Here is a 140,709-nt window from a genome sequence, read left to right as displayed (position 1 = left end):
GTACTCTGCCTGAAAGCCCGGCCTCTGGACGGCGGTGTCAGTGATCAAGTTAATCAGCATAATGTTTCCGGATGACGCCACCTGCAGCGGGTTGGAGGGAGGCCTCTGACCACACTGCCTGTGAGAAAAAGGATGAGCAGTGCACACATCAGTTCCCATTACAGAATTAGAAAGAGGAAGAAAAAAAAAGGTGTTTGCAATAACTGTGTAGCACAGGCTGAGCGTCTGATGCATTTAGTAAATGGAGTTTTACAGTTTCTGAGGATGTGCCTCGCTTATATCAAATACAGATGTGATTCTTTTTGGTCAGAAACACTAAAACATCAACGCGGCAAACAAGTTTAAAATGCTAGGGAAATAATTGTGAAAAATACATAAATCAATATATACGAGCAGAGAGAGGTAGAGAAAGAGATAAATAAAGCGAGATGTGCCAACGCTAAAAAGAAATTGCTTAGGCGCAGTTTCAAAGTCAGACATTATAGGAACATTAGAAAAAAGTTTCAGCACTGCTGGCGGCAGAGCCATGGAGCTGTGAATGACACTGCAAGAACAGCAATACATCTAGCTCCAGTACAATAATGTCATTATAGAGTATTATATTATGGCTCTCATAAACCCCATGTCACCTTGAATAAAGCTGATCGCTCAATAGCATTATAAAAATGTTATGCATCACTTGGTAACACATATTTGTTTGGAAAAGGTTCCCGAGTTTGAAAATGCCTGCAGCCACAACTGCTGTTGTATTCAAGAGCCTGCAGTCTCAGAATTGCACCACTCCCCCGAACACAAAGTAAGATTACACACAGTGGTGTACACTCAGGTTTGCCCCCTTCGCAGATTTGAAAGGAGAGGTCTCTTTGAGCCAACTCAATCTCACTGAGGTCTCAAAAAGTTAACAATAAAACGGGACATGTAGCACGAAAAGGCTTCAGAGCCAGGAAGGGAAAAAAACGGTTGTAATCACAAACACTGTGAAAGGAATGAAGTGGAACATGTTTTCCACCCACATCAAAACAGCTTTTGCTCCTAAATCCCTCTGCAACATTTCAGTCAAATACAAAGTGATTCATGGTGCTTGTCCTCTGGGAATCATGTCGAGCTATATTCCCCCCCCTTTCTCTGATCTTCAAGGCGTAATAAATGAGACAAATGTTGGTTGAGCCCTATCAAACCCTGCTACCGAGGTTCAAGGCGAAGACAGAATGTGATTTGTGTCACAATTTGACGACGACTGAATGTACTGGTTTTCTTTGAAATGAAATGCCTCTCAGGTGGAGGAACATTAGTGCAAAGAATACTGCACACTGTGAGCAAATTACATGATAACTGATCCATCCATGGCGGATTTAACCTTTAAAGAGCACCAGTATGACTTCTAACTGACATGTTTCCCAAACCCTGCGGACATTCGCAGCCCTATGACTTACTTTGTGATGGCCTGAGTTTCGTCCGGACTCAGAGAGTCATAGATGAAAACAAAGTCGTCCGAGCAGTCATCCTCGATGTGGAAAAAAGGGAAAGTGATGGATATGGCTTTGTTCTCCGACGCTCGGATCTGCCACTGACACCTTGACTTCGGGGGGTAGCCCTTGGGGTACCCCGGAGACGAGAAGCTTTTTACTTTTTCTTCAGCCTCCAGGCGGAAGAAACACTCCGCTGGAAACGACAACACGGGTTAGACATTTTGTCAACGGATAAATGGAAGAAGGCAACAACTGAACAACGTAAAGCTGATTAATTAAAATCTGATAATCTTCCACTTCACTGTTGACATTAAATCATAAATAATACTCTTGAAGACATTATCCACTATGTTTCCTACAGCCAAGCCGAGTGCAGTTATTACTTCCACATTGGTCTTGTTTGTAGTTTTATTACAGACATTACAAACTATTCGTGCTGCCAAAACATTTATCTTAATTTTTAAAGCGCAACAGAAGTAGCATTAAAATTAACATTATAATTAGGCCCTACTCGCCATTACACAGTCCCGACTCCTTATCCTGTTTTACATCTCTCTTAAAGACACATTTGTATAGATGTGCTCTCACCCAGTTCTCAAACGGCCCATTAGATTTGTTTTATAATGTTTTATTTCACCTTGTTTTTACTCTTCTCATCTGTAAATGTTTTTATTTCTATATCCTAGCTCTATTGCTGTGTGATCTTTAAATTGCTTTTAATTGTTTCTTATCGTTTGCTTTTGAACTGTTTACTATTGTTTGGCTTCAACTTTTCATTTTTAACTTGCACCTTGTAATTGATTTTGAAAGATGAAATGTAAATATAGTTGATGATAATAATAATAAATAAGACCTACCTAAAAGTATTGAAGACATTTTAAAGGCCTAAAGTAAGATAATTTAATTTAATAGGCTTTTCTAAGATGCTGCAGAAAACTTGGTTACACAACAAATGTAAAGACAGAATCATGTTGTGACAGTACACCTGCTATTGTGACATAATGTAATACAGTGTAATTCTGCCGTGGCTATAAATCAGCAGACGGTGACAAAGAAATGTGCTGGACATGGTGAGTGGCTCGGCCCGGCCTGATACAGGCTCCTCGAGCTACGACTCGCGCAGCACATGTACAGTTCAGAGCAGCCATTCGTTACACGCTGGCAGGAGGGTGAACGTGTAGCCAGCTGGAAAATTACAGCTGCGAGTGATTGAAATGGGAAGCACCGTACTCACTGGCTGTGGGATTCCTGGCCATGCGATGATCTGTGACTGGAGACGGAGAGAGAGGGAGCAGGGGAGAGAGAGAGAAACAGGAGGTAAAGGTAAGAGTGGGTCACTAAAGTCGGGAGGCTGATAGAATTTGATGCATGAGCCTAAAATATTTGGGTTGCACATTTTCTGTTCCATTTCCCGTCGGTTAAGAGAACCGGCGATGGCGTGTAGCTCTTTCTGCTCCATCTCACCTTGCCCTACAGCAGCAAGCCATACATCTCTGTCTAACTATCTGGGACAGCACCATCAAATCATACCCACAGAAATCATTTTAAAAAGGGGACCAAAAACCACTGAGTCATAGGGGCTGGTGCTTGGATGGTGGCCAGGAAATGGACAAATGCAACGTGAATGCTGAGAAGACAGAAGGAAGAGAAATGGCTGTCTCGAGCCCGGCCAGGGCCCAGCTAATATCATTAGAGGATCCAAACAGCATAAAATGTGCAATCTCAGATGCAGCACGAGCCGAGAGGTCTGGCTTATCTATTATCATCTTATCAGCACAAATCAGAGCAAGCTCCTATAATACAAATGGAAAGCATACAGAATACCAATGCTGATAGGAGATGACAATGACCTTATTCAAATCTGTATTCACTGCGCTTAATCTTCTATCTCCGTTAAATGTCACATTCTGGAGCCAGCTGTAGTAAACACAGAGTTGTTCCCCGTCTCTTTGCCCCTCGATGTGACCCCCCCCCCCCGGCCTGTGTGGTACAAACCCGAGGTGGTGATTTCTGTGATCTTTATGGGCCCCGTGCTGCGCTGCCCGTTCAAGTTGCTCTCCAGTGCGTCCAACACCCGCTCCTCTGAGAACTCAGGCACAATCTCCTCCTCTTCAGGCGGGATATCAAACTGGGACCAGTAATAGGCTATCACACCCTCACTGGTGCAAGAGAGAGAATGGAGTAAGATTCATGTAACATTCAGGATTTGGGGATTTTCTGCAAAATCACAACAACAACAAAAAAAAATACAATTCCAGCAGTATCTGCATCCTCTGTCCACATCCTGCGTACTGCAGGGTTTGAACTGTTATAATTCACTGCCACTGTTAGCATGGAACTTTATAATTCACTACACACAAGTTAAGAGTGAACAGACCACATCAAACCTTCATTTTTTTACTTGCTGAAAAATGCAGTGGACTTTAAACTAAGAACCCTCACAGGTCAGCGCAACAAAGCTTTTCCTTCATAAAAGATTTAGTGTGACGTCCTCTGAAGCATAACAACGGACTGTTGAGCAGCATAAAAAAATTAGACGGAGCTCGAGATCTCAACGGTACCTGAACGCAGTGACCACCGTTTTAGTGTGGTGTTCCCCCAGCAATGGATCTTTCTTGTAGTTTTCCCCCAGCTGTAGAGAGAAAAAAAATTGTTTTACTCAACTGTACAAGGTTTCTGCTTGTCTGCCTAAAGACAAAGTACAAATGAGCTTGTTAACATAAGAAAACTGCCTCCACGCAAAGCACACAACAGTGGGATTCTCAATTAACTGTCTTGCCTTCAGCTGCACTGAGCTACGAACTGAATCAGACAAGGATACAGACGGTTGGTGGGTGTGAATGCAGGTCACTACCATACAGAGGAGTCCTTACCATATATACTATGCATGCACAGTAAAAAAAAAAAATTCATTATTTTCATTTGTTAGATTTACGATAAAAGTTAAACGGAGGGAGAGGAGGAGTTCACAGGACACAAAATTATAATAAAAGAGAGTAATTAACATGAAATAAAAAATGCCATGCCCAGTTTAAAAATGTACATTCTGGTCATTCCGTGTCAAATCATCAGAATTATGTTTCACAGCATCACAGATCTTAATAAAAAGATTTTTTCATATGGAAAACATACAGAACCAATAGTCTCAGATCCTTATTAAGGGGGATATGGTCGAATGAATGTGGTTCAGGAGTTGGAGCCTTCATCCACAGACAGGCGGTGCTATAGAGTGTCAGAGTGAAGTTGTAGGATAACTGGTTAAACAAGCTCGACGTTGTTTACTTGAGGCCAAACCCCAACAAGTCGTACCTGCCGTGTAAACAGCAGCCGAGATCAGCAGCGATCTGAAAATCCTCTTTGTTTTAATGCGAGAGCACATGTAGAACATCATAAAGCTCTTCCCCAGTCGTCTCATCATCTAAAATTCACCCCCCACCCTTCCACTCTCACTCTCAGCCAACACCCTCACTTCAGTGGCTTTTCACTGAGGAAGCGAGCGCCTGATGGGTTTTCAGCAAGGTTTTTTTTTTCTTTTTGTTATCAACATGCTCCTAAGTGGTGCTACAAACATCTCCACTGTCTCCAATAATAGGAGATGCTGTTGAGGGAATTACTGAGGGAATGTACAGCCTTTTGTTTCCACCCACACAACTGTGCTTTCAGCAGTCTCAGTGCACTGCGAGGGGCATATTTAAAAAGCATTTCCACATTGCCAAGCAAAACCCACAGCTAATCCTTAACTGGGTGTAATACTCTACTCAAAATAGTTAACAATAAACAATACAGATGATAGGGGGGGAAGAGGATGGAAAATAGGAATCGTCTTTTTTCGAGTGTCAAACTCACAATTGCCTGCAGCTTTTTCGCCAACGTCTTGAATTCCTTGCTCTCTGTGTCCTCCAGTTTCTGAGCATATGGTACACCAGTCAGCTTCATGTGCCCGCTGAAGAGCTGCGGTGACGGGCTGCTGTGTCTGCTGAGGGTGCTTGATGAATCTGCATCTTTAACTTATAGGAGGAGAGAGGCAGATGAGAGTTGAGTGTTTGATCAACAAAATGTTATAAGATGGCTGCCTCTGACGAAAGAGGAGACTTGGGGCCTTGAAGCCCTTTTTAAAAGTTGCATAGCGTGGTCTGATATCGAGAAGACAGTCGGGCTCTCGGAGCAATTAAAAGCGCCAGTTGAATCAAGAGGCTGTTTATCAGGACTTCAGAGGCCTTTTCATCAGACCCTGTGTGTGTAAACGACAGGGAAGCTGCGCCCGTGGACTCTGTGACATTTGTCTCCTTTCCATTATTAAAGGAGAAAGGCAGAGCTGTCAAAAAGGCGAACACTAATGGGAAATTACAAAGTCCAAACAAGCCACTCTTAAACTCATATCAAAGAGCTGTGCTTTCACAGCCAGTGGAAACGATCCACTTTACAGAGGCTGCTGTTAGTGATGTAAACACTCTGAGCTCCTCATTTAATTCTATCTACAATAACGTTGTTTATTCTGAAAAATGTCCAGAGGACACCAAACATCTCATGGTTTTTATGATTTAAAATTTGTTTTATACAAATATATAAAAGCACAGTTCCTCAAAGCCTCTAATGTGAATGATATAATAGAGGGAAGCTTCTTTTTATACTCACCGGCAAACCACCAAATGAGGAACGCTGCAACAGCTACAAGGACCAGACAACCCAGAACAACCCCGACGATGATGCCGGTTTTCCGCTTTGCCGACGCCTTCTCTTTGTTGGTCAAGAAGTCGATCCGCTCTTGGCGACCATTGTTGGCCTGATCGAGAAAACAGAGTCAACAAACATCCTGTAAGTATGTTCAGTGTGGAAATACATTACACTGTAAAGTACAATGAGAGCTATTTCCAGACAGAGTGGATAATGTGAATAACTAATCTTTCTTTTTTAACAAAAAAACCGTGAAATAGGTCTCCAAATGATGGATCATGGATTGGACCATTAGAAACAGTTTTTGACAGAACAAATTACAATTCATCCCAATTCAATGAAGATAAATAACACAGGCCCTTTACCTTGAAACCTCCATTAGACCAACCGATTTATTGGTTGGCTGATAATAATGTAACTGTTAAATAAACAGATTTAAAAGGATCTGTGTTTATATTTGTAGATATGCATCAATGTAAAAACTTTGCTTTTGACAGAATACAAAATACATAGAGATGGGGATTTATGTTAATTTTCTTTATTCACTTTCTATATATATGTATTTTGGGTTCTCTTTGTATTACAGCGTAAACACTGTAAACACCCTAATTCTACAACAAATTCAAATCTAGATTTTATATGGTTTGTTATAGTCAAAAATGTTTGACAAGTTTGTACAAGAAGTTGATTTGTTAATCTGATGTAAAACAATTAATATTAACTGCTGTACTAGGACATGTTTTTAAAACAAACTGATGTGAAACGCCTCACACTGTTTTCCAAGAGCGACATGTTCAAACAGGCAGCATGTATACGTTTGCAAAACTGGTCAAACCCGTTCAGTAAATGTGACTGAGCTGCCACACTCATATCGCACACGCACACACGCACACACACGCACACTTTTCTAGTCTTACATGCATCCAGAATATTGCTTCATAACTGAGGGATAAACTTGTGGAGAACATGGGCACGGTGCTTTAGGCTGTGTGCGTCCTCTCTCTGTCGATACTGTAAGTGCGTCTGTTGCTGAGCTCACTCAAGTGGGCGGACGGAGAGAAAAGGTTTGGGACCGCTTCAGCAATCAACACACAATGAATTCAGCGAGTGTAGCCCATGAGTGAAGAAGCCCGAGTGCCATTAGGGATGAAGAATCACTTTGGTATTAAATCAATTTGTCAGATGTGCTGCCCCTTAAGATGGGGGCTCAATTACACGCGTCTAGATGATAACTCATGGCAATTAAGGCCTATTCTTACCCAAGCCGGGCTTCCACACATGCTTTCTAATTGGAATCTTGAACAGCAATCATGGGCCAGAATGAGGCGAATCATTAGAGACGGGGTCAGCCAGTGCTCCAGGGTCTCTCCCTATCAGTCAGCCTGATCACAGCTTAATAAAACCATTACATGCTCTTCATCATATCCCATTCTTCACCCCTATAAAGAAATACCACCCATTTTTAAACTCTTTGGAGCTTTTTTTAAACACCAGCGCAGCGTGCTTATTCATATTAAAAAAAAGAAAGCAGTGTCTGTCCATCTCTCAACACAGACTCGTAAGGAAACGCCACAAAACACTGATGCAAACTGTATGAAAAACATGATGTTTTACTTGCAATCTATTTGAATTGTGTAACAGGCCTTGAGTTTGGGGAAGTAAAACTTGCAGGTGAACACGGAGAGTTAGGGATCAGTCGACAGAGAGACTTCCCAAGCAGAATAACTGGTCTGGAAAAGTGGCTGCTACCGCTGGGAGGTGTGGTTTAGACAAGGAGGGAAAAAAACGTCTCACAGCTCAGCCTACAGGATTTGCTTCTTTCACACCAGTCCTTATTAAAACGATTTATCTAATTCATCTAAAACTTGAGTTAGAATAAAGCAGAGATTGAATGTATTGTAAGAATAACTTTGAAAAACTCACATATATTTTGATTATTTCTGAACAAACCAAATACTAACAGTGTAGTAGAAGTCATTTTCAAGTCAACATTTAAGTACTTTACTTCTGCCAGGTTTTACATGCAACATTCAACTTTGTCCCCACTTAGATTTGATTGTCTCTCAATCAAATCAATAATAAAGGCCTAGTGTGATGACGTCCTGAAGCAGCGTGGGATCATGGGAGTTGTCCTCACCACTGTTTGCAAATCTTGTTCATGGATGAAGAAATGTTTTAGAGTTTTCTTCATGTGACGCAGCAAACAGCAATGAATAAATCCATTACAAGGGACCAATACAAGGAGTGGAACTGACTAACTGACCAACCTGTTTTCTTACTTTGTCATTTGCCCCAGAAGTTAAAGAAAAGACAGACAAAACAACAGGTAAAGTTGATACGACCAAATAAAAGGCAACGACAATGAAACGTCCCAATAACTCAAATAAAACGTCTCGGGGTTTAAACATCGCTGGAAACATTTTGTATAATGTTAGTCCTCAAGTCAACAGCATTTATAACATAGGTCACGTGGTTTTTGGACATTCTAATAAAGAGTTTATGCATATTATAAATGAAATGCATCGATAACAGGACTATTTTTCAGTTTTCCTTTTTTGAAACCTGAATATATATATTAGTGATAATCCTGCTGAATTTAAAAATATATATTAATATTATATACAAAACCATTACAGTCTTGGTTTGCCATTAATTCAGTGAACACACTGAAGCAGCATATTTTTGTGCCGCCGATCCCTTCAGGTGTGCCACGCTAACCTCAAGTTTCCACGTTCAATAAATCAATCATCAATATATAATGCTACAGAGCAGAGTGTTGGGGGGGAAACAGCTCTAAACATTATTCATGTGGATTAGTCGGCAGTTGATCCACATTAAAAGGAAGGAAGGCATACAAAATGGAAAATAGAAGTGAGCACAGGCTGAAAAGACATTAAAACATTATATTTAGGCCAACATGTGTTAATAGATGGTTATATGGCCGATACTTGAGAGAAAGATGCACTGAACCTGGCTCGTGACCCATTTGTCTCTATCAGTATGAGTTCAGTGTGAGTCTGGTGACGTGGGGAGGCATCTGCCTCCTACAGATGATTCACAAGACTTCTTTTTTCTTCTAATTTAAGCTTCTTCCCTCTAATTCCTTTGTGGCAACCTCACCTCATCTCTCTAATGTGAATCTGAAGCAGCTGCCCACAATCACAGTTTACATGGTAGCTGTAGTAACTAACACTAAAACTAATAATATTACAATAATAAAAACAATGTTTATTTACAAAGGACCTTGTAAATTGCCGTTAGAAATGAAAAATTTACAACAAATAACAGGAAAGACTTCTTACAGCAATGGAGCGCAGATTCAGAAATAAAACAGGTTATAGATTAGAAAAGAAAAAACATTTAATAAAAAATAATATCAAATTATCAAAAGAAATACACATGGCAACAGTAAAATTAATGATTAATGGTCTATTTTCATTAAGCTGCTCCAGTTTCAGCGTCACGGTGACTCATTGTCACAGTGTTGTGTATTCTCACGTAAATTGGGTTAGTCATTAATGTTCTGCCTCCATTAAAAGCAGCAGCTCCACTGTAGCTTATGGTCAAACTGGGGGTGAATCATGTATGCACCTCCCTATCTGTTTCATATAGGTGCAGCTGACAGTATTTCTCCGATATGCTGATAATTCTGCACAATGTTTGTCATCAATATTATAAAATAATACAAGATACAGAAAGAAATGCAGTCCTAACATTATATATTTCTTTCTGCTTGAAGTGGATTGCCAACAGGCCTTGTGCATTTTCTAAGAGTTGCCTCTGGGCTATAGCTTGTAAGACTGCTCCACCCTTTCACAATTCCTCCTCCTTGTCAAAACCTGGCACCTACATTACCCACCATGCAACTCGACCACTGACAGTTCAGTCAAAGTTTGTCAGAGGTGAAGGTGTGTTTTGCTAGCTGTGGCGAATTTAGCTCCAAGCTGTTCCACCTGAAGCAGGGATGAAGAGCCGGCTGCAGACGTCTGGTAACCTCACCTCTTTCTAACTCCACCCCCCTGTCCCCAGAGATGTTGTTTTAGATTTTAGATTCAGGTTAGGGAAATTAGGATTGGGTTGGGCGATATGGCGAAAGATCTTAAACTTTTCTTTATTAGCAGAGAATGACATTTTAGTTATCTGTGGTAGATCAATTGTGTGACAAGTCCTCACTGTGCTTGCAGAATTTATAAGTTTTACATCAAGATGTATAGAAAACTTTGAAACATTGCTATTGATGAAAATTATATTAGAATAATTATTTATAGTGTTTTATTGTTGCCTCAAACTCATATCAGCTTCATCTAGAGCCACAATAGACTTCATACAACTTCTCATGACCTATGAAAAAGCCTTGGTGTGAAAAATTGGTGATCTTCTTTCAAAAGTTTTGAAAGCCTTCTCCGCACTCACCAACACTGATGTATCCAAAGCAGCCCGCAGACCAAAAGGTCCAATCAAATACGATAGCCAATCAATGCTGGCATTATTTATTTATCCTTTATTTAACCAGGACGGCCCCACTGAAGGTATAATATCTCTTCTGCCGGCGAGTCCTGGTCAAACCGGGCACCAAATGAAATAATAATTTAGGCTTCAGCGGTCTTATATTTCCTTTCAGTAAACAAAGGCTGACACACACATATCCTGTCTGGCAGTAGCCGCGAGCAGACGTTAGCAGTTAGCCTTTTATAGGCCATACTGCAGCATCAGCCAGGAAGTGTCAGGCAGCCGCAGCCTCAAGATATAAGCTATGATACGACCACCTGGCAGAGAGTTGTCAACTAATAACCCTCACTGCATTTTCCATACTGAAGAACTGAAGAATACTAAAGGAAGACAACTTCTGTTGCTTCCGTTACATGGAGGCAAACTTCATCACCAATAATAATTTTACACAAGAAGGCCACAGGTGCAGCTAAAAGGCAAACAACGCCCGTGTAAAAGATTAAACTCGCCCTCTTGCAGTTTTGTTAGTGTTTCTGAATGCATCATTCAGCCAGATGATAAGAGGTGCGACATCAGCGCCGCATTCTCTTGACTTCTATTGCTCAGTTTCAACACGACTACCCTTGAAATGTGGGCCGAGAAGAAAAAGAGTGCGGCCTTGCCTGAAAAAGCGTTTTGTGATTCCACCACCAAACAGCAATAATCAAAAGAAACGTTCATTTATCAACACTTTCACTAATGTCAAAACAAGTGTCTCAGCTTTCAGAAAAAGGATGATCAGAGTTCTGTTATGCCAACTTTGAGTTTGTTTTAGATCCATCTTTAAATGTACATAATTTTGAAACTGGTTCAATAGCAGAGTTTTGTGTAGTTTATCAATGTAAATTGAAATTCTGTAAATAGATATAAAATCCATCCTTTTCCACATTGATACAAATACTACGTTTATTCAGTCATTCACATAGATCTTAGCCACAATGAATTTCTTACACAAAAGACAGAACTTTATAAATATTTAAATTCAATATTCAGCTCATCCTGTTTTTGGGGAAGTCTTACACACTTCTTTCTCAAGATTAAACTATTTAATTTTGAAGAAAGAAAAAAGCAGCATGTGAGTTTTGCTCCCTTTGTTACCACAGCCTTCAGGAAGCTAACTAAAGTTAACCTTTGGTATTCGTTCACTATTTTTTGTCCATCTCCCAGGAATTTAACAAGATGGAATTATGTAGTAATAAGAACTATAAGGGTTTTTACACAAGGTTTTCATGCTCCAGGAGAATATGACATTAAAGGACACAGGGGGGGAAAGCTTTTATAAGTTTTATTACAACCTTTCATTGCTAATAAAAATACAAGCCTGCTTAAATATTACACTACAAGAGCCAAACCTGTTCTTAACTCAAACAAATCTGTTTTATAATCAGACAAACAAAGTCAGTCTAAATCACTGTGGTAGTTCTTGATTTCCTAAAAACAATTATATACCTTTTAACAAAAAAAATGTTTTTTACTCAATAGTCATTCAACAAGTTTCTTCATGAAGTTCACATTTATCTGTTGTTGATGCAACCTTAAACCGTCAACTAGCTGAATGTTGCTACCTGCTGGCAACTATGCAACTGATGCCTCACCACACCTTGGCCTGGTGGTGCAGTGGAAAGAAATAGTGACACAAACTGATTCTTACAAAATTCAGGAGTGGTTTGAAAGTCACTGGGAAAAACGAATACTATATGCACGTCTTTGTGTGTCGAGAATTTTTTGTTTTTTTCATGCTTCTACCACAGTAAGTTACATTCGACAAGTATTAATCAGAAACAAATTATTTTCATAAAATCAACAGAAACATAAAAGAGAATTAGCAGTTTAAATATATTAATACTGACACAGTACAATTGACGGATGCTTTGTGAGCCTCTAGCTCTCTTTGGGAATGGGAACAGCACAGATCGACTCTCTTAATATCTAAACAGAACCACATCAAACACTTCATAATGTTGAGGGATGGATTGCAGAAATGGTTCATCCAGTTTTAATATGTTTCTCTATATCGGAAGCTTCAAACAATTATCTTTTAAAAAGGTAAATATCAAGTCAGAAAGGGATGTGGCACCTAGGACTTCAGTTGACTGCTTGGTTAAGGACATAGATTAAGCATTACTTGAGTGTGACACAAGATTCTGCAGAATCTATAATTTAATCACCCACATTTCAAACAATTACTTAATATTTAGTGATGTTGTATAATTTATCAGAGCATCTTTCTTTTTCTTTCTATCTGAAGGCAAAGAGGATGTAAATAAACAATCCTTCCCTTTTCGAAACGCTCATGTTGACATCAGATTCAAAACTTCTTTTGCCTCAGTGTGACAGAAACTCTGGCCAAAAGAAAAACACCACGAGGACTGGTTTTTCGAAGAGGCCCTGGTTTAATCATTCACTCCTATGTCTATGATGGAGGGGAAACTTGTTTAGTGTGGAACCTGGAGGCCGCAAAGAAACTGCTGGTAAAATGAAGTTAACTTTAAGTGAGCGCTGTCAAGGACTGAAGGTATGAGGAGCATGCATAGGACATACCAGTCACTTCATATAGGCCTAACACACACACACATTTGTACTTCTAAACTAATGAGGACACTTATTGACACAATACATTTCCTAGCCTCTTACCCTAACATTAACCATCCAAACGAAATGGCTAACCCTAATCGAAACATATTTCTAACCCTAAACCTCCAACAGCCCATTGAAAAAGTGAGGACAGGTCAAAATGTCCTTACTTTCCAAAAATGTGCTCACTCTGTAGGGTTTATGCTTAAAATGGTCCTCAGACACGCACACACACACACACACACACACACACACACACACACACACACACACACACACACACACACACACACACACACACACACACACACACACACACACACACACACACACACACACACACACACACACACACACACACACACACACACACACACACACACACACACACACACACACACACACACACGCACGCACGCGCACACGCTATTCTTGTAAGGTCACACCATGGAATTCCATTCATTCAGGACCACCAAACCAAAACCATGTCCCCAGCCTTAATCAACCCTCCCGAGGTCAAACCCTCACCAGGACCTCTGTAATTAACCTTTACTGGAAAAGTCCCACAGAAGTCACAAAGACGCATGTACACACACACACTGCACGCACGCACACGCACTAGGCCAAAACAAACTGCGTGCTCGTGCTAAATCTACCGTGTGAACCCCAGGAACGAGGTGAAAATCCGTGGGAGGCACAGAGTGACACTCACCTCGAATTCGTATCTGGCGGACATTTCTGCAGCGAGCAGGTGGAGTCCAGCAGGGTCCAACACTTTGTCTGTCTCCTCCGTGGAACCGTGTCAGAGTGTCTCGTTCAGGACAGAAAGGGACTGTGCTGTGTTCGGTGTCTCCAGGGGACAGAGTCACTTCCTGGTCTGTCGAGCACTCAGGACACACCTGGGCAGCCTCCACCTCACACACCCAGGAGACTAGCCACGCCCACCGCTGCCTCCCATGACCTTAGAGACTTCATCATCAGCCCAGAGACACAGAGCAAGTAAATACTAAATTCACTAAGAACAACTTTTAAATACGTTTATTATTGTATAGAATACACACTGCATTACATTAGGACAACAAATAATAATCACAATATGAGTTTCAGCAATATCGATAAAACAAAAGACCAATCTAGGGATATCGTTATATAATGCTTATTTACCTCAGATTTATAAAAAAAAAGGTTTAGCTGTTTATTAAGTGTTTTTCATCCTCTGCCCATAAAGATATTACGACTACAACCTTCACTCAGGAGCAATAATCAGTCTTTGAATAACAATATGACATTTATTGTGATAGCTATAAATATTGGCTGGTATAATAGGTTTTTTTTAATCTAGGCATGATGGTCGGTAATATCGTTCAGTTTAAAGTAACATTATGGATTTTACATTGTGATAGAAAACAGTGTTTCTAAATGCTTCTTGATGCCTTCTCAATATATGAGGCCTGCAGTGTTTCATCCAGGCACCGATTGATTGATTTGTGTCTATTTGTGATTGGTTGTGATGTTATATTGTTTGCACAGTGTCTGCAGGATTATATATGTGCAGTTAATACAGACTGCCGTACTTGGACTTCTGCATTAGACTCCAGGAGAACCACGTGTCCATGAGCTGCATGAGTCATGAAAGTGTGATTCTTGATGACACATCCATGCAGGAGAAACCCCCCCACCCCAAAAAAAACCCTCACACACACCGACTGAGTCATCAGCGAGAACAACAACAACGTGGACTCTTGTTTTGGATTCTCCTCCTTTGACGCACGGAATCAGCCGGTGAGCCGCCACCACCACCACCCAAACACCACCAGGTGGCGCTCCATACTAAGACACCACTAGAAAGGCCATGGAAAAAAAAAAAAAAAAAAAAAAAGAGTGTGTGATGAATACCCGCAGAAACAGGGCTTGGTTCTGTCAGGCTTCATCCACACACAATCCCAGCTGGCGAGAGCGAGCAGGACGCAGGAGATACCGGCAGGGAAGAGGCCGCGGCGCGCACCGTCCACCACCGCAGCTGATGCTGGAGTCAGTTGTTCCATAAGAGCAAGTTCGTCATAAAAAGAGACAAAAGAAGGAGAGGAAAAATGGGACATACCGCATTACCTATGCTGATGGCTGTATTGTCCTATTGCGTGTGGGAGAGCGTCGAGGTAAGAGTCGAATCATATGTAACGATGGCGCATTTCTTTTTTCCTTTCTGCATCTTTCTCTGGATGTCAATGGGACTTTTGGGGATAACAATCCTGCACCCACGCACACTGATACATATATGCAATCACGTCTACATGCCACGCACACAGCTGCTCTCCTGTATCCATATTGCTGACACGCATCCTCATCCAGGGGCAGGTTTAATTTTTGCAAATGCATCCTCCAGCACCGTCCTGTGTGTCAACAAGACTCACAACCTCCACTAACACGCAGTGATGGCAGAGGGGGGTTTTTTAAATGCTAAATCGTGCAATATAACATATGAATGGAAGCTCAGAGTCATAGGATTTAAAAGATAAAGGGGCTGCGTACATGTGTGGTTTTGACGTCTGGCTCCAGCCCGGGGCCTGTGCACCCGACGTGACGCACGGTGTTTAAAAAGCCTCTCTTTGCTCCGTGGAGGGATGGAGAACAAACCCTGTCTCACTTCATCCCATCTGGCCTTGCGAGCAAGAGGAAGCCTGCAGCTCTGCATCCGTCCTCTTTTTGTGTGGAGTGGTGCAGATCCTGAGCAGGATGGAGTCATGCATATTCAATGTCCTGTGTCACATTTGGTTTTCATGGAAGAACACTGACGGGTTTGAAACGTGGAGAGAGAAAGAGAAGCCCAATTTAATACCACATTGAGACCCCTTGTGCACACGGCTGCTGTGTGATCTGTCATATTCTTCTATCCGTGTTGCCCTGAGAATGTCTGTGCTCCCACCAGCAGGGGATGACTTTGATGTATCATTGGACATAGCTTGTTCAGAGTGTGACACAGGGTGCACTAATGAGAGATACGGGGTCATCCTGTTGGCATCTGTCTCCATCAATAGCTGGAGAGGAGATTGTGAAAGCCCCTGGTACGGGGACAGATCAGTGGGCCACCAGCTGCTCCTGCCTCCCCCCCCTGCTGCAGGTCCATCAGCACGACCTGTACAGGCCCACAGCTCGATGCACTCAACCTCTATTTCTCAGTTTCTCCTCAGTCACCCTGCTACCTCCCGCTGCAACACAACCGTGGCACAAATTCAGGTTGGAGCATGTGTGCACTTGTGTGTAGCAGCGGGGTGGTGTTGGAGGTGTGTGTGACTGTGGAGAAGGGGAGGAGGAGGAGGGAGGATGAGTCATGATGTCCCTGCTGGAGCTGTGGTTCAGGTCAAACGCACTTTTCCACCTGGAAGAACGGAGAGGGGAACAAAGCCGATACTGATGTCTGAGATGAAGCGTGCCATGCATCTCCACTGCTGGTTTCTCAGACGCCCCCCAAAAAAGTTCCCATAAGAGGATTTGTGAGATGTTTATTTATTAGCCATCTTCCACCGTGAGTGTGTACCCGTCATAAAGCCTCTCCTTTCATTCTGAAATTATTTCACTTCTCTAAGAGCCTTAGTGGGATTACTGCTATGCTGAGAAACAGGCTTTGGCTTCCTACAAGGAGACCTGCCCATGAAGGTTTACACTGAAGATTACACTGTGAGAGGGTTGGCTGCCTGGCTGGATTACACTGTGGTATTAGTCCTAATGAAACTGTCAGCTTCCCTTTAATTTGCTCAACATCCATTCAATTGAAATGTGGGAATTGGGCAAATTTATTTTTGATCTCTTTTTTTATTGCGTAATATTTAATATTGTCGGCACAGTGAATTCATTTTCTCAGCGCGTAATCACACTTGTAAATTAAATTTTCAGACAGTGCTCCGGATTAGAGAAGACACAGGATTTTTTTTTTTGCTGAAATACAAATTCAGTTTCATCTTGTGTCGTATTTCGCTGTGACGGAGAGATTGTTGCCAGGCTGTCACTTACGTCAAGTCCACCGCTGGCATCCCAGGTATCCCAGCTTTAATAGCACTTACCTTTAGCTGCACTCAAAGCATTTGTCTACAGTAATTGACTCACTGTACGCTTCTCATCCTGACACAAAAGGTCATCCGCCGACAGACAACCTCAGTGTAGCCCGGCATTAAATGGGAGCAGAAGGATTAACTTTAATTAAATTTATTCTTTAGTGATTCAATGGCATTTATATGCTATGCATTAGTTTTTCCCTTTTTTAAGAAGAGTCCATAATATGATTGAATATCTTTGTAAATAGCAATGATGTTTGATATATATAATAATAAAGAGGTGGGTAATGGTGATTCAACAATATACTGAGAGATTTCATATATAGAAGTATAAAAGTATAAATAACATTTGTGTTAGCTATCCCCTAAACATATTTGGCTGTAGTTTGCCGGTTGTTGCTGGAACTGCTTTATTAGATTAATATATGATTTTTGAATGTATTACATTTCCGATAAGGGTTTTCCATTCACAATTTGTCTTATATCACAATATAAACTGTGATGAGCTACAACCACGATGTGAAGATGACACAAATTATTGTAGAGGATTTTATCCACAGCCCTGAAATTACTTTTCGGGGGGAAATCAATGGAGAAAATGACCAGACAACAAAGGCCTAGTTTTGACTAATTCAGGAAATTAAATAATATAATGAATTCAGATGCCCTCACCACATTGACGCAAAACAAAGAAATATCTAAAATAGATTAATCTAATACTGTAACTTAGCAGTCCTTTTTAGCACCGCTGTTTGCGACGGGTTTAAAAGTCAGAGATACTGAAGAAGCAGCTGCTACTTTAGAAATTATTCTGTCGGTTGGATTTGAATTCATATTATCCTGCAGTATCTGTCGTCAAAGAACACATTGATGTTTTGATTCCTCACACATCAGCAAAACTAAAAGCCAAAGTGCAGTGAGTCAGTTTTTGCTACAGAGAAAAACCTCCTGCAGGAAAATGTGATTGAAGAAAGCAATCATACAGTGATTGCACTTTTGTGTGGCTTGATTTGATTAAAAAAGGGGGGACTACAGGTAATATGCTCAGCTTTAGTCAACCAGCTCTGTATTCATCATGATAAATGGTCAATGGACAGTGCAAACCAGAGCACTACGGTCTATAGAGAGGCTGCAGAACAACAGCAGAGAACCAACCTACTGCGTCTGCACTGTATCTACAGGCTGCAGGAAACACCCGAGGTCTTAGAAAACACGAAGCACAAAGGGAGGAAATAAGGAGAGAAAAGAGGAGGGAGGGGTGTGAGGATAGGAAGCAGATTTAACTGTGGCTGACAATCACATTTAAAGTCGAGAAGTCGCTGTATAGTCAAACTCTCCCCACCACCACCATCACCACCATCACCACCACCACCACCACCACTAGCTGCAGTTTCAAGCCTGCTGGAATACAGCCATACAGATTCAAGCACCTCCCACCCCCATCTGCCTCTCAGTGCAGTCACAAACATGGATTTGTTTGTTTTTTTTAAAAGAAGAAGAGAAAAGATACGAACAACCAGATACAAACACACACACACACACACACACACACACACACACACACACACACACACACACACACACACACACACACACACACACACACACACACACTGCCCTACACTCACTTAATTAATTTCAGAGCCAAGAGATAATCAGGTTCCACTAATGGATTCTCGTGTGCTTGCTGTTCTCCACTATATCTGTGTGCCAGTGGGCATAAAACATACCATTTTATTGTATCACATGTTTTTCATCCCTGTTCTCTGCATCTGGCTTCCCTTCCAAGTTTTTGAACCACAGCACACACACACACACACACACACACACATACAGAGGGCCTGGATTAAATCCTGCAAAGTCACTGTGAAATTAGAGCTACACTCTACTAAAGGAAAGGAGTGCTGTAAATGTGCTTTGGCAATTGAGCCGTCGAGGTGATAAACTATTAAATGACAGTAATATACCCTTTGTTGCAATCGTCAACATCCTGACAGAGCCTCGTGGAGGGGGTTTATTTTTCACCGTGGCTGCTCGTCGTTTAGAGATCCTGGGTGGAAAGGAGGAGTGTTGGTGTTATCTCCAGACGCAGAGTTCATCCAGCTTTTCTGCAGAAAATAAAATGACATTAATTGCACATTAGCATCATGTCCTCCCGGTAGATTTGGGGAAAGCTCTGCCAAACACATGATTGAGATGATTCAATCACGTCCTCTGGCCTTGTTGCAATATTGTGAACGTTGGGTCTCAGTTGGTAAGAGAGTTATTCCCAATACAGCGTTTAATGATATTTGCTTGCGTGGCTCATCACTTTCTGTCATCTCTCTAGTCCGTCATGCGTAAAACTGATGCACTACATTTGATTAGTTAATTTTCTTCAGCCTCCCAGACTGCACGGCTGCGTCTAGGTCTTTAAAACGAATTTAGAATAAGGCTGCTCCCGGTTGTGCAAAGATTGCTCTACCTTTCATCATCCTCTTAGTGAATGTCAGATATAACATACATGTAGATCCATGTGGTAATTTCAGGTCTCGAGTGTGTGCAGATCAAACATATATGCTGGCACCTGCTCCTTTCAAAGCTAAAGCCCAGATGGGACTGTGGGATTTAGTGATGTGCAAGTGTCGTCTGTGTGTCTTTGCTCTCTTAGAGCAGTGCATGGCTCCCAGACTTTTTCTCGCCATGAAAAAAATGGATGTTTATTTGTTTATTCTCTCCACATAAATCATATTTATTCAGCTTAGTTTCACTCCCATGTTTTCCCCTGGTCATTCATGCACCTCCGCTGCACTGGCTCTATGCCTCCCTCCCAGTTTGAGAACAAACTGACCTACAGGGATTGAGTGGCTAGCACGGCCATCTTGATCACGTCCAGCCCTGGCTCCTCTCTGGAGTCGTGCAGGACAGAGATATCACCGGAGCACGAGGTCTTCAGTCGACACATAAACTGGCGCACTAAGCCTAATGGGTTGGATTTCTACAGGGGAAAGTTTTTAATGCCAGATGTTTAGTCCTGCCGATGAGATGTGTTTCTGAGGAAAAACATCTGCAGTGTGGCGATAACACTGGTGCTGCGTGTCCAGGAGGAAAGAGAGAGAGAGAGAGAGAGAGAGAGTGCAGTGAAAGAGATTGACTGCTGGTGGAGAGAAAGAGAGGTTTCCCAGGCGCAGTGGAGGATTTGAAAAACGGATGAGGGCGAAGGAGGAGAGAGAGAGTGTAAGTGATATAGTGCATGCAGAATGTTGTGTGGGTTTGCAGGGTGGAGCGCATGATAATGGAGGGGTCCAGCCCTTTTTCTGCTGCTCGGGTCTGGCTGGTAAAGCAGAGAGATCCGTCTCCGTCGGGTACATGTATTCACAGGTGGTCTGGAAATGAGATGGGGTGGTGGTGGTGGTGCTGGTGGTGTAGGTGGTGGTGGTGGGGGTGGGGGCAGGAGAGAGGAAGGAATAACCCTGTGGCCAGAGTGGAACGCTGAGTTGTACGAAAAGCAGGAGGTTTGCGAAATCTAATTTCCTTAACGGCCTTGGCTGCCTGGATTGAGAGACTGTGGAGTCGTTGGGTGCACAGAGACTCATCAGGCCAGTTATTAATATTCTACAGTAGAACATTAGAAGCTGTTATAGAGGGAAATGGATGCAGTGTTTGGCAGGAAGTTCTTCTTTTCCACTGGCTGCAAAACACATTTCCTGCAGGAGGATAAAAAATGAACTTGTATAACATTAATCTGAATTCAACAAAGGCACAGCGGCATTGAGGGATAGAAATCTGTCGCAATTATGCGCCAGTCCATTAAACCTCAGAGCTCGGAATTATGCGCTCGCGAGTTGGAAGTTGCAAGTGGAACTCCCCCTCAAGTCGACCCAGAAGGTTGGAGGAACGTATCAACAGCAGTGAAAGCTGTAGTTTTGACTGTTTATTAGAACTTCTGTCACTAAAGCTGTTGGACACATAGAGCTCCCCAATTACAATCTGTGGACATGCTCCTTTTTTGCTAACAATGGCTAGCTGCCTAACGCTAACATCGTTTCTGTGCAACTGGAGCGCCATCAACTCGGGTTCTTCGGGTGTGACGTCATTCGGAGGTGTAGTGGAACGCTGCATTAGGTCTCACAGTTCCACTCGTAGAGAACCTCTGAGGCACGTTCACCACACACTTGCTGCTTCACAAAGATGGCGGCGCAGAGACCGCATCAATTATTGAAGGCGATGGAAAGCTCTGGACTCTCGCTTGTTGACAGGGCTTTGGCACTTGTCACGCAGCCTCTCAACGTGCCCACGCCAGTCCCTCTGTCTTCATACCTGTCTTATTTTTTGCCCCCACCCTTCCTCTGGCCTCCAGGTCCACTCCCCAGCCTCACTCGGGAGAGCACAAAAGAAAATCCCCACGCCTGCCCTTTCAAATCCCCCCCCATTCATCTCTGCCTCTGCCCCAGCCTCCTCTGTTCTCCTGCCACAGCCCAAAGGCACTCCCTCCCTCTCTCCCTCCCTCTCCTCCTCCTCCTCCTCCTCCACCCTCTCTTCCAGACGCTGCTCCTCGGTCTGTCTCAGCATCTCCCAGTGGCCAGTGACATCCTTTCACTTTCCCTGTGTACACTTTGTTTGTGCTTGAATAATTCATCATATAAACTCTCCCTTCCTTTTATTTTTTCCTGTATTTTGCCTTTTTCTTCATTCCTGACGTTTTAGGAGATCTGACTCCGCCCCTGTGTCGCTCTCTGTTATCACCAAACCGAACTAATGCACTCACAATGTTTGACCATCATGTTTTCTACCATCACTCTTCCAATTTTACAAAGCGGCCAGATTCAATACTTGTTATCAAGTTTCCTTTGATTTCTAACCTTCCAGCCATTTACCGGAATTTCCCTTTCACATATGAAGAACACAGCAGGAGATTGTTCATGTCAGAGTCGTTCACAGCAACAGGAATATGTGGAGGTGCCTTGGTAGGGTATACAGGAGGCAGGACATGATTTACATTTTGCTGTTCACATTTGTTTAGAGCCCGTCGGCCTCTGCCCCAAGTTGACATCTTAGTCGGCGTCTCGACATGTACGGCTCCTCTTTTTCATCCTGAGATAATTTTGCTCTTCCACTTTTGCATCTGTCTAGTGATAGAAAAGCCATGAACATGCTTACTTGCAGCCTATCACTTTTCCATGGATGGATCGACAGACAAACAGACAGACGTTAGATATATAGATAAACTCTATTGTTTGTCCCAAGTGACAAAAAGTCTTCTTTTAAAAAGGCTCAACAATACACAAAATGTACATTTAATACACATGGCACACGTCAAAACCAAATTTCAAAATAGCCACATAAGCACAGACTAAAAACCGCAACTGCCAAAAACAGGTTAAAGTGCAGTGTCTATTTTCAATTCTGAGGTTGAGGTTGGTAATTCTAGAGGCAATGAAGGATTTCTCATGTGTGTCTGGCCCAGTGGGACCTGGTAACGTCTGGCTGATGGCAGTAACTGGAAGGACTGGTTCGGGGGGGTCCTCTTTGATCAGGGTGGCTTTCCTGATCCCTGACCGGGTGCCCAGTTCAGATAGGGGATAGGGGGTCGAACCAATTATTCTTGCTGGCCTGATTAGTGATAAGGGGGAGTTTTGTTTCGTGTTTGGTGGTGAGGTGAAATTCAGTTCATGACTCTTTTTGACATCAGCAGCTTTAGGCATCGATGAGTTTCGTAACCAAATCTTTCCCCGCAGATGTTTATTTGCCAGTGTTAATGCGTTTCAGGATGGAATTTATTGCAAAAGAGGGAAATTTGCCAGCAGGGGAGTCTCAAACACCCTGTCCCATGAGACAAAATGTTCCCACAGCATTTGACTCGATGTTCAGTATTCAGCAACCCCAGCACAGATTCTCCAAAAAGATGCCTGCAGCTGACTTTTATACAGAGGACACAGATGGCATGCTTACTATAAAGTAGTGCTCCAACGATATAGGTTTGCAATGGTCGATGCTGATGTTTAGTCGTCCGATGGTCTGTATCTGTCCGCAGGTAATAAAACATGTCTTTACAGAGATTTTTAACCTAAATGTAAGGTTGGTAATTTGTTTCTGAAACACTTTTTATCTCATCTGTCGAAATCCCTGCTGAAGCAGAGACGATAGCCAGATGTTAGGGACCGAGTCACGAAAAACGGCTTCTAGCAGTCAGGCAGTGTGCGTTCATCTAGTTTAGGGGGCGTAGCTTAGGCCAGAGGGCTGGTGGGAAGGGGGGGGTGTTTCAGTTGCAGTTTTTCAAAGTGTAGCCTGCTCTCGTTAGCTTTTCCAGGATTACCAACTCTTAAGCCTTAAATGTCTGCAAACGTGTCTTTTTTTGTAAATCAGCCAGTGCTAATTATCTCAAATCGTCCGCTATTGGTCTGGAATGATCGGCCTGTCACTCGTGTATAAAGAGCCTGTGTGGGGGTGCACTGAGCCACAGACGACTGAGAGACTCAGGTGCTGCCGTGGCTTCTGTTAATCATCAACAATAACATTCAGCCGGCGATGGGGACAGACGAATAACGTTTCATTCTCCTCTCAGCTCAGGGTCATTGTGCTCGCCAAGGCCAAGCTGTGCCTGTTAACAGCTCAGCTCACCAGATTGGATACTTCACATGAGTCTGGAGCTGCGGCTTTGGAGAGGACAAAGCACAAATGGAGGTTTCCGGAGGGTGGTTAGAGTTTTTGTTTTTTTGTCTCAACGATTAAACCATTTTCCTTCATTTGGACAGTCTGTGGAGACTCTGTGGCCTCAGGAAATGAGATAACACTAATATTTAATCTACTGAGTGATTCTGCACATCAAGCATTATCTCACCAGAGTGGCCCGATATAAAATAACACTGAGAGAGCGAAAGCAAGACAGGACATGTCAGTCTGACATGATCCCACTTAGCATTATTATGTTTTTATCAGTGGCTTTATCACACTGTGCTCTCCAGTCTCTAGGTCTTTTGTTGAATGAAGTGAATACAGACTCTTGGGCTTTTAGAAAAATGATAAGAAGAAGTACAAATATTCAAAAAAGATTTATCACTCTGCCTTTAGGTTTAGCACGAGTGAAAAACCCAAGATGGAAGCAGTTACGACTTTTGTAATATTTGATGTTGGCATAGTTGAAGCGAAGAGAAAAAAATTGTTGTTCAAACCATTCAAGTAAAATGGCAAGTTAATCATTTGTGTATAAACCATGAAGCGTGACCCTGGAGCAGAGGAATCATGTGAGAAATTATTAAGTGAGCTAATGATTTGTCACACTGAGAGTCAGCAGGAGTCATTCTATCCTTTTATATTCTATTTAAGTGTGAATAAGAAACATTTTCTTTCTAATTCAATACGGTATAATTATTCTGACAAAGAGTCTAATCAAAAATATTCAATTCACCGTTTGATGAAATATAGGAAAATGGCAAATCATAGCATTTGGTTTTTAATTATCAGTTCATTATCAAAATGCCTAATATCATTGTCAAATTATAATAATATTGTATTTATTTTTAGATTTGATAATGTCACTAATTACATCCCTGTCTTTGGAGTTATACACGTACTCCTGAAGCTCAGATAACACCAGGGCATTGTTGTTGTCACCGTTTATCTTTATATAGGCAATGAGAGATTAGGATAGTAGAAATATTTGTATGATACTACAGCCGAAACATTCACGTTTTTGATCTCTTTAAAGAGAGAGTAGTTTCCTGTCCTCAGAACGAACACCAGACACGATTGGCCCGACTCAGCAGGGCCCAGCGCTGCATAAGCAATGTAAGTGGCGTGCAAACAACCAACAGGCGGTGATAAGGAAAGCTAACCAACCATTAAGCCAGCGATCAACGACCTGCCGAGGGTAGAAAGTCGAACCAAACACATGGGGACTCTTTCATGTGAGAAAGAAAGAGAGAGACTTGCTTAAAATTCTGTAGGGAACCAGTTGCTACGGTAACAGGGAAGGTAGCCGGCTCCTGTGGGTGGTGTTACCATGGCTACCACCCTTTAGTGGCCAACTGATGCTGAGAGGGAGAACGAAGAGGAGAGGGCTAAAAAAAAAAAAGCGTGTGTGTGTTGACGGGTTTGATGGGAAACAACAGAGGCAGATGAGGAGGACGTGTGAGAGGACGCTGATGTACGTCAAATGTGGGAGAGCGTCACCTGCTGTGCTGCACACTGTCTCATCTACTCCGCCTTCAGCAGAGCCTCGGTTTTATGTTCTTCTTTGCTTTTGAGTCAGTGGTGAGCTGGTCCCAGTGGAGCCAGCATTAGCGCTTTATCCCGCCGTTCATTAACAGAGCACCTCATTACCGCGGGTAGTCGGCCAAATCCGCTGTGCGGGGCAACACTCTCAGTGAGAGACCTACGATGAGGTTATCCCCTCGATAAACTGATGGGTTAGAGCACTGGACTCCTTTATGAGTGATGGTGTCCTCTGTGAACTCTCACCAGGAGTTAAAGACCAGTTTGTTACCACTGTGGTGACACCACAGGCTTCTGAATAAAAGCCTTGCACCAACATGCTGTGACATAGAGTTGAAATGTTATATATTTACTTTTATATACAGTATAATGCGGTATGTAATGTACAGTGTCTGGTATGGATCTGGGGTCTCTGTCACAAACAAAAGGATGTTATTGCTTTTAGCTTTCTGCCTGCACGTCCACCTCCACAATTCTATATAATAATAATATTAACACACTGTGCCTCAAACATAACCTCAAAGCTTCATTTCCATAAGATGCATCTGCTAGACAGGCTCCCAGGGGCATGGGGTGTGATCAGAATTGTATATGTGCATAAATAAGAGACAGAAGGAAAGAGATATATTAATGCTTTAGCTCTGCACCCCCCCCCCCCCCCCCTTAGTCACCAGCCTCTGCTGAGAGTCTCTACTTGTTTTATTGCTCTGCTAACATAATGTATACAAACAGTAAATTCAGCTCTGCACCAATTTATTTATTTAGATTATCAGACCTGCTGCAACTTGAAAGAAGCAATTAATGACAATAGTATAAAGTCAAATAAATACTGATGCAGCAGAGACAGAACAGGAGATCACCAGATTATTGTGTCAAAAGTGTTGGCTACATGTATGAAATGCATCCATGTCACTAAAGACATAAATTACTAAAAAGTAAATATAATTATATGAATTAAATATATTTTAATTTTTTAAAACCATTTTATGTGTTTCTAATAATATTCTTGAATCCAACCAGCTCTTCACTTTAGAAAAACCCTTTAAATGAATGTAGTGGGGACAGATCGGAAGAAGTCTCATGTACCAGCTATGTGCTCAACTCAAAAGTGCATGAAGCGACAGGAAGAGAATAATCAGAATTGTGAGACAGAGAAGACAAACGGATCCAAAGAAGGAAACCCAGAAAGAAACAAACAGCATCAAAGACAGAGTGAGGGACTCGAGAGGCAGCGAAGGCCCAGAGCGTGAGATGAGAAGAAGGAAAGAAGAAGCCGGTAATCTGCTGTTTGTCAGAGCGACCATAGAAAGACAGTATGTCTTTAAGTGGATCAGTTATTAGTCTTTTAACCTAAACATGACCTCATTAAAGCTATAAGATTCGCTTAATCTACTTAAAACATGCTCAATGGCATTATGTCGTTGCATTAAGGCCTCCAGTCGTCTCTCCTTGTGCACAGAATACACACTTGTCTGATAGCCACTCACTCAAATGTTAAATACAGTTATCATCTATATTAATGTCCGAGGTCTGAAATTGAAAATCGTGTTGTTTCTTGATCTCTATTGACCTGCAAAATTCAGGATTTGGTTCCAGGGTTTAAATGAATGAATGAAACTCATAAATCCAGCTCAGAGTCTTTCCTGTTCTTGTTGTGATCTCAGATAATTTGATGTATTTACCATTCAAGTATTCCGTTATACATATCAGAGCAAAAGCGTTTTGAATTATGTGGGAGAAAAGGCAACAGTAACCTTTAGAAAAATAATTGATTCCTGCATTTCATTTGTGTCAATGCACATAATGCACTCGGGAATAGAAATGTGGACCTGTGAGTCGCGACTGTGACTCAAGCCTTTTGAGTGTATTTACCATATAAATACAGATTTTGAGAGCTTGTTTGCATTGTGTCAATCTCAACCTGCCTGCGTAAAATCCCTGATTCAGTGGCAATTGTGTTGACATTAGGATGTTTCAGATGGACCTGCAGTGCTGAAATCTCTGCTAAGCCGTTGATTCCTTCAATCCCCTGAGGTAGCACGGCTCTTCAGCTTGAAATCACATCTACAGGCTCACAGTGTCTGGCATTAAAATGCTGGCATTCCCAGGCCGTGTTGCTTAACTGTGAAGGAGGTTCAGCGGTGTTATGTAACAGCAGAAATTCATCAAGGATTGTCCCAGAAGGTGAAATCGTTTCATTTGGCTGTGTTGAGGAGAGACCGACTCCTGCCTGGCCTTTAACGTGTTTTGGACTCTTTGTTTTTCTCATTGGTTTTATGAAAGGGTGTTACGCAGTCGTCTGTCTCCCACATATCTGCAGGAGGAGGTTGCACACAGAGGCCTGTGAAATTGCCCAACTACGCTTTTGTATTTTTTTCTCTTTTCTGAAAAAACGCATAGTGTGGCGCCATTATGGTGCATGACTCAGAAGAGGCATTTGTTGAAGTGTGGGTGGAACAGAGAGGCAGTGATGAGTATAAGTTCAGCCTACCCGACGCAACACAAGTATCACAATCACTTGTCTCATTCCGAATATTGCTCAGTACCACCTTTCCATGGAACTGGGAAAACCACACATGAAATCAGTTGTATATCTGTGGGAGTTTCCTGTTTTGATCGTCTGATTGTATTGGACAGGTTTTACCACGGATGCTGCTGAAAGGCAGGATATTTAAAAACAAAAAACCCCCACAGGAAACGTTACTGTATTGCCTGCACAGTTGAAGTAGAGTGCAGGTGTGTGAGGTATTGAGTGTATTAAATAAAGAGCAATGGAGAAGCAGGATATGTGTGTGAACATGATACTAGTCATATGAGCTCCAGATGGGAAAGTCTCTGCTCCCGTGCTTCCCAGTCTAATCCCATTGTGCTATAATACATCAGGGAAGTCGGTATCATGTGAATCCATGAGGAGACGGTGACCTTTGATAGATGAAGTCCTGTTCCCATGGAGCAGCCTGTTGAGTGCTGGTTAGGATGATATAAACAAAAGCCCTGATTTTTATATTTTATAAATAAACAGACCCCAGTGCAACCCTGAGTAAACACGCTCCAAAATAACAATAATGGTGAAATGGTTAGCACTGCCAATCCTCAGATCTATGGAGTCTCTCGCAGTGACGCCATCTGACATGTCCTCTATTTTAAGCTATACTTGAAATGAAATCAAATATTTGGAGCTGGTTTTGGCTGCTGTTTGAGGACGAGATGAACCCGGGTGATTATGGGGCCATCTGCTTCCAGTGTGCCCAGCTGGGGGCCGGAGCGCTGTAATCTGGACTGATGAAGGCTGACTTAGAGGAGGCCGTGATCTTTGTACATCCCAGCAAACGAAAGTCAAAATGTTTGGCTACAAAGAATTGAGATGAGTTAGATTCGGTCGAGTATTCAGCAGGTAACTTTACTTTGTGATCAACTGTACGAAGCAAAAGAACAACACATCAATCACGGTGCAATATTTTCCACTCTGCCCATCAGCCTCCTCCTGAATAGAAAATTAATGGCTTCAATTAGCCATTAGTTAGAGATGTATAATAATGAGTGTCAGTGTACATAGCTAACCTGCTTTATCCTCCTTTGTCCCCTCTGCACCGGGAGAGTCGGGCAGACTAATGTTGCTACTCTCTAATAAGTACACGCCACACCAGGAAGAGGCCTGATGGAGCCTATGAATAATTAAGCAACGTGATTACAGTGATGAATGCTCCTAAATGTATTTGGCCATTTAGCACTGGCCTGGGGGATGGAGGCAGGCCGAGCAGCAGAGTGTCAGGCGTTGTGTGAAAGCTGATGGGGAGGGAGAGGAGAGGGGGATTTCAAGGATGGGGCGGCCGAGGTGCATCAGCCTTGAGAGGAGGTGGAGGGAGAGAAGGAGGGTGAAGGAGGGGCCCAGAGAGCAGGAAGACACCCACTATTCAGCCATCTGTGCTGCGGAGAAGCACAAAGACGTGCGCAGGACGACCTGTGTGTGTGTGTGTGTGCCTTTGTGTGTGTTTCATGCATGTTTGGGTTATGGATCTATGAGTAATGGTAACTGGGCGGACTGCACTGTTAATCTAGCAAGGAGCAAATCCAGTAAATTTCCACAGCACACTGCAGATACACAATGTTGTTTTAATTGTACTGCCAACATATCCTATTGGGACATTTTTGTTTGACATTGTAAACTCTGTGAGTAGTTCTTGATCCCGCCTGGTTCCTGCCTCCCTGCTCTTCCCTGTTATCATGACTCTTCACCTGTAGTGGCTAGGTCCTGTTTTATGACATTTATATTACGTCCAAACGTCATTAAATAGAGAGCGAAGACAACTCGGAGAAACGAACAGTAATAATACGTTGTTTTGAATTGGTAATCTGTGGCTTTTTAGTCATATTGTCACTACATTATCTATTATGGGATACCCCAGATTCCTGTTGCTAAGCAGAGATAAGCTCCTGGGGGAAATGATGTACCAAGCCAGTCCATTTTCTAATATTTTGGCATCTGGCGTGCACATACCATTGAAATATGTAGCATCCTTTATGAATGTGGCTGTATATGGCTCTTGACATGGCGCTCCCGGCACAGCATTATTGAAGGACTCTGCATCCACTCAAGGCCTCTGATGTATTTATGTCATTCTGCTCCAATGTGCAGTCTGGCAGCGACTTGTAAAAAGGTGACAAATGATGGGTGGGCTCCTCCCTTCCGCCCCTGCCGCTCTGGCTTGCCTGCCAGGGCCTGGAGATTGCATCATTACAGAGGATGAAGTCATCCTGCAACATAAGGGGCGGAACAGGTGCTGAAAATTTAATTAGAATAGGGTGGAAGATGCTGGAGGAACATGTAAATGCACTGGCCTGGCCCAAACCCAGCCCTGAATGACAGCGGGGTTCCTGCCTCAATTGTTGACGCTTATTTTGAAGGCTCCACATTGAAGCATAATTGTCAATACTAGCGGGAGATCTTTGAAAATATTATTATTTCTGCAGCAGCTGTTTCCATACTTCTGGTCCAGTGCACATTGAATTCTTGTCTCCGTGGGATCACTTTGTTTCCTTGTGATTCTCATTGCTATGGAGACTGTGGAAGCACACGTGACTGTGAAGTCAGGCACCGTAACCTGGTGCGGAGAGAGAAAAGGAAAAGCCGAGCAGAGGAAAGAAGAACACGAAGAGAGTTAACAGACGCAAAGGAGCTGGTGAAAAGGCAGAAAGCCGATCGATGCCTCAGTGTCTCTGGCTTTATATCGCCAGGTCGTTATTAATGATGCAGCGCTCTCTGCAGTGGGGAGCTGTCAGGCTGCTGGGCTGTCTGCCTGTTCAGCCTCATCAGCACTAGGACATGATATGTGGGACTCGGGTTGTGGTGTTTGCACCCGCCACTCTACGGAGAGGATTCAGTATTTTCTCACTGGGACATGGACGGCAGCTCTGCTCAGCCCGGCCTTCAGCATAGAAGAAGCACAGTTGTTGACAGATTGTGGAGCATTACTGTGGATCCACATGGATCAGTGTGCGTCAGCTCCTGATGGAGACAGGGAGCATTCAGAGAGGCTGACTCTGCTGTGCTCACATCACAACAGTCTCAACTCTCCAAAAAGAAAAAGCGTATTTCACTCTTTGTATACTTACAAGTAAAAACATGTTTTTAAAATATTGCTCAGTAATGATAGAAATATGTATGTATTTAAATTAATAATAGTGGTAGTTATCATAATAGAGATAAAAGACCAATAATAGCCTGGCAACCCCTATAAATTAAGAAGATGTTGTCCAAATAAAGACACAATTTTAGTTGAGGCTGATAGCATTACTAAAAAAGTATCAGTAGTTATTAGATGTGTCCCAAATCCTTCGGAGGACTCGGTCTGACGGAGTAGGCTGCGAAGGCCAAACTGAAATGAGAGGGTGTATTGTTCTATATGCGTCACCAGCTCTTTCTCTTGCACAGTTAGCTATTTTGAGCCGCTGCCCTTACTGCAGCTTGGCCACACACAGGCAGATAGTTACATTTGACCAAGACGGGTCAAATCTCTGATTGCTTGGGAACGGAAGAATGCATCTGTCAGTCACGTTTGAAGGGAGCCTTTCGAAAAGGACACACTCAGTCTTCAAATGCAGACTCTGAAGGATGCAGCCCCTGAATTGCGACATAGTTATGTACTATTCTGAACAGATACAAAAGATTTGCTGTGGACATGTTTGGTCCAATGACCCAGAGCACAGAGACATGTCTCCAGACCTTCTTTTCCAACGTATGGTCTTCAGTAGGTAGACTTTGTTGACAGTCCTGTCAGACCTTGCACAGACATACCGTAAATAATGCATTTCTGTTCTGTCTGGGATTCCTTTTGGACACTGCTGTCAATTATAAGTGAACTAGGGCTATAATTTGATCTATTATAGATATTGAACTGAGTGGAATGCACTTTAAAATGTCTGGATAACTCAAATTTCACACTAGTGAATTAACCCTGATCAAATAAACAAAGCAAACAAAATCATGCACCATCTCCAAACAGAAAACAATGACACGCATTGGAATGAAAATCAGGCTTCTCTCATGCTCATGTTCAAGCACAGTCTTGCCTGATGCTTCCCACAATCCTTGGAATTGCATGAACAGAAGTCAGGGATTATTTTAAGGGAACAAAAAGGGTCATGATATGATCCTTAATAAGCCCTTTCAAAACAACAAAGTCAAATACCAGAGCTTTTCTATCCAGCAACTACATCTCACCAAGATTAAAAGGGACTAACTCAAACTAATGGCAGTGCCTATTATTACTGTGAAAATACAAAAACACAATGTAGTGTGTCTATGTGACGTTCACCCCCTGGGTGATGTTTATGTGATGTTGTGGCTGTGGTTGTCTGCACTGGGAACCAGTGTGTGGTGAAGCAGTGATTATTCTCCAAACTGGGTCAAAAACAAGCAGGAGGTTTTCTGCTGCCAAGAAGGAACCGGCTAACAGAAGTGTGCATCTAGAAATGGTATTTCTTATTATGGGTTATCACCAGAGGGAGATCTAATCTGGTCCCAGATCAGGCTGGAGATTGGGTGTGCAGCCTTGCCGTGCCGGAGGTCAGAACCCAAGGCTCCTGATGGACTGCTATTGATTGGGGGGGGAACGCAGTGATACAGTTGCAGTCGCTCAGCATTGATTTTCTGCAAGTGCAGTAGTGGAGAGGAGGCAGAATGAGAGAGCCGAGCCAGGGGGAGCTGCCAGGTTATCTTCTCAAATATCCGGAAGTTTTTTCTCTCTCTTTCTTTGTGGCACTGACCTTCCCTGAGTCAAAGAGATATATCTATTTAGACATTAGCTCAGCAGCTTGTTCAGCAGCTTCAGCAGTGTTTTTCTCTGTGCTTATCCAGCAATACACTTAACCCATACAAAGCTCCAATTCAGCACTGTCAAAAACGAACACACGCAGTTTTTATCCCACGAGAATCCAACATTTCATACTGTGAAGATATAAATAAAAGAGATAAGGTTAAAGGTGTGTAGAATTTAGTGACATCTAGTGGTGAAGTTGCATTTTGCAGCTAAATACCCCTTTACCTGACCATTCCCTTCAAAACATGAAGGAGAACCTGTGGTAGCCTTCAGTCATCATACAAACTCAAAAGGTATTTAGTTTGTCCACTTTGGACTACTGTAAAAAAAACATTGCGGCCTCCGTAGTGAGGACCCGCTCATAAAGTATTTAAATATAAATGGCTCATTCTAGGGTGAAGAAAACGACAATTTGTGTAATTTAGATGAAACACACTAGTTAAAACATCACTAGGATTATTTCATATTCAATTTCTGCCAATAGATCCTTTTAACCTAAATCTTATACACTGAACCTTTAAACATTTATCGACTGTGAACTTAAAAATCCCCAGCCCAACCACTCTCTAAAGCTATACTGCAGTAATGTTAGATTTTTAGGTTTTCTATGTCTTTGCAGTATCAAATTTTTTCCATTCATTGAATAATGTAGTGATCATTAACTTGCAGGGACTTGAAACTTGTTTGAGAAGAGTAATCCATCACAGGGGAGATGACAAGGTGCTGACGGCTGAAGCTTTAGACTTTAGCATTAAAAACCTGAGAAGACAAACAATGATAACTATTCACAACAAGAAAATGTAAAAGGTCAAATTGGAGCTATAAAAAAGATGAATTATGTTTAAAGAAGAGAAAGTAATAAAAGGTTTTATCTACATCCAGCATGGAATGAAAAAAAAAAAAACGGTGGCTGATAAAGTAGGAAAAAGTCCATTCATAAATCTTTATTCTGGTTTGCTTTTGGAAATGGTCAGCAGTAATGGAAAAGCAGAGACGTAATTTGTTAGAAATCTGCAAAGACATGCAGAAACACAAACTCCTCTTAGCGTAATTATAATGCACAGACTGCTCTGAGCTCATTATATTTATTGTACATTTACTCAAAGGGGTTCATATATTTATTTTATTCTGTATGAATTTTAATCAGGACTTCAAACGCTGGCGCTCCGGTCGGGCCGGAGAAGGGCTTCCCTTTGATCAGGCGTCACTCGAACCCTATTTCTTTTCCCTGCAGTTTCTTCCCTTTGGGCAATTTCCTTCTAATTGGCTCAGCGTCGCTCATCTCGTCTGCCGTCAGTAGATCTATCTCTCTGTCTGTCAGCGCACATGAAAGGAGATGCGATATACATGGGCTCCGGGGCGCGGGATGCCTTTTTGAAGCGGTTCAGGGTTGGACATGTAAACATTATCACGTGATCTCCCTCCTGAATGCTACTGTCAAGTGATGCCATGAAAAAGTGACATCTCGTGCTGGAGCTGTGTGACCTCCCATGTGATTGTCTTTGGAAAACAGCTCACTTTCCTTACACCAGAGATGACTCAGACTTCTAGTGGAACACGATATGCTTTTTCGCTCTCCTGTGATTCTCGAGGGCTCGCTGCCGTCATGTCTTCGCTCTGTGAAGGTAGATGAAGTCCCTGTTTGTGCCGTTTATAAACCTTTTCCCTCTCTGCCTAACCCCTCCCCTCCTGTATTCCTCCCTGGGCCCTCTGTGCTGTGTGTTAATGTAGTGAAGTGGCCTGTCGGTCAATGAGCTTGTATTAACACCTGACTCCCAGCCCTGGCTGCTGTTTGTTCCTCTGCGTGGGGTCCCCCGGGCCCCGGCCCAGGCAGAGGCAACATATCCAATGATCAATAACAACATCCTAGAAAGACGCTGGAGGAGGGGAACCAGGAGGAAGAAATCTTTTACATAACTGGTGCATAGTGTTGCTGTACACCTTGAACAACATTTATTCTTAACTCTATTCCTCATTACCTTCAGGGTTATATCAACTGGTTGTATTCTATGGATCTCTACTGATTCTTAGCTCTACCAATATTCTCTTACTGCTCGCCGTGTGCACCAAGTTCTCCTGTGCATTAGCTTCCTGTTCCTTCCTCAATCTTCGATCCTTGACTCACTCTCAGTCTTGCGCCCTGGCCTACACTCTCGGCCCTAATGTTGGATAGTGCTGGAGTGCATTTAGGAATTATCTGTGGTGTACTCGCCCTGGATCAGCTTCAAACACAATATTATCTGCCACTGTGTTTGTATCGACGTCTCTTCACCTCACCTCTCTCCCTCTCTCTCTCTCTCTCTCTAGGCTCTGGCCAATGCCGAGGTCAACGGGCCAGGCGCCCAGCCGCAGATTGCCATGTTCTGTGGCCGTCAGCTCCTGCACATGAACCTACAGACTGGCCAGTGGGAACCGGATTCTTGGGGCCAACAGGGCTGCTTCAAAGACCCCAGCGAAATCCTGGCCTACTGTCAGAAGGTAGGATCCTGAAATAAATCAGGCTGCAACAGCACTAATGAACGTCAGTCTGGATCAATACATCTCAGCAGCAGCATTATCAAAATCAGAATCTTAATGGCAAAGGAAAGAAAGAATGAAACAAGAAATCAATAAGAAGAAATTATTTCACATTATCTTTCTCTAATTTGGTTTGTCTAACTCCTGCCCTATTAATTCTATATATATAACCATATATAGTAGAGAGATAGGGGCCTGTTGAAATATTGCAATATTTCAATTTCGCCACCATCCACTTATCCTCCTCTTGTTACCCGATATGTGTGCTCTTCTGCTGTAAGGTAATTACAGGCACACATACTCTCCACAAACCCCCCCTTTGTAAATATTCATTCCAAGTGCATCTGTAGAGGCAACCAAGCGCCACCTGGAAGCCAAAGTACACATAGCATGGGCCTGAGTGGACTGTGATGAGATTAGCTGGCACATAATGCGCCTGTGATGGTTTTTATTCAAAAATATTTATTTTGTCTGCATTTGGGGCAGAAAGGATTTTAGATTCATGCATTCAGTCTGTGGGCACTCTCCCCATTCATCCTCATTATAAGTTTGTGCCTCAAACTATTGGCCTCGACTTTAAAGCAACACTACGCAACTTTTTGAAACCTTAAAACAGCAGCTTCAAAACTGGTTTGATGGTACACTCACTTATAATTGGGAGAATAGTGAATTCTGACTTCTCACCCTGAACACCTGTACTTTGGGGAGCAGGTACATATCCTGGGATAAGTGTGTAAATGACTGAAAGTCGCAGCTTAAATCGCCAGAATCAATTCCAGAGAAATCACGAACTGTACATCAGTTAAAAAGATGTAGGAGTAATTAAAAAACAGCGTTTATCTCCGATATTTAGTTAGAGAAATTTAAATATCAAGAATTTGAAACAAGAGTTTTGCGTATTTGTTACGGCAGCAGCTCTTCTAGTTCAGGAAGCCATGGATCATGGGTAGCAAACAGGTCTGTTGTGCTTCAGCTCAGTGGACGGGACTATGTAGTCAGAGGCTTTTTCTCTACATTAAAGCCACTTAAACATAATCCTGACATAATAATTCACCACATGTGGCTGCAGATGGCGCTGTTTCTCAGTAAAAGTAAAAGTTACACAGTGTTGCTTTAAATATAAGTTAAATGTGAAAATATTTTAAGACCACCATGTTCACTGAAGTTATCAATCTGGGTTGACATACGCAAAGGCCTTTCACAGCTTCATATAAGCAGTTAGAGAATATGTTGCATGACCTTTTCCCTTGTTAGTCGTCTCCCCAATGACTGTGGACCCTTCCTGTTTTCTCCTGATCCTGCCATGTTTACCAACCCCCCCAACCTTTTCTCTGACCATTTCTTCTCTATCCACCTCTCCCCTCGTCTCCAACCCCTCCGTTCTGTCCATCCATCTCTCTGTTCTGTGTCTCTGTCGTCTCTGCATGTGCCTGCTCGTCCAGATGTACCCAGCGCTTCCGATCTCCCATATAGAGGAGTCACAAAGACCCGTCACCATCCTGGCCTGGTGTAAGAAAGGCTGGGGACACTGCCAGCCTCATCCCTTCATAGTGCTGCCCTACCGCTGTCTAGGTAAGAACAACACACATCGCTGTCATAAGATCCTTACAATGACCATCTCCTTGTTGTTTTACACTGCACATGCCTGTAATCGGGGAAAACTTCTTGCTCGAGTTGGATTCAAACACAAGCAGTCGGTTGTGGTCGAGCTCAGTTAGTTTTCCATCTGGAAGGACGGAGAGAATAACAAAGCTCAAAGAAGAATCTATAATTTCTAGAATGACTGTTTACTTGCGATCATGGCATCTTTTCAGTGAAACTAGAAAATGGCTTCTACTCTCAAAGTTTCTCAAAGACAAATCGAAAAATCCATAACAAGAGTTTAAACCGGAGCAGTTAGAATGAACAGGGTGTAAAAAAAAAAAAAAGACTTAAGTGTAGTCATCGGAACTTTAAGGCCTTAAAATGTCTTAAATAGTTAAAATATTTTATAGCACTGGGTTTTCAATGTGTTTGAGTAGGTGTTTATTGTGTTAACGTTAATTAAACACTTAACCTTATCTTCAATATAAAGAACTATAAGTAAGTCTGGGGCTGCAATAAGTCTTTTTCATTTCTGACGGTCTTAAAACCGACTTTGAATCTCTTAAATTGAACTTGTTGAAACCTGTAGAAACCCTGACTAAACAAATAGTGCGTCTTGTGGAGATTTCACTATAACACAATACGGATCTTGTTGTGTCTTCAAGGATCTTGTGAAATATCAACACTGGGAAACATAAGAGTGACACAAACCGTGATTCGGTGTCAGAGCATGTTCGTGCCTGTACCAGTAATCCATCAGCTAACAGGATGAGCGATGACTTTAGATTTTCCTTTAGTTCCACACATGGCTTCACTGTGATTTCACGTTTTGATATCCAGGTACAATCTTTCCCTGCATCTCTCCCAGTGCAACAGTTTTCTAATAACAAAGCACCATGTACAGCTCCACAGTGTGTGTTGCATAAGGGCCATGCCTGTTTCCAGCCACCAGGGGGTTAATGTCAGCCAACAATAGACGAGTGAATGAAAGGATGACTAATGACCAATGAGTCACTCTAAAGTCATGAAGCACTTTTATTCGTACGTCACAGAATTGTATAGAACTGACTCTGGTTTGTTTGATGTTCTATTGTGCTATTGTCGTAGGGGTGAAAACATCGGTTAGTTTACGAGCCCTAAAGAACACCAGGCGATAACAGTGTTGTATAAGCAACAGGATTTAAATGAAGTTAGAACCAGACTGTAAAATCTGTTCCTCATTTCTCTGTGGTTTATTGTATGAGACAAAGCAGTCTTCCACATTTATGATCTCTGAAATAAATGGTTTATATTCATTTTAAGCAAAGCCCATTTGACTTTATGTCTGTGACTCCCAGCTGATGCTGTAGTAAACACATTTATGATTTCTGTCAGAGGTAATTTGTGCTTCCCATCCGCATTTAACTCTGCTGGTTCACAATCACACTCACACAGCTTGTGCTTATTCACGTTTAAGCAGCATCGACGTCTGGTCAAGTCCAGTTTAGCTTTAACACTGACGCTACGTGAAGTCACCTTCCACTGACCTCAGCATCTCCACACTCTTCCTGCAGGGGGCGAGTACGTGAGCGAGGCCCTGCTGGTGCCCGACCGCTGCCGCTTCCTCCACCAGGAGCAGATGGATGCGTGCGAGAGCTACGTGTACTGGCACAACATCGCTAAAGAGGTGAGACGAGTGGGGAAACGGCAGTTTTATACTCACATTAAAGCAGAAAAGTAATGTTTATTGGACTTTCTACTGATACACATAGCAGTAGTAAACAATAGACAGTCAAAGTCAAATGGTGTGTTGTGTATCACGTCAAACTTTGTCTGTTCGCCTACCGTCATATATTCTTTGGGTTGACGTATTATTTTCAAAGGTAGAAAAAAGAACAAATTCTGTCTTTTTATATTCAGAATTGAAACTTTCTTTGAACATTCAAATATTTAAGAGAAACCGCACTGAAATATGTTTTTTAATTTCAAACAAAATTATAGTACTCTTGTTTTTAATTCATTAATGCTGGTTTTGATATTATATTTATAACCAAATTTACTAAAGAACATGGCTCATAAGCCACCTAGTGGTTCAAACTGTCTGAGGTAGAGTCAACCGTTTGGGAAATGTATCTATATTTTAAAAAGTAATAAATAAATCTTTGATGACACCAAACCCCTCACCCACCACATTGTCTACCATTCAGAGACATTCCCAATCCTCTCACACACACACACACACACACACACACACACACACACACACACACACACAAAACCTTGGGGTGATGTAACATTTTCATTTCAACCCTCCTTATACATAATACAGTGTGTTTTTAACTTTGGGTTTCTGATTGTCTTCCTCTCAGGAATGCACCGCAGACAATCTGGAGCTTCACAGCTATGGCATGCTGCTGCCATGTGGCGACCGTTTCCGGGGCGTCGAGTATGTGTGCTGCCCAGGCCGGGGGGGCACCAGTGGTAAAGGAGACACAGAGGAGAGAGAGATCCCTGCTGCTCCTCAGACGTTTACATCCGAGACCAGCGGAAAACTTACTTCTGTGTAAGACATGAATAAATTCAGCTTGATGACAAAGAGATGTCAGACTAAAGTTTCTGCCTGCTAGTCCACATCAGACTTATGACTGTTGACACTTTTCCACAGCACCAAAGTAACGGCCCCCACCCCAAGCCCCTCTCCACCTGTCACAGATGTGGACGAGGCCGATATGGAAGAGGAGGATGATGAAGTGGTGGAGGAAGAGGAGGATGAAGAGGAAGAGGAGGAAGAGGAGGAGGCTGTGGATGAGGAGGATGCGGAAGAGGATGAGGCGCAGGCGACAGCTGGGAAAGATCCAGAGGAGTATGAATACCCCATCGACTCAGGTCCCTACCAGACGTCCGACTATCTGGACTCGTTCTACTACGAGAAAAGCCACAAACCAACCACCTCTGCACCTCTGATGAAGGACAGCTGTGAGTGTCCCTCACTTTTCCTCTCAATCTTTCTTAATTATTTGAGAAGAATCATACTAAAACATGTTTAGTAGCAGTAAACATAGTCAAAACTGACAACTGACAGAGAATAGAGTTGTGCCCGTTACTCTCTGCCTCCATTTATCTGCCTGTGATGGGACAATGTAGTTTTTCTCATCCATCCACCTCATGCAGTGATGCGGTGTCAGTATCTACCATACTCCACCATCTAGAAATAAAGCCAAAATAACCCGGATTCGAACACTGCCATCTTGGACATTTGAAGCCAGGGTCTACGCAGTAATGTTCGGGGAAACCGAGCCACAGTAATGAGGGCGTGCGGAAACAAGCACTCAACCAATCGTGAATCAGTCTCAGCAATCACAACGTGTCATCTCTTAACTAAATCAACACATAAAAAATGAAAAACATCATATTTGAGAAAACGTTTTTTTGACTTAAACATTTTGTCTGGCCCATGTCCCATCCACTAAAATGGAGGAGGCAGGGTTTATGGCTTGTACCACAGGCGGCCACTAGGGGGCGATTGAGACAGTTCTATTCCTGGCATCTTCACAGACAGTGTGTGTGAGTGTGTGCATGTCAGAACAGTCCCAACCCACAGGCCTCAGCAGTGATGACTTTAGTTTGCATAGTAAATGGAGCAGCTGACCAACATATGAAGTTAAATAAGGACAAGCTCAGAATGATACACTGGGATAGTAGTCACTGTATTTATGTATGGCCCACATTTCCTGCCTGTTAGCCAGGCAAAGTTATATATTGTACGTTTAAATTCTAAACCGAACTGTGCCACTTACATCATAAAATATTATCCTTCACCTTAAATAACTCTTGTACTTGCATTTAAAATAATAAAAGTAATAAATCAAGGCAAAATGGGGCCGCTAATGTCAGCACTTTTTCCGTAATCTTCTTATTTTCTTATATTTGGAATCAGTTGAAAGCTCCTAACGATTAATCCTGTGTCTTACACAACATGTTATGGGTTTTCCTTGTTCTGTGCCGGGATTATAAATAAAACATAAGAACTATTATCTTCCATCCAGACTGTCCGTCCCAGACTAGGACAAAGTTGTTCTCCATTGTTACGTGTTCATTTCCCTCCCCCCCCCCCCCACCAGTCCTCCAGTCTTACTACTTTCTCATCCGAACCCGGTCCTGTTTTGACCCTTTAATTACAGGATCATGCTCTGGGGTTCTTGCAGAATGCAAAGCAGCAACAACCTCTGTTTTCTGTCTCTCCCATCCAGTGGCTACGCCCCGGCCCACAGATGGCGTCGATGTTTATTTCGAGAAGCCGGTGGACGACACTGAGCACGCCTACTTCCTGCGTGCCAAAACCGACTTGGAGGAGCGCAGGATGAAGCGCATCAATGAGGTGAATTTCACAGGGATGAGAGCAGGCTCATGCTGGGTTGGCTCTCTAATCTAACTCACAGGAAGACAGGGGCCCTGGCAGGGACGGGTTTCACCTGCATTCAGAAACTAAAAAGATAAAAATAAATTCCACATATGCCCCCAAAGAAAGTGTTAAACATTGCCTTCCATAAACCTTATCATATTTTATCAATGTACCAGGGTAGAGTTTCACATGTGGTGGGAGCTTAGAGTTTATCACACTGTGTATCTAGTCGTGTGTGCGTGTATGTGGGTGTTTATCTTTGCTCACCATCTCAACAAGACTTCTGTACAAGTTCAAGATTTTCTTTCTGATTTATGTATTTGGCTGTGGTATTGCACACTGGAAATGTGATGTTGCTGCCAAGCCGCGTATCTCAAAAAACAGCAACATATCTTAACAGATGCAGGGTTGTGTGTTTAAAACTGTTTGTACTAGACCTTACATTCCTCATAACTGACTGAATGTTTTGTTTTTGTGTTCATGTTTTGTCATTCTGGGGCCTTCATGTACTTACTGTCTTTGATGACAGGATGGACACTGTCTCCTGTTGGATCTTTAAATAAGAGGCTACCAGCAGCAGCCGGTCTGCTGCTTTCTAGTGTATCTGACTGATTCAGCCTCTTTCTATTCCTCAGATTATGAAGGAATGGGCCGAGGCAGACAACCAGTCAAAGAATCTGCCAAAGTCAGAGCGACAGGCCCTGAACGAGGTACGGGGAGATTTCTGTCCTGCTTTACTCTGCGGTTTAAATTCTCCCGTTGAAAGAGATTAACATCGTCCTTGTCCCTCCTCCCTCGTCTTCCCTCTGTCAGCACTTCCAGTCCGTGCTGCAGACGCTGGAGGAGCAGGTCGCCGGAGAGAGGCAGAGGCTGGTGGAGACTCATCTCGCCAGAGTGGAGGCTATCCTCAACAACAACCGCCGTCTGGCTCTGGAGAACTACCTGACTGCCGTACAGTCTGATCCTCCTCAGGTAAGTGCCAGGGGCGGTGCAACAGGGTGTGCAGGGCAGGCAGGGGGCCCGCAAGCTGAGGGGCGTGGCCAAATTCTATGATTTTCAATGTATGAATACCCAATGATTTCGTTGAAGATATAATGCGTAATTGTATGTGTTTGGGATAGTGGTGGGGGTCAGCACCTACTTCTTTACTATTATTTATGTGCGTAAATAATAGTAAAGAAATTGAGTGCACAGTATGCACTCAATTTGATACTAAATGAATCATTTGAACATTGTAATAATGGGGTTTGGTGTCATATGTGTTTTTTTGGTAGTGGGGTGGGTGTCTTGTTTTGGTTTGTTCCAATATAGGGCCTCAACAGGTCCTTTTTACCTTTGGCCCCCAAAGTCTCTTGAAACACTCCTGGGAAGTGCATCAAAGAGCACAGAGGAGGGCGGAGGATACAAAAAATGACAAAGTGTGCGACAATGACAAACCTTTAACTCCATCCCTGGCATTTCTTTAACTTTGTCTTCCAGCCAGAGCGCGTGCTGCAAGCTCTGAAGCGCTACATGGCTGCGGAGCAGAAGGACCGCAGACACACACTCCGGCACTACGAGCATATTGTGGCTGTCGACCCCCAAAAGGCTGAGCAGATGAAATTCCAGGTGTGTGTGTCTGAAATCAGTTTTTGCTCACATCTCTGCTTTTGGGGATGCAAGGCTCTTTTTCTGCTGACCATGAAACACACACAGAACATTGTGGACTGAAGAGTTAGTACGTAAGATAAGTTAATCAAAACTGATCTGTGGGAGGTGAAACGGATACAAATTCTCTTTTCATTAAACCAACATCAAAGTCTGTCTTTGCTGACTTCAGAAAAAGGTGCTCTAGACAGGACTCCATCGTGGTTTCAATTAAGGAACCAATTCAGTGCTGCTCTCTTCACGGCTCATGCTCTTTTATTTAGCTTTCTTGGTAAAAAAGCGGAAGTCCAATGAATTTTTATATTTTTCAGGTGTACACGCATCTCCATGTGATTGAGGAGAGGATGAACCAGAGTCTGGCACTGCTGTACAAGGATCCTAATTTGGCTGAAGAGCTGCACAGTGACATCCGTAAGTGTTAATTGTTGCCCATCGTTTTTATCAGTTTCCGGTATCGACTGTGTGAAGATGGACAAAGCGTTTCCACATCCTCCCACTATCCAGAATCTCAAATATCCTGGATACAAATTCTGCCATCGTGTGCATTTGGAGACGGAGTCTACGCTACTCCTGTGTTCCATGTCCTAACAATTAACATGGTGGAGGCAGGATTCATGACATATACTGAAGCCAGCCACCAGGGGACTTGTGATTTTTCAAATTGTCCTTACGTGTGACCTGCAGAGGAGCTGCTGAAGGCCGAGCGAGGAGACATCGTGGAGCTCATGACCACCTCCTTCTCTGAGACCCGCACGACGGAAGAGCTGCTGCCGGCTGAGAGCGAGGAGGAAAAGGACGACGAAGAGGAAGAGGAGAGAGCCTTCCAGAGCAGGCCTTATCCCCCCCGCATTGGTCAACAACCAACTGGTACAAACACACACACACAAATCAAAAAATCATAAGTCTGTCCCTATTGTGTAAAGTGAAAATTATGTAACTTCTCCTCTGACTTCCACCTTTTTTCCTTCCCTGCAGAGTCTAATAAGATAGGTGAGCCGCTGTTCAGTATCATAACTACATAGATGTTTATCTATTTTTTTACTTTTGCTCACACTTGATCTTTCATCTTTGACTCCATCCACAGTGTCTGCAGTAGATGAATATGATTACACCACGTCCGAGAGAGGCCCTACTTATGAATATGATGAAAAGGTAAGATTGTTATAATTTTAGAAGGTGATATTTCAGATTTGCACATGGCTTGTGTATGTGTGCCATCTTTATTCATGTTCGTTGTCTCTATGCTTAGAACACCTCTGCAGAGCTCAAGCAGGTCGTCAACAAGCCCGCTGAGATTGCGAGAGACGAACTGGTCAGGACTGAATATAAACAACATTACGCCTTTTTGTTTAAAAGAAAAATGGAAATTGCTCAAAGAAAAACATAAATTCAAATGAAACTGACATGTTTAATCTTCTCCCTGCATGTCCTCCTTCTTCAATGTCTTCTTTCAATAGCAACCCGACGCCCTGGAGACATTTAACCGCGGCGCCATGGTGGGGTTGCTGGTGGTGGCCGTGGCGATCGCCATGGTGATGGTGATCAGCCTGCTGCTGGTGCGCAGGAAGCCATACGGCACTATCAGTCACGGCATCGTAGAGGTACGACCCCACCCGGGCCTTAAAATGAAATCTGTGGCCTTTAAAAAAACAGACGTTGAGCATTAATATGAAGTATACTATAGGAAAAATAACACTCTCTGAGTTGATGGAGTGGTCTGTGCTCATGAACCTGTTCTTACCGTGTAATCATTTGAGCCCCTGTGTGTCTCCCAGCAGGTCGACCCCATGCTGACCCCAGAGGAACGGCAGCTCAACAAAATGCAGAACCACGGTTATGAAAACCCCACCTACAAATTCTTTGAACAGATGAACTGAGACACTGGGGGCGCCAACAAGTCATGCCCGACCACATGTTTTGTCCCCTGTCCCCCCCCCAACCACTCTTTGTTACAAGTACACTCCCTTTTGACGGATTTATGACGTGTTGCAAACATTAAAAATAATTGAGTAAGAACGGGGCACATCCCAAACCCATTGTAAATGACCAACAGCAACTTTACCATCGTCACCAGAATGTGAATAATGAGATATGCTACAAACCCACTTCACCCATTGTAATCTATTACTCTCCCGGGTTGGAGTCTAAGGGTCGTTCTCTCCTTTAGCGGTTTAGCCACAGCATTTCGTAATCCTGAAAACGGTCACACCATAGACAGGAGAACCATCCCAGTGGCATGACTTGATCTCTCGCTCCTCACTAGACACTGAAATTGAACGGTGCATAATGCTTTATAGTGTTTATTTTTCAGTAGTAGTCTATTTGTTCAAATTGTACCACAGTTAGATATAATGTATCTGTGTAGATGAGTGTGAATGACACCCTCGTTAAACTATGGTGTAATTTTCAATTCTAAAAACCCACTCAGAGATCTTAAAAAAAAAAAAAAAGGGCAATTTACACAGCGAATTGTCGAGCTAACATTACCTCCATGAGCTACTGTAACATTGGACCTCTGATATTACGGCGTGACACAGGGATGTGGAGGCGTTTAATTGGAACGTGTGAGACATTCAGGCTTTCGTTTGAAAAAAGATCACACGAGGCGAAACAGAAGTGTTTGCTGGCGGTACAAAAAGACTTTGTTTTGTCTGCTTCAGAGGATCTGCCCTCTTTGTTATCGATCATTTGGCAAAATATACCAAATATTCCATTTAGCTAATCTAGTCAGTGAATGAGTTCATTTAATTTTTCCTGCTACCTAAAGAAGTGTAGCACAGGAATAATCAGAAGTACGTTATTTTTAATTCAAGCATGACAACTCGGTGTATGATGCTGCTGTATTTATTTGTGTTGTTCCTGTCATTGCTTTTTGAGAAGTCGGAAATGTCACCGTTCGAAAATGGACACTGTAAATAACGTACGAAATACATACGACTAGATGTAGACATTTCTATGATTAATTTGCATCGATGTAATGGAATAATACATAACAATAGAACATTGTGCTGATACGAGAGGGAGAAAACATTTTCCTAACATGGCTGATTGAAAACGGACTGTTGTAAAAACCAGCACAAGACAACGACACAGTAACTTCTTTCTGAATGTATTTAAGATAGACGTTGAGATTCCATCTTCTTTTCAGTGACGCATCATCAACCCCCCCCCTCTCCCTAGTAGATCTTAATAACAGTAGTGACGTTTGAACGCAACACAACAGACATGCGACATGCCTGATCATCCCCTCATTACTTCATGTAGCAGCCTGTTCATCTTTCACATTCGTCAGGTGCGTTTCAGAGCAGAGGAACTTGTACGAAAGAGGCAGCGGAGGTTAAAGAGGCCACAGCTGCCGTGGTGTGAAGTGTCGTGTCGTGTGTGTGTGTGTGTGTGTGTGTGTAAGTCTTAAAACCAAACCACACTCAGGCACGATGGTCGTGAAAAAATACTGTATGTCTCCAAACCTGCAAGTTTGACCTATCTGGACTCAGCACCATTGAATGTTAGTTGCTCTGTAAATGTTACACGGCATTTGACTGAATGATTCATAGTAGTTTGTCATATTTATGATCAACATAATACCCCGTATAGGCAAGTTAGAAAAGGGGACTGCCCCCCCCCCCCCTTCTTAATCGTTGACTGCTTTCATGTGTCACTCTGATTTCCTTCAGCCACTGTATCAGATCGTGGTTCAGAAAGGTCACGTTGTGGAGCGTTGCTTTTTTTTTTTTATTCATCAGGCTTTCTTTTGCTAGATTCTGTAGTAGAGATCATCAATACAGAAGATAAAAAAAATCTGCTCATCCCTTATCGATTCCACGCTGGTGGCAGTTTTCTTTAAAAACCATTCATTCGTCCATTCAGAGGAAGAGTCGTTTACGCGTGTTTTGTTTTTCTTTACTTTTTTTTTAAATATTTGCTTTGAAATAAGCAAGAGAGTCGGATTGGCTGAGTTTTTTTCTAAAATTCTGCATTAATCGTGGGTTTCTCTCGCTATAGGCCGGTGAGTTGCAGGTTGCGGTTGTGTTATGACGGTTGACGAGAAGAAGTCATAGCCCTTGTATAATTTGTACAGCTACGTTAGTGAATGAAAACGTTGTATGTTCACAGTTTAAGTCAGTCGATCTTGTAATGATACTACTGAGACCATAGATGAGAATAAGCTTGCCTGTGTTTCCCAAACCACTGAAGGGTTCCTACCAGCATTTAGCAGACTTAGAATGGTGTATACTGTAGTTACTCCAATCACATTTGTACGTCAACCCTCTGTCCAACTCTAAACTTCTCTGTTGGTCTGTCCCCTTAACTTCCCCGACGAAATATAAACAATGTTATTGAGATTTTAATTGCTGCATTATTGCCTTTTACAAAGCTGTGTTTTGGATGTAATTATTCTGTATTTTTTATTTACATGTAATAATCAGTTGGATCAAGGGTCATGCTTTTCACGTGTAATGTAATTTTAGAGGCTTGTTCGAGAAAAACACGAGTTTATAACGTTCGGAAATGTGAAATGTAGACGACACGGCCTCTGCCTAATTGACGAGGAGTGGCACTAAGCACAAGTAGAACAAAATTACTCCATTTGTGTACAGGTTGCTAAATGTTCGATATTGATTGTGTCTGTCTGATTTCAATTACAGTGCATTGATTCGAAGGGATGTTGATAGCATCGCAGAGAGAGCTGTCCTTCATTTCTATTCAGACCTTTAACCAAAGACATGCTCCACAAACAAACAGACAGATATTCTAATTTGGCAAGAAAAGAAAAGGTGCTCTGTTGTGTTACTGTATTTGTAAGCAATCTGAGAAATTAAAACTGGTCGAGCTAATTAATAGTGTAATAAAAAAATGAATGACCCATAAAATACTGTGTCTGTCTTTTTTCCTGAGCTCTCAGCACACAGAGGCAACACGCCAGTGACGGAAAATTGACCATGTTGTTACCTGCGTAATGAGCTCTGTGATGTGGGAGCCACTGTCATCAGGGGGGAAACTATCTCACTTACTCACTGGAAAATAAGGTTTTTCCCTCTCCAGTGTCCCGTTAGCTGCATTTCTGTAGAAAAGAAACCTACTTCACACTTAGAAAACATGTGTTTATGCTACATTATAATACAAAGTGCAACAATTTCCATTACTGAATAACCAAATAAGTAAAAAAAATTGTGATCTTACAGGAAAAATGTATTCAAACCCTGTTCATCTGGGTATCAATGTCAAGTTTGTACATAATATGGACTTAAACCACAGTTAAGGTAAGGTTTTCTCTCAGTTCGCAGAGTGTAGTTTCACTTACTTCTCAAGCCACAGTGACGTTTCTGTGAAGCTTATTTTGAAGTTCACTTCCTATATGTCAGGAAAACCCTGATGTGATGCATGCTGCCTCAGCAAAGCTACACATGCTGAAAAAGCAACATACATGTTTGAACAATTTCAGTTTTTTATCGTTTTGTACAACATTGTATATCGAATGTGTTGTATTAGGTGCCTGAGCTAAAACATGTAATTTACAGCGATATAGTCGATACATTTATTGTACAGAGAAATCTGACCAGCAGCACAGATACATAAGTGCCCATGATGATTTGTAATTCACTGTAGTATGTAGTAAGTATGTGATGAGTAACGATGTACTGTATTGTTGAACTTGTATACAGTGATGAGATAAGTTCTCCTGACAAAGTTCCCACACATGGACAACTTTAACCTGACAGACACCATGTTGGGCGAGGCCCCTACACACTTTGCACCCACAAATTACAAAGAAGTGTCGAGCCCCGGCCCCAGGGCGCTGCGCAGGTTCACTTCTTCCAAACCACAACACTGACTGGTAGTCCTGTCACCTAGATTACTGTGAAAAAGGCTCTGTGGCTGTACAGTGACAGTTAGTCATTGATGCTTCCAGAGCACATCAGTCATCATGAGAGTGGTTCCTCTGAAGTCGTCTGCTCACTATACCACCACTGTGGTAATGTAGGACGACTCGTGCAACCCAGACTTTTATCACATCGCAGTGCGAGTTTTGTTTAGTTCAGTCAACACTTTGATTCATTCAACAGTGCAACAATATGAAACCCCTCGGCGCGCCGAATCAAAACGCCGGCGTGTAGATCAAAGGTGCCGTGACGTGAACTGTGCCGTTGATGAAATAAAAAGATTAAAACGTCCTCGTTGTCACACGAGGTGTTCGGATGCTGAAGGAAAAAACAATTATTTACTGCTCGTAGACGAGACCCACACAGTGGAGTGAGTCAGCGTGGATGCTGGGTTAAGTGGCTGCTCAACTGACACTAAGGGGACTGTAGGTGCTGAAGAGTGGAGTGTGTGTGTATGGGCTGGGGTTGAGGGGGGGGTGACAGTATTGATATTACTGGTAGGTGCAGCCCTATGTGCATCAGCTCGGGCTGTCTCCTCACCATATAGCACAAGTTGACATTTAAATGCTAATGTCTGACTGTCCAGTGGTTTGAGCAGCACCCGGCGCTAACTGCTCACACAGCACCGAGGTGAATGTCACACAAACACAGAGCCGGAAGAGAGGGAGACGTGCAAAGAGCCGATCCAGTGCAACAGGGTGGAAAAGACAACAAATGTTAGTGTTGCACTTCCCCTGATGCATCAACGTGTCAAACCTGAGATTACAAGGAAACCATCACAAGGAAAATTACAAGGAAAGCACCGTGTGGTTAACACTTCATACATCCCTGTTGTGAGGAAGGCACCGTGCTACATATCTATACTCTCAGTTAGAAAAGTGGACCTTCTTGTATTAGATGTTACATTTTAACATTCATGAGTAAATATTGGGTTTGAATATGTGTTTGAGTGAGAAAGATGTAAATCGGAATGTTCCTTGAATCCTTCTATAAACAGCAAATGCTAAATGGTCTGCAATGCATTTACGTGGAGTCTCCCAGTCTACAGAACCACTCAAAGCGTTTCTACAGAACCGTTTTGCCATTTACTCATTCACACACATATTCATACACTTTATCTGTATGCAGCACTTGTTTGATTTCACACAAGTTTGAGGAAATTAGGGTTTCAGTATCTTGCATAAGGACATGTCAGCACACAGAATGGGGAAGAATGGGATCGAACCGCCATCCTCTTGGTTAGTGGGCAACCCCCTCTACCTCTTGAGCGTCAGTGAAACCTTTGTAAAATGTATTAGCACCCTGGCTCATTGAACTGCATAGGCAACATACAAAGGATTGCCTGTGCAACCCTAACGTTTCAACTTCCAGGGTCATAATGGATAAGATCCCTGCTTTCTTCATGGAGGTTGTTGCTGTTCTCCAACCTTTCATGCCAACATTACCACACCATCATTAGATGTATAAGTCACTGCCTGGATGCAATGTAGACAACATATGATATATATTCCATCCTTGTTATCATATAAGGTGCCATTTTGTAAGGTTACCCAAAAAGGTAGAAAAACTATAGTTCTTCATAATGTGATGTTCTTTTTATCCTCCTTCCTATTAATAATACAATAAAATTCACAGTATAATTTATTCACTTGTGAGAGGTTATGTTAGAACCTTCTGAGCAAATATCTGCGAGTAAAGAAGGGATTGGATTCCTTCAAATTGACACCATCGACGGTATATATGTTTATATATACTCACTGTAATGAGGAATGCACATAATGCTGTAGACCTCGTTCATAATTCAGACAACTTGGACGAGCTTTATCAATATTAAATCCCTTTCCGCTGATGCAACACTAATTAATGGTCTGATTAAAGAGCATAGTGTTCAGTAGTATGGATAAAACCTCAAAATTATCAGGGCTGTTGCTGATAATGAATTTCTATCTTGATCTATACAGTACTTTTATTTGTAATATTACTCATAAGATTACATTGGAGAAAAAAGACTTCTCTTCAGTAATATTTATAAGATAAGATAAGACAAAACTACTAAACTTCTAATGGCTTAAACCTCTTGGGTATACTGCAACTCTTTTTTGTTCTTCTATCTGGATAAGTAACTTTATTGAGACATGTCAGCATCACAAAGTTTTGATTTGCACCAATTAATTTTAATCTACTTCCTGTCTCCCTAACATCAACTGTAAAATTGGCATTCAATGTCACAGCTATGCTGATGACACTCAACTTCATATGTGATTTACCTCAATAATTACCCATTATTTTTGTCAATTATTAAAGACACACATTTATTTACATCACAATCATATTTTCAATAGAACTAAATCCGGCAATCGACAGCAAACTTTTTAAAACTAGCCAGACAATAGCAGTTTATAGAAAAAGGTTCATGATGTTTTCTCTTCCTTCTGCTGATCTCAGTTCACACCAGATTTTACTTCAAGGAATTTTGCCAAGTGATTTTAACATGAGTTAAATTCCTCTCCCGTTTATCGGACTTCATTGCATCAGAAATATACCATCTGCTTTCCAACTGCAATGTTCAGACTCCACTCCAGTCTGTTCAACAGGAAACTACAGGGAGAATTTTTTGCTAACTCTGTTTGGTATTCAGTTTTTGTTTCATTTTGAGGTAAACATTTTCTTCTGTTCCTTCTTTTCTTTGTACAGCGTAAACTTTATGCTTGTCCAAAAACCACAGATTCTAGTGTTGCACAAAGATGCACTGTATGAATGTGTGGGTAAATGGGTGAAAGGTAATAAACTGTACTGTAAAGCACTTAGAGTGGTTATCAAGACTATAAAAATACAGACCATTTACCATTTACACATCCCGCAGACATGGAGCAACAATAAGTTGTCATGTTTCTGAGCAGCTGAGGAATCCAGTCAATCTATTTTTGTTCTCCACCAACTCCTGAGCAAATAACAAGGTTTTTAGATGATAAATATCTCAATTGAAACCCCAGCTATTTCTTATGTTTGGCTGTGCAATGGAAACACAGACCTGTAGGGGCTCGATTATACAAATGAAGTTTACAAATCACAATAACAATATGATAAACATCAACACATTTGCATGTTTCCAGAAGTATTTCCACATGCATATTTGTTAGAACTTATATTACAATCTGTAAAAAACATTGTTGATGGTTTTCTGTACTGATCTCTTTAAGTTAGTTAAACATCAACGACAGTGCCGCTGTATTTGGATTGAAATGGTCATTTCACGGTTTACAATTTTTTGAACTTAGAATGTCAAATTATTGAGTGAAAATTTAACTCAAGTCAAATTGTACTCAAAGTCTTTTAACCTGGAAGTCTCGTCAGCCCTTTTTATTCGGTTTTCACATCTGTATCTGACATCGTTCAAGGCCTGAGAAGATATTTCTATTTCGAGGATGTAGGTTTCAGTGAAGCCTCGCGCTGCGTTCAGGTGCCACAGGGCTATTGTTTGTATGTTTCCTGTTACAGATCAGTGTCTTTGAAGTGGTTTATGTTTGAGCACAAAACAACTTATTAATGTAGTGACCAGCAAGGGAGGATTGAGGGCAGGAAATCATGTACAGCCTCCACAGGCTCACAGCATCTACAGGGCGAGCACGCAAATATCCCTCAAACCGCTGTCCCCATTTCTCCTCCTCTTTCACAATCATTCACATGCACACACACACACACACACACACACACACACACACACACACACACACACACACACACACACACACACACACACACACACACACACACACACACACACACATAAAGGTCAACCTTTTATCAGCTTCAGAAGAGACACTGCTTTAAATTATTTTCCTCTTAAGTTTGTGTTTCGCATACACGTTCGATTCACTATTCAAGTTAAAACCAAAAGAATATTAAATACAAAAACTGGCTCCATCATTTTAGCAGAACTGAACAAAATCAAACAAAGAGGTCGTATATTTAGGAAAAGGTTAAAGCAGCAAGCCATTAAGCAGAGTAATCAATGAGCCAATGAGGGAGAGAGGAGTTGAAGAGGAGGGACTGTACAGACTAAAGAGGAAACCACCTTGTCCCAGAGCAAAGCCTGTACCCAAAGACTCATGTCTCTTTAGAAGTCATTCCACAGTCATGATGCGAGATGGTTTGTCATTCTCCAGGGAGAAACAGTCACTCAACACCGGGTAAGTTTCTCAACCACAAACTCTGCTGCTTCTTAATTTCTTGAGAGTGAAAACCACAAGCAGACGCACTTTAACTTTGCTCATCTTCGGTCTCTAACGTTGTGTTTTCTGTTATTTTTCTCTCAACACAAACTAATGTGCTGTAATTGATCTTCTGTTGCCCGTGGAGACTTCTTAGATCTCTAAACTCCAGTCTTTAACATGAGAGCTGTGGCAAAGATAAGTTCATGTCCTGTCAAAGGATGTGTAAGTCTGTCATCATATGCATGCACGGTTTTTCCCCGTGTGTGATAGCAGCGAGCCTGCAGGGAGCTCAGAGACCTGCTGAACTATGTCACAATTCTGCAAGAGTGCGCAGTCGATTTGAGCAGCATCGGGGGAGAATCGATTGTTGCACAATTTATTTTACAAACCGAATGTATTCTTAAGATGAAAAGATTTAGACAGGGACTTAAATGCACACAAACAAACAACAGAAGAATTGATTCAAGGGCCAACAGGGTCAGGAGAGCGCTGCTAAATTGGACAGTGTGTACGTGTCAGGTGCATCACATCAATATGAATGTGGAGACAACTAGAATCTATTAAACAGCTACAACTAAAGTTCCTGACTTGACGCACTGAAGCACAGCCGCATTTGTCAAATGTCTGTACTTTAAAAGAGAAAATCCCTGCGGAAATTCTGTAGGTTTGTACCTTACACATCATTACATAAAACATGACACTACTTTAAATGTGTCGGCAAAATCTCATTGTGCAATAATTAACGTTGTTAAACGAAGTCGATTTAAAGGTATTTATCACAAAATGCATTGTACAACTTCACATGGATGCGTGCGCTGCATTGGAATTGTCACAGTGCTGCTGCTACGAGTACTATTACGCTACTATATTATATTATTATTATTATTATTATTATTATTATTATTATTATTATTTTTATTATATTATAATATATAATATAATATTATTCACAGTAGTAGTCGTAGTAGTAACTGCAGAAGTAGCTTAAGTAATATATGAAAATAAAATCATGCATTAAAATGACCACTTTAATTGGAAAAAGAGATGTAAAATAATAATAGTAACAATAGTAATAATAAAAGTACATTGTGTAATTTTTATCGATAACATAACAATTTTGAATCAGGCAGTCCAAAGTTTCTGAATGCCGTTTTCAGTTTGCGACTCATGCTAAATTTTCATAGGAATTGCAATTAGCATAAATACCATATGAATTCCATCCCATTTAGAAGAGATTTTCTACTTCATTCAGGAGCCACCCACATCTATACGCAACCAAATACATAAAATTAACATCTGGGACAAACATATTAGAAAAACCTGCAATTAAATTTAAAAAATGTTTATATATAATTACATTAGTTTAGAAATAATTTTGAATTGATGGTCTTTTTTTATAACTTAAATTAATGTATTTGATTAAGAACCAAAGTTCATTTTAGACTTCAGATTAAATGAAAACTCCTCACTACCATGAAGCTACAACTACATTTCATAAATGTGACACCTTTCTGTAACATACTTGCAAATTTACATATTCCACCGCTGCACACGCTTGTCTTTGTGATGTTTGTGGTGCCCAAATACAGCTGCACTGTCGTTGATGTTTAACCTTTACTCATGTTTACTCGTGTGTACAGTCATTAGTCATGGTTTCATGTACTGTTAGGGCTTTGTGGCTTTTAAAGTGTGTATGTGAGCGACGAATATCAAAAAGTACATTTCCACCCGTCGACCAGACATGACATCAGAAAAATCTGCTAGTGAGGGATGTTTTTCTGAGGGATTGATGATCTAATAAAAAGGAAATTGTTTGCATTCTACTGTTTGTGAAAATTTACCTTTTGGGGGTTGTTATTTCTGCTTTAAAATAAAAATCTCTTGTGTTTTGCAAAGTAGCTGAAGTACGCTCTGCCCCCTCAAGAAAAGAAAAACAGAGAAACATTTCATCAGTTCATCTGAAGCCAATTCCTGCTGCTGATTTGAAAAGGGATTTTCACACTGGGTTGGGGTAAGTGCATCTTGCACATCTACAGATGTCACATTCCTAGTAACAGGAAGACAAATACTGATAAGCTAACTATTGTAACCACAGTGTGGGCATAATCTAATGTTATCTTGCTCTGGATTTTTTTTTCTCTCCATCAGTATTTCTACAAACTTCAGAAATGTTCCGAATCAACAACACCCAATATTTCCACTTCCTGCAGCAGGCGGACGCCTTACGTCGCTCGGGGTCACTCTGCGATGCCATCATCTCGGTGAAGAGTCACACGTTCAGGGCTCATCGACTGGTGCTGGCCTGTGCGAGTAGAAGACTGGCGCAGCAGCTGGCCCAGGCTGACACAGACAGCCCGGCCCACTGTACTCTGGAGTATTTCTCCCCACGCACGTTCCAGCAGGTCCTGGACTTCACCTACACCCAGGCTGTGGAGGTGTCCGTGGAAGACCTGTACCTGCTGCTGAGAGCCGCCCAGCTGCTGGAGATGCGCCCGCTGGAGGACCAGTGCCGGAAACAGTTGGAAACCCTCGACCACAGAGCCAGGAGAGAGGAGGAGAGCGGAGAGGCCAAAGATGTCAAAGAAGAAAAAGAAAGTGCGAAGGACGGGGCTGTCAAGAGAAAAGGAAGTCCGGTTCAAGAGGTGAAACTCAGAGAGTCTCCCTCAACAGTGGAGAAAACAAGCAACAGCGTTGTCACAGAGAATCATTCTCCCCCTGAATCTGCCGAGAACCACAGCAGATCACCAACCTCAAGAAAGAAGCCGAGACTGTCCCCTCTGTCACCAGCACCCCACAACAGTGTTATCACCAGCTCACCCCTCTCCTCCTCCTCTTCCTCCTCTTCCTCCTCCTCCTCTCCCTGGGCCTTCTCTGCAAACATGTGGAACTCTGTGAGCACCCTGAGGAAGATAGCAGAGAACTACCCAAACTTCTTTGGTGCACAGTCCCCTAGTCATTCTTCAGTAGCATACCCATTCTCCCTCTCTGCTCCCCACATGTTCCCACTGCTGAGCCCCCACTTTCAAAACCGAGTCCACCACTCTGTGATGGGCCACTCCGGCCTTTATCCACACTGTGCACAGAACCTTTACACTGGCTCCACAGGGATGGGCAGCATCATCAAGCAAGGCCTGCTAAAAGCAAAGAAATCCAGCCAGAGAGCGTTTCACGGGGCCGTGCAGAGCGCCGAGCCGAGGTTAGTGAGCACCTGGACACGATTTGGGAAAGTCCAGATTCTTTATTCTCAATCCGTGTCTCCTTATTTTCCCTCTCACACTCATTTAGAATCCCCCAGTTTGCTCAGTTGTTTCCTTGCGAGAGCTGCAGCACCTGACTCACTGCTGTCTGGGTTACAGATGTGTGTGATGAGCCTCCTGCACTTTCCAGCTGCGGCAGTTTCACCTGTTAACCCTTCACTGTCAGCCCCAAGTCAGTCAGACTCTTCAGAACGATCACCGCAATCCTGGTCTTCACACCAAGATATACAAATTAATTAAATAATTGGAATAAAATAGAATAAAATAATAATTTTTAATCATCTAGATTCAAGTCACTGTATTTATTTATATTTATTTATCTTTTACACATCACACTTTTCGAGTTGCTAAATAGTGTTAAGAAACAATTTGACTCTGTTTTTGGTTGATTTAACTCTTTTCAAGTGAATGCACTGTATATTGTGCAGTGTTCCACACAGTGTTACCCAACAGTGATACGGGGAGCCCCCTAAATTTCTCCCCTCCTTTGCAGAATTCAAGATTTTCCACCCACTAACATAAAGTTCAGTGTTTGGCCACAAATTCACCGCAAGAAGTTGCCATCTAGGGTTGTTTGTGGAAATAAAAAATAGCTATTCAACAACGTCACTTCATCATACCACTCCTTCTAGAGTAGTTAGTGTTCATCAGATTTTTACTTAAAATATCCTAGTTGGGGGAATAAATCTGCTATAACACATAATGTAAGATTCATGCAGACCAACATATTTACTCTGTAATACTTTTACTTGCTGTATATTTAAAGTACCTATTTGTTACAAAAATAGAAGAGTTTCTTTATTATGGTAACAGGTGAGATTTGTGCAGATTTGTGCAGATTTGCTCAGATTTGTTTGACAGTTGCAGCTGAAAACCATTTCTTTTCCACAGTTCCCCTCAAGTGCCCAAAGACAGAGTGGAGAGAGTTACAGACTGCAGGGAGTGCAAGACTCGTCACCCTGGTGATCCAGCGCAGCAGGAGTCAGCCTCCTCGGCAACAGGTATTGATATGATCGTAAAAACCAACAGATTCAATATATACAGTAAGATCGAGGCTGTAATGAGGGTTATTCTGCATAGAAATGATCAATTTAACAAGTCGGTACAAGACGCTTCTTGTCCTGACCCCTGACTCCTCGAGATACTGAGCTACGCAATGGAAAGTGATGAAGAGAGTTGTGGTTTTGAGAGCATGGTGCAGAAGGAGCAGTAGTGTGGTTACTAGATACAGCGACATACATACAGTACAGTATGTACTGCATCGCAACAGCGGTTTGGCTACTAGAAAAAAAACAACTCATCTTATGATAAATTCTTATATAGAATTTCAGGCAGTCCAATAAAATAAAATAGTCTGTTGTGGATGTGTGTGGGATCATTTTTGTAATGTGTAATCTGACTGATGTTTTATCTGACTCTGTTCAATGGAACATTGTGTTCATACGTCAAAAGATTACATTAAGACGTTTCTTTACAAGCAATGTGGTAAATTAGCCTCTTATACAGGATCTGAGACATAATTATATAAAATGAGAAATCTGAAATCATATCAGTGCTTGTTAACAAGGGAATTGGAAGTTAAAGTGATGTTTAAATAAGATGTTTGGTCTTATACAGTGAGAAATATTAGACAGTGGTGGGTGTTCAATAGCTGTGGTTTGTTCTGTCATTTTCCTCTACTACAGTACACCGGCTTCTTATTTCTGCATCCTGTCTATAAACGACGGGGGCCCAGGCTTTTTTACTTGAAACCTTAAAAAAAATATATATAAGGTACCGAAAGAGTCTGAAGTCACTACCTCAACCTCAAAGTCACACCTTTGTATTTTTAAACAATCGCTAACATACGTGGCTGCTGAAACGTGCACGCTAACTGACAGGAAAGTAACTTCATACAGACTGAATTCATTGTCTTGCAACAGGATGTCGACCTAAAATAGACGTGCATCTGAAGAGTGTGCATCTGTTTAAAATGTTGTACATTTCACTGGTAAATTACTCTGAAGCTCATGCAGTAAACTTTAATTAAGTGGCCACTGTCAACTTTAGCTGGTCTGAAAACTACAAATGGTTTAATAACTAATGTCTTCCATTGTTGATCAATCTGCTGATTATTTTCTCAAGTGATTGAGTGTTTCCACTGGTTTGAAGAAACCAAAGTGACTAAATGAAATGTCTTGATTTATTTAACCGACAGTCCAAACCTCTGTGGTATTCAGTTTATAAACCGACAGGCTGGAAGGCATCACATTTAAAAAATCGAGATCGGGACTTTGACTATTGACACATTTTTTTCAATTGACTCATTAATCAGTCTCAACATTGAGGCTTAAAAATGTATTCAGGTACTTACTACTACATACCAGAGGTGGGACCAAGTCATTTTTTTGCAAGTCCCAAGTAAGTCTCAAGTCTTTGCCCTCAAGTCCAGAGTCAAGTCCAAAGTCAAGACTGACAAGTCTCAAGTCAAGTCCTGCAGTTTGAGTTTCGAGTCCTTTCGAGTCCTTTTGATCACAGAGTAATAATATATTTACAAAGATCATGTATGCTTTTAAAATCTGTATTATTTATTAAAAGTCCTCAAGTCCACAAGTATGTAGTACATACTATGTACTCAATGTACTTAATTCCATTTTCATGTATCTGTACCTTATTTACTTCCGGGTTCTTTCATCAGCAAATATCTGCACTTTCTACCCCACTACTTTACAGTTACATGTTCAAGATTGTTAAAAGTATTCAATAACGAAAGAGGAACTGGTCCATTGATCCGATCAGAGCGGGCAGGTTATATTAGACCCCGCCTCCTGCTGCAGAATCAGACTCAGCTATAATGAAGTAGTACTGACGTTGCAATGCGGAATAGGCTACACTCAGCAAGTACCTTTATTTCAAATACTTTAAACTTTTTTAAAGAAAATGCTCACCTTGCCCTTTGGTTGAACTGTAGAACACTTGCCTCCTAAAGTGAAAATCCACAAAGGACTCAAGTACAGCAACAAACAGAACAACTGTGATGGTGTTTTTCAGTCAGGTCACTGTGTCGACCACAACATTCACACCTTCAATTGTTTCCCCCCTTTGCACAGGTGAGGCGTGTGCAGGGTGTCACTTCTGTGGAAGAGAAGATGTTGTGCAACGCGAGCCGCCGTCCAATCACCTTGAGCGACAATCAACCAGTGGAGACAAACCCTACCAGTGCAAACACTGCCCCAAAAAGTTCAGTCTGAAACATCAACTGGACACACACCACCGAGTTCACACCGGTAAACGCTACCTTTTTTTTTTACCTTTCATTGTCTATTCAAGTCACTAGAATACGACACTATGATTTCATACAATGATGACTGATCATCTTTGTTCTATGTTGTGGAACACTATAGTTAAACCTCACAAGCAATCCATAAGGGAATTTCAAAATGTAATATATGTATGTTGTTTGGTCAAAAATCCAGTGAAAGTGAAGTCAAATGGGCCAAAAGCATTAGTTCACTGTGACTTTAAAAAGCCACAATACTGAGTATAGTAGTATAGGTCTGTCGCCCATTAAGTCAATGAGTCTATAAAGCCAGACAGGGCACAGACAGGTCAGTTGTAAACATGGATGAACAAATAAAAGCAGAGTCATTTAAAACAGAAAAACAGAAAGTTGAAACTTGCAGACTTGAAAGTGACTCGAGGCGGAAGCCTGTGTTTTACCAATTTTTTTACCACACAACAGTGATATCCTATTATTATTCTATATGTATATATATATATATATATGTGTGTGTGTGTACATATATAATAATAATAATAATTGTATATGTAGTATTTCAATACTGCATTATATAAATAACACATATATATATATTTAATCTACGTTTATTTGTATAAATACATATTATCATAATATATTATGTGTATGATGAATTAATTAATCAACTTTATTATAAGTTAATACTAGACAACTTATACGATAACAAAATTAGTATGAAAATAATCATAATAATAAACTAGTAACCAGAAAACTACAGTTAATAACTACTGTTTGATATATTAACTTCAGAATGAAATGTCTATCAATTTAGTTTTTATTAAATGAATAAGTAATCATAGAGGAGATCTGGATAAAGTCCATCCATTTAATATGACAGAGAATTGATCTTTCTTCCTGTGGGCCTCTGTTCTCTCTTCTCTCTGCCTCCAGGGGAGAAGCCCTTCGAATGTCGTCTTTGTGGTCAGCGCTCACGAGACTACTCAGCCATGATCAAGCACCTGAGAACTCACGGCGGGGCGGCGCCCTACCAGTGCACGGTGTGCCTGGAGTTCTGCAGCAGTCTGGTGGCCATGCACAGACATGTCAAGAGCCACACAGTGCAAGACTTCCCCCCTGACTGGAACATCAACAGCACTTACCTGTACACCTCCCACATCTGAGCCACGCCCCACAGACACCTGCATCTGCACAAAGTTCTCATAAAGTGTGGCTTTAGTTTGTGGCTCTCGTGTAGTATCCATATATTTGAGTCACAGAGATAAGAATCTGTTTTACTGGATCAACTCGTGATGTTGTGTGAGAAGGTCCTTTAACACCATGACCACAGTTCTGAGGTCAAAATGCAGGAGGGCCACCAGCCAGGGCTTTACTGTAGCACTAACTTCTCCATGCACGTTCCAACAGGAGCACACAGAGTTTACTATTTCACTTTAGGTCATGTTTGTGCATTAAAGTCACATAAACAGCTCGACTTCATCCAATGTCACGGACGTCTTCCCTGTACTTCACAATCACTGAACCAGTTGTGTAAACTAGGTAAGTTAGATCCCGGTTGATAGCGCCCTCATGAGGGGAACAACTGTAACAACCTTTTTTTATGTTCTGTGACATTGCTCTATAGCAGCATATCAAAAAGGTACCAGTTGCTTAGATGTCATATTTGCAGCAGGATAAAAAAATAGATTTCTTATTAATTGCAGGATATTTCATGCAAGATTCACCGTTTTTAATACCTAATGTGATATCAACATGATCTTATTCTATGTATTTAGTCCGTCCTTCAAAAACATGAATTCATTCTAATTCTTTGAGTAATGAGAGTCTTCATGAGCATTCGAGAACACGGCCATGACCCTTGACACTGTATGTGTTACCAAAGTCAGTCAAATTCAACACAATAATTTGCTGTATTTATATATAACACAAGAAATACGGAGCGATGTGTGTGAGGTCGTTTAAATGGGGCGAGATGAAATAAATGAGCTTCTTTAGTGACAAGGACTAGTTCAGTATTTTATTTTATTTTTCTCTGCATGACCATTCACTGCCTTCATTTATCCTCAAATACATGGATATACAGTAGTGTGTGTCTCAAAAGTAAATTGTTACTCTATTTCACAACTGTCATATCTCTGTAGTCCACTGAAGATTATTTGCGGGTTTCATGTGTGTGAGATAGAAGATAAATAAGTTAATGTGTCAACATCTTTCGTTTATAGGTTTAAATTAATTAAAATGAAAATAAACAATGATTTTTGTTTTATGAGATACGTGTTGTTCAATGTTCAAAGAAGAGCTGAAGGAGCCGAGGACATCGGACCTTTTCTCTCTGCATCAATATAAGATGTTTCAGCCTCACACATCATATCTGTGCATAAAATAATGAGATGGACGTGAATATTTGTGTTAAATCAGTCAAAGATCTTGAGGTACACATCATTGGCCACATGATGTCGCTATCCTTCAAGTCTTCACACTGAAAACAGTCAGGATTTCAGCTTTAGAGGGTTTAAAAAACAAAGGTTGGAATACAAGGTGCTTAACAATACACTTAATTAACAAGAATAGAATAAATCAAAACAATATAGCAATGAAATGAGGAATAATACAAAATAAAGCAGGAGGATTGTGGTGCCCTCAGCTGTTGCAGCTTCAATCGTATCGTATTGAACACTTCACCATTTTTCTCAGTAAATACCTTCGCAACCTTATTGTTGCAAAACATACTGACAGCATTGGTTACAGAAGGATTTCTAAACCTCTGATTGTTCTGATTGAGTATTGAACACTTCACCATTTTTCTCAGTAAATACCTTCGCAACCTTATTGTTGCAAAACATACTGACAGCATTGGTTACAGAAGGATTTCTAAACCTCTGATTGTTCCAGTGAGCACTGTTGGCTCCATAACCTGGAAGTGACATAATTTCACAGTGAAAAGAATTATCAGAGTTGTCCAAGAGCCAAGGACTACTTGTGAAGAGCTTCAGAAAGACCTGGAATTAGCAGTTACAATTGTTCCAAAGAAAACATTAAGCAATGCACTAAACTGCCATGGCCTGTTTGCAAGCTCACCACGCAAGACTCCGTTGCTGAAGAAAAAGCACGTTGGGGAGTATATATTCTGGTCAGATGAGACCAAAATTGAACTCTTTGGATCCCATTATACACACCATGTTTGGAGTTTTAATGGCACTGCACATCAACCCCACAAACACCGTACCGACAGTGAAGTTTGGAGGTGGGACCATCATGGTGTGAGGCTGTTTTTCAGCATACAACACTGGCAAACTTCATATAATTGAAGGAGCAACACGTTTTCCCTGTGTCATTCCAATTTTTGACACATAACTTAATTTCTGAACTTATATGTTTGGTTTTCTTTGTATTTGTACTTGGGGTGTTACCGACATCTGGTGAGAATGTCATGTCCATAGCTTCTTTACAAATATATTTACTGAGAAAAATGGTGACGTGTTTAATACTTATTTTTACCAGCTGTATATACAAGCTGAAGTTGGATCTTGTATCAGCCACCGTTGGAGGTTTGTGGTTGAAGGAAGGATGTGCTTCACCTCCCATCGGTCCTTCCAACTGATCTTCTGTTTGTTTACGCCGTGAAAATATCCTTCTGCAGCATCATAGTCTTGTGTGAAGAACATGGTGTACACTTAACACCTGCTAAACATGTGGCTTTAAGCATTGTCATTGTGACCATGTTAGCGTGCTGTTAGTACAAATGTCAGAGCGTGCGTCGTGGTGACCTTTTGGAAAGTCCCATGAGGAACTTGTCTTCAGACTTCAAGAGTCGGGCTCTAACTTCTCATGACGACTGAAGTGATCAATTCTTAATGATGACAATCTGTTGTTTGCCCCTGAGAGGACGAGGAAGACTCATCAGGAACTGTCTGTAGAAAAGTTGAGATTTAACATTCGTACATGGCGTTGGAGATGGATGAGCCTCATGTGCTACATGAGACGCTGTTCTGAAAAAAGTGAGAGAGAGTCTCTGGCTGCAGATATAAGGGAAAAACACATTAGAGAAAGAGGAGGATAAGAAAAACAACAACACAGATGATGAATAAATGAAGTTCGAGCATCAACAAGTGTTTGAGTCTGAGTTGTGTCAAAAACTATACTTCAAACAGCAGACAGATGTTGTTTGTGTCAGTGCTGTTTGCCTGTGTTGACATGACTGAGGGGGCTGCACCTTTACACTCTTTGCGTTCTCCTTATTGTAAGTTTGTCTTGTCATTGGTGAGTCCTCCTCAAACAGTTTGCTGTAACTTTTTTACTGTTTGCGCGCTGAGTATAGAGCTTTATATAAACACAGAGTGAAATTAGACGACTTTGTTTTCATCCTTCCTGGTTTAGGATGTTTTCATAGTCTTCTCTTTGCTATTCTAAACGTCTGTTATGCAATTGACATAATCTTCAGACCCAAATTCACAGCAATATATATAGTTATACAGTGTATAAATAGTGCTTACAATGCTGAAGCTGCTGACTGTCATTGCCACATCAGTGCGTTTGATGTGTTTGCTGTGTCAGTTGTTTCGCAAGTTCCCATAAGTAATTAGCCTCACGCTCAGAAATCCCTCCTCGAAATGACGTGATTCATTGTTTGAAAGAATTTCATTAATCATCATTTACGTTTGGCCCAGTGACGTGAAAAAAGTCGTTCCACCTCTTGTTAAGATCGAAACCACCACCTGGAACAAGTGACACGCAGTCCCACATGAGGCCTAAGAGGAAACCACAACCTGTCAACAGCTAAAATAACTTAAAGGCACAGACTCTGTTAAACTCTCACATATATGAAACCTAGGTCTCAGCTGATCATATAAATGTGTAGAAGTTCAAAAATAATCGATAACAGTCTTCAATCCCTTCAACAAATGATAAAATCAACTCGATGATCCTCCTGCTTCAGAGCTGTAATCAATATAAGAAGTGTAAATGCTAAGTGATTGGGTAATTCAACATGGTTGGTCCAATTTGAGCTGTGGTGAGAAAAAATATCCTTAAACAAACGTGGGCCTTTGTTGGCAAACATGTGGTGCTCTCAATGGGGTTATAAGTGAACATAAAGTGGCCCATGTGGTGATCGGGGAATATGGTTTAAATAGCACTAAACAAATTCAGGCCACCATTGTTTGAACTGCGGTATTGCTATGGCTTACTCGTGGCCTGGATCTGGCCAACAGAGAAACATCGTTCCAGTGTGGATGTTCTCTTTTTCTTTAGAAGTCAAACCCTCAGCACACTGCTCTGCAATGACGAGTCATGCTTAGAGAGAATTAGTCAGAAGTTCCGTTTGATGATGATTTATCATCCTTTTTTTTCTCTGCGAAGGGAGGAAGTTGACAACTTTTTAAAACCCTTCCGCAGTTTCTCTCACTTCACATAATGTGTGTGTGGAGCTGGAGGCGCCACGTGGAGAGAGCAGGTGTTTTCAGATAAGAGCTCAGGAGATGGGGCACTCGGAAAAATGCACCAACCTAACAACTTACTATAATACTGCTACTGCAACATGTGAGCCGTGTAAATTCAAACCAGGTAGGTCGATTTTATATCATGTTGAACTACATTATATTATATTGTATGATATGATAGTATGTTATATTTTATGTCAATGATATAGGGCATGACGTCAATCCTAACTGTGGCCATGCTGACGACGGAGGACGACAAGAAGTAGAGCACAGCAAATGCGAAGCCAACTTTTTCAATGACGGCAGCAGAGCTCTGTGTGTAGCGTGCACTTCATGTCTGCCTGGAAGTAAAGTTATCAGGACCTGTAACGCAACTACTGACACGGAGTGTGAAGAGCCGAGGTAAACATCCATCACTCCCACAGCACACCTTAAGAACCTTATACATTTTTAAAGGACGAGTTATCTTGAGTGAAGAGCTGTTGCAATGGAAAATTATCAAACACAACCACAAAACCATACGACACATCAAATCACAAAACACAACCACAAAACAAAACAAAACGACACATCAAATCACTAAACACAAAAAACAACACACCAAATCACAAAACACAAAAAACAAAACAACACACCAAATCACAAAACACTACGACTCATGCAAACATAACAAAACACAACAACAAATCACAAAACCTAATAAATAAAAAAAACACAATGATAAATCCCCCAAACACAACATCAAATCAAAAGACTCAACGGCAAATAATAAAACACAATGTCAAATTAGGAAGTTGTGTGTTTAACAGTGTAAAAGTCCCGGTGTTTGTCTTCTCTCTGATTCTCTGTAGAGGCTTGACCACACAGGTTCCTGTCAAAGTGAGTACAGTTCACTCTGGGGATGTGTAACACTATTGTGTTATTTCAATGAAGTTTTGATTTGACTTACTTTATCTGTGTTTCTCTTCAGCTAAATCAACGATAGACCAGTAAACCTGTAACTTCTCACATATTTTATATAGGAAAGGGAACATCTCCATGTGCTCTTCAGTCTGCACAAGAAGAGGAAATTATCTCATTTCACAACAGGAAATGATTAGAAATTTAAAAAATCCCCCCCCCGATTTAATGGGATGAGTTAAGTTGTTATATACACACGTGGACAGAATTGTTGGTACCCTTCCGTTAAAGAAAGAAAAACCCACAATGTCACTGAAATAACTTGAAACTGACAAAAGTAATAATAAATCAAAATGTTATTATTATTATTTTTTTTAATTATTCCGTTTAACCACAATTCAAAAGCAATGTCTGATTTTTATTAGATAATTTTCAGTCAATTTTGATTTAATATTACTTTTGTCAGTTTCAAGTTATTTCAGTGACCATTGTGGGTTTTTCTTTCTTTAACGGAAGGGTACCAACAATTTTGTCCACGTGTGTAAGTTGTTTTAAAATCTCTAGTTCCTCTTTAGAACACGGAGGCCCCCGGGGACAGGGATTTGATGGAAAACACAAGAGAAAATGTTTTAGAAATATTTACACCGCATCCAGACAGAATACTCACATAGGATGATCATTTGAATGGATGGATCTGGATCCATTTGAGAACCAAAGTGTGGGGTGAATCTATTAGTCACGAAAAGTTCCCTCTGTTTTCCTTTCAGATTCCGGCAAACCAACACACTAACATCATACCAGAGAGGACATATCTTCCAACGACCTTCAGCCAAATTCCAGCAGCTTCTAGTTCTGTTGTAATATGTAAGTTCAAATTTCTCTCGATTACACGACAGGAACTCATTTCTTCAACGTCTAAATTCAACCCTGTCTTTTTGGTTTGTGTAGGGGCCGTACCACTAACCATCCTGATTTGCATCACACTTTCGTTGATATCTGCTTACATCATCTACATGAAGCGAAACAAAGGTGTGAATATTGAAAGGGAAGCTGTAGGGAAGTGGAACGAGTTTTCTTTGGACAGCTGTTTATATGTCAGGTAGGGTAATTTTACAGCAGTTCTGATGTTGCTTACTAACGTGTGTGTGTGTCATGTTCGGGGGGACGCAGGTCGACGCCCAGTACTGCATTTCAGCAAAAGGTCTTCATTGGCTAAAGAAGGATTCGCTCCCCTCTCTGCCACGGCCAGCAGCAACGACCTTCTCAGTGAGTGGAAGTGACTGGAAAATATATAAAACTACCGAAAACTGTGATATTCCCATTCTACCTTTTCTTGATATGATCTTCTGTGATGTTAAAGGGGAATTCCAATTTTTTTTTCCAACCTCACCCTCACTTATACATTTCCACCTCTGTCTGTCTGCGTACACCAACCCAGGTCTCACAAGGACACGGTCACAAATACACAAACGTAGTAGGTCAGACCTGTGCGCCTTCTGGGTCACTTCAACTTTGGTGAACTTTGACCTGCGACATTTGCTTGCATTCACATGTGACTGGGCCCTTTGACTTGACTCAATGGTTAAGCGAGACATGTGTTATGTTGTCAGACGCTTATCAAAGACCCCAAATAACAATTCTAGCCTTTTATTGGACAAAAGACTGGAGTAGGACATTTGCAACTTTGCAATTACCATTAATCTCACCTACATTAATTGACATAGGATCCAAGTTGAAAAATACCAGAAGTTGAATGTTTGAAAGACCCCTGCATGTCTGAGACAGGCCTCAAAAGTATCAATTAACTGAGTAGGAGCCTGTGTAATGTAAAGTTGCTGCTTATCAGCATCCCAGCTGCACAAACCATTGTGTTTATCATCAGTATGACAACCTATCATTGTTAACAGTGTACACATTTTTTCTGTAGGTCCTGACATCCTGTCAGCACCTTTACAGACCGTGCTGAACAACCTGGATGTTTTGGAGGAGTTGGTGATTTTGCTAGATCCGGAAAGTCAATTATTGAAAAACTCCAAGCACCTGGCATCGCAGTGCTCCTTCCCCTCCACCTGGATCACCTACACCTACTCCATGAAGGACAGCAAGAGCCCCCTGAAGGCTGTGCTGGAGCGGGTCACCAGCAGCCACCCGGACTGGACAGTGGGACACCTTGCCAAGCTGCTCAGTCAAATGGAACGCAATGATGCAATCGCCGTTCTCGCCCAACTCCAACCGACCGATTCTCCCGTGTAGTCTTCCTGCACTGGTGACTTCAGAGATGCAGCCCCATGCAAAATGTAAACATGACTTTGAGATGAACACATTTAAATGTTAACTTTTACTCAAAAAGAAAAGGTGGCTTACTGAACTGATGTACAACTAATGGGAGTTGTGGGGCAACTTCCACTGCTCCGGTTCTGACATTTGATTTTGTCCTGAGTGAAAAATGCCAAATGACACAGATTGGGCAGCGTCGATACAAAGATACTGTCTGACGGTATCTTTGAATGAATCTCCACAGGTGCTTCCTCTGTGCAAGCTGAGCTGATGACAAGATTTTTTCTTTTTAAATTCAAGAGAACTTTGACATTTTTCTAAAAATCTACTTTACCCACTTGTTTGTAACTTAATAATGAAATACAATAATCAATATTACTCAAAAAATCTCTAGAATATTCCAATAAACTTCACGCTGCTTCACACAAAGGAAAGTGTTTATGTTCAAACATCTTAACATCTTTATTAGGCAAATGACATTATAAATAAAAAAAAGTGCATAGAAAAATTAAACCGGTTTAGAAATATGTATACAAATATTTACAAACTCAGGGTTTATTTGTACATGGTTACAAAGACGTAAATTTAAAGATCACACATCTTCTCATTTTTAAGTCTTTTACACTTACTTTAAAATAACCCTACTATATATATATTTATATATATATATATTTATTTATATATATATGTGTGTATATATAACATACAGCTTTCTTAACAGATACTGGGAGAGATGGTCATGATAACTTAAGGTTTTGACTAGTGCTTTGCATCCTTCATTTCAGGTGCATGCACATACCCACACACATGCACGCACATAGTACACAGACAGACGCGCGTGCACACACACAAACACACACTCTGCAGGAAATTAAAACCAAGCAACTCTTAAATTATCATCCTCTCTTTTTTTGCATCAGTATTCCCAGACATCTGTCTAAACAGCTGAGGTAGAATCCTTGCAAGGAGTTGGGAGTGACTGCTCTCGTTGTCAGGTGGGTGATTGACACATGTTAATCTGGGCTCCATCCCAGTGATTGGACATGCAAGAAGGAAATGGGATAAAGATTACGTCCAAAACATTATGGAAATTGGCTCCAGTTTGTCTGGAGAGAACGGCGTGAAAACAAAGCGATGATTATGGGCTTGGAAAGGCAAACAGTGCTCAATTTACTCCTGTGTCTGATTCTTAGACCGTCAGTAATCTACCATAACAGAACAAATAAAATGAAAAAATAAAAATGATTCTTTAAAAATACCTGCTTTAGAACAATTTGTCATAAAGGCTTAAATGCACGACATAACTGCCCCAAAAGAAAATTCAAGTAAATTAGTGAAACCAAGGACATCATTTGTAAACAATAAAAAAAAAAAAAGGAAAAAGATACAGATGGGGGAGATCTCCTAATACACAAGACCACCACCGTTTATACAAAGCACAACCTTTAACCATTAAAACTCAAAATCAAAAACATGAATAAATATACAATTTGAACAGTGTGTGATTTCAATTAGCCTCGTCAATGAAAGCACTGAACATGGACTAAGAACAATGTTAAACAATTATCAAAAGGTGCCGAGTGTGTTCTTTCAGCCCTACTTCAGACTTTTTTCTTGATTTTTTTTGCAACTGCGACATCTGTAAAGTCTGTGCACCCTGTTTTCAACAAGCCTGGTGCAGGAGCTGAGTGCACACACTCAGAAGCGATGCTTTACGCCAGTGCCCTCCCTGATCAAGAGATAAAACTCTCGCAAGTTTCACAAAGATGAAAAGGATGTGTATGTTTTTATGGGTTTTTTAATGCGCAACTACAGGGCAGCAAAATCTTATTGCAATATGTAATGAGCATCTGCCATAAGAGTAATAAAATATATATATATATATATATCTAAAAACTGATATTCACCACAACTCTTCGCTTTTGGCTTGGGTAGTGTTTGCTACATACACTGTACATCAACAGAAAAAAAGGTTTCCTGCTTCCATTCTTATAAATATGACACTACTGACTGAAACTGCAATAATCTACATTGCAAGTCTGCACAGGAAGAGAGAGAAAGAAGAAAAAACAGCAGACCCCAAGTGTGAAACCTAGCAGACACTAAACTCCAATGACCGTAAGAGTACTGCTCGAGTGCATAAATTTAAGATACATGATCTCAGCAGGGTGAATAAACAGCTAAACGATTCCCGATTCACAGGACAGCTTAGTTCAACTGACGACCTGTCAAAGCTTAGCACCATGTTTGTTATTTATGAAAAAAGTCTGAGTCTAAAAGAAAAAGAAAAAAAAAAATCTATCAACAACGTGAGAAGTGTTAAATGTTTGATAAAATGCACAAATAAAGGTACGGGTGAATGTATGGCTCGGGAACTGACTTCACCACTGCACGAATGGGGCTTTAAAATGATCCCATCACTGGACGATGGAGCAATCATGATCAAAGGTGTCATACAAACAGACACCCCCCCCCCCCCACCCAGAAATGAATAAAACATATAAGGTATCCCTCAAATCTTAACTACGGGTTTTCAACAAGGAATCAAACAGATAAGGCTTGACGTGTGTATCAAAAAAACTCTGTTGGTGTCGTCCAGACAGATCCAGGAGCCTAACATGTTGTCCTGCCTCCAGTAAACGTACTGCTGTGGGGACATGGGAACAAGGAAGAACCTTGCGAACACAAACTTTCCAAGAACCTTGAAAGAATTCGCGCTCCCTTCCTCTTATTGTCCTACCGATAAAATGTCCACATATCACATCTAACTAGCCCAGTGTTACTCCCTGGTCTCATAGTGGCTAATTCACCTGCTATGTCGACTGCCCACGTCCTCCCAAAATCCAATCCAGTGCCATCAGACATTAAGGCTTGCTAGCGAAGGGGATCCTCCCCCCCAGTCTCATTCGAGCGGCTCCCTCAGTTGAGGTAGCGTCGACATCGCCGCGCTCCACAGTTGCAGTTGAGTTTGCTGCTGGCGTCTTCGATGGGGAACTTGTAGTCATATGTGAGCTCCTCCCCCCTGTAGATCTTCCTCAGAGCGAAGATGACAATGTGCTTCCGGCCCTCCACGTTGATCACTCTGGAGTAGCAGTTCGGTTCGCAGGAGTGGTTGATGAACCTCGCTGCGTTGCCGTGCAAGGTCGCATCCACCACATCAAAGTCATCAATGCGGAACATGTAACAGCCGATACCCTGCGATGGCAAAACATTGTTTTACTTACAGGTGCTTGCTCTAACCTCACTCAACCCCAACCCTCAGTTACTGTACATAACACATTACATTAAGATGAAACTGATAGATACAATGGGGTAAAAAACCAGACCAACCTTGCCATCGTAGTACTTCTCCCTTTTGTCAGTGAGCACTGAGCGGATGACGATGCCTGCGTATTCAATAACCATCTCTCCTGCTTCGATGTTCCTCTTGCAGAAAAGACCTCGGCCATGGATGGCAGACCTACAACAGGCAGGCTGATTTAGTTCATGACGGCAAAAGTGATGTAAAGCAACGGTGTGATGAATTCTGCAGTCAACTTGTGTGACAATACACATGTAACACCCATCTCACATAAGTACATCCAGCCTTCCATCTATCTAATTCATCGTTACCCTATAGAGTCAGGAGATGTAGTAAAAAAAAAAAAAAAAAAAAGGATATTTGTACATCTGCGATCAGGGCAAAATGTAAATTTGCCAAATGCTTTGACTGAAAATGCTTTGTGTATATTTTGTAATAAGGAGAATATAATTGTAATTGAATTGAGAGAGATCTAACCCACTCACAGCCGTTTCTAAATCTGCTCTTCAATATCTTTTATTTCACCCAGTGGGCCGTCATCAATTCCACACAGAATTGTAATTATTGTAGAAAATGTAGTACTGACCTGTAGACGCCAACAGCCTCCTTGGATGTTCGTTCTAAGTGTCTGAAGCGCATCGCCATGGGCAACTCCAAACTAGTGGCTCGTCTAAGAGAGAGCAGACCACAATTCATCAAAACAATTCGAATATATTGTGTGAAAGGTCTAAATAATTGGAGGGGAACAAAATTTTACTTTTTAACTCAAACAGTTACCATGTGGCGTCTAATACATTTTAATAATGCCAAAAATAACAACAACAGTGAATACATATAACTCCAGCAATAAATAAAATAAAACAAAACGAGTGAAGACTGACCTTGTGGACTTCAACAGAACCTCATCTTCCTCATCATCATAAGGTCCATTGTCAGGAAGCTGCCTATGCTGAGAAGCCAGGAAGTTAAATATATCGAACGTGGACTTCCTGTTAAGAGAAAAGAGACAGTAATGTCAGGTTTAGGTGAGAATCAACTGAACAATCAGCTAGAAGTCAAATACAAAAAGTACATTAGTTAAAAGTCATTTACAAAACCAGTTATCAATCAATTATTTAAAAAAGGACTAGAGAACAGAAGCAATACACTCAAGATCAATAATAATCAATCAGGGAATCAGAATTGATCAAAAAGGTTTTGGTGCCCATCCCGACTAGTGTCAGTTCTGTGTGGTCATATTGGTGTTAATAGCAGGAGTATTATCCACCAACAACAATGAAGATGTTACCGAGAGGATAAAGGTTTCAGTTTGTTGTGAACGCTCTGACTCACATAGCACAGCAACAGAAGGAGGAAACGTACCTAAGATGGAGCTCAGAGCGAGCACAGCCACTGGGATTGACCGGCAGATCGTCCTCTTGGCTGAGCAGTTTGAAGAAACGGAAGGCGTGGGGTTGACATCGGTGAGCTCCTTGGAGTTGCTCCAGCAAGAACACCACTGCATCGTGGACCAAACCCAGCATACGAGCCCCGGTGATCCTCTGAAAGGTGAGAGGTCTCAGCCTCGCCAGCGCCCGTGCCTCCTGCACCCCGTCGATCACAGCTTTCCAAGCCACTGGGAGGAAAAGGTGGAGTTGTACGTGAATATAATGACCACCAGTGGATACAGAACAAAACATCAAGATACTAATGTTGTTACTTTGACGATTAGGGAAATATAAGCCTTACCCTCGATACTGTCTGCCTCTACACTGAACCCATCGTCGCTGGTGATCTCAAATTGTAAGTACGGCTGGTCTCTGTTAGTTGAACATTCATCATCCTTTTCAGACGGCGTCGGTTCGTCGTCTGAAGTACAAGCAGCACCTGACACACAAACACAATTTATACAAATCAGTCTTTCCTACAGTTCTAGCAATTCCTCTCATGGTGGAGATGCGGTGCAGGTTCTGCTGTGGTCACATTCGATCAAAGTACTTTCAGTCCAATCCGTAATTTAATGTCATGTCAAACAAAGCAGACAAAGTGGGAATCGTTTGTTACACATTTACAACTCATGCTTACCAGAGTATTTCTTCCAGTCAGTCAAGTTGCTGTGTCCAACTGGTTCCCAAGCATGCGGCTTGCCTTGTTCACCCCAAGACATGTAACCCCACGGATCAGACCTGAGAAAGATATTTAAAAACCCATATAAATCTCATATAAGCACATACACACTTTCTCATCTTATCTTACACTTGAAACATTAAGTGTAAAACTCAATTAATCACAAATGTAGTATAGTATTTCCCAAACCCAGAGTGGACACAGTATTTGTCTAGAACATCCATAAAAGATGCTTTTTATGTTAGTAACTGAAATGACTGAAATTGTCAACAGTGCAAATAATATACCTGGATGCAGATGAACCATATCGAGTAAGCACCTTTTAAAATAGGTTACAGCTAATAGTTTCAGTTTAAAGATGCTTAAATGTAATGACTTATATCAATCAATAGAAGGATGAAATGTCTTTGGGATTTGGAAAGTTGGTCAAACAATTAAAAAACTGAATTAATCAATTAAACAAAGAGCAGATTAAACTGTTTTGAAAATAATCATTAGTTGAATCCCTTCTTCAAACAAGTAAATCTTACCCTATGCTTTCGGAATCGCTGATTCGCTCCTCCTTTAACTCATCCAGGTTTAGCACTCCTTTCACTGTCGGCGTCTTGATGCGGACTCCTGAGGCCCTGCTGGAGATGCTGGAGATGCTGGGAAAGGGGGGTCTGGGCCGCTCCTTGTCCTCGCTGATGGGTTCTGGTGGCAGGAAGTCAACTTTGGATTTCTTTGTGACGATGCGGTCCGAGAGCGAGGACACTCTCTTCATGCGGACGTGGGTGCGAGGTCGTGGTGCAGGAGCTGCCGGTGGCGATGGAGAGGGAGGAGTCACGGGAAGCTCTGGCTCAATCAATAGGTCAGGTGGCAAAACCAGTGAGGAGGGGCTGAGTGTTCGAAGCCCACTCCACTTGGGGGTGTAGTTACTGGCCATTGCTTGGTTGATAATCGCTTGGGCACTTTCAGAAGGGGCCGTGGGAGGATCCTCAGCCGACGGAGCGGGCTGCACCGTGGCCTGTGATGACTTTTTGGATGCACTGGAATCCTTCTTCTTCTTTGGTTTTCTCAATTGCGTTACAGTTTCATCTTTCGAAGTTTGTATACTCGTCCTTGCCTTATTCACATTTACTGATGCCACCGCACCGTTGCTGTTTTGAGTGAGCAGCTGTGTAATTGTGGTTGGATTCTGAACTGCAGGTGTGACTGACGGAGGCACTGCGGCTGCCACGGTGAGCCTGGGGGGTGGTGCATTCATGTTGCCAGCTGCCGCCAGCGTGGCTGACAGCGCGTTGCTTTGCAAAAGACTTGCGATCTGAGTGACGCAGTTATAGGAGGAGGAGTTGGGGGTGGGAAGCTGAAAAGTGTTGCTTTCTGGATTCTTCACAAAGATCTGCCCGAGGCGGTTCACCAGCAGGACGTGTGGTGTGGGATCCACGTTAGGACCCCCCACCTCTTTCACAGTAAGAATGGCATGACCGGGTAACGCCTGGGACAACACTGGCTGTTGAGGTTCCAAAGCCATCCTGGGAGTGGAAAAGTTGATGGAGATTGTGTGACCGGATGGGGGGTCTTTCTGCACCGATGTGGAGCTGTAACCGTTGAGGATCAGAGGGGCTGAGGGGGTTTGGATAGTGGTTGGAGCCGCTGAACACTGGGTCGTCAGCACGGACAGAGATGGTATTGACGCAGTGGAAGAAACGATGGTGACAGCCGTAGAACCCAATGCCTGCGCTTGTGTGGAGTAGACAGGTAGAGAGACAGTTCCACACGTTCCTGCTGGGGGTCGAGCGCCTGATGTCGCTGACAGCGCGGGATCGTTTTGTGGAGCAACACTAAGCAGTGTTTGTGTCATGTCTCCAACAGTAGTAAGCGTGGTTAGTTTAGTAGACAGAGGCTCTATGGAGGCTGTGGACTCTTGTGAGGATGTTACAGGCTGCAGTGTAAGACCTGGTAAACAGGTATACATCTGCAAGGGGTCCACAAGGCCTTGAGAGGGGCTTTGTGTATCTGTAGACATTGAAGGTGGCTGAAGGAGTTCCAACAAGATGCGCTGACTACTATCAGAAGCACCAGCGAGCGATGGCTCCATTGTATTAGCTGTTAAGTGGTTCATTAACACAGCCGACGCCTCAGCTGATGATACAAAGCGGTCAGGCTTGGAGTTCTGGGGTGTAGAAGCTTCAGGCTGTTGAAGAACAAGAGGCATTTCAGGAGCAAACCCGAGAATGGAACCCTGGAATTCCCCCACTGAACATGAGGTCTCAGGCACCTTTGTGAGCAAGTTAGCATCAGGAACTGGAGTAGGAAGCACAGTCTCAGCGTAAGAGCGTTGCTCTTTGAGTGGGGAGCTTGTGGACATTTTTAGAGAAACAAGTCCCTTGTTGTCATTTGACGGAGTAGTATCGTATGATTTAGGTGCATCTTGATTTGAACCATGTGAAGGACTTTTGCTGACAACTGAAATGGTAACTAATGAAGAATCTGTCTGCTTATCATTGGACGATGCTTTCGGAGAAAGACTCTGAACATCCTCTGTGCCGTTTGCAGATTCCAATTCAGGGACGTTTTTCTTATTCAGGTTTTTGGCTTGAATCCGAGTTTGGTTAGGACCATCAACTTTCTGAACATCATTGTTGGTCACTATGCTCGTGTCGCTGTCTGTGCCGTCATCAACACCATCAAGCTGAGCCATGGGTCGGGAGGACGGAGAGGAGGGAGACTTGGAAAGATCTTTTGATCCAGGACGACTGACTATTGTCCGAGAGAAGTCAAAATAATGCTGCATATCATCCTCATCAGAGGAGGTGCTTCCCAAGTCGTCCCTGGCTGAAGCTGCAGGACGTGGTAGGTTGGCAACAAGCTTTTTCCTCTTGTGTACGTCCTGAGCTCTGCCCCAAAACTCTTCCTGGTCATCACCTTCCACTACTATCTGCCCCCCACAGTTCATAGCTACACCTTCATTCAGGAGCGTCTCTTCAATCTCCAGCTCTGTCCTCATCTCTTGGCCAAGACTCAGGCTGGGATCCTTGTGGAATGAACTGAAGGGAAATGCTCCTTCATCCTTCTGTTGGTCCAAGTCTCCCTGGGGTGAAGTACCATTGGCTGGAGAGACATCTTCGGGCTCTGGTGAAGCTAAGAAGTTGTGCGGCACCTCGACTGAGTCTGACTGGTTCAGATCAAATGTTAATCGAGATCGAGCGAAAGATAGACTTGAAGAAGGAAAGTTTCCCGTACCGTCCTGCCAGGGAGACTGAGGGAAGAAAGATGAGGTACCGTGGGTCATTGTATTTCCAGATCGGACTGAGGAAGCACTTCTACCTCCGACTGGGCGGGACGATGGTGAACTTATCTGGTTGTCTGTAGCAAGTGGGAACAGTGGGGAAGTGGGATGGGAAGATTTTCCAGCACGAAGGGTGATCGGTCCAGTCAGAGGGCCCAGAGGCGGGGGGGACATGCGACCGCGGGGGCCTGTTGGGTGTGAGTGTGGGCTGTGGTGACGAACCCGCCGAGTCTCCTCAAAATCACTTATGGTTAATATGTGGTGGGGTTTCAACTTTCCCAAACCTGAGAAGAAAACAGAATTCATCAGCAGCTTGACACCTACTTTTGAAATGATGGATTGACAAAATATTCTTGCAAATATTTAGAATTTATTTATATTTCACCTGGAGATGGCAGAGGTCGAGACATTCCTCCAGCCGGTCTCCTGGTTTGGGGAATCTTTGGCCTTGCAGTTTGATCGGACTTGTGTGGAGGTGCCTGGACAAAGCTGTCCTCCGTCGGGGGTTGGGAGTCTGTCATTTTAGCCTCTTGCTCTTCAGATTCTGAAGATTTACAAAAACATCCGTTAACAAATTATTAGCATTTTTATCAAATTACAGTAAAACACTTCCTGATGCAATTTTCATTAGAAAACACACACACCAGGTAGTGGCAAGGGGCTGTGAGCGATGGTGTGATTGTCTCCTCGGTCGGGCATCTCCTCATTTGGCTTCTCGGGAACAACGGGCCGAACCTCCCGGACTGTACATGTGTATTTGCACCGGCGCAATGGATTAACTGTACTCCAGTACCACCGAGAACACCTTAGGAAAAAACGAGCAATGAGGTTTAAATTTAATGCTTTGACGATATGTTTTATTAATTAGGTGAAGTGTGAAATTGTAAAATGCAACTTACTGAAACCCCACTGGACAGAGTTTTCCTTTGAAAGCTGAAAGTTCTGACAGCATACCGAGTTTGTCTATCTGTAAGGAACCTGGGTAATGACAAAATTTGTATAAGCTTATGCTGGTAAATGTTAACAGCAGTGAAAGAGGCAACTAATGAAAAGAAGCTTACCAATCATGACTTGGATCAGCTCTGGTTCCAGTCCTGTCAAGAACTTTCTGCGGGGGCTGATCCCCTCGAAATCCACATACACCCTCCGGTTTACCTCAAACTCTTGACCAGTTCTCATCTGCTCAACGAGAAGGACGACAAGTTGTGAAACAAATCATAATCAAATCCAAGCACTGAAACTGTGGCCACGTTCAGCAGAAGACAAGTTGGGAGATCAGAACTTACCCTGCCACTGATGAGATGTCGGTGTTTGTAGCAGTAGACCTTTTTGTCATCCTGGAACACACAGTGACGGGAACGGGCGCACATGAAGTGATAGTTGCTTTGACAAGATGTCAGGCAGCAGCCCACTGTGGCCCCCGTCTGGTTGCAGCGTTCACATCGCTAAGAGGGGATTGAGTTGGATGGGAGGGAAGAGTGAAAAGTAAAGTTTGCTATATTATAAGAGTCTAGTTTAGAAAAAGCATTTTTTGGCACAATTTACAGATTTATTACTCTTGTAGCTTAATACACATTGTTACACTAAAGGGATCAGTTTACTTGATAGATTAACAACCAACCATCAAGCGCCCTCTTGTGACAGCACTGTGTACGTGTAATAGAGAGCCATTGTCTTCCTCGTACACCTCAGCTGACCACAGAGCACAGTTGACGTGTGCCCACTCATTTTGGCCCAAGTACAGCAACCTGCCCGCATCCTGTACAAAAAAAAGAAATACAAGAAAATGTGAATCCCACCGTTTCACAAATCAATGAGTTATGTACAGTATTTCAAATGTACTGTCAACTTTTGTTTGTGTTTAAAATTTTACTTACATTAGGTTTGAGGTCTCCATATTTTTGGCACAACGAGCACTGTCTCTCATCATCCTTAGACCATCCACAGTCTGGATCTGCTTTAGAAAGCCGCCCTCTTTTCCCTAATGGTTATGCAAAAGTAAACATTACAAGCCCAATCACTTTGTTGCAATATAAAAAGGTATTAAATTTCATTATCCCCTCTACTGAAGTGACAGCCTTACCTTTCAATTTATGCCTGACAGCCCTGCTGGACTTGAAGTGGTTCCGGCTTATTAGCTCCCCAGACATCGGAGAAACTGCTTCTTCCTCCTTTACGTCTAAGCTGTCCTCATTGTCCTCCTGCAGGAGCCGCAGTGGGGGCCTCGACATGAGCTCCTCCCTCTCCTGCCACTGAGCATAAACGTGCTCTGTTGTTGGAGGATGAACGGCCTGGGACAGCATCCCCCTATCAACCAAAGAATTAATTTTAGAGTTTGAAAGCTCATAAATAGCCCTTTCAATGCAAAAGTAAAATTGCAAATCACAGTCACAAGAAAGTATGAAGTAAACAGAATGCATAATGATGATTAATTGTTATTGGCAGGGGCAATTTATGTGCAGTTATTTTCAATTAAATGTACACATGCATACAAACCAGTCAATGGAAACCATTACTCACATAGGCATGTCTTTGGTACAAGAGCTCCACACCTTTGGGTCTTGGCTGTTGAACCAATTAAACACCTCCTCTAGGAGCTACCACAAAAATCACATCGGTTAATGATAAATGCTAAAGCACCTGCATTTCTAAACACATAATGTCACTTTGATGTTTTTTTAATTTACCATGAGCTCATACGGAAAAACAAGTTGGAGCTCTATACATTATAACTTAAATATGAACAAATGACGAGCAGACATGTGCTTATGGTCCTACATTACCTTTAGGTAGTAAGAGCGTGCCAGGGCAGTGGGCCTCTGCTCTTCCGGAAGATTCTCTTCTTGCTCAAGCCTCTTTCGAACCACCTGAACAACATCTTCATGGAACATTTTCTATAAAGACAAAACAATTACATTAATATCTTATTTCCCCCTTACATTGTTCAGGTGTGGTGGAACGAGACCACAACTGTTACAGTAGAAAGAGGAGCTGGAGTTTTCTTTTTCAAAACAACCTTATTTGTCCCCGGGGGCCAATTCAAAAACTCATTTAACTTTTTTTCGTTTTTATCAACATTTTTCTTTACCGTATCCTTCAATTCTCACTGAAATAATAATGCCAATAAAGCCTCATTCAATTCAACATTGAATTTCAGGAAAATGAATAGGAGGTTCTTTACTCACCAACGTAGTATAAAGGCCCTTATCAAATTTCTTGCCGACAGCTCGGAGGTCACAGGCCGGCTGTCCTTCTAGTCTGCCGTCGGAATCAACCACCTTCACACACTGCAGCAGAAACAAATGCATGTGTGACACACCGTATTTCAGGCACAGTTAAATATTTGTACAATAATCACATAAAAGCCTTACTTGTCACATGGTGGATGTGAACGCTGGGTCTCTTACCTGTGAGCAGGTAACAAGGTGCTGAGTGAGGGTGGAGGATAGCAGGCACGCTAGCACCTTCTCCACCCCGGCCCTGAGCTCGATGTAAAGCAGCTCTCTCCAGGCACTAGGCTGGGTGACACTGCACGGCCGACATGAATACACTACACTCTCTGGAAGGCTGGACAGGATCTCGTACAGCTCATCTGAAATGATTTTACACGAGAGTTAAGCTGTGGATGAAGAGCAATGCATCTAAAAACGTACAGCGCTTAAGCTTTATTAAGAATAAACCTTTTATTCCATTAGTTTGGGTTCTTTTCTCCTCAAAAAGATGTAGAGAAAAAATATTACCTGTTAGATCTTCACACTTGGCATGTACCCAGTGGTTACAGGTGCCACACTGCATCATCTGACTGTCGTAGTCATTGTCCTCATAGCACTTGAAGCAGATTGGACAGTAGTTACCTTATGGGAGAAACGGAGAGATGCTTACTATCAACACAGATTGGTGGTGTATGGAGATTATACAGGGCTGACTAACTCTGACATATCGGACAAATTTGGAGGTTGAATTCTCACCCTGGTCAGACAGTTTTGAACAGTCTGGACAGAGGCCTTTGTCATGGTTCCAGTCAGCTTCCCAACTCTTACCCGGTGTGACGCCACAACTTTTACACCTGATGCATGTGATACAAACCTGCAAAAAAACCATCAGATCAGACCAAGAATCAATGTGTTCCTACCTCAAACATACTTAATTCTGTTTTAAGAAATGTCAACATACCCAAGCTTTCCTCTTCTTGTTTTGTTTTGGATAGTTGGGTCCCAGACAGGAGGCGTGATAACAGTTCTGACATCGTTCACACTCCAACAAAGGCTGAGGAAGACGTGAAAAAATAAAACATTTACAAACTTAACTCCATTAATCTTGGCAAATAAAATACGACAAATCAAGTCAGATGAGCAGCTTCTACCTTTGAGTGATTGGTTTTCCTGCCGCACACGTGGCAGAACTTGCAGCGACGACAGCACCAGTTTTCTTTGTTGTCCTCTGAGGGGCGCTCTGCTGGTTCAAGGCAAAACTGATGGAAGGGCTCACAACATACTCGACAATACAGCATCTGCAAAAAAAAAAAAGCCCTTTAATTTGTAAATGACCCTGAAATTTGAAGTCACTTCAAACATGATGAAATATATGTTTTTTTCAACCTGTATGATATTGTGTTAAACAACAATCATATCAGTTAATAGTTAAGAATTTTCAGGTGGTTACTGTCAATCAACATTTCAATTAAAGTAGGGCACAATGTGTTGTGCAGTTACCTCATGTTGACCTTTACTGGCACAAAGTAAACAGACATAGGGCGGCATGACAGGCGCAGATGTCAGTATACTCAAACCACCCATTTTCCACACATTCTCCAAAGTACAGTCCTCCTGAAAATGTGAAACATCATAACATCAACAACAGAAAACCACCCGAGAGAAGGCTGCTCACAGAAGTTGTGTAACACAGGGTTATTATTCACATAAAAACATATTCAGAATTTTTTCCAAGTCATTTCAGTAACAAAGGTTCAGTGGGTTGACGTTAGGATCGGTACGTTATATAGTGCGTTTTGAGGGAAGCAGTAAAGACAACCATACAAGTCAGTTATTTTCATTTTGGAATAATATTGACCTCTAGTGGGCAATATTAATAATGTTACATAGCTTTCCTTAACTGTGTGTGACTTGGTGTTTGAGATGAATACGTTTTCTTTCTGAACATGAGAAATCTGTTTAAATTACAACATTTGTAACATTGCAAGAAAAGTGACCTACCTTGAAATCAACCCTGATTTTGTGAGTAGGTTTAGTTGACTCAACGTCTCTCTGTTCAAACCCATGAGCCAAAGCTGCCAGCACACTGGGGGGAGTCTGCTCAAACGGAACCTGAGGTGTCTGGCCCTGAAAGACAAGCATAACTTTTTAAATGTGGGCAGTGATTGACCGTAAACCGCATCATGGATGACATGCCGTATGGCACAATGGGGACTGTAAATAGCGATGGATATTGTGGAGCCCTGATGCAAGGTTGGCGTTTGGCAGCTGCTGCTGTCTTTGCCATGATCTCATTTACAACATTAACATAACATTTTACACTGTTATGTTCAGTATACATTGTGCAAAATTCAAAGAAGATATTTTGGAATGGGCCAGGGATTTTTTTAAATGTAGGTGATGCTAAATCAAATCACAAATAGTTATTGTGGTCCTCGCTGTAGCGCTGATTTTTAAGGAAGCAAACAGCAGCTTATGTGGAGTCTATGGCACAGGTTGGGTGTCTCCACAATTACGCTTGTGTGGCTGGTGCTCCATGTGGAAATGAATCTGATACGGACAGAATGATGCCAAACAACTGGATACATTTGACTAATCTTTGCCTTGGTTTATCTTAAATTGAAACAATGTGGAAGGCCCTACAGTATCATACCCTTCCTTTGTTGAGGAGTGGCTGAACAAGAACTGGAGTCTCTTTTGAAAAATAAAAAAATGGGTTTTGGAAAAAGAGAGAAATGGGGGGGTGGTCTCAGCTACACCCTACCACCAAACTGGCAATCAAGCAAACACATTTACATTTGGCGTGGTAACAAGAGGCAAAATTGGCAGGTTGTTGAGACAAAGTGTCACTAATTTGGAACTAAAAACACAGTGTGCCCATGCTGGCCAGCTGACTCTTTTCAACATTTTAGCACAGCCGGGTTTTCCACCCTCCACCACAGCATGTGTGTCAGTGGAACTCTAACATAAACCTGGCACCAATGTTCTCAGAATCACTCACCTTCTCAGGTTTACGCTTCCCAGGTTGTACACGGTGTGAGCTGGACTTCCGATGCCTGACTTCCTCGTCTGAGATGTCTCCCAGGAAACCATCGAGTGACACGAAGTCTTTGAAAAAAAGATAAAACCGGTTTCATTAATAAGAGGCCTTTCGCTTAGAAGCAAAAAGTATTCTAATGGTTTAAAGAAATGTGTTTAAGCCTAAAGCTCTGCATAATATTTAAGCAAATATGTATATGAGGTCTCGAGAAAAGAACTTGTAAATTAAGCATTTGTCCTGACTGGATTCTGAGTGTTAATTCACCTTGATTGAAACGGTGTCCAGTTCCTCTCCTCCTGGCTGGCGACGCAGAGCTTGAGAGAGCTTTCTCGTCTAGATCTGACTCGTAGTCCACCAGGTCGAAGTAGACCCGGGGTTTCACAACACGCTTAGGCTGTTTCCTTAATGAAGGACTGTTGTCGTCACCGGGGAGACCAGATGGTGAGTCGGCGGCGCCCTCGTTTCCTTCGTCATTACTTGAATGACCCCCGCTTAGTGAAGATCGCTGTCTCTTGGAAGCACCTTAAAAGAGAGTGGAGGCATGTCGTTGAATCGCTTAATGTTGGAAACATATGACAACATGAAGTTTCCGGGCTCAGGTGAGGAATCTACCTCTGGGTGCTGTCCTTCCACTCAGTCTGCGTGCTTTCCTCTCTTCAATTTGATCACATCTTTTATACCTTGAAGAAAACAAACAGAATTGCTCATTATTTCATTAACACTTTGTTGTGCTCCGCTACGACTAATGATAACATTTATGTCAACTTACACGCAACACTGCCGTTTTGTATTGGGACCACCGAACTTCGGTTTGTCGAGGCAGTTTATGCAGTCGCCACAGTCGTCCTCGTGGTTGCAGCCCTTGCAGACGCCGCACCTCCGAGAGCGGTACCCAAACGGCCCCAGATTTTTCCGCTTCGCGAAACTTGACGGTTTCTTGACTTTGGTGACCTTTGGATCTGAGAATCCAGGACTGTCCGACTCTGAGGGAGACCCGACATCTGCAACAATAAACAGACAATAAGAACAAGAAGCCAAAACAAAAACCGCCACCAAGTCATCACATTCAACTCACAGGAAAGTTTATAAGCATATTTTAAGAAAAAAACTCCACGTGAGTCTGTCAATCAGGTCACATCTACGCACCTTTAGTGATGGCAGATGGGGAAATGCCACTTCTTTCATGCAGAGGCAGAGCGCTCAGTCTGGGAATGTCATCTGGGACCAAAGCTCGAGGCTGCCCCAGCACCACAGATGCTGCGCGACACACGTGCTTGATTCGTGGGCCCCCTGCTCTTCGGAACTCCTGGCACAGCGGGGAGACGAGCTGAGGCTGAGGAGGGGGACAAGAGACAAGGGCTCAATTCCTTTACAAATCTGAATCATTCTTCAAAAGATCAAAACTCCAAATAGTGGTGAAATCAGAGACAGAATTTGTTGGTGGAATCGATTTCTCCTATTGTGCCCACTGAGTTGAATACTTACTTGTCCTTGGGGCGACTCTGTCTTGACTGGAACAGCAGCATGCGGATGTCCCCTCTGCTTCCTCTTGTGTCTCTTAGAGTTCACATCTCGAGACCTGGCTCCACTCGGCCCCGATAACAGCTGCAGAGTTGATGGACAAACACAAGGCATCACTACAAGCCTAAAAAGAAATCTAGAAAGTGTCGAGCTTTTGTAATAATGAACAGTTACAAGTCTACAACAGCTGAAAGTGGACTTTTGTTGGTCATGGCCTTACCCCAGATGACTTCAGCTGTTTCTGCTGGTCGATCTTAATGAGCTGGACCTTCGCTTTCCTGAGGAGATTGAACATTCTTTTATTTGCACCAGCGAGGCGCGCTCTTTGTGACGTTCCCCTCTCCACAGTTCCGGGGTAATCGCTCTGACCCGATGTCTTCTCTGACTGCAGCTCTCCTGTGAAAATAAAGTAATGCCAGGGTCCATTACGAGGTACGGCCTTCAAGATTACATCAGTAATAAACAAATGCTGTTTTCTTGGCAGTAAATAATAGTAATTATTTTTCTTACCTGAGTGACGATGGGTGATGTCTTTCGCCGCAAAACTCTTCTCTTTACTGTGCTGCAATAAAAGCGTCTTAGAGTTTGTGGTCCGAACACACACTTTCCTAACTACTCCCGGACTATCAAGGTCTTCAATCTTGAGCTTGGACTTTTCAACGTTTGTACTCCGCTGCCTGAGGCTGATGCTCATGGCCTCATCATCCAGTCCTTCTGCTAAATCCACAGGGGGCGGAGGAGGTTTACTCACGCTGTCCATCTCTGTTGTGTTTTTGCTTTTGGGAAGAACCGAGTGCATCTTCTTCAGCCTTTGATAAATCTTGAGTTGAGCCGTTTGTTTATCAAACTTTAGGGAGCTTCTCTTTTTCTGAGGATCCAGGAAGTCAGTGGACAGTTCTGTGGGCTTATTAACTGGTGCTGATAAAAACAGATCCTCACATTTGTTCTCTGGAGATTTGTCCAGTGTATACATTTCCTCGCTAGACTCCTCTGACATATTCCACTTGAAGCTAGAGTTCTTCATAAAAGACCTCCTCTTTTCACTTTTGCTGCTTTTTCTCTCAGAGAACAGGCTGTCAGCCAAATCAAGGTTGTCCTCTAGATCCTGAGCTGAAAACAGATCGACATCCAGCTGCGCTTCACTCAATATGTCCTCATCTTCGAACGGCAGGATAGGGGATATTGGTCTGTCCAGCCCATCGTCTCGCCTCTTTCCCGGACGTATTGGCAAACCCAATTGTATACCCTTCTTTGGAGAGCTTCTTCGAGGCAATACAGACATTCCAGCGTCATCCATAAACCTTTGCGGGGTCTTTATGACTCGAGAGGATCTAGCACTTACGACAGGCATAATGAAGTGCTTGATGTTTTTTACAAACTTTGATTTGCCAGGCTGGGTATCGACAACATCTGCCTGCCCCCCATCAACTAAGGTGTCGGTTTCTTCTTGCTTCAAATCCTCTTTGTCAAACCCAATTTCTAGCAGCTTGGAAATTATTTTAGATTGTGGTTCTGGTCTTTTAGACCCGAAAAACCTAAGACCCGAATGTGTCTTTTTGTATTTTTTATGCACTCCGATCAGTCTGGAGCTCAGGCCTGGTGTGGTAGCTGCCAATGGGCTGGACATGTCACTATCCTCTTCAACTGTTTTCCGACCGTCAGATGATTTAAGTGGAGCAAACTTCCCGTCTCTGCTTCTGTGCCGGTGTTTCTGACGTTGGCCAATCAAAATTTTCCGTCTCTTTTTTGCTTTTTTGTGAGATTTCTTTTTATGGCGCAGTTTTTCTGGGTCACGTGCTCGACATTCGGACACAAATGGTGGCTGGCTTTCGGACACCAAAGAATGTTGATTATCTATCAACTGAATATCTGTTTCCTCTTTAACCGGTGTGTGTATAAGCTCTTCCTCCACTGACACAGAGATCTGTGTTGCCTCTGACTGTGTGCAATCCTTTGCTTCTGGCTGACTTGCCTCTGGTTCTAAAGGTGTAGTAGACGTATCCTCCTTTTCTACAGACTCTGTGATAGTGGCTTCAACTGTAGCCAACTCTGTGTTGACAGGGATTTCAGGGGAGATGACAGCTTTCTTTGTTCGGGCAGACTTCTTTTTTCGTAATTTATTATTTCTACTTCTTTTAGGTTTGGAAGGCACAGGCAATGGTTTGGCCTCTGTTATCTGTGGTTCGACCTCAGTCTTTACCGTCTGTTGAGAGATTTCAACTGGCGGCTTCGAGGGATCACCAGCAATATTTGAGGGATCCTTTTCAGGAACTTTTGTGGTGTTTACAATCGTCACTTTCGAGGGCTCCTCATCCAAAACCTGAATAGAGTTTTCAGGAAGAGCATTTGTAGCTGAATCTTCAGTTGGAACCTGAGAAGAATCTTCAATATGCACAAGCGGAGCTGTGTCCTCCTGTGGAATTGTTCTGAGTCTTCGTTTCGGAGTGGACACTGGTATATGACTGACAGACTTTGTTTGTGTTGAATCAATGCTTGGCGTCCTCCTCCTTAGTCTCCTAGTTGGGTTGACGTCTATATCCGGACACGCTGACTTATCCTCACTGACTTCATTTGGATCTTTGAGAACATCTTCGTTCCTTTCAGACACAGGACTGACTTGCTGAATTAAAAATGACGGCTTTGAGCTTTTATGTTTACCAGGAGAGGATACCTTTTTGATCTGAAGAGGAGGAACTTTCCCGCAATCCGTCTTGTTTATTTCTCCAGGAGGAACTTCAGGTACCGGTTCCACTTCAACTTCCACATGCAAAGTGGACTTTTCCTCAGATGATATGCCTGCTTTTCTTTGAGAACCCTCAGTGTCCATGCTTTTACTCTCGGGTGGGGCAGAGTTGTCCAGTATAGATTTTTTATCCATTCCATTCAAAGTCTTGTTGACACTTGTTTCACAAAAAGTGGACGGATCCACTTCCCTCACATTCTTCTCCGGAGCTTTGTCAGTGTGTTCAGTCCCCCGTGTCTGACCTCCTCCCTTCACTAATGTTAAAGTCCAGACAAATTTTTTGCGTTTTTTCTTTCGAGTCGAATTCTTCTTACTGGCCTGTGCATCCAATTTTGGGTTTCGGATCTTTTTCAGTTTTAAACTTGGGACTCTCATGTCCTCTTTTTTCAGAGACAAACTACCACCGAGCTGTGCAGCTGAATTCCCAGTCTCTGTGGATGACGGATCATGGTTTTCTGGCACCTTATTAAGCCTCTTGCTTTGCCTTCGCCTGTCACCTCTCGAAGATGGTTTGGCCTCCGCAGTTTTAGAAACTTCTGTTTTTGACTCCTCCAGAATGTCATCACTTTTGCTCAGATTCTCTGGTTCAGCTGCACTTGTAGAGAGGGGGTGAGTGACTCGGTTGCTCCTGCGAACTCCTCCTTGATTAACTTCAGAACTCCGTTCTGTTGCAATTTCTTTCTGCTTTAATTTCTTTGCATTTGTTTTTGGCTCTTTAATCCGACTCTCCATTGTAGTGACTACGTTTCCCTCTTTCGATTTTTGGTCATCACTCACAACTTTGGCGCTGGTCTGGCTGAAAGGCTCGGTTGTCTTTGCGGCAGATCTCCCGCGCCTTCTTGCAGGTACAGTCTCCTCTCCCTGATCCTCGGTGACAGGTTTATCCTCAAGTGGTTCAGTTTTTAATTTGACATGAGCACTTGAAATCTGGTCGCCCTGAATGTCCTTGGTTTTAGACTGATCCTGGATTTCTTTTATCTTCAGCTTCTTCACCGATTTTTTCTGTGAAGCAGGTTCCTTTACAGTTTTCATTTTCTTTTTGGCCACCAATTTTATAGTAATCCTTGGTGCTGCTGATGAGGCTCCGCTTTTAGTGGACTGTCGATCCATGGTGTTCTTTCCTTTCGAACCTTTCCTGCAATCCTTTGCAGGTTTTTCCTCAGGAGATAAGACAGGAACTTCCTCCAGTGATTTTATTTCTTTTACAGGATCAGGTGGGGTTAGAGCTGCCTCCACTGCTGGCATTTTGATTGGCAGCTTCTCACTTTGTCGTTTAGTTTTTGTGTTGACAGCATCACCTACAAAACAAATACACATTAAATACTACAGAACCATAGCTCCTCGACTGCAGTCAAAACTACAGTTTACTAGAAAACAAGCTTCCTATACATCACATTGAATGATGGCAAGCTGTGTCGTGAGTGAATAACAGCCAACATGTGATGCAGTGAGGTGATGGGCTGTTACTTACCTTTGGAAGGGTTTTGTCGAGACCATGCAGGCCCTTTGGGACCTTTTCTATCTGCTTCAAATCCTTGGAAGTCATCTCCCTTAAGAAATAAAAACAGGCAATTAAGACTTGATGTAACTTGACTCCACTCTGCTGATAGCTGCTTAGGTATAACAAAAAAACAAACAATAGAGTAACTATATCCACCGCACAGACCAAGTCAACAGAGATCAATGGGGGAATATTTCTATGAATGTTGATTGTTGGAGATGGATTCATCCACAGCATAATGGCAATTTTAAGTTTTAAATGCAAGTTTATCTTATTTGACATAATGCTATGGCTGAGAATAATAATAATAATAATGGCAAGAAAAACATAAAAATAATATCAATGACACACAATGGACAATTGTTTTCATCGATCCACATTCAACCAACTATTTTCATTCACCCAACACAACTTAAAACACAAAAAGGATCTAAATTTGAATAAAACCAAAATGCATTAGCTGTCTATGGGGAAACTTTTCATGATGCAGATGTCTGATTCCTGCCAGATCTGAGCTCTACAACCCTCGTATGACTCCCACCTGGGTGTTTGAGACTAGGTGTCTGCAGTCACCTCACTCTCTAAGTACTGCACTGCTACTTCATGCCTGGAGCTGAGACATGCAAGTCTACGAGCAGCTCCACTGGTGTGACTGGGGATCGGGAACATTAACATGTGCATCAGCATGACGCGTTTCGGTTCCACCAACAAGGCTGCGAGTGGCACTGGCACACTCCTGCACCACCATTAAACCTGTGGCAGCATAAGCTAGCAGTTAGCCCTCCCCTGCCCTCGAACACATTTAAACTCTTCTGTCAACCGAAAAGCTGCCGAGCCACAATCAAAACTTTCTCATCCGAGTGTGTGTGTGCGTCTCCGGCACGTTCGGTAGACGTGTAGCAGTTTATTCAGTCTTATTAAAACTAGCTACGCTCACAACTCTGCTCACAGCGGTTAGCATGTAGCCGCTCCGCAGCAGGAGCTAGCCTTCCCGTTCTTTGTGTTCGCTAATGTTAGCTAGCTGCTACTCTGGCCCGATAGCGAGCGGGCCACACTTGAAATAACTGCGGTGCTTGTTTACAAATGAACTAGCCCTCCAGCTGGATTTAGAATAAATAAATTGTAGCCCCGTTTTCCTCCTGTTAGTAGTTTTAATCTCCGTAGGCGCCAGCGAGGGACAGAAGTGGTGTAAGTTTGCAGAGCTCCGCTGCCTTGTTGAAGTGGGACAGGGCTGCGACTGTGAATTAAATGTCAGCTGCACTGGGCTAACACCAGCTAGCATGTCATGGTAGCTCACCGAGCTGAAGTTAACGCTAGCCTAGCAGAGGGGATGTTGACATTTCTCCATGGCTGCAGACAGTCACAGCGCCGTGGACAAGCACTCACTCGCACACATTTAACGATCACACAAAATGGGAGAAGATGAAATAAAGATATACTAACTCCTGGCTCGGTTTGGGACCTCACCTCTTCACTCCCACTAGAGCTGTACCCCGCCTGGCCAAGGACCTGGTGGCTCGCCTCTAGCCCGAGCAAGCGCAAGTGAGACTGGTCATCGTTTAACGAGAGGACCATGTTTGCGGGCCTCGGCCCTCCGTTACTCACATCGTCAGCTTCTAAGCCTGATCGGCCGAGTTGCCACCGCTTCTCGGAGCGCAAACGACTGCGTGACGACCAAGGCCGACCGGGGAATCGACCTCTGGCCGTGGCGGTTCCACCTTGGCCTCCTACGGCAGCCGCGGTTGCTGATCCGCATCCCGCTGCCGCCATCATTGCTTCAACAACAACACACACACCGACGGCTAGCAGCTCGACCAGAGACAAGAGGGAAGGCGCGAGATGGGAGGGGGGCCGCAATGCTGCAAGGGAAAGCGAGTCTTCTGGGTGAGGCTCCACCGGCAGGAAGAAGAGAGAGTCGCCCTCTGGTGGCTGTACGGGAAACTGACATTCAGAAAGGTAAGACGTCCATAGATTGATATATGATACTACTTCAACATCTACTACATATACTACTTCTACTACTGCTACTACTTCTACTACTACTTCTACTTCTAGAGTAAAGTCTGATATGTACTGCAGAGTAAAGAAGAATACATGAGACGAATTCGGTTTATCTCAACTTTAATTTAGATTAATTTATAACTCTGTAAATCATTTTGTATTTATGTAGGGGAGGAGGGGGAGAAGAAAGAACAATATAGAGGTAAGAATCACCCCAATTGTGGACATCATTAATGTTTATTTTTGTCGACACGACATGATATGCTATCAGTACAGCTGATTTCAGACTCTTTATATTTTTTGTTATATATTTTTATTGTTCGTTATAGCTTACAATTTTGTCTGCCTGTGTGTGCATCTGTATACAGTCCAAAAGTTATTGTGGATGCATGATAGTTTGTGTGTGTATGTTGGGGGCGCCTATTTAAAATCTCGCCTAGGGGGCCAACATTGCCAGGGCCGGCCATGTCTGTGAGAAGGAATGTGATTCTGAGGCAGATTTTTAGGGGTATTTAAATGGAATTTTAGTCTGATTATAAAGGGGTCATTATCTCTACGGGAGATAATTAATGTGAAAAAGCATGAGTAAAGTCTGATATATACTGCAGAGTAAAGAAGAATACATGAGACGAATTCAGTTCATCTCAACTTAAATTTAGATGAATTTATAACTCTGCAAATCATTTTGTATTTATGTAAAAGCACATGATGTCACTGTCTCCCACTCCGGTACACTAGGTGGCGGTACGCAGCGCAGGTTAGCACGCGCTTACCCGTGAAACAACAAAGATAAAAGGCGAAGAAGAGTCAGACTGTCCCTGGAGCGAAGAAGGAGGAAGTGTTGATTTTTCTTATGCGGTTCACTGGCGTCCATCGTCACACTGCTTGGCTTTTAAACATCAGGTAAATCCCCACATCGACGCACATTATACTCGCCCCTTAGAAATAGTATAAAGACGACGCCGCCCATAATCTGAGACCGATGTAATTTACTGTCCTCAGCTCTTTGTAGCTGTCGCCTGCTAAGCTATCGAGATGCTAACATTCCCTGAGTTTACACATCCAGTCATCTGACGGTGGAAACTGGGTCAGCAGACACCAGAGGAACGCTTGATCGTTTAAAGAGTTTTAACATGACTTAGCCGAAGAATTTCCCTGCTCAGTAGACGACCGTGTGTTAAACGCAGCCGTCACCACCACCAGCTCCTTTTTCACTAAAGTTTTTCTATTGATATTTCTGCCCTGGAACTTGTTTTTCTTTCTCCAGCAGGAACTAGATAAATCCACGATGAACCTGGAGCGACTGCCCAATGAGGAGAAGCTCGGCCTATGCAGAAAGTACTACTTAGGTGAGAGTGGTTGATAATAAATCCTGTCAGGATAATTTCGTTATCTGTATTCAACTGCACCTCACAGTGAGAGGGAGGATGAGCTATCAGTGTAGCTCCAGTGACTGGGACCTTTTAGTAAATTAATGTAGATTTGTACAAATATACTTGTAGAAGTGTTGACTGTGATGGTGTTTTTTATTTCCTCCAGGTGGCTTTGCGTTCCTCCCATTCCTCTGGCTGGTCAATGTTGTTTGGTTTTTTAAGGATGCCTTTGTGAAACCAACCTACACTGAACAAGTTCAGATAAAAACATGTAAGTGTCAGCGCTGCATTTACAAACCCTGTTACACCCTTTTAAATTTAATAAAACGCATCCAGAGAAATCTACAGCAACAGTCACTGAAGTGTTATTAGTTGTTTTTTCAGGTTAAAAAAGTTGATTAAATGCTTCTTCCTAAGGCTGGGGAATGCATTTATTTTCTTAATACACCCATATACTTGAAATCTAAAATACCAGAGAAATTAGATTTTCTATTTAACTATAGGTTTTTGTCAGAGAAAATACTAAAAAACTAATTTCCCACAGTTTTGTTATTTTTCCTTCTTTTTTTTAAAGCTTCATCATAAATTGTTGATTTACTGACAAACTTCAGTGTAAATTTTCCCTAATTTAATTTGGCCCACTTTGTTCATCTTTACTTATGAGTGGGACATTAACAGTTCAAATCAGCAATTCAGGTAGAAATTAGTGGTTCGAATTTTCTATTACTTCCCCAAGTCAACCTGTGCCACTTTTGTTGTACGTCATCAAGTAGTTTATTTGCAATTTTACTCCCGGTATCTTTTAAAACAAAGCTTTAGACAAAATTATACAATATAAAAGGGTTGTGTGAATGATTACTGCTTTTCAGTCATGTAACCATCTTTTGTGTATTTCTCATCTAGATGTGAAGCGGTCGGGGCTGGGCTTGCTGTTATGGGTAGCAGTACTCACCACATGGATTACCATCTTCCAGCACTACAGAGCAGAGTGGGGGGCAGTGGGAGATTACCTCTCCTTCACAATTCCACTGGGCATTCCCTGAGATGCTTTTAGACAATAGGTCTTTTGAAAGTAACAAATAAACCACTGTAATGGACCAAAAAAAAAATCTTCAGTGAAATCTTTGGGTGATTTGTCTGGAAGAAAATTCAACAGCTACGTTAACAGAGTCTTCAAATCTTCAAAAGATAAATGCTGTAGGACTTGACATTTATCTTTTTTTGTGCTAGCCTAGGAAACCAATAAAGTTTTTAGAGTAGGCCAATTAATCTTGTGTAGCAGACAGTGTCCACTGTCATGTATCTAATGACAAAAGTGGATGTGCATTGAGGTTTGTTCAGGATATTGAACAATTGATTCAACATTTTTTTTCCCTTTCACTTAAAAATTGTTTTTTGTTAATGTTTGTATGTGATTGTGCACCCAAAACAATTTTTACTTGTCTATGAATGGTGAATAAAAACTATCAAAACTTCCAAGTCAGTGTTTTACTCAGTGAAAAGTCAGAATTCCATACTTGTGTTGGAATATCATTATCCCTCTAGACTCCTATGAACCACTGTAGACATTTTGTTTGATGACTTATCGGTGAGCTATTTCTCTATATATATATTCTCCTAATATTTAGCATTGTTACAGAGGTCTCCGACAATTGTCGGCGCCTGTTGTGAAACCCAATAACTTGATCCCTCCAAATGTCCCCACTTCCCTATCATCGTATATGACTCATAACATAATCAGTGCCATTTTTAGTCACCCGAAGTCAAAGCTTAAGTGACAGGTTCCACATTACTAGCAGAGGGAACATGTGCCCTCTGTACATAACTGCTGACTTCACCTGTGTGTGCCAAGAACAGGATGTGTCGGCACGTAGAGGGGTTTTCAGGATACAAGGAGTCACCCAATAAAATTAATTTATAGGGAGTAGATTCAGGCATCCGGATTCCTTTCATGGACATTGTGTATTCTCAGAGAGAAGAGGAAGCAACCGAATTTTTTATGTATTGTAATTTCTCTTCCTTTTCCTATTTCTTACGGATTGTTAAAGATTCAACTACTCATCATAATGTAGGTCAACTAGCTCGACTTAGACCATATATATTCATCAACACATCGGCAATAAGAAAAAACACAAATGGATTATGCAATAGCACAGCTGGTGTCAAGTCAACTCTTCTTTTTCAAAATTTCTACAGATTAGAAATGGACTTGGTCCTGCCACCAAGTCTGCCAGCTTGGGGTATCCCATGGGAGAAGGTTTTACCACCTCTCATTCTTCGGCTGAACGGGACATTGTGACACTTCCAAGTAGATTTCTTTTAATACATTACTTGTAGTGGAATATTTTTTTACATGGAGCTATCTTGTTTTATTTTAAAAGATGTAAATGCTTCTCCCCTGCTGTGAGAATGAGTGATGAGGTGAAAGTGGTTTATTGGTAGCACATGTGCTCTGCCATGTGTCTGACGCCCCTGCTGTCACCGTCTGTCTGGTGTCGGCTCACGAGGGTCAACAACACCGTCTTTTGAACTTATTTTTGGCGAGACCTTCCTTGACGTCCAGCCTTAAGCATTTAGTTGCTCAACATGTCTGACACACGACACAACAGCGACACAACTTGATACAATAGTCTATTCCCATCGACCCCTGGCATAAACTGCAGGCTACATCATTGATAATAGTTAATAAACATGTGAAATGCCATAAGCCCGCAACAGCTGCACCACAGTCCAAACAATACCCTCCTATAAGGCCCTGCCTGAACACCCAAGGGTATACGCATTTGCCCTGAACATAACAGAAGCAAGGTGCCCCACTACGGATTCCAAGCTCATTATGCAACTCTGGTATAAAATACACACAGACGCCACAACAACAGTCAGTCACCAGCAGCACCCGGAGGGAGAGGAGCCCGCAGCCAGACAGACGGACGCAGCAGCTCATCACTGGAACACATATCTCTTACAGGACTTAATTCAAGCAGGGGCCAAGAGGTGTTGAACAGGGGGCTGTCCTTTTCCTTTCCAGCACTGCTTTCGTCAGGGAATTCAAATAGAGGTAAGTGCTGTTGGCCGTGTTGTCTGACAAAGTTGTGGCTTCAGCTGGTGTCAAGTCAACTCTTGTTTTTCTAAATTTCTACTGATTAGAAATGGACTTTGTCCTGCCACCCAGTCTGCCAGCTGGGGGTATCCCATGGGAGAAGGTTTTACCACCTCTCATTCCTCGGCTGAACAGTGCTTATGGACAACATAACTGGTCCCAGAAATTACTGATTCCAGAGACTGATAACACCAGCTCGTCAGAGGTAAGTTGTTTTGAAAAGACAAAGCTGATTGTATTTATGTTGGATCAGTAGAACTGCATGATAACTGATACCGAATAACCATTATTAACAATTTCAATAGGCTGAGAATACTAATACTTATTTAAAAATATTTTTTTATTTTGACTAATACTGCATCTACAGTCTTCTTCAGCCAATTATGATTCCATGATGCAATTGAATGCAATGAAAAAACAACAACTGTTTCTAAAGCCAAGAATTAACTTCGACACTCAAACAATAGAGATGTCAATGAAGGGCAAATGTGGAAAATTGGACTTTTTGTTTGCTACTTGCTGCACTTAATACAGAGTATTTTTAACTGATTTTCTCAGGTTAACTGTGACGGCGCTGGATTTACAGTTCAAGTTGATGTAAAGCACTTCAACCCCGAGGACCTAATGGTTAAAGTGATCGGGGACTTTGTAGAAGTTCAGGGAAAGCACGAAGAAAGAAAGGTTGGTATTTTGGGGGTTTGTTTGTTTACATCAGCTCTGAAGTGCGTTATGGATTAAACTCATATTTCTCTTAGAAGGATGGCCCAGGGGTTACTACACGCCAGTTTAACCGCCGCTATCGGATCCCAAAGGGAGTGGACACCATGGCTCTGGAGTCAGCGGTCTCACCCGAGGGCGTCCTGGTCATATCTGCACCTATGATGCAGACTGAGAACTCCCCATCCCCGACCTAATCCGATTATTACCACCCAGTCAAATCCCTCCACCATCACCACCATTTACTATAATAAATGCAACAGAAGACTTTATGAGCGTACAGGCACAAACAGAAATAACTTCAGGCTCCTTCAGTCATAGCAACACTCAACATGTGCCAAAAGACACATTTGATCTGTTCTTGGCACGGTTTAAATATTCCCCGCTCTTAATGGTTTGTATATACCGCTCTGTTATTACTCATCCATCTTACATAACGTTTGAAGGAACCAGTCTCTGTAAATATTCTGTGTCCACATATAAAACTGCTGCTTCTTTTTGAGCAACTTTTGTAAAAAATGTCACTGTATTGTAAATGTGATTAATGATGCGTATATATGTATCTCCAAAATCTTTAATGTGGAAAGAACAAATAAACTTTATTTCTTTTATAAAAATTTAAAAAAGTGTTTGTGTCATGTGCCTCTGGATGTAACTTGTTGTTCGTCCGGGAATTCCGTCAGCAAAGATTCCACTTCACTAAAAAGAAAAAAACATAGTAGAATGATACAGCAGTTTTTAGGTGACATGTTTAAATGATTCTAGTAAGATTAAATGAGTGATGAGAGTTTACATGAATTACGACAATTTGAACAGCTCAATGATTTCGTTTACATTTTACCTGATTTGCTCTTTCACCCATTTTCTTTGTTTGCGAAGGACTTGTATTAAAGTGTCGTCTTTAAACTCCTTTTCATCTGAATCTGAAACAATGAAAAAAAATGCTATTGAAGGTCATCAGCAGCAAAAGTTAGTATGACCTCAAAAGCAGTATGTAGTTATTAATACCGAAAGATTCAAGCAGCATACACCACAAAAATATAGAAAGTTGAAGGTGTTTTGACCTAAGGGGTTGAGGAATGCTGGGAACGGAATCTATTGATAGGTCTGAGTCTATTCACCCCAATAAACTACAAGGTTGGTGCTCTGTGCTGCCTGAAGCTCACCTTCAGCGTCTTGCAGCAGCTGTGAAATGACCTCCACAGAGTTCTGCGCGTTACACAGAGGAACTGTGGATCGTGGCAGTGCAGGGGAGGTGAAAGGAGGAGAAGCCGGACAATCAGGAGAACCTCGAGCAGTTGATGAATCCATCGTAGGAAAGAGGACCTCTGAAACTACCTGTCAGGGACAAATGAGAACACCCTACTGGTTAATGACCAAAGTTATATTAACACTAAAGCAATACTAGGTTTGCTGAGCGATGGCCGCACCTTTTAAGACCTGCTGTGAATTCAGTATATTTTAGTATAAGAATTTTTTGTCCGTCAAACATAGTTGAAAAATCCCCTGAAGACAACAGATGAGGATTATTTCCACCAAAAAAAATCTCATATATGTTTCTTGGATTGAATAAATAACAAGTGTCAGTATTAGATCTAAGATTTATAAAATAAATCATAAACTGCTGCACATTGAGCAAAAACACAGTGAACATCAGATATTATGCTTTGCAAGTTATTAAGGAAAAATATTCAGGCCAAAGCTGACATCCCAACTGATTTAGGACTATTGAATAAGTGAATCTACACAGAGAACATAAAAGAAAACTTAAGTTGAAGCAAGGAAGAACCTTTGCATGTGCTGACCTTTCCTAAGGCCCTGTGGACTGGAGAAGGTGGTGGTGCGTGTTCACCAGCGCAGCTCCCAGCGGAAAACCTCTGGCTCCGCTCCTGTTGCTGCAGCTCTACCAAAGGCATTACCTTTTTGGGAAGTCTCCGCTGTGAAGAACTCCTCTTCGTGGAGCTCGGGACATCGGTACGTTCCTTGGCCACAGCATATCTGCAATGAATCTAGATTAAGCATTTCGGCTTGAATTTTGAATGCTGTGTGCATCTTTCAACACGTCACCTTGTTGATTTCTTTTGCTTTCGAATGGTCGCTGCTGTCCTCCTCTCTGACTCTTTTGTCTGAGCTTTCTTGTTAGACTCAGAACCTTTATTGTGAAGAGGCAACTCTTCTTCATCTCCAGATGAAGCACTTAAGGATGATGAACGTTCACGAATAGGCTCTTCAGTGAAGTTACCTGTTCGGTTATCAGGGACTTGGGTCTTTTTACAGACAACTTTGTTGTGGAATTCATCTGTCCTCTGTGAAATGTTTTGTTTTGCGCCAGCATGAGATGACTGAATGGGACAGGGCAAGATATCGCAGAGTAGATGCATGTGGGCTGGAACACGGGAAAGAGTCTGCTGCTGAGACACAGAAGAGCCAGAGACAACAAACGCAGGGGAGGGAGGTGGACCTGAAGCTGTGGGAAGCGTTGTGAGGGCTTCTTTGGCTTCTGGCAGCGGAGCAGTGATGAGAGAATGAGAATCTTTTTGAGAGAATTCAGGAAGTTGAGAATGTTGTTGGTGCTGTGGAAGATGCAGAAAGGAAGATGTTGAAATTATTTTGTAAATCTGAAATAAATATTAAACCAAGCGGAATAAATATCATTACTCCAACCTTGTACACATGTTCACCAGCTGAGGGATGGCGTAAACTGGAAGCCGGCCAGTTAACCCTGGTACCATGATGACTGGAGTGCTGCAGGGACTGAGGCCACTCCCTGGCCTGCTCCATCTTTCTCCTTAAGCGCCACTGGAACAAGATGTCCTCTTCAGGGCGTGTGGGAGGCCTCAAAGAGGGAATGACAGATGTTTGGGCGCTCACGGCTTGACTTGAGTATGAGCTGATCTTCGCTGTAAATATTAATCAACACATTAAGCAATAACACTGACCCAACAGCAGTTTAAAATATCAATTCTCCAAAAAAAGTTTCCTCACCAGTGGTAGATGTAATAAAACCTGGAATCAAAGGTCTTTGCAACGGCTCATCTATCCTGACCGGAGAAGAGAAATCTGAGCAGCCGAGTCCCTCTGAGCTGACAGGGACAGATCCATCACTCAGACTGCATTCCCTGTTAGACAGATAAGAGGTGACTTACAGTTCATGGAATTAAGTAACTTATCATTAATGTTACTCACTGGTCTTCATGCCCTCTCAGCAGGAGTCTGCCGGCCCTGTCCTGAATGTGAAGTATCTCTGAATCATCAAATTCACCCTGGGAAGTATCTGACTGGGGGAACAGAAAAGCCACTGACCTTATAAGATGAAGTGCATTCACAATACTTATTGAAAGAATAAAGCTGTATCAATCAAATTTGTGACATCTGTGTTAATAGGCTGAATAAAAAAATAAAATCAAGCACATTACATAACCTTATGTTGCTATTCATATACCAATGTTCTTTTAGAATATTGAGAGGGTGATACATTTGATATGAGCAAAGTGAAAGAACCATAAATGTGTTAAACAAGGTTGCATAAAAGATGGCTTCCAGGGGATCTAGTTAACACAGAGGTTTCCAAATGGACATGTGGCATGGTGCTGAAATGCAAATATTTATATGCACACGTCGCTGGAATAAGGTCTCTCTCTTGCACATGAGCCTGGTTTATTCCAGGACAGAGTGGAGACCTACGGAAGCGTATTGCATTCACTTGAAAAAATAAAAAAAGCTCTGGGTTTTTCCGAGATAAAATCCTGTTTTTCGAACTTTTTTATTTTCTGTTTTTACGAGATAAAAATCCTGTTTTTCTGAGTTAAGTTTTCTCCGGAAAAGGCGTTCCCTCAACGGCCTGAAGCTCTCACACGCATGGAGTATGGTTGCTGCTGCATCAGCCTGAACCTGCAACAGACTAATGTAGCCGAGCGGTTTGTTCTATTATACTGTCAGGAGGCCTCAGCCGAAAGAGGACACGTGAGATGGTTATTTAATCGGGACATCACACTCGTTTATTTTCCTTCACACTTTTCTCTATCGATGGAACCCTTTTCCGTTAGAACCCCTTTCAAAACAAGAGTCCCAACTACCAACCTGCTTATAACAGGAACTACACATCAATCTTCTATAATAAAGCCACTAACGGGACAAAAATAAAAACTATCCTCTACCTATATGTAGCATATCCCCCGAAAGATGGTCGAGACTTTCGACTGATGTTTTCAGGTTTATTTGACGCTACGTCTATGGACGCTATACGTCACTTTCAAAATAAAAGCATGGAAAAAAATTTGAGCGAAAAACAGGATTTTTATCTCGGAAAAACAGGAAAAAAAAAAGTTCGAAAAACAGGATTTTATCTCAGAAAAACAGGAAAAAAAAAGTTCGAAAAACAGGATTTTATCTCGGAAAAACAGGAAGAAAAAAAAAAAAGTTCAAAAAACAGGAAAAATCCTGTTTTTCTAACTTTTTTTTTTTTACCCAGAGCTTTTTTATTTTTTCAAGTGAATGCAATACGCTTCCGTAGAGACCCAATACTCTATCATAACTGCACACCTAAAGACAAAGAAATATGACGGAATTGAAACTTTTCAACTTTTAAAAGAAACATTTATCACCACTAAGCAAGTCAATAGAATAGCAGGTTATATTGTGTCTCTTTCCCAGAACACTCACACTTAGAGACTCTTTGCATGGAGAAGAGGTTCTGATATGTTGACGCTGTCCAACTGGACTGAAAATGTCAGACACATGATCTTCTCTCAGAGGCTGGATGACCTGATCTGCTCAGAGGAAGAGATTACACAGAAGGATATGGTAAGAAAGGTTGTCACCAACATCCGCATTTAGGAGCTGGAATCAGTCAATAACCTATACATTCAATTATAAAAATATATGTAAAATACACCTTTTTCTGCTCTTTTAGTTGGTGTTGAACTGGGAGGTAAAGATGAGGGCGGCCTCCACCAGAAAGGCATCTGCTCTTGCTGGCGCTCCTCTCGGCTCTGTGGCTGACCATGGCGAAAACGGTCTACGTATCTGAAGGAGCAAAAAGCCAGAGCTGATCACTCGCAGTCAAATATAAGTCTTACATCATGCATTAATTTACTGTTAAAAAGTTCCAGCTCTATATAGGATGATAACAATAGACTATGTTTGATGGTTTGCTTTAAACTCTGTGAAACTAAAGCATACTTTGCCAGCACTGAATCCTGCTGAACTCCGAGCTCAGAGGAAGCTTTGGATGTTCCTGCTCTTGCAGTGGGTTTGGGTCTCTCCATGTCAGATGGGGCTGCAGGGCTAGCAGGAGAAGAGGGCCAGGATTCTGAAAAGTCAGGTTGCCTGTCTTCGGTAGCCAAACGGTGATTATATTTGTCAGATAGCTGCTGGTTCGCTGGGCTTGGGTTGTGTATTGGTGAACTGGATCGCCGAGTTAAACGTACCGGACTCAAAGCCTGCAGAGGAACATCCAAAAAAGATGGATTTAGGGACAGAAACAGTGGAATTGGATGCCTCTTGTAATAGTGTAAAGATCCTACTGTCTTTTTCTTCTCTTTTGACAGGGCCTGGTTACAGGATGGGTGGTAGTGGACCTTCCCCTCTCTGGGGGCTGGTTGGAAGGGATTCTGCCTTGTGAACAGAGCTCCACTGCAAAAACAACACATGTGACCAACTGTAAGTATGAATAAGAGTGATTTAAAAATGTGGTCTTCAGATCCTAAACAGATTTCATGATTTAGAGTGATCTTTAAAATGTGGTGTGCAGATCTTACCTTGAGTTCATGTCTGATAGTCACGGGTGGTTCAGAGGTTGTTTCGGTGTTTACTTCTGGTTGTACCTCGCACCAGATTATAGCTGCCTCCGCTAGTCCGAGCACCTGAGTTACTTACGTCTCACTTTCATATAAAACAGAAAGATGTCCACATCATCCGGCAGCATTTAGAATACGTTACATGATTTGGTTCGTCCCCAAAACAAAGTTACCATGGAACCAAACGCCAGCGCCACACGGTCCCTACGAGGCTTTAACTACTGTAATCTTAAAAATAGATCCTTCCTGCTCTTCTTACTTTGTCATTGAAAACATAGTTACTTTGCTATTGGTGGGAATTAAAACATTGCCGATGAAACCAAAACAAAGCTTCCCTCTTTACGACGATCGTTACTTACTGCAAGGGAACCAACCAATAGGCGCCGACTTCAAGATGATGGACATGACATTTACCCAATCACGTCGCAGGATGTCACGGCACAGGAGCCAATCAGCTGATAGGAGAGCGGCAGCCCGCGGAAGAGGAAAGTCTGTCACCGCTACGCTTTCCTCAAAATAAGCTAAGTTAGCATCGGTAGTTTGAGCTAGCAGCTGCTACACTCCGAGCTAACATCACAACAACCTATCCACACTGTGTTTCAAGTGAATGTATGGGAACAGATATGGGCTCATCCAGCTAGCTGCAACAATACGAGGATTAAGTTTGTGATTTTGTGTTGACGTTATACAATAGATACAACTAGCGCACAACAGCCGCTAGCTAGCTAGCTAGTAGCAAACAAACGGCTGTCGCTGTGTTACGTTAGGTCAGACACCGTGTGCATCCGGTCACCGGCTGGTGACGTGTGGCTGTGGACGTTGTTTTTCAATCATTACCGTGTTGGATACCTCCGTCGGTAAGGAGGAGACAATGCATCTCGTCAAGATCAAGACTGAACGGCCAGGTAAGAGGACCACAACCCCCCCCCCCCCCCCCATCCTTAGAAAACATTTCAAAACATCCCACAGTGATTCATGTGTCACCATCTTGGTGTGTTTGAAACCTCTTAACATCACATTACGTCACTAATCTCACTATTCAAATGCATAAAGGTAATATAAGTTTCGTGAAATAACATACACTTATTTTGTGAAGTTGTTTATTTCCATGTTTCACTGTTCTGCAGATGCGGAGGGGGCCGGTGCACGCACCAGATTGGATGCTGTGTTGAATAGACTGGTTGAGAAGAGCGAAAATGAAAGGTTAGACTTTATTGTTGTTGTTATTTCCGTCTTAAATGTTTCATTGTGATTGCATTCCAGTTCAACCCATATCTTTGTATCTTGTACAGGGATCAAAATGAGGGTGAGACTGGGAAGACGTCAGCAGACTCTTTAAACAAGTAAGGATCAATTATTTGTATTTCCGCTATGTGACAAATCTACATGAGAGTATAAAGATCTGTTTTATTAAGTTCTGCTTGTTCTCACCAGGGATTTGTCTCCATCGTCTTCTGGAAAAAGGCAAGTGTACACATTTTAAGTGAAGCTGACCTAATTTTTGTGCTAGTTGCTGTAAAATCACATTTCACCGTGGATCTGTTTCTCTGTCAATGATTTAAATCTATTTAAATTACATTACCAAGCTGCATGAAAAGGTACCAGAAGCAGTGACTTTTTCAGCACATGTTATATAATTTCCATCTATGTTTTGCCTTTTATTTTCAGACCCTCAGCTCGGTTTCCACAGCACCGGCGGAAGAAGCGAAAAGAGATGGAGGAGGGCTTACCAGAGAGCAATCAGCATAAACAAAGTAACTTAGTGCAAATCTTAAAAAATAATACAACAGATTTTCTGCTGTAGCATTTGTCCTTTCCTTCAGTTACTATGTGACATTTGTCTTTTAACAAATTCTACAATTTCTCACCCTTTTCTTTCTTTTTTTTGTCCTTCTCTATTTTCTAGATGCTTACATTATTAAGTTGTTTGATCGCAGTGTGGATCTGGCTCAGTTCAACACCAGCACCCCACTGTATCCTATCTGCCGTGCCTGGATGAGAAATAATCCATCTGTTCGAGAGCCGGCCGCTTACCCAAGCCCCCCACACAGCATGGTAGAGGAGGAGGTTAGACCACACAGTTATGTTAGATAACCTTTTAGAGTAAGGAAGCTACTTAATGACTGCAAATGATGCTCTGTTAAAATTGCTTCAAACTTTGTGTAAAAGAGTTTTCACTGTCTATCGTAACAACTCTGTCATTTCTCTAAGTTTGTTATTGTATGCTAGCAGCCCACACAAGGGGTTAATAATACTCTCACTGTTGAGGATTCAAAGTATCATTTGCCAGCTGAGTTTTACAGTTGTATTCATAAATTCAATCTGAAGTGGTCAAAGCATCATCTGGACCATCAGATCTCTCCGAGCATAGGGAGGACACTTGACTAGGAATTCAAGTTCTTAGTCAAAGGTACAGTCTGTTAAATTTTGTGACATCTAGTGGTGAAGTTGAATGTTTCAGCTGAGGACTCCTCACCTCACCCCCCCCCCCCCCCTTCCAAACATGAAAGAGAACCTGTGGTAGCCCTCAGTTGTCATAAAAACTCAAAAGTTGTTAAGTTTGTCCAGTGTGGGCTACTGTAAAAACATGGCAGCCTCTCTAGAGAGGACCCTCTCTGATGTAAATATTACGTATTTCAATATAAAAGGGCCCATTCTAGGGTAAAGACAACTTTTATATTATAATTATAATTATTTTATATTCAATTGATAAGTTTATTTTAAAATGTGTTTGAAACGATCTTATAACATGGCAGTAGTTGTAGTGTATTGTATTAAGTGTTATTCATCTCTAAATAATGTTGTGCTGTGGTCTGTATTCTGTTACTGTATTCCATCTTTCAAATGTCTTTTGCCAGGTCTCAGATATGATCAATGGTCAGATTGTGACCAGACTCCCCCCTCCAACCTCCTGTCCAATCAGCAGCTCCGGTGAACCCGTCAATCTCAGGATCCCTCATACCGAAAAACCCATTGTTTCCAAGGTTCTGTCTAATATGTGCATGGAAATTATATTAGATTACACACATCTGTCATTCCATGAAGTTCACGAACATAATGAGTTATAACTAACAACATCTAAATGGTTTCTGTTTCCACAGTTAGCATCTTCAGTTCCTGTACCAGGATCTCTCATATGTGACCACATGGAGCGTTGGAAGAAGATAAGGCAAAAGTATGCATGTTATTAAAGTCCATGTCAGTGTGTGCAAGCTTGATTTTAGAAAAAACAATGAAACGCTCAAATATCTGGAACAACTTCAACTGATGTCTGTTTTTTCTTGTTTTTTTTAGATGGAAGGAGTGTTCCAGTAAGAATCAATTAAGATACAGCGAGAGCATCAAGATCCTGAAGGAGATGAAGGAACTCTATGATCGCTAATTGTAGCTGCTAGCTCGCCAACTCGGAATGAACTCTTTGCTGTTGGAAAGAAAACGTGGAGTAAAACTCCAAGAGACAAGTAGCCTCATACGAGCGCATCAACTGAACCTGGAGCCTTAAATGAAACATACGTCCAATGTATTGCAGAATTGTTTTTGCAAAGAATCTCTAAGTTTGGAGAGTGATGTGGGACCGTTTTGTCTGATGTGCTCATGCATCAGCAGTAATGAACTGAATTGTGAATTCTCATCATTAACAAGATTAATTAAAGTTCATTTTGGTCAGCTCCACTTTAAGAATTGCTTCCTTGTTTCAACACATAAATGGTGGTGAAGATGGCCACTGATTAATGAAAGGTGGTTGACATAAGGAGATTTTAGTTTAGCTTCAAGACAATATATAGGTAACGTGACTCATCCTTCTGATATGCATAATATCTTCACTATCCAAGTCAGACATCAAGCCCCAATAACTCAAGATATATTTGGGATTACTTTTTGTATTCTGAAGTTAGTGTCAATTTATAAACATTATTAAATAATATGTTATCTTGTAAAATCTGGAGTGCAATCAAAGAGCTGGAAAAATAACACTGAACTATGACACTACGATCTTTAAATGTACATGCTGTCTCATTTATTCACATGGACATATCAACACAAAGACACACTCACGCACTCCCAGTTGTGTCTCCTTGATTTTAGAGGACATTACCTTAACTTACATTGATTTCCTGAACTTACTTTAACCTTAACCCTAACCCCAATTTGCTGAAGCCTCACCCTTACCCTACTTGTCTTCCGTTTAAAATTAAATGATTTGCCTTTTGGGAATTTACTTCCTGTCCACATGCATAAGGAATTCAAGTCCCCATAATGTGACTGTGCAAACCTATTTAAGTTCATCAACATGAATTAAACACACAATTTGCACATGAAAAACAACTTGGAACCATATTTAGTTTTTAAAGTTATATTTTCAGCCTGGTTTCTCACAAGTGCAGTTGATTTTTTCACTGCCATTCAAATTCTACAGGGAGGAATTCTGTGAAGAATCCCAGAGAGGAGCAGAAGTGTTGAACGATGGCTTTAGTTGGAAGCAACGGTCTGGTCGATCCAGCTGCGCAGGTAGGACACGCGGGCGTACACGGCAGGCGTGCGCACGTTGCAGTTGGACGTCCCCCAGGAGACGATACCCACAAGGGACCATGCGCCACTGTTCTGACAAACCAGGGGTCCACCAGAGTCGCCCTAAAATGAGACAAATGTACTTTTTAGATATACTTTTGATAGCAGACATGGGTGCAAAATATGAAAATAGTTGTATGTATATTGTGGATACTGAAATATCCACTATCATGATAGATATGTGTGTGTTATTAAAATGTCACATCTAAAAATGTATTAATAATTTCTTTGCTAATCATGACTTATATTTGTCATCAAAAAATAATTTCTCAAATTTACAAAACCAATTGTGAACATTTGGTTGGTAAATGAATTGCTTTTGAAGAATCACTTATTTCCCCCTGAATGTGTGTCTGAAGGCTTTGAGGTGATTTGTTACCTGACAGGACGACACTCCGGAAGCACCAGCACAGATCATGGCATCGGTGATTCTGTTGTAACCCCAGTACTGTTTGCACTGAGCCGGGCTGAGGAGGGGCAGGGAAGTCTGCTGGAGGTACCGGGGGCTTGCTGAGAACAGATAAGAAATGGACATGAGGCCGGCTGCACAAGTGAATCGTTCTCAGAGTGGTTTAGTGAATCTTTGGCAGTGACTTGATATTTTTCCATTGCAGAAACAGAGCTGTTCATACCTGCTTCATTTTATGTCTGTGTAAATGAATCCTCTATGTTTAAGACTTGGAAAGTATTCGCTCACTCACAGGTTTGACCAGTCTTGCCCCATCCAGTGGTGACACACTGGGTTCCAGAGGGGATGTTGGTGCTGGAGGAGGCCAGGCACACGGCGCCCACACGGGAGGTCATCTGCACTGGGGAGGACAGCCTCAGAAGGGTGATGTCATTGTTGAAGTTCTGGCGGTTGTAGTAGGGGTGAGTGATGGCCTGGACGGAGACAAGAGTATAAATAATAAGCAAATACAATGTGTTTTTCATTATTTGCAGTGTAATGACACATATAACCTGTAAATTATTTATTCATTACAATATATTTTTTAGAGAAGAAAAAAAAAGTTGCACTGTTGTATGTCTTACCCTGGTTATGGTCTTGACCTGAATTTGCTCACTGTTGGATTGACGATCATGTTCTCCCAGGATGACGCGGTGGTTTCTGGGACTGTAGGTGGGATAACAGACAGAGGAGTGACTTCAGAGGTGGCAGTGTTGAGACTTTTTCTCGTGAGGATGTGGAAAACAAAGTTACTTACGACACAGTGCAGTGAGCGGCAGTGACGACCCAGTACGGGCTGATCAAGGATCCTCCGCAGAAGTGGAATCCTCTGCTATCCTAAGAATCATATTTACAATATTTCCCCGATCACTTTTCATCATTGAGCCAGTAGCAAACCTCCAGTGTCAGTGAGTGTGTACTGAAGTTACCTGAAGTGAAACCTGCCAGGGCCAGGACCCGGACACTGCATTCTCCCCATTTACAATCTTGTTGTATCTGCTCACCTGGGGTTGGATAGAGGGCCTTCCACACCCTGAGGCCCAGTCACACAGTTAAAAACAGGATGAGCATGTCCCAGAATATGGCATATACTATAAATACCAGCAAGTATCAGTCAGATTGATGTGCAAGCAGTCAGAGATCAGGAACACCTTCAGTTGCTGGAGCAGATTTCTGACGGATAAATGCTGAACCAGCTCGTCACTCACCCAAAGCAGAAGCCACAAGGGCAAGACAACTGATGAACAAGAGCATGGCGGTCACGGCTGAGATTCCTGTCCCTGTGTCTCAGCTGTGCGGGACACTGACTTTTATACCAAACCCTGACTTCCATGTGAGTATTCCTTTCCCCCCCCCCGAACCACCCAACAAGTGACATAGGTCAGGGAAGAGAACATCTGGTGATAAGCACCTGAGATGATTTGACACCAAAAAAACATCTACTCATATTTCTTATATCTAATGCTCCTGTTTGTCTTTTACTTGTGAACTTTTGCGGCTTTTCGCAAACAAATAGTTGCGTAATTATTCCACTGGTAAGAGGCCACAACACCGCCCCTTGTTATTACTCTGAAAGAGGTTGTTTTCCGTACTTGTAGAATTCTTGAACTCATGTTTAGGATATTTTGGATCCATGTTCAGTATATTGAGCCGTATATGTTCCATATTTCACAGGACGGGAATACCACAGATAAACTCTCCAGTTACACCTTTGTTTTATCATGTTTTTTTTTTACATTTTTCACAGTGGGAATATTTCTTGGTTGTACTAATGAATATACTGTATGAATTATCATGAGTGATTCAGAAATGTGACGATATATTTTCAGATTCAAAAGAACCACACAGCAAATCTTTCAAAATCAGAATCCCATTGATGATCTTTATTGGTTTAATGTTTATAAATCACAGATATAGACTGAGAGCAATCATTCAAATCCTCAGTGGAGAAATAGATGATGATGACAACAGACTGGCATTGTATCTTATGTGACTGAATATTGTAAAATTGTGTAGGTGTCTGATTTAGCTGCTTAGATTAGTCAAATATCATTCCAAAAATGTAAAGTTCAGATAAGCAGGAGATCTAGTGTTTATTGGTTATGTACTCTGGCTGAGAAAATAGGTGTAATACAGTGAGTGTGCGTTGGGATCTGAGGTAAATCCACTGTCAGCAGTGTTTAGTCGACCTCCTCGATTGTTGGGCCGGAGGAGGAGCCACCTCCAGCTCCACCAGGGAAACCACCAGGCATTCCACCAGGCATTCCACCAGGCATCCCTCCAGGCATACCGCCCTGGTGCAGCTTTGTGATGATAGGGTTGCAAACTTTCTCCAGTTCCTTCTGCTGGTGATCATACTCCTCCTTCTCTGCCGTCTGGGTAACAGAAGGAAAAAAGACTTGATTGTTACTGAAGACTTAGTATAAAAACAATACTAAAGGGAAGTGGCAAATTATGTTACATTTACACATGATAAAAATCTGCTTACACAATGTGAAGCAAAGAGGAAGCTCTGTCTGTTCTCTATTATGAATAATGGTTCACTCATTGGGTTTTTACCTGGTTCTTGTCCAGCCAGGCAATGATTTCGTTGCACTTGTCTACAATGGTCTTTTTGTCCTCAGGACTGAGCTTGTCTTGCAGCTTCTCGTCCTCCACAGTGCTCTTCATGTTGAAAGCCAAAGACTCAAGGGAGTTCTTGGCTGTAACCTTGTCTTTCTGGACCTCGTCCTCAGCCTTGAAAAGCTCTGCCTCCTGCACCATGCGCTCAATGTCCTCCTTGCTCAGCCGTCCTGTGGGAGGATGAAATAAAAAGCTCTGTACCTCCTATTCTCTTTCAGTTTTGATGCGGAGTTAGCTGTTTCAGCGCCAAAAGTATTTCAATTTTGTGGTCATCTACTGTACCTTTGTCATTGGTGATGGTGATCTTGTTTTCCTTTCCAGTGCTTTTGTCCACGGCAGACACATTGAGAATTCCATTGGCATCGATGTCAAAGGTCACCTCGATTTGAGGGACCCCTCGGGGGGAAGGTGGAATACCAGTGAGCTCAAACTTGCCAAGAATGTTATTGTCCTTGGTCATGGCTCTCTCACCTTCAAATACCTGAAAACAATGACTCAAATCAAAATCTGATCCATTTGCTTTACTTTAGTTTAAACACTTTAATGGTCAATAGAGAGTAAACTGTTATTTCCACTGTGTGTCTGTACCTGAATGAGCACACCAGGTTGGTTGTCTGAATAGGTAGTAAAGGTCTGGGTTTGCTTGGTGGGGATGGTAGTGTTCCTCTTTATGAGGACAGTCATCACTCCTCCAGCGGTCTCAATTCCCAGGGACAGGGGCGTCACATCCAGTAGGAGAAGGTCCTGGATGTTCTCAGATTTATCACCAGCCAAGATGGCCGCCTGCACAGCTGTGAAACATTTTCAAATGGTGAAACTAATGCCATTATGACTGTGACATTTTTACCGGCTTTTTTACTAAGATAATTAAATGGCAGGAAAATAAGTATAAAACTAAATGTGCTAGAGGTATCTACCTGCACCATAGGCCACAGCCTCATCAGGGTTGATGCTCTTATTGAGTTCGCGGTCATTGAAGAAGTCCTGCAGTAGCTTTTGAATCTTGGGGATTCGTGTGGAGCCACCGACCAGGACAATGTCATGGATCTGGGCCTTGTCCATTTTGGCATCCCTCAGGGACTTCTCCACAGGATCAAGGGTTCCACGGAACAGGTCGGCATTTAGCTCTTCAAAACGAGCCCTGGTGATTGAAGTGTAGAAATCCGTTCCTTCGTAGAGTGAATCGATCTCGATGCTGGCCTGGCTGCTGCTGGAGAGGGTGCGCTTAGCACGCTCACAGGCGGTGCGCAGACGTCGCACAGCCCGTTTGTTGTTGTTGATCTCCTTTTTGAACTTGCGCTTGAACTCACCAATGAAGTGGTTGACCATGCGGTTGTCAAAGTCCTCACCGCCCAAGTGAGTGTCACCGGCTGTGGACTTGACCTCAAAGATGCCATCCTCGATAGTCAGGATGGACACATCAAAAGTACCACCCCCGAGGTCAAAGATGAGGACATTACGTTCACTGCCAACCTGAAAGCCAACGGTTGGATCTAGTTAGCGGAACATAGGAACATGAGAATAATTCAAGGTTTGCATTTAATTTGTTAATTACCTTTTTGTCCAGGCCATAAGCAATGGCCGCAGCAGTTGGCTCGTTGATGATGCGCAGCACATTGAGCCCAGCAATGACTCCAGCATCTTTAGTGGCTTGACGCTGGGAGTCATTGAAATAAGCAGGAACCGTGATGACTGCATTGTTGACCGTCTGTAAAGATAGAAAGACTTTGAGTCAACAAGTAGCCTTTGTGTACTCACACTGTTGAACGTTCCTAGCATCAGCATGCTGCAAGCCTCGAGCCTTGTAGTTAGAGGCCACAAGACAGAGAATGTGAGCGTTTGCCATCAATTTGCGGTATCATATCTTAGATAAGGTTGACTGTTGTAGCAACAAATATTAGGTAGTGACAGTGTTATCAAACCATTGCCAGCCAATATCTTCTCAAAACCAAATATTCATAGGTCAAATATAGTATAAGGAAATTTTGATTAACTACCTTCCCAAGATAAGCTTCGGAGATCTCCTTCATCTTGGTGAGGACCATCGAAGAAACCTCCTCAGGGAAGAAGGTCTTGATCTCACCTTTGTACTCAACCTCCATCTTGGGTTTGGTTGAGTCGTTTACAACCTTGAAGGGCCAGTACTTCATATCCGACTGCACCACAGGGTCGTCAAACTTACGACCAATCAGACGCTTAGCATCTGAAGTAGAAGAAACAAAACTTTGTAAGTCACATGTTATGTTCAGAGTTAATACACAATAAATAACAAGAGCTGCCTTTTCTTCTTCATTGGGATTATTTATCAACACAGTGAGGAATATAGAATATTTTGATCTGTGTTTGTGAGCTTGTTGCCTCGTTGGTGTAGCGGTTCTCACCGAATACAGTGTTGGCTGGGTTCATGGCCACCTGGTTCTTGGCGGCATCTCCGATCAGTCTCTCAGTGTCTGTGAAGGCCACATAGCTGGGCGTGGTCCTGTTTCCTTGATCATTAGCTATGATCTCCACTTTTCCATGCTGGAAGATGCCCACACAGGAATATGTGGTGCCCAGGTCAATGCCTACTGCTGGTCCTTTAGACATCTTTGATAAATGAAAGATACCAGTCAATAATTGTTAAGCCCTTTTAATTCTGCATGTATTTATGTTGTTATGGTTGTGTACTTGGAATAAAAAAATGTATTAGAATTAATTAAAGCATGCATATACACCTACATGTACACCAACATATAGGAGAAGTGTGCCTCTCCGTGTTAGTAACATTAATCCAGATGCCGGCTAAGTAAAGCTCAGATATTGATGGCGTGGCCTCCATAGCATAGTGGATTAAACTGCCTCCTGACATTATACACCAAATGACTATATCATGCTGGCCTCTCATTCCTTCACTGCTTCTCTCCCTCAGCAACATAACACTACAGTGTCTCAGGCAGGCTGGTGAAATGTGATTTACTGAACCTGATATAGTAATCTGTGTGTCTATTTTCCGACAGCTGCTTCGAAACCGCTTACAGTTACTATAAAAAGTATCAGCGTTTCTGCGTGGCAGTGAATAGAGGGTGGCTGCAAATTCATAGATAATTTATTAGTGACTGGTGGGCAAAAGCGCACCTGGTTCCTTTTCAAGGAAAAGGACCTTGTGATCAAAGATACCCTGAGAAACCTGCAGCTTTGAGGTGCAACACTAAACCCATTTGATTTGTAAAGAACTCAACAAAAGCCTCCTGTTGCCGCCCTCCTTGGGACTTTACTTTGGCAAATACAACAAATTGTGGCAGGAAAGAAACGTTTAGCAGAGACAAACACAGAGTATATTTATGGCACAAAAACACAATGCACAAAACTGTCTTTAATTCAGGTTTAAATACGTTTAATGATTTCTCTTTTATTGTGTTTGTCAAATTACTGAAAGTAGAAATTCTATTGCTCCAGAACAGCTGCTACTAGGGAAGATTATTGAAATATCACTTGTTGTCCAGTTGTGTAACACGAGGCAGAAAATGCTGACACGGTTCCTTCACTGCCTGCCTACACCCACATCTGAAACTCTCCACGTGCAGGGCTAAAAGACAGCCGTGCATGTAACAGCACCGAGGCCTGTGGCAACGTGATACATGGACAGGGTTTATATTAGATTCAGTCAAAGCCATACTGTATAGTTAATGCAATTCACTAATGTGTTCTAGTTAAGACAATCCTGAAGAGGCGAGATCCCATTCGACTGTGTCTGAGCTGTGAAAGGAATCACTCAAACTATCAAAGTGTCCGTTTTGGAAGGGATTCTGCTTCAGGTTGTCACGCCATTGTTTGACAGAAGCCATGCACTCCTCTCTTCTGTGGGAAATCCTCTCACATGTGGCAATTTAGCTTTTAAAGCAGCAAGCAAGACAGACGAGGAAGCCAGGCTCAATGCAATGCTTCTTACAGACATGTTTACCTTGCTCTTTCAGATCCTCACAACTTGGGAGTTGACTAAGTTCAAGTGGTTCTTTCTTTTTCACCCAGATCTCAACACCAACGTCTGAGCTCCTCTCCTTTCCCTGGCAGGCGGACTAAGAGGACGAGCGTCTCTGCTCTCGAGTGTTTATAGAGCGCTGCGTAGGGACGCCTCATCAGGGTGTCAGGTGACTCCACCAAGGAAAGTTCTAGGCCCATGGTTCTCCTCATTAGCTAGATTTGTTTTACTGCTGTAGCTGTTATTCTGCTAGAGGGGCTTTGAATTGACATCTCAGCTAAACGTGTATTGAAGCACTGAAAAAGTAGTTCCTGGACACGGATAATGTTGTTCACAGGTTGTCCCACACTTTGGACAGTGCTTTGCGACCGATTATGTGTTTCCCAATGTGCCTTTTAGCCAATATGAAAATCTCTGGAAAGAAAACCTTTGCAATCATATGAATAATCAGTGTTCCTGTTATTAATGCATGATAGAAACAGAATAAGGTTGCTCACATGTTTAGCTCACTTTAAAAGTACTGATGGTTCGTTGAGTGTACCTACTGTAAGTATGACTTTAGTACATATATAGCACATCAGTGGCATGCGGTGGTAAGAGAAGGTCAGACCATCTGTGATCTCATGTCATGGTTAGTGGTGCAAGATATCTTCGAAGGATTGGGTGAACAGGAAGCAGAATTGAGTAATTTACTGAGTTAAATTGTAACGTTTTAACAGTTGACTGTAAAAGTTTCATATGGTCGATCATAAAGTTATATAATAACCTGCACAGGATACCTGATGTCACTTGTCTGTTTCTTGCTAAATAGGACACAGTCACTTCTGCCTACTATAAGTGCAGCTTCTATAGAGACACTGGCCTACTGGTTCCACAAGTGGGCAATAAATGACAAAATTAATACAAAAGGCAACATCACTTTTATGGGACAGATCAGAGATAAGGAGAAATACCACATCTGGTCTTTAGCTATCAGGTCAGGCACTGCCTATGGGGTTCCAAGGGGAGAGAATCCATATAGTGTCTGCATAATTGTGGATGTGTTTAATTCTCTGTGTGAGAGGCAGTCGTGCAATAAGCTGTCAGCCATTTTCTGCAGGATTCCTCCATGGCTTACAAGCTGGATGTCTATTCTTGTTACTCTCTTACACATCTGCCATTTGGCATTAGATTCACTGTAAGTAACTTCCGCAGACACCACCTGTTGTGACATGCCACGTATCAGTATACACACTTGTCTGTCAAGTAGTGGTTTCCTTCTGGCAGTTGGTTGTTGCGCAACACAGAAGAAAAATATTTTAAAGGTCCAGTGTGTAAGATGTAGTTGAAAGGGATCTTATGGCCAAAATTAAGTATAAAATAATCCTAGTTATGTTTTCACTGGTGTGTTTCATCGAACTGTATTAATTGTTGTTTTCTTTACCCTAGAATGCACCATTTATATTTAATATCAGGAGAGGGTCCTTTGTACGGAGGCCGTGTGGTGTCACTAGATTCTACATACTGAACCTTTAAAGCTCTGTAATAACACAAAAAGCCTTTCATATTCACGATATAGGAAAACAACCAGAGTTACTCAGAATTGGTGCTGATTGACCTCAATACAATAAATACTGTACATTGATATAATACACAGAAAAACACATTTAAGTTAAGCAGCCATCAGAACATCAGTGCATTTCCCTCAGAAATAAAACCTTTGTGTTTATGTGCCATCAAAACTCCAAATACGGATTAAATAGTGTGTCCCATGCTTTCCATGTTTCATAAGAGTTCTTAAGATCAAGTGATAAAATAGCAGCTATCACCTCAACACAAATAAACTGCGGATTTGATAAAGAAAGTCTTCTTCTTCTCTTTTGTGTTCCCTGCAGTGTCCATTCATGTAATCCCAAGCACAGCGTTTGCAGTAGTTGTAGAAATGCTGCTCGGCTTTCTTCAGCGTGCTATTCAGGTCCAGTGTTCCCTGAAGACTGCATGGAAACAAAAATCAAACACGTGGAAACCGATTCACAAATGCACAAACTTCTCTGAAATTGTTGTTGGCGTCTTAGCCTACAGACGAACCTAGTGGTGAACTGGATGAGCTGCACTTCGTCTCGACACTGCAGCAGAGACTCCCGGTTCTCCAGCAGGATGGCTGCACAGATGAAGAGCTCAAAGGTGAAGTCAGTATTGACGGCCTGCAGCTCTGACTCTGGACTCTCCTCTGCAAACATTAAACAGCAAAGAGATTTCACTACTTTAATATCTGACGTTTAAGAGGCAACTTTCCTGTGCTTTGACGGTTTTGACTTCTGGGTTTCACCTGTGCTGTGTTTCTGTGCCAGCCGCTCCTGATACCTGGCTCGGTCTACTTGCTGGGAGATGAGCTCCAGGTGGTCACAGCTCAGGATCTCGAACAAGCGCAGAGCGTCGCTGTGTTCAAACTCCCTCTGGAAACCCAGCAGCAGCCACCTTGAAGAAGGGACAACAAATATAAATGTGCACCTGGGATAAACACTAACAGCCTTACATGGAAAATTAGTAGAGAACGGTGCCAAAGATCTACCTGTGGCAGAAGGTGAAGCTCTCCATGCTGTCTGTGACTAAGTGAGTGTAAAGCTGTGGGTCCAGTTCCTTCAGGAGGGCTGCCTCCAACTCTAAAATGGCGTTAAACAAAACTCTTTAAAATATATATAATACATTAAGAAGAATTAACAAATCTGTAAATTGAAAACATATATGACATTTTGTTATAATTGTCTGCACTACAACCAGCTTCTTATCATTGCAATTAATCCATTGATAAAAGCTTTACATATCTGATCTCAAGTGAATTGGAAATGTAACAAGTTTTCAATATCCTTCTTTTACCACTAGAGGTCATGAATTCTATTTCATATAGATATATCTTGGAAACAACAGTTATGATATGCATGAAAGATGAATTTCTTACTATAATAACCTCACCTATTTTTCTGTGCAGACCATCGGCTCTGAAGTCCTTGGAGAATTTCTCCATGTAGCAGGAGAAACTCCAGAACGTGTCAACCTCCGAGTCAAGAACCTCCAGGAACCGGCTGCACAGGTCATTCATTCCCTGGGCATAACTGACCTCTGGATCGTGGGTCAAGACAAGAGGTTCACAAACAAACAGTCCATGTGTTTATCAGCACAATAAACAGCCTAATGCAGTCTGATGTAGTCAGTGTCAATAACAATGAGATGGGATTGTTTCTGTTGTTTACCTGGATGAAACGCAGCGTAAGTGATGAGGATATCTCTCAACACCAACAGATTACCTGAACCTTCACCCCTGCACACAGAGAAGTGAGCAGCAGGAGTTAAAACACTGGGCAAATGTGTTTGAAGAGCGCTATATAGAAATATATGACTTAATTATTGACAATCAACTCATTTAATTATGGAATCTGCAGAGAATAGATGATATTATGTTAGTTGCTGCCTTTTATTTACAGGCCGAAAAACAATGAAACTTAAATTATTTTGAACTGTTAACCCATATGGCTTTTATTCTTTAAAAAAATTAACTGTATTACATTTTTTACAGTTTTCCTCTAGTGTGTTATAGGTTTTTTTTTTTTTGTAAAATGGTAAATAGTCTTTAATAAAATGATGCATAATCACACAAAGTTGTCACACAATTTCAACTTTATGAAACATAATAAGGTAAAAGTCAAAAATATACGAAAACATATATATATACAATTAGTGCTTTGTTGACTATATAGCACTTTTCTAGTCTTGATGAACAATCAAAGCTCTTTACATTTTTGCAAAACACACACACACACACACACAAACACATACAAGTGCATCTATGTGCAGCACTTTCTCCATCTTAAACCACTCATAGACTGTTCTATTCCCTGAGCCACAGCCGACCCCAAAGTTAACTGCAAAGTTAGAACGCCTAAAGTCCAAGCCCCAGAAAACACTGCTCCTGAAACACTGTCAGAAGTAACGCAGCGTATTTTGATGTCATGTGACATTTGATATCAGTTTTACAAGTTAATAGTAAAACAAATATTGGTCCTCAAAACTCAACTACATTTTCAACTTTCGCTCCCTATTATTTCTGTATTTTGCAGACATGCTTGGGTTCAGGAGAGGCAGACGGTTCCGAGGTTGTGAGGGGCAGGACACAACATCTTTGATCTGTTATATTTGCTGTTAACATTTTTGTCAGAGTAAAAAATAATAAATCAAAATGGCTGACAGTCACTCACTGGTAAAAGCTCAGGTCTCTGTTAGTTCTCGGTGCGTCCTTGTCAATGATTCGTGTGGCTTCCTTGAGCTCCACTTGGTCCAACGTGACCCGCTCGAATAATATCTGTTCACAGGAGGGAAATGTAGAAACAAATGTATTTTCACCATATCTGATCATTATTACAGTGTTCACAGCTTTTTAAAAAAAAACATTTAATTATTTCTCCTTTCTTTCCACCAGAACTAGGGATGTGTGTGAACTGTAATTTGGTGGTTAGCAAACACTTTGAAAGAGTAGTTCTGTTAAAGCTCCATGTGAAGTAAAACATTCTGAGATCAGCTTCCCCTAAGTGCACAGAAAGCGTCAGCTGATACAAAGAGGTCGACTGATACCTTATGTAAATACATGACGAGCAGTCAAATAAGATCCTGTTGTGTAATTTACCTAAACATACACTCCTCCCTTCTCCAACAACTGAGCTTTTCACTCCCAACAAATAGCCAATGGGAACTTATTAGAAGGAACTACGGAAACTAAATAACAGAGCCAGAGCAGAAAAGCAAACGTTATAGAAAAGATCAAATACAAACAGGTAATAATTAGACTAACCTGTGCCTGAAGCTGCAGGAAAGCCAGTCTGTCCCTGACCTCCTCTGTCTGGTCCTGGGTCTGTTGCTTGGCCTCCAACTGCCTCTGGTCAAAGTACCTGACAGCTGCGACCAGCTCAGCTACAAACAAGACAGGTTCATATGGGTCATCAACATTCAAAAAGAAAAGATAAAGAAGGGCAGAAACACAAGAAGAAGAAGAAAAATGAAAGGGAGACGCACAGAGATGACATGTGACTTTTCATCATGGCAGAGTTAATATGTGTTTGGGTCTCACGGTCGGTGCCGTTGAGATGCATCCGCACAGACGAAGGGAGGAACTGCTGCCATTTTGTTTTCATGACCCGGTATCGAACGACCAACTGCTCCTGCAGCAGAGAGCGCTCTAAAGCCGTGGAGCTGCACGGGTACATCCCGAAGAGGAAGCGCCACACCAGGCCTCGCTGGGAGGGAGACACACCACCTAGACAGGGATTCAAAAATACTGTTATGGTGATCAACACATAGTGAGCAATTAAGCAGAGCTTTCCAACAAAGACTTCACAATGATTATTCAGTCAAACCAATCATGACCAGATCAAAACAAATCCTGAGTGGATCACATGGCAAGACTTAACTTTAACATCACTGATCCAAAATGTAGTCAACTTTGCCCTGCTTCTTCTTATGTAATGTTTTCTTCTGCAAGTTCTTTAATCTTTGGATTCCACGTTTGTGGTTGGAATGTGGATAAAGGTCAGAGGGCCACGGAGAAGGAGGGAGCTGTTTCCACATTCCTGCTCATAGATGAGAGATCCAGTGTGATGTTTAACCACAGTAAGATCACCCCAGTACAGATACTTACTGTCTTGTGTCTGAGAGACAGGGCAAGTTGAATGAGGACTGTGTGTGTATCAGTTTTAACACTGGAGTCACTACTCCAGAGTTTTCCTTGTTTCTTAGTTTCACACACTGACTGTTGAATCTCATGTGATCGTATAGTGTGCTTCTCCGAAATGTTCTATAATCGCCTGTTGTTTTATCTCAGTAGTCATGCTGGGGTTCTTGGCTGGAGGGGCTCTGATGCACAAAAGAGTGTTAGATTTTAGAGAAGGGTTTAGTCTGTGGCTCAGACAGTTTCCTGAGGCAAAGCATCACTTGACTCCCTCTCTGTCCGCAGGAATGGTCACAGCCCATTGATGCATCCTGACACGTGTTCATAGAATTCCAAGTTGAATAATCTGCTGCATAGCAAATAATGCTAAAATGGGCACTTTTGTATTTTTGAGGGGAATACAAGTATATCTTTTAATCTGTAACAAAAGGTAATAAATGCAGAGACAAATGCAAAATAAGTTTTCTATCAGGCCTCATGCAAGACAATAATCAACATGATAAATTACCTAAAGATCCTAAGTTAAATGTGCTTCATACAGTATTAACACACAAAAGTACAAATAATCTTTCAAACAAGACTTTCTCTGGATTAGAAAATACTTTTATATCTAAAAAGGCATTATGGGATTATCTAAGGTTACTTCTTGGCCTGTTGTGACCTCAGACTAATTACTTTCTACTATAATGAGTGTTGTAACAGTTTTGCATTAAATCAAAATATAGATTTTCTTATAAAGTCAAGTTATACAGGAAGGATCTAAAGTTTTTTTAGGAGATTGCTAGCAATAATTCTGGGTGCAGGTGCAAGAACATGATTGGTCAAGGGGCATTTCCACATGTGAGTTAGTTAGTTGGTTGGAATACAAAGATTGATAACTATTGCTGTTAGAGTAGCAATAACATTTATCATAGATAGATAGATAGATAGATAGATAGATAGATAGATAGATAGATAGATAGATAGATAGATAGATAGATAGATAGATAGATAGATAGATAGATAGATAGATAGATAGATAGATAGATAGATAGATAGATAGATAGATAGATAGATAGATAGATAGATAGATAGATAGATAGATAGATAAATAGATAGATACCGTTTTTGAATATATGCATCCTCAGTCTTGACTCGTCCACCCTGCCCTCGGCGTCCATGATCCCGGGCAAGGTGAGTCGTGCGGCGGACAGAGCGGGAGAGCTCACCGCCGCTACCCTCCTGCGGGAGCGGACATCTGGCTGGAGACTGTCCGATGATGGGCTCCTCTCCTGCTCCACCGCTTCCTGCCGCAGACTCCCGTCACTCAGGCTGTCCATGTCTGGCAGGGTTCACACAGGTAGAGACGAGCCGCTGCATCCACGGAGCTGAGACCTGGAGACAGACCGGTCATCGGGCTCTGGCCCACCCTTGCGCCCTCCCCCCCAAGCACATCTGTCCCTGCGCGCAGCCGAGCGCAGTCCCCCAGGAGCGACTTCCTCCAACAGGTGAGAGTCAAGATCCAGAATCTCCAGAGCTTCGGGAAAAATGACTTCCAGGAGAAGATGTGCTGCCCGTTGTTGAGTCTGGTTCAGCCGGGAGTCACATGACCGCACCCGGAGAGCAGAGTTTGGCCCACATTCCAGGTGGAGACTTCAGTGCCAAAGTTCCCTCCGGGTCTGTGGGAGCAGAACTCACTCCCCCCAGTGGCTCGACCGCGCACAGCACACGTTTGGCACAGCAGCGTGTGGTACAGCACAAAACCAAATCCACCTGACAGCTGTTTTCAACACATGGGTGTGATATCACAGCCAGGGCCGGCCACAGATATTTCGGGAGGCAGGTGCTCAAGGGAAAAAAAATGCCACCCGTGTTTATAAAAACTCTCTCCTCTCTCCCCCATAACTCTCTCTCTCATCTTTCCACCCATCTCTCCTCTCCTGCCCATTTTTCTCCACCCATGCACCCCCACCGGTCGAGCCGGATGGCCACCCGCCCACACTGAGATGGTTCTGCTAAAGGTTTCTTCCTGTTTTTCTCCACAGTTGCCAAAGTTCTGCTCGTTCGGGGAACTGTTGGCTTTTTCTATCATGTCTAAGGTCTTGACCCTCTATGTAAAGTGCCTTGAGATAATATATATCATGATTTGGCGCTATATCCTTGTCATTAGTAGGTCCTCCTGAAACACTTCTACAATCTATCAAATGTCTGTTAAGCAATCTTTAAGAATAAATTAAAAGACGTTAAAATTAGAAATAAAGTTTTTTAAAGACCTTTAACACACCTTTTGTGTGAGAGATGTGTAAAATTGACATAACTCGACTGAGATTTTCGTCTGATCTGCTGCTGAAAACGCAAAAATGCAAAACCATGATAAAACAAGACCCTCCTGCTTGTACCTTAAACAGTAAACTGTTGGACTGTTGAGTTGTGCTTAAATTATACTTTAATTATGTTGACAGGAAATGTCTGACATGGTACAGGCTTTATGTATTTCTCTTGTGCATTGCGGGTGGCTGTGATTTAGCAGGTGGAGCTGTGTGAAGGAGGTGTGATAGAAAAGCGCTGCGGTGTATGAATGTGTGTGAATGTTATTAGTAAGTATAAGTGTAAAAAAAAGTGTTGAGCACTTTGAGTGTATGTTAAGACAAGAAATATAAAATATAAATGCAGTTCATTTAACTTATAAATACTTCCTCCATATTTCCACATTTCATACTAATGTAGTGGACACTTTCCCCAACTCAATGAGGTATAAAAACATAATATAAAAACATTGAACACAAGTTCAACATGAATCAGGATTTTTGTAAGATATCTACCCTCAAGCTAAAGTAAGAGAAAGTCCGCGTTAACTTTTCTTTCTTAACTTCCCTTTTTTTTTTTTTTTGTGCAATTCATCAGCTCTAAACAACAGGAAACACACCCAACGATTTCACTAAAATCAAGAGCATTGTCACAACGCACGGAGACTCTGGTCCCTCTCACAGTGAGTATTTGCCTTATGGTGTAAATAACAGAATGTAATATGATACATAACGATTTTGGTTCCTATATGTGTGGGACACTGCTGTTGTTTATAAGATTTCAGGATTGTGATGTGAATTAACTTCCGAATGTTTTTTACTGGATCAGATGAAGCTGCCGGCTCTGATTGATCTGAGTCTCATATTGATCCTGGCCTCCTACTCAAAAGGTGGGAGACATGTTGTGTTTTGAATATGATCTTATGAAGTTTATACTTAGGAAATCCATATGTAAACACTGGGTATGGTTTTGATCACAGGTCAAAAATGGGATATTAATCTCACTCAACGCATTAATGCAACAATGGGCTCAACCGTGACCATACTGTGCACATTTACTTATCCGGAAGAATACCACACCAATGATGTTCAGGTTTACTGGAAAAGACGTGGGAGAAGCAGCTTCAATACCGGAGACAATGACAAAAACCAGTTTGTCCTTCACACGAATGAAACGTTCATGGTGGAGCAATACAGAGGAAACACCGAGCTCATTGGAAATAAAGATGAGGGAAACTGCTCCCTCAAGATTCGGAGTGTCACCTATAATGAACCGAGTCTCTATGTGAGACTCATCACAAATGGTCAAAACTTCAGCTTCGTAAGGAAAGTTGTGTCCATTTCAGTGTCTGGTGAGCAAAGTCTTTTATATATGTTCTTAATTATGCTTATATTCCTGAGAATTCAAAAAAGTCAAATTAAATGAACACTTCACATGTTTCTTCTACTTGGCCAGGTGTTGCACCTGTCGTTCTCAGCCAAGGTAGGATAAACAGGCTATACTATGTATAATATTTCAGATCACAACAGATAACAAAGATTATAGAATGTAATCTTAATCATTAATTATTTTTGTTTTTTTTGAAGGTACAAACCCCCCATTATTCACCGTCGCAACCACACTCAGTGAGTTTTTACGTTTATTTCAAACAAATATTTATCACGTGAAAATCTTTAATTCAGTCGTTTTTGTCTCAGTGAGAAGATTACAGTTCTCAGTAGTTGTAATTTCCCCCACAGTGCCTATTATCCTGGACGACTCAACCATGTATACAGCCATCACTGTTCCACTTTTTGTTCTTCTCCTCGTTGTCGTCGTCTTCGCTGCAGTTTGCTGTCACAAAAAGTGCAAAAAGTAACATCACTTTTATATATCGTTTGTAAATTGTATGTAAAAGTATTTGCCACTGATCCCGGGGTTATCCTCAAGTACCTTTTTTTTTTAAAGCTTTGCATTTTCATCATTACAATGTCCACAAACTTTCCAACTTTACTCCTTTTTACAGGTCACAATCTTTCACCAGGGAGGAATCTGGATACTATGCCAATTTTAGCAGAGCATCAGAGGACCCAGCCCAAAGGTTTGTTTTATGATACAGTTATTAAATCACAACCCAATGTTATTTTGCGTCATTATTTTGTGTACGTGAGCAATACAAGAGTCAACGTTTAGCGCCAGTCACATAAAACCTGAAGATATTTGTGGATAATTCTGACTCACATGTGAAGTGACACATTCTTCTTGACATATCTCTGATCTCCTCTCTCTTCTTTCTTCTCTATAAGAAACCAAACAAGTTTATTTTGTCTTTTCAGAGTGGCATCCTGTGAAAATCAACAAAACAAAACATTTTCTGAACCGAATATTATTGATGAGCCCATCTACGTCAACACCGAGGTACAATACACCAACTCAATTTGTTTTTTACTATCCTAAGAAAAAGTAGATAACACAATAGTGGCTGACCTGACTGTGACCCATACTCCTTGTGTCTTTGCAGGCCCTTACAGATCAGGTGGATGAGGATCACATACAAAATGTTTACGGAAATGTAGATTACTCAAAATAGCACAATAGCTGAATCTCATACATCTATTTGGTCTTAAACCTTTGTCTCAAATGCAACCTTTGAATTCTGCATTGTTGGGGGTTTTGTTCATGTCTGTGAAACATCCTCTAGGCTATGAAAGATTAATTGTGTGTCATAATGTAAATGCAGAACCAACAACTAAAGATGTTCCCTTAAAAAAAAACGGCGTGTTATCGTGCCAGCATGTTCCTTACTAGAACTAAATAGACTCTCACGTACTCGCCCAGTTCTGCTCCAATGACCTTGAACAACCACAAAGATACTCAAATTCACTAAAAGGAGATATAAATAGAGCATAAAAGGCTCATTATTAGAAAGACAACATGTCTGTATGATTTGTAGTCACTTCATGACTCTTTCAGTTTGGTTGTCTTGTCATTTTTATGTATGTCGGTTACTCCTGAGTCCAGATGTTTATTTTCTTATAATTTCTTCACGGCTGTGGACTAACAGGAGTTGCATATAGCAAGTATTTATTTTTCGTTATTTCATATTATAAAATGTAAGTTGTTTGGCAGTCATGTAAGAAAGTATAACAATTAATAATGTACAGTCTGTTATAGACAAAACCTGTTTAAAATAAAAATTCTTAATAAAAAATTTTAAAATAAAAAATTGTTTTTAGTGGACAGTGTTTCTTTGCTGATCTTCCACTTTACATATATAAACGTAGGTACCGTAGAAAGATAGGTTATAGTCTGTTGCCATACATGATGGGGTTTTTTATAGAATCTTTTTATGGTTTAATTTTGTGTTTGTTTGTTGTGAGCACTAATGCACCAACCTTTTTTCTGTGGAAATGATTCATGTGATGTAAGTTATTCGAAAAAAAGAGTCCTCGACGTATGACTGCATAACCTCTCCTGAACTTTTGGGTTGGTTTGCTTTTTTCTTTCTCAATTTATTTGCAAAAAAAGGAACTTCCTGTTTCACCTCTGCTGTGGCTCAAACTTCTGTTTTCTTACATGCTGTCTTCATATATCCAGAGATTAAGTTATTACCTGTTGTCCTAAGTTTAATGGCATTATCAAAGTAAAAACAGTTAAAGGGAAATAGTATTGGACTGTATCACTTGTGTTAATGTGCAGGCCACAGTGTGTCTTGCTTGTTTCAGTGTGTCTTTCTATATTATCTACAACTGTGAAGTTCAGCCCTATGAGATGTGTGATCATTAGGTGTGAAGCTGAACTGAAAGTATCACTCTCAAGGACATTTGAAATGTGTGATAGCCTTTCTTCAGTATTCTTATCAATCCAAGATGGTGACCAGCTTCCCCTTTGCCCTTTTGTCGGTTTCGCATTTGACTCAAACAGTTGTACTCATCAGGGAACTGACATTTCAAACGCTGTGGGTTTCTCACTGTGTTTTAAGAAAAAGCTAAAAGAAAACACCTCTAATTATTTTGTGGAACTGGTACTGCATTAACTAGAAAGGCACTCAGTGGACTGCTTACCTCTGCCAAGGCCCAACAGTCCCCTGATGAAACCCTGTCTGAATTCACTAGATCCACATTTCATCTGCACCTAATTTCACACCTTAAAGGGACTCTTACCTTTGTTGCATTTTTACACTTTTTTTGGATAAGGTTAAATTGGTATTAATAAGGTAATGACACTGTAAAATGCAAGACAGACCCACCAGGAGTAAAAACAAACAATTATTTCACTCTCATAATATTTAGTGAAAACTTCAACCAATAAAATTCTTCGGACCGAAGGACCTTATTGGCCGACAGACCTGTCTGTTTGCTGCATGGACATGCAGGTTTTCCGTCTGCTTCTTGTGGCGCATTCGGGCCCGCGTCATCAAGGCATGTGAATGTAAATGTATATAACTTACCGAATCCACTGCTTTGGTAAACAAAAACTCACGTGCGTGCGCGGAGGCAGTAGATTGTAAGTCAGCTTGTAAATAAAGTTTCTTCAAAAAAACACCGCTGATGGGAACGAGGGGGTGGGGCATTGGAGGAAGGCGGGATGATTTGAATGTGCTGTAATTCTCAAATGCAACAAAGGTAAGAGTCCCTTTAACATGAATCATTCTCTGAGAAATCAATGATGATGTTGAGAAATGCCGTATCTCACAATGCTAAAGGAAGTGAAAAACTAAAAGTTTAATTTCTGACGGTTCCCCATTCTTCCACCACGTCTTATATGGGTAGTAGTTTTTGCCTATCTTGCTTTGAAACTAACGACAAAACAAACGACTAAACAATCAAAATCAAGAGTACCACACAGTATATCATTGCAATTCTTTAATGGGGATTAACCACAACATACAGGATAATAATGTTGATCTAAAAAGCAAACAGGGAAAGTTCTGAAGAGGAGAAATAATAACTGCGGACACAAGTGTGCGTCAATAACAAAGTTGTTTTAAGACAGGAAACTTTTTCTGAAAAATGTATATGTTAATGTTAGCACACAGGAAAATAATCACATGCTTGTTTAACACATACGGGAAATTGCATATTAGTGTTTATTTGTCTTTACAGTTGTCTTGACCCACATCCCCCACACAGCGGAACTGCAGCTGCACCAAACTCAGCGATGTTACACGTTGGCGTAGATCGCGTCATCCCATTCAGACTGTTTGGGAAATGAAGTAACAGTGAGAGTTGTCTTCACACACTGAAATAATGAAGGAATAAAGAAAACTTCACATGCCTCCACGTTGCCATACACTTGCTCGTCGACATGATGTGCAGGTCTTGTTACCACCTTGTAGTTCCTGTCTTTTCTGAAGAGTGCAAACATACACACACAAAGTAAATTTACATGAGACTATGTGAGATTGTGTCATGTTAAGTCATGAGGGAACTTTTGCTTGTTTCAAACTGAGCTAATATCTGTCACCTTTTTGTTGTAGCATATTCCGTCAGCTCTTCTTTGTTTTCCCTCACATCGCTCATGTGAGGTGTTGGTGTTTCTCCAGATTTGCCCCTACTGGAAGAGTAAGGACTTTTAATTTAGGATCCAGAAAAAAATTACTATTGTCACACTATCCATGTGCATTATCTATACAACTTATCTTGCAGGTGGTTGGCTAAAGACAAAAACAATCATTAGCACTCACATTCATACCTATGGACCCTAATCTGCATGTTTCTGTACTGTGGGAGGAATCCAGAGTACTGAGAGAAAACCCAGGAAAGAGGAGAACTCTACAAAGACCGCTGGGATTCAAACTGTGAACCTTCTTGCTGTGAGGCTAACCACTTTACCACTGTGCTGCCCCAGCAAACTGCAAAACTGGACAGAGATTATCATTTTCTCTAAGACATTTACAAACTTCTCCATCAGAGGCCAAAGTGTAGTGGCTTATCTAGTATCGGATACATTAATAGATACATACGCCCACAACAGAAAATATATAAATATGAATGTCTGACATAAAGACGACCATACCTATGCCTCTACAGAAGTGATACATACGTGCAAAACCAAGTGAAAGATGATTTCATTTTCAGAGTCACTGATCAGACAAATACATTCATACATGAGATTTCTCAGGACAGATCGGAAAGTGTTGACTCCTGCAGCCACAAACATTTCACTCACTCTCGACCATCTTTTTTTCTTAGGCAATAATCATATCAGTCATAATAAATAATCATAGCATCTTTATAGTCAACTTCCAGTTTCTTTAAGCTTGCTATTTTGTAGTTTTTAAGTGGGCAGTACCAAGATGCTTTACCATATCACTGACTTCACTTTCATTGGGAGGAAATGTTTTCTATTTCCACTTACCATTTTTTAACAAGTCCCACAGCTATTAAAAGTATCACCAGAAGCGCGCCTGCCCCGATGGCGATGGCGATATAGAGACTCTGCATCGCACCTGTCCAAACAGAAGCCACCTGCGGTCACTTTCCTCTTATTCCACAGTTCAAACCGTCAGTAGTTTATGCATATTAGAAATATCATGTGTTCAAATGTGAAACACTTCCTTACTGTTCACAGGTAGGGAGAGTACGAGGCTGGCGTTGCCCACCGGGTTGTTTGCCAGACAGTGGACAAACTCAGAGGATTCAAACTCGGCCTGCAGAGTTCCAATGGTGACAGAGCCATGTCTCTCTATCTTGGTGCCTGGTAGGACTCCTTCAGAAAGCACAAAATGGACCATGCAGGGAGGTACGGAGTCAGCAATGCACACACACTTTACCATCTTTCCCTCTGAGGAGCAGGAGGAGAGGCTCTTAATCCCAGGGGAATCTGTAACAAGGAGTAATTTATGAGTTAGCCATACGACAAATGTTCAAATAAAACAAATAAAACCTTCTTTATCATTACATTTCATGGATGGAACTTACACAACACAGTGAGACGCACAGGGGTGGATTTGCCTCGTCCCACTGTATTGATGGCGGTGCAGTACAATGCACCATGGTGTCTGGAGACGTTTGGCATCGTGTAGATGTTTCCCTGATGCAGCTGAGCACCAGTTTCACTGAACCACTCATAGCTGCTGGCGGGAGGGTGAGCGTCGCTGGTGCATGTCAGCTGCACGGCTTCTCCCTCCTTCACATCAGACTTGTACTCAACCGTCACATTCACTGGGGCATCTGCAAGAAAACAAAGGAACTGGTTGTGATTCCACCGATTGTGTTTATAGTCTGTATTATTTTAGAAAGCTGAAACAGGGGCCACCGCACATATATAAACTAGATAAAAAGAGTCTATATAGAGGCTACCAAAAACCTAAATCCAGTCAGGGGCGATGCAACAGGGTTGGCAAAGCAGGGCTTCGAGCTGAGGGGGGGGGCGTCTCACCACATTTATAGACTGTGACAAAATGTCTCAATCACCCCCAAGTGTCTGGCTGCAGTTAAAAAGACAAATAAAAAAGTCAATGTACACGTAAAAAAATGTTCTCAAAGATGGCTTCAGTCATTTTTAATTGTTCTTATCAAACCGATCTTTGTTCAAGTGTGGATGTTTGATGCTATTAACACGGGTGTACATTATGATCGACTGGCTCCAGGTGAAGCTATCGGCGCAAGACGGCATCGTGTCCATAAGATCATTTGGGAGGACCTCCACAAATTCTAAGATCGGCATGAACAGGTGATTGTGGCCCCAAAAGCCCCTTCAAACCCTCCTGCATCCAAAGGTTATGACGATTGAATCACCTGCTTTTACTGTCACCACCGCTGTATACACCTACGTTTAACTTTGAGGAGCTTGGATGTTTTCTGCTGCTGCCCTCCGCTGTAGAGGGCGGTGCACTGTAAAGACTTGTTGTGGTCAGCGCTGGTCGGGCGAAAGCTCAGAGCAGCCGTCGCTTTCCACTGGTCGTCGTCAAACTGCAGAGAATGAAATTGTTCCTCTCCAGGGTGACTCCATCTGTAGACAGGAAGGGAGGTGGGACAGGAGGGAGACACGGAGCAGTACGCCACCACAAGCTTACCCTCCACCACGTCCTCTGTCAGTGAGATAGCCACAACGACTTTATCTGGAACAACAAGAGAGGTTGTGATTGTAAGGATTCTGTCATGAAAATAAAGGAAAACACTTAAGCTGTTCACAGCGATGATGCAGTCTTTAGAAGTTCTGTATTCTGTCCTCACTTGTTCATTACCTCCACCAAGAAGGTAATGTTTTCATTTGTTTGTCAGCAGGATTACGCAAAAACTACCCAACCGATTTCCATGCAATTCTTTGGAGGGGTGGGGTGTGACCCAACAAAAAACCCTTGGTTCTCAACCATAACATTTTATGATTTGGAGATAACAATTTAATTGAATATGTCCCTACCATCTGCCTACCTTTTATTGTTTTATTCATTTGTTTTTTTATTGCAATGTATTTTGTGATGCATTTTGTAACCTTGTTTAGATAAGGGCTCTACGAATAAAGTTATTATTGTTATTAACTTCTAGTGTGGATCGAGATTAGAACTTTTTTTTTCTCACTTTCTTAAATATTTGGAGATTTTTTTTGCATTTATCGACGTTTCTGTTGTTTTCTCAGTTGATCTTGGTTATAAATCCGGCATATTCAGGGGACTGATATGAGTTTGGGCAGTTTGGTGCAGGTCCAAATAAAAGTGAATTAAAAGGTGGTTTTATAAAGGCACAGTTGGGCCTTGGTTGAGATGAGCACTATATTAAGTGTTCCTCTAGTCTGGCTTAGTTGTCAAAAAATAAAAGGAACCATTAACCTGCTAAAACTAAAAAAGTAAGTTTATGCTCAACCCAAGAACCGACGACTAAATATGCTGCAGAGAATTGTGCGAAAACTATTTCCTGTTGATTCAAGAAGTTTCCCTTAAGTCACTTTATCTTTCTACACAGCAGGTCCGACTGATTCATATCATGCTCAAATATATTCTTAGCTTTTCAGTCTGATATTTACTAAACATGTTGAGAGAACTCCAGTGGACACAATATTTTACTTGAAGGAATTGTTACGATCTGTTGTATCTCCCATCATTTTTACACATCTGTCAATAGAAGTGAATCTTAAGTTATACTGTTATGATAAAATAAGCCAGATGAGGGAAAACAACCAGTGACAAATGAGGAACCAATCACTGCTTAAATTAGACATTTAAAATTATCCCTATCTGCACTTCAGTGTGTGCTGTTTGACACCTCTGTCTTTGGAGCAATAGTAATGACCTGAACTTTCCAACGCTGTAACACCTAGTGACACTGAGTCAAGCACACACCTCAATCTAAACAGTCCCCTTTTGAAACCACATTTAAAATCACCAGATTTATTATTTATTTGGATCTGCACCAAATTTCACACATTCATAAACAACAGTCCCCTAAACATGCCTGATATATCATCTAGTTCCATGAATTATTCTCTGAGAAATTTAGTAAAATGATGAAAAATACCCTATCGGGCCATTTTGAAAAATTGGAAAAAAAAGATGGATCTGCCCCTGATTTGGATTGTTCCTCCTTTCCAAATGGCATGGAAATCGGCTGAGCACTTACTTACTTACTTATTGCTGACATACTATTTAACGTACACACACAAATTAAATCCTAACCTCCTTGGCTGAGCAGACAAAAATTTACCGCAGAAGAAAACACTGTGGTAGTGTTTAAGTGTTTAAGTCTGTTTTGTTTATAATTTTAAGTAAAATATAATCGCATCTCAAGTTGAATGAGTTATTCATGAATGCTCAGATAAAAAGTAATATAATTTAATGAATATTTATATTATTACAAGAAGAGACAATCACGTACAAAAAAATTAACTATTTAGAAACTTGTTATGTTTTTCTTACCCATCATTGTAATGTTTACTTGATGAGCTTTGTAAGAAAATCTATTAAAGTTTGCCATCTCAATTCTGAAAACAAACGGCCCTTGGTCACTTTGCTGGAGCGGATCAATCTTCAGTGAACAGTTTGCTTACCTCTTAGTTACACATTTTCTGCAGAGAACTGGACAAAAATGACATGAAAAAAAACCAAGGTATAATACAATGACAAGATCCAGGTTATGCGAAGATGAAACCTTTACAGCAAGTGCTTATTGAAAGGACATGTTGAGTAAATGAAAGGTCACTGGAGCTTCAGCTGCTGAGAATTAAAAACCTTCAAACAAATTTTAAACAATTAAAAGGAACTTCACTCTACCTGTCACTGTGTGCACCATGAACAGAGAGCTGTGAAGACAAGATGTCCTTGTCTCTGTTGTCACCTTTATAAGTTACCGTATCTCAGGCTGTCTTGTCATATGTCTCGAAATCCCCCCAAAAAAATTCTAACACCTACAAGTTCTCTCTTTCGGTTCATCAGCTCTACAGTGCTCAGAAGAGAGAAACCACTCATCAGAGGTCATGTGTGACAAACCAGAAAGTGTGGCAGAGGTATCATATGAGCTGTTTGCAGTTGCACCTTCAAACATCACAGTCGAGAGGATCCTCTGGCTGAGTTCTGATTGGACATGGTGATTTCAGTTCACCAACAGACCCTGATCTCCAACAAAAGCAGGGTTGATCATGTCTCCCCTCTTCGGATGGAAGCTGTTGTGCTCCTGAACGGCCAGATCTGTCAGGGCTGGCAGAAATGGCAGGCGTGGACCCAAATGCACGACACGGAAGCAGAGTAGGAAAAGGCAAAGTTCTTGGTTTATTTACGGAGCAGGGTCAGATACCAGGCAGACAGTCCAAGGCAAACAAATCCAATAAGGAGTAGGCGAACGGGAGATCCAGGAAACAGAGCCGAGGTCAGGAGCCAGGTGGTCAATCCGTAGCAAATAATATCCGACAGGGAGTAGGCAAAAGAGAGGTCTAGGGAACAGACAGGTAAGTCACAAGGGGATCAGGCAGGCGATGAGAAATAGAGAAATTTTGGGAGGTAAGTAACGCTAACGATCTGGCAGAGGGCAAAGGGAACTGGCAGGCAGATATACTGGAGGGAACTAATGAGTGGATTGAAGACAGGTGCGTATGTGGGTGGAGCCGGTGCGGAAGTGCAGAGCAGGAGGGGAGTGGCTGAACTCTGAAATGACACAGGGATTAGTATGTGAAAATATGAAAAGTGAAAAGATTAATAGAAGGGTGAATTCGGGACAGGTTGATTGTTTCATCTTTTTTTCCTCCCTGTCAACAGATTTACCTTCAGACCACCACTTGAATAAACAAGATGTCTCTCCCTGTCTATACTCTGACCCCAAAATCCTCTGCGGCATATATAGATGTCACTTCCTGGGTCTTGGTTTTACTAACTATTTAGTTTCAGAAGGCTTGTGATTCATTTTATATTTGTCGACGAATGCTTTCAATATCAGTCCCCTTTTGTGAAAATGTAGAAAAGCATACTATCTTGCTATGTTTAAATAAGTTAAGAAAAAAATACTGGAAAGCAGAACGAAGAACAAGCACAAGAAAACATAACCTCTCAGATGGAGGTAATAAAGTTATGCCAACCCAAAGAATCCTCACAAATAGATGTTTACCTACACAGGCCTCTGCGATGTTCCTCCACGCTGCTGCTGGTTGATCTGCTGAAGATCCTGCACCGAGTGAGAAGAAGTGTCAGGCTCCTCCATTATAAAGACAGAGCTGCAGGACAGACTGAAGACCCAACCTCGTCTGTCCTCACAGGAGCTAGTGATCAGATCTCCCTGGATGAGATTAAACACAGCAGAAACAATAGAAGTTAAACACAGCCGATGAATGGATCTCATATTAAGTCTTGCATTTTAATTAGTTAGCCAATCAGTCAACTGATCAATCAATCACTGAGGGATTCTTTAAATCACAAACACACCTCCATTGTTTAATAGTTAAACTGTGTTGTCCTTGTTTCTTCAGTTTCAGGGTTTCAACTCTGCTGTTGGTGAATAAAAGCAAACACAGCTAATGTACAATAACTATGTGTTTTAATATGGAAATTCAGTGTCCAAGTCAAACCTTTCTGACTTTCACCCTGAAACCAAAGTGAGGTTAAGTTAAGTGAGATTTGACTAATTTCAAGACTGATGATTTTTTTTTATCACTTTCTTTTACGCTGTGAGACAGGCCTTCTTGTCATGATATCCCAGGGAACAGTTAATGGATCTTAATGACAAAAATCAGGCATGTGAAGAGGACTCATACTCATAAGTGTGTGAAATGTGGTACTGCTGGATTTACTCATAATTCGCTCACAAAAACGACTCCACAGATGTCACAGTCATGCAAATATAAATATAATTTTTTGAAAATCAAGTTTCATCATCGAGTTTCCTACCCAAAAATTCACTGAAATCTTTGACCTGCAAGTTGCCTTTTGGGGTTTCTGTGGAGTCTGCAGCACCTCAACCAAAATGCGTGTCTTCATCACTGCTTCACAGCAGGAAGTTCAACCACTAGAGGTCAGTAAAGACACGTTTTGCTTTGCGATCCTCTCTGAGATTTCTACCACTGTCAAAGAATAATTTAAGTGAACGGAATATTGGTGGTTGTGCTCACAGCATTTAGATTTTACATTTAAGATCTTAAACTGCAGAACCTCTTATAGAATCATTGTCAGACTCCCCTTTATGCCTGTCAAATATATATTATATATATGGGAGCAGGTTTGACGAGATTAGGCCTATATTGTAAAGAATATTTTACAAAGTTAAGTATGAAATATAAAATCAAAAGGATGGATATTTTGTTTAGAGCAACTTTGAGGTTTAAGTCCTTAACAGCAACAAATGGTGGCAATGGCAACACGACTAAATTACGATCAAAGTTATTATAGTTGTTAATCATCACTATAAATTAAATTAATAATAATTAAAACGAATAATTGTATTCTTAATCATATCATCAACCTTATCATCAAAGAAATAATCATAGCATGTATTTTATTTTAAAAAATTGAAAAAAGCTGAAAATGTACCCATAACTAGAGTCTCTCATACCTCAGGGACACTTTAAAACTATCTGATAGTTGATAGTTGTGCCTCTTGTAATTTAATTCATAAGATACATCTTGTTGTCTACCTGAATCTTTGTCTTAATTAAAAATGTATTTCTCTTTATAGAATATTTTTGTATAGAATATATTTTGATGCACTTTCTTTAATGAAAGTAAACACAGTAAAAGACTCTGACTTCCAAAGTTGTTGCCATGACAACAGCAAGACAGGAAAAGATGGAGTAAATGAAAGGAAGCAGCGCTACAGCTAAAGCTAATCTTCTGTTTAAAGCCGTGTTTACCATCTGTAAATGCTTTATGTTTGCTTTCCTGTAACAAGTCCAACCCCAACATGTGAGTATATGTCCGCTGACTAATGAATACAGCTAATAATGCTGTTGTTCCTGGTTAAACTGGGCTAGCTTACTCACAGTGTTTAAGCTAATGCTAGCTAACGTTGGCTATAATGTTAGCTATCCTTATGATATGATACTGACTGTGTGAAAGGAAAATAAGTACTTTTACTTACTTTTTACTTTTAGTACTTCTCTTCTGTACTCTTTATTAACTAGTTACTGGTTCCTTTGCTACGTAGCATTTCATAACTTCTCAGCTTTTAGCTTATACTTTTCTGATGGATTATAGATAGTTAGAAGTTAATTTTCTGTTTAAGATTTGAGGTTTAAAGTTTATAAAGCATGATGCATTATAAGCCCCACACAGTTGCCATTAAAGGGACTCTTACCTTTGTTGCATTTTTACACTTTTTTTGGATAAGGTTAAATTGGTATTAATAAGGTAATGACACTCTAAAATGCAAGACAGACCCACCAGGAGTAAAAACAAACAATTATTTCACTCTCATAATATTTAGTGAAAACTTCAACCAATAAAATTCTTCGGACCGAAGGACCTTATTGGCCGACAGACCTGTCTGTTTGCTGCATGGACATGCAGGTTTTCCGTCTGCTTCTTGTGGCGCATTCGGGCCCGCGTCATCAATGTATATAACTTACCGGTGCTTCTGAATCCGAATCCATTGCTTTGGTAAACAAAAACTTTCGTGCGTGCGCGGAGGCAGTAGATTGTAAGTCTGCTTGTAAATAAAGTTTCTTCAAAAAAACACCGCGGATGGGAACGAGGGGGTGGGGCATTGGAGGAAGGCGGGATGATTTGAATGTGCTGTAATTCTCAAATGCAACAAAGGTAAGAGTCCCTTTAATAGGCTATATTCATATGGCAATGAAAGTGATCCACTAACAACACAAACGCAAATTATTGGTACCTTTCCCTTTAAGATTGTTAGTACCTTTTTACAGTGTGTTGCTATATACTATTACTCCAGTACAATTTTTAATGCAGGTCTTTTACTTGTAATGGAGTATTTTTACCGCAGTTTTATTAACTAATAGTGAGGAAACTCATTTGCCTTCAAACATAAACATTGCATTCACAAAATAATGAAAACACCATAAAAAAGGCCATATGATGACGTGATTGTCAGCTGACCTGCCATGGATCCACAACTAAAAGTTGAGTAATTATGAGTTAGCCGTACGACAAATGTTCAAACAAAACAAATAAAACGTTCTTTATCATTACATTTCATGGATTGTACTTACACAACACAGTGAGACGCACAGGGCTAGATTTGCCTCGTCCCACTGTATTGATGGCGGTGCAGTACAATGCATCCAGGTGTCTGGAGACGTTTGGCATCGTGTAGAGGTTTCCCTGATGCAGCTGAGCAACAGTTTCACTGAACCACTCATAGCTGCTGGCGGGGGGGTGAGCGTCGCTGGTGCATGTCAGCTGCACGGCTTCTCCCTCCTTCACATCAGACTTGTACTCAACCCTCACATTCACTGGGGCATCTGCAAGAAAACAAAGGAACTGGTTGTGATTCCACCAACATGTGTTACATTATGTTTTATTTTGTATTCTTTTATAAAGCTGAAACAGGGGCCTCAACACCTTTATAGACAAAATGTCTCAATCACCCCAAAGTGGCTGGCTGCAGTTCACACACCAAATAAAAAAGTCAATGTACACGTCAATTTTTTTTCTCAAAGACGGCTTCAGTCATTTTAAATTGTTCTCATCAAATCGATCTTTGTTTAAGTATTGAACCTAACCCTAACCCTAACCATAACCCTAAACACGGGTGTAACGTAGTCATCGTCTGGCTCCAGGTGAAGTTTTTGGCGCAAGACGATAACGTTTGCCTCAAGGATATTTTGGCTTCCTTTCTGTATAGTGGGAGGAGGTCATCTGTCTTTATAAACAGTCTGATTACACCTTTACCATTTTGGGAGGACCTCCACAAATTCTAAGATCAGCATGAACAGGTGATTGTGGCCCCAAAAGCTCCTTGAAACCCTCCTGCATCCAACGTTATGACGTTTCAAACACCTGCATTTGCTGTCACCACCACTATATACACCTACTTTTAACTTTGAGGAGCTTGGAGGTTTTCTGCTTCTGCCCTTCGCTGTAGTGGGCGGTGCACTGTAAAGACTTGTTGTGGTCAACGCTGGTCGGGCGAAAGCTCAGAGCAGCCGTCGCTTTCCACTGGTCGTCGTCAAACTGCAGAGAATGAAAATGTTCCTCTCCAGGGTGACTCCATCTGAAGACAGGAAGGGAGGTGGGACAGGAGGGAGACACGGAGCAGTACGCCACCACAAGCTGACCCTCCACCACGTCCTCTGTCAGTGAGAAAGCCATATCAACTTTATCTGGAACAACAAGAGAGGTTGTGATTGTAAGGATTCTGTCATGAAAATAAAGGAAAACACTTAATCTGTTCACAGCGATGATGCAGTCTTTAGAAGTTCTGTATTCTGTCCTCACTTGTTCATTACCTCCACCAATGAGATAATGTTTTAATTTGTTTGTCAGCAGGATTACGCAAAAACTACCCAACCGATTTCCATGCAATTCTTTGGAGGGGTGGGTTGTGACCCAACAAAAAATCCTTGGTTCTCAACCTTAACATTTTTTGATTTTGGGATTCCAATTTAATTGAATATGTCCCTACCATCTGCCTACCTTTTATTGTTTTATTCATTTGTTTTTTTATTGCCATGTATTTTGTGACGCATTTTGTAACCTTGTTTAGATAAGGGCTCTACGAATAAAGTTATTATTGTTATTAACTTCTAGTGTGGATCAAGATTAGAACTTTTTTTTTCTCACGTTCTTAAAGATTTGGAGATTTTTTTTTGCATTTATCAACGTTTTTGTTGTTTTCTCAGTTGATCTTGGTTATAAATCCGGCATATTCAGGGGACTGATATGAGTTTGGGCAGTTTGGTGCAGGTCCAAATGAAAGTTAATTTAAATGTGGTTTTATAAAGGCACAGTTGGGCCTTGGTTGAGATGAGCACTATATTAAGTGTTCCTCTAGTCTAGCTTAGTTGGCAAAAAATAAAAGGAACATAATTTAATGAATATTTATATTTTTACAAGAAGAGAGAATCACGTAAAAAAAAAAAGTAACTATTCAAAAAGTTGTTATGTATTTCTTACCCATCATTGTAATGGAGACTTGGTGAGCTTTGTAAGAAAAGCTATCAAAGTGTGCCATCTCAAATCTGAAAACAAACGGCCCGCTATCACTTTGCTGGAGCGTATCAATCTTCAGTGAACAGTTATTGTGCTCGGTTTGAACTACTGTCATGCAATGTAAAGAAAGATAAAATTATTATTCTCAGGAAAGAGATAATACCAAATCAAAAAGGAAGAGAAAAAAAAGAACAGCATTGCTTATTAAAGAACAGACGCCAATTCAAAGCATCCATCTCATCCTGTCGCGGTCGGACCTGCAGATGAAGGGACAAACAATTCCAGATTGATGTGGCACCGCTGTTTATGATACAGTTATTAAATCACATCCCAATGTTATTTTGCGTCATTATTTTGTGTACGTTAGCAATACAAGAGTCAAAGTTTAGCGCCAGTCACATAAAGCCTGAAGATATTTGTGGATAATTCAGACTCGCATGTGAAGTGACACATTCTTCTTGACACATCTCTGATCTCCTCTCTCTTCCCTCTTCTCTATTAGAAACCAAACAAGTTTATTTTGTCTTTTCAGAGTGGCATCCTGTGAAAATCAACAAAACAAAACATTTTCTGAACCGAATATTATTGATGAGCCCATCTACGTCAACACCGAGGTACAATACACCAACTCAATTTGTTTTTTACTATCCGAAGAAAAAAGTAGCTAACACAATAATGGCTGACCTTACTGTGACCTATACTCTTTGTGTCTTTTCAGGCCCTTAAAGATCAGGTGGATGAGGATCACGTACAAAATGTTTACGGAAATGTAGATTACTCATAATAGCACAATAGCTGAATCTCATACATCTATTTGGTCTTAAACCTTTGTCTCAAATGCAACCCATGAATTCTGCGTTGTTTGGGGGTTTTGTTCATGTTTGTGAAACATCCTCTAGGCCAGAGGTCTTCAACAGGGGGTCCGCGGAGGTACTGCAGGGGGTCCGCGAAATCTTTGGTTGATAAGACTATTATTTTTTTTTAATATAATATATTTTTTTTTTTTTCACGAATTTAAATGATGTTTCAATACACATTAACATGCATCCAACATATTGAGAGGCTGATTTGACCCTCTGCCTGACAACCTCCATCCATCCAAGATTAGATAAGTTGTGTGCTACCCATCAGGGTCCGACATCTCACTAATGTGTGAGTATGTGTGCCATCCACAGATAGCTTGAGGATTCACTGTCTCTTCTACATGTATGTTTAAAATAAAAACATGAATCTGTGAATTGCTTTAATAGCTCAGTGTTGTATGCAAGATGTACAGTGGGTACAGAAAGTATTCAGACCCCTTTAAATATTTCACTCTGTGTTTCATTGCAGCAATTTGCAAAAATTGTATTTCTCATAAATGTACACTCAGCACCCCATCTTGACAGAAAAAAAACAGAAATGTAGAAATTTTTGCAAAATTTATTAAAAAAGAAAAACTGAATCACATGGTCATAAGTATTCAGACCCTTTGCTGTGACACTCATATTTAACTCACATGCTGTCCATTTCTTCTGATCCTCCTTGAGATGGTTCTACTCCTTCATTGGAGTCCAGCTGTGTTTAATTAAACTGATTGGACCTGATTAGGAAAGACACACACCTGTCTATATAAGACCTTACAGCTCACAGTGCATGTCAGAGCAAATGAGAATCATGAGGTCGACGGAACTGCCCAAGGAGCTCAGAGACAGAATTGTGGCAAGGCACAGATCTGGCCATGGTAACAAAAGAATTTCTGCAGCACTCAAGGTTCCTAAGAGCACAGTGGCCTCCATAATCCTTAAATGGAAGAAGTTTGGGACAACCAGAACTCTTACTAGACCTGGCCGTCCAGCCAAACTGAGCAATTGTGGGAGATGAGCCTTGGTGAGAGAGGTAAAGAAGAACCCAAAGATCACTGTGGCTGAGCTCCAGAGATGCAGTAGGGAGATGGGAGAAAGTTCCACAAAGTAAAATATCACTGCAGCCCTCCACCAGTCAGGGCTTTATGGCAGAGTGGCCCGACCGAAGCCTCTTCTCAGTGCAAGACATATGAAAGCCCGCATAGAGTTTGCCAAAAAACACATGAAAGACTCCCAGACTATGAGAAATCAGATTTTCTGGTCTGATGAGACCAAGATTGAACTTTTTGGTGTTAATTCTAAGCGGTATGTGTGGAGAAAACCAGGCACTGCTCATCACCTGCCCAATACAATCCCAACAGTGAAACATGGTGGTGGCAGCATCATGCTATGGGGGTGTTTTTCAGCTGCAGGGACAGGTCACCTGGTTGCAATTGAAGGAAAGATGAATGCGGCCAAGTACAGAGATATCCTGGAAGAAAACCTCTTCCAGAGTGCTCTGGACCTCAGACTGGGCCGAAGGTTCACCTTCCAAAGAGGCAATGACCATAAGCAGACAGCTAAAATAACAAAGGAGTGGCTTCGGAACAACTCTGTGACCATTCTTGACTGGCCCAGCCAGAGCCCTGACCTAAACCCAATTGAGCATCTCTGGAGAGAACTGAAAATGACTGTCCACCAACGTTCACCATCCAACCTGACGGAACTGGAGAGGATCTGCAAGGAAGAATGGCAGAGGATCCCCAAATCCAGGTGTGAAAAACTTGTTGCATCATTCCCAAGAAGACTCATGGCTGTACTGGCTCAAAAGGGTGCTTCTACTCAATACTGAGCAAAGGGTCTGAATACTTATGACCATGTGATATTTCAGTTTTACTTTTTTAATAAATTTGCATACATTTCTTCATTTCTGTTTTTTTCTGTCAAGATGGGGTGCTGAGTGTACATTGATGAGAAATAAAATGAACTTTTTT

The 140,709-nt window shown here is 41.7% G+C and overlaps 12 protein-coding genes across 14 annotated transcripts in view; 7 read left to right on the top strand and 5 right to left on the bottom strand.

Annotated features, from left to right (window-relative positions):
- st14 (ST14 transmembrane serine protease matriptase) overlaps nt 1–13,962 on the bottom strand; it is a 21,308-nt gene extending 7,346 nt beyond the window's left edge. The window contains exons 1-8 of the mRNA XM_061081504.1: nt 13,918–13,962; nt 6,105–6,252; nt 5,316–5,476; nt 4,031–4,101; nt 3,465–3,628; nt 2,704–2,739; nt 1,434–1,662; nt 1–118 (exon numbers count right to left, since the gene is read on the bottom strand). The exon at nt 1–118 is cut by the window's left edge and continues 22 nt beyond it. Coding sequence (XP_060937487.1) covers nt 1–118; nt 1,434–1,662; nt 2,704–2,739; nt 3,465–3,628; nt 4,031–4,101; nt 5,316–5,476; nt 6,105–6,252; nt 13,918–13,941 — 951 coding nt within the window. The 5' untranslated portion in view covers nt 13,942–13,962. The remainder of the gene's footprint in view (nt 119–1,433; nt 1,663–2,703; nt 2,740–3,464; nt 3,629–4,030; nt 4,102–5,315; nt 5,477–6,104; nt 6,253–13,917) is intronic.
- A 1,228-nt stretch (nt 13,963–15,190) lies between these two features.
- Nucleotides 15,191–47,754, top strand: aplp1 (amyloid beta (A4) precursor-like protein 1). Its single transcript, XM_061081972.1, has 17 exons — nt 15,191–15,361; nt 35,074–35,244; nt 36,726–36,855; nt 38,421–38,533; nt 39,216–39,409; nt 39,512–39,822; nt 41,097–41,224; nt 41,884–41,958; nt 42,062–42,220; nt 42,728–42,856; nt 43,207–43,306; nt 43,580–43,762; nt 43,871–43,885; nt 43,980–44,047; nt 44,145–44,207; nt 44,353–44,496; nt 44,674–47,754. Exons 1-17 carry the CDS (start codon nt 15,296–15,298, stop codon nt 44,770–44,772), a joined length of 2,148 nt encoding a protein of 715 aa, XP_060937955.1. The 5' UTR covers nt 15,191–15,295; the 3' UTR covers nt 44,773–47,754.
- Nucleotides 47,755–52,916: 5,162 nt separating this feature from the next.
- zbtb32 (zinc finger and BTB domain containing 32) lies at nt 52,917–61,703 on the top strand. Its single transcript, XM_061081704.1, has 6 exons — nt 52,917–52,967; nt 54,891–55,002; nt 55,140–56,187; nt 57,140–57,249; nt 59,338–59,514; nt 60,438–61,703. The coding sequence occupies exons 3-6, from the start codon at nt 55,160–55,162 to the stop codon at nt 60,665–60,667; spliced, it is 1,545 nt and encodes a 514-aa protein (XP_060937687.1). The 5' UTR covers nt 52,917–52,967; nt 54,891–55,002; nt 55,140–55,159; the 3' UTR covers nt 60,668–61,703.
- Nucleotides 61,704–64,935: 3,232 nt separating this feature from the next.
- Nucleotides 64,936–68,527, top strand: igflr1 (IGF-like family receptor 1). Its single transcript, XM_061081578.1, has 7 exons — nt 64,936–65,066; nt 65,152–65,344; nt 65,794–65,821; nt 66,610–66,706; nt 66,791–66,871; nt 67,013–67,108; nt 67,770–68,527. Exons 1-7 carry the CDS (start codon nt 64,982–64,984, stop codon nt 68,093–68,095), a joined length of 906 nt encoding a protein of 301 aa, XP_060937561.1. The 5' UTR covers nt 64,936–64,981; the 3' UTR covers nt 68,096–68,527.
- A 2,079-nt stretch (nt 68,528–70,606) lies between these two features.
- On the bottom strand, nt 70,607–90,587 carry kmt2bb (lysine (K)-specific methyltransferase 2Bb). Its single transcript, XM_061080814.1, has 36 exons — nt 90,258–90,587; nt 88,785–88,863; nt 85,081–88,611; nt 84,791–84,966; nt 84,535–84,654; nt 84,196–84,382; nt 83,819–84,050; nt 83,662–83,729; nt 83,314–83,571; nt 83,011–83,117; nt 82,011–82,136; nt 81,510–81,623; nt 81,161–81,307; nt 80,971–81,063; nt 80,766–80,883; nt 80,538–80,651; nt 80,205–80,389; nt 79,983–80,084; nt 79,581–79,691; nt 79,318–79,394; nt 78,881–79,104; nt 78,675–78,778; nt 78,419–78,556; nt 78,084–78,242; nt 77,859–77,976; nt 77,697–77,775; nt 77,442–77,602; nt 77,183–77,341; nt 74,057–77,081; nt 73,485–73,585; nt 73,149–73,286; nt 72,783–73,035; nt 72,302–72,409; nt 72,007–72,090; nt 71,450–71,579; nt 70,607–71,314 (listed from the first exon to the last, which is right to left on the bottom strand). Exons 1-36 carry the CDS (start codon nt 90,585–90,587, stop codon nt 71,039–71,041), a joined length of 11,532 nt encoding a protein of 3,843 aa, XP_060936797.1. The 3' UTR covers nt 70,607–71,038.
- Nucleotides 90,588–91,619: 1,032 nt separating this feature from the next.
- psenen (presenilin enhancer, gamma-secretase subunit) lies at nt 91,620–93,667 on the top strand. Of its 2 annotated transcripts, none has more exons than XM_061081154.1 (4): nt 91,620–91,718; nt 92,086–92,164; nt 92,355–92,459; nt 93,092–93,667. In XM_061081154.1, the coding sequence occupies exons 2-4, from the start codon at nt 92,104–92,106 to the stop codon at nt 93,229–93,231; spliced, it is 306 nt and encodes a 101-aa protein (XP_060937137.1). In that variant the 5' UTR covers nt 91,620–91,718; nt 92,086–92,103; the 3' UTR covers nt 93,232–93,667. The 2 variants fall into 2 exon arrangements, with proteins under 2 accessions (XP_060937137.1, XP_060937136.1); XM_061081153.1 differs by having other exon boundaries at nt 92,083–92,164.
- A 1,413-nt stretch (nt 93,668–95,080) lies between these two features.
- hspb6 (heat shock protein, alpha-crystallin-related, b6) lies at nt 95,081–96,617 on the top strand. Of its 2 annotated transcripts, none has more exons than XM_061080499.1 (4): nt 95,081–95,246; nt 95,336–95,493; nt 95,847–95,969; nt 96,047–96,617. In XM_061080499.1, exons 2-4 carry the CDS (start codon nt 95,338–95,340, stop codon nt 96,200–96,202), a joined length of 435 nt encoding a protein of 144 aa, XP_060936482.1. In that variant the 5' UTR covers nt 95,081–95,246; nt 95,336–95,337; the 3' UTR covers nt 96,203–96,617. The 2 variants fall into 2 exon arrangements, with proteins under 2 accessions (XP_060936482.1, XP_060936481.1); XM_061080498.1 differs by having other exon boundaries at nt 96,044–96,616.
- On the bottom strand, nt 96,579–112,028 carry proser3 (proline and serine rich 3). The gene is given in 20 exon segments (XM_061080496.1): nt 96,579–96,704; nt 96,847–96,928; nt 97,172–97,343; nt 97,811–98,003; nt 98,073–98,578; nt 98,670–98,905; nt 98,991–99,124; nt 99,192–99,283; nt 100,668–100,774; nt 100,900–101,030; nt 101,187–101,206; nt 109,054–109,083; nt 109,085–109,195; nt 109,380–109,612; nt 109,725–109,923; nt 110,031–110,233; nt 110,360–110,915; nt 110,998–111,150; nt 111,440–111,645; nt 111,824–112,028. Coding segments are annotated over 20 exon segments (3,633 nt in total). The 3' UTR covers nt 96,579–96,640.
- On the top strand, nt 101,592–105,475 carry lin37 (lin-37 DREAM MuvB core complex component). The gene is made up of 10 exons (XM_061080497.1): nt 101,592–101,666; nt 102,571–102,708; nt 102,931–103,006; nt 103,096–103,146; nt 103,238–103,267; nt 103,472–103,557; nt 103,710–103,870; nt 104,662–104,787; nt 104,905–104,978; nt 105,098–105,475. Exons 2-10 carry the CDS (start codon nt 102,675–102,677, stop codon nt 105,183–105,185), a joined length of 726 nt encoding a protein of 241 aa, XP_060936480.1. The 5' UTR covers nt 101,592–101,666; nt 102,571–102,674; the 3' UTR covers nt 105,186–105,475.
- On the bottom strand, nt 106,142–108,091 carry LOC133014189 (chymotrypsin-like protease CTRL-1). Its single transcript, XM_061081369.1, has 7 exons — nt 108,029–108,091; nt 107,750–107,853; nt 107,578–107,657; nt 107,405–107,486; nt 107,074–107,254; nt 106,752–106,882; nt 106,142–106,435 (listed from the first exon to the last, which is right to left on the bottom strand). Exons 1-7 carry the CDS (start codon nt 108,072–108,074, stop codon nt 106,274–106,276), a joined length of 786 nt encoding a protein of 261 aa, XP_060937352.1. The 5' UTR covers nt 108,075–108,091; the 3' UTR covers nt 106,142–106,273.
- A 9,999-nt stretch (nt 112,029–122,027) lies between the features above and the next one.
- On the top strand, nt 122,028–124,507 carry LOC133014458 (uncharacterized). The gene is made up of 9 exons (XM_061081700.1): nt 122,028–122,063; nt 122,210–122,270; nt 122,361–122,732; nt 122,837–122,863; nt 122,968–123,006; nt 123,121–123,235; nt 123,387–123,461; nt 123,697–123,778; nt 123,882–124,507. Exons 2-9 carry the CDS (start codon nt 122,210–122,212, stop codon nt 123,948–123,950), a joined length of 840 nt encoding a protein of 279 aa, XP_060937683.1. The 5' UTR covers nt 122,028–122,063; the 3' UTR covers nt 123,951–124,507.
- Nucleotides 124,508–126,463: 1,956 nt separating this feature from the next.
- Nucleotides 126,464–137,859, bottom strand: LOC133014547 (B-cell receptor CD22-like). The gene is made up of 11 exons (XM_061081814.1): nt 137,856–137,859; nt 136,775–137,062; nt 135,950–136,201; nt 131,199–131,342; nt 129,138–129,419; nt 128,284–128,535; nt 127,925–128,185; nt 127,721–127,811; nt 126,827–126,916; nt 126,638–126,710; nt 126,464–126,559 (listed from the first exon to the last, which is right to left on the bottom strand). The coding sequence occupies exons 1-11, from the start codon at nt 137,857–137,859 to the stop codon at nt 126,524–126,526; spliced, it is 1,773 nt and encodes a 590-aa protein (XP_060937797.1). The 3' UTR covers nt 126,464–126,523.
- Between the last annotated feature and the right edge of the window lie 2,850 nt (nt 137,860–140,709).

Source organism: Limanda limanda, chromosome 11, assembly GCF_963576545.1.
Source record: "Limanda limanda chromosome 11, fLimLim1.1, whole genome shotgun sequence".
Classification (NCBI taxonomy): domain Eukaryota; kingdom Metazoa; phylum Chordata; class Actinopteri; order Pleuronectiformes; family Pleuronectidae; genus Limanda; species Limanda limanda.
The sequence above is the reverse complement of the archived record's forward strand: the minus strand, read 5'-3'. Positions and strand labels throughout refer to the sequence as shown.

What these genes read in the sequence shown, in the direction of transcription:
- lin37 (XM_061080497.1), top strand. Translation starts at nt 102,675, where the DNA reads ATGCATCTCGTCAAGATCAAGACTGAACGGCCAG. An exon ending in GAGAAGAGCGAAAATGAAAG is followed by an intron (nt 103,007 to 103,095) that starts GTTAGACTTTAT and finishes TATCTTGTACAG; the next exon opens with GGATCAAAATGAGGGTGAGA. An exon ending in AAAAACCCATTGTTTCCAAG is followed by an intron (nt 104,788 to 104,904) that starts GTTCTGTCTAAT and finishes CTGTTTCCACAG; the next exon opens with TTAGCATCTTCAGTTCCTGT.
- psenen (XM_061081154.1), top strand. Translation starts at nt 92,104, where the DNA reads ATGAACCTGGAGCGACTGCCCAATGAGGAGAAGCTCGGCCTATGCAGA. An exon ending in ATGCAGAAAGTACTACTTAG is followed by an intron (nt 92,165 to 92,354) that starts GTGAGAGTGGTT and finishes TATTTCCTCCAG; the next exon opens with GTGGCTTTGCGTTCCTCCCA. An exon ending in ACAAGTTCAGATAAAAACAT is followed by an intron (nt 92,460 to 93,091) that starts GTAAGTGTCAGC and finishes TTTCTCATCTAG; the next exon opens with ATGTGAAGCGGTCGGGGCTG.
- aplp1 (XM_061081972.1), top strand. Translation starts at nt 15,296, where the DNA reads ATGGGACATACCGCATTACCTATGCTGATGGCTGTATTGTCCTATTGC. An exon ending in GGCACAACATCGCTAAAGAG is followed by an intron (nt 38,534 to 39,215) that starts GTGAGACGAGTG and finishes TCTTCCTCTCAG; the next exon opens with GAATGCACCGCAGACAATCT. An exon ending in AGATTGCGAGAGACGAACTG is followed by an intron (nt 44,208 to 44,352) that starts GTCAGGACTGAA and finishes TTCTTTCAATAG; the next exon opens with CAACCCGACGCCCTGGAGAC.
- hspb6 (XM_061080498.1), top strand. Translation starts at nt 95,338, where the DNA reads ATGGACTTTGTCCTGCCACCCAGTCTGCCAGCTGGGGGTATCCCATGG. An exon ending in ATAACACCAGCTCGTCAGAG is followed by an intron (nt 95,494 to 95,846) that starts GTAAGTTGTTTT and finishes TGATTTTCTCAG; the next exon opens with GTTAACTGTGACGGCGCTGG. An exon ending in GAAAGCACGAAGAAAGAAAG is followed by an intron (nt 95,970 to 96,043) that starts GTTGGTATTTTG and finishes TATTTCTCTTAG; the next exon opens with AAGGATGGCCCAGGGGTTAC.
- LOC133014458 (XM_061081700.1), top strand. Translation starts at nt 122,210, where the DNA reads ATGAAGCTGCCGGCTCTGATTGATCTGAGTCTCATATTGATCCTGGCC. An exon ending in ACCTGTCGTTCTCAGCCAAG is followed by an intron (nt 122,864 to 122,967) that starts GTAGGATAAACA and finishes TTTTTTTTGAAG; the next exon opens with GTACAAACCCCCCATTATTC. An exon ending in TCAGAGGACCCAGCCCAAAG is followed by an intron (nt 123,462 to 123,696) that starts GTTTGTTTTATG and finishes TTGTCTTTTCAG; the next exon opens with AGTGGCATCCTGTGAAAATC.
- LOC133014189 (XM_061081369.1), bottom strand. Translation starts at nt 108,074, where the DNA reads ATGCTCTTGTTCATCAGTTGTCTTGCCCTTGTGGCTTCTGCTTTGG. An exon ending in CCTTGTGGCTTCTGCTTTGG is followed by an intron (nt 107,854 to 108,028) that starts GTGAGTGACGAG and finishes ACTGGGCCTCAG; the next exon opens with GGTGTGGAAGGCCCTCTATC. An exon ending in AGGTCAAGACCATAACCAGG is followed by an intron (nt 107,255 to 107,404) that starts GTAAGACATACA and finishes GTCTCCGTCCAG; the next exon opens with GCCATCACTCACCCCTACTA.
- igflr1 (XM_061081578.1), top strand. Translation starts at nt 64,982, where the DNA reads ATGGGGCACTCGGAAAAATGCACCAACCTAACAACTTACTATAATACT. An exon ending in ACGGAGTGTGAAGAGCCGAG is followed by an intron (nt 65,345 to 65,793) that starts GTAAACATCCAT and finishes GATTCTCTGTAG; the next exon opens with AGGCTTGACCACACAGGTTC. An exon ending in TTCTAGTTCTGTTGTAATAT is followed by an intron (nt 66,707 to 66,790) that starts GTAAGTTCAAAT and finishes TGGTTTGTGTAG; the next exon opens with GGGCCGTACCACTAACCATC.
- zbtb32 (XM_061081704.1), top strand. Translation starts at nt 55,160, where the DNA reads ATGTTCCGAATCAACAACACCCAATATTTCCACTTCCTGCAGCAGGCG. An exon ending in GTCAGCCTCCTCGGCAACAG is followed by an intron (nt 57,250 to 59,337) that starts GTATTGATATGA and finishes CCCTTTGCACAG; the next exon opens with GTGAGGCGTGTGCAGGGTGT. An exon ending in ACACCACCGAGTTCACACCG is followed by an intron (nt 59,515 to 60,437) that starts GTAAACGCTACC and finishes CTCTGCCTCCAG; the next exon opens with GGGAGAAGCCCTTCGAATGT.
- kmt2bb (XM_061080814.1), bottom strand. Translation starts at nt 90,587, where the DNA reads ATGATGGCGGCAGCGGGATGCGGATCAGCAACCGCGGCTGCCGTAGGA. An exon ending in TTCAAAACTGTCTGACCAGG is followed by an intron (nt 80,652 to 80,765) that starts GTGAGAATTCAA and finishes TTCTCCCATAAG; the next exon opens with GTAACTACTGTCCAATCTGC. An exon ending in TGACTGGAAGAAATACTCTG is followed by an intron (nt 73,287 to 73,484) that starts GTAAGCATGAGT and finishes TTTGTGTGTCAG; the next exon opens with GTGCTGCTTGTACTTCAGAC.
- LOC133014547 (XM_061081814.1), bottom strand. An exon ending in ACTCTCCCTACCTGTGAACA is followed by an intron (nt 127,812 to 127,924) that starts GTAAGGAAGTGT and finishes CTGTTTGGACAG; the next exon opens with GTGCGATGCAGAGTCTCTAT. An exon ending in GTGGGACTTGTTAAAAAATG is followed by an intron (nt 126,917 to 127,720) that starts GTAAGTGGAAAT and finishes TTACTCTTCCAG; the next exon opens with TAGGGGCAAATCTGGAGAAA.